Source organism: Chenopodium quinoa, unplaced genomic scaffold, assembly GCF_001683475.1.
Source record: "Chenopodium quinoa cultivar QQ74 unplaced genomic scaffold, ASM168347v1, whole genome shotgun sequence".
In the NCBI taxonomy this organism is placed as follows: domain Eukaryota; kingdom Viridiplantae; phylum Streptophyta; class Magnoliopsida; order Caryophyllales; family Amaranthaceae; genus Chenopodium; species Chenopodium quinoa.
In genome coordinates this window covers 3,109,052-3,253,230 of record NW_018743206.1, presented here as the reverse complement: position 1 = coordinate 3,253,230, position 144,179 = coordinate 3,109,052, and the positions used below count along the sequence as shown (strand labels likewise).

General features: G+C 36.9%; 4 protein-coding genes, 2 long non-coding RNA genes and 1 other non-coding gene across 11 annotated transcripts; 4 read left to right on the top strand and 3 right to left on the bottom strand.

Annotated features, from left to right (window-relative positions):
- The first annotated feature begins 13,840 nt into the window (after positions 1-13,840).
- Positions 13,841-14,994, top strand: LOC110734001. Its single transcript, XM_021914057.1, has 3 exons — positions 13,841-14,039; positions 14,126-14,227; positions 14,315-14,994. The coding sequence occupies exons 1-3, from the start codon at positions 13,841-13,843 to the stop codon at positions 14,992-14,994; spliced, it is 981 nt and encodes a 326-aa protein (XP_021769749.1).
- Positions 14,995-46,142: 31,148 nt separating this feature from the next.
- Positions 46,143-46,986, top strand: LOC110734000. The gene is made up of 3 exons (XM_021914056.1): positions 46,143-46,199; positions 46,429-46,707; positions 46,792-46,986. The coding sequence occupies exons 1-3, from the start codon at positions 46,143-46,145 to the stop codon at positions 46,984-46,986; spliced, it is 531 nt and encodes a 176-aa protein (XP_021769748.1).
- An 11,417-nt stretch (positions 46,987-58,403) lies between these two features.
- LOC110734065 lies at positions 58,404-60,959 on the bottom strand. Its single transcript, XR_002513760.1, has 3 exons — positions 60,539-60,959; positions 58,764-58,829; positions 58,404-58,631 (listed from the first exon to the last, which is right to left on the bottom strand). It is a non-coding gene; the product is annotated as an uncharacterized LOC110734065 (long non-coding RNA).
- Positions 60,960-92,315: 31,356 nt separating this feature from the next.
- LOC110734063 lies at positions 92,316-102,038 on the top strand. 5 transcript variants are annotated; one of them, XR_002513756.1, is made up of 15 exons: positions 92,316-92,789; positions 94,373-94,437; positions 95,299-95,521; positions 95,741-95,815; positions 96,103-97,250; positions 97,502-98,279; positions 98,369-98,593; positions 98,699-98,879; positions 98,970-99,128; positions 99,221-99,358; positions 99,685-100,420; positions 100,537-100,618; positions 100,715-100,855; positions 100,937-101,123; positions 101,211-102,038. It is a non-coding gene; the product is annotated as an uncharacterized LOC110734063 (long non-coding RNA). The 5 variants fall into 5 exon arrangements; XR_002513755.1 differs by lacking the exon at positions 92,316-92,789 and having other exon boundaries at positions 93,872-94,437; XR_002513758.1 differs by lacking the exons at positions 92,316-92,789; positions 95,741-95,815 and having other exon boundaries at positions 93,871-94,437.
- Positions 102,039-103,459: 1,421 nt separating this feature from the next.
- Positions 103,460-105,776, bottom strand: LOC110733999. Its single transcript, XM_021914055.1, has 4 exons — positions 105,477-105,776; positions 104,685-104,753; positions 104,062-104,580; positions 103,460-103,915 (listed from the first exon to the last, which is right to left on the bottom strand). Exons 1-4 carry the CDS (start codon positions 105,774-105,776, stop codon positions 103,460-103,462), a joined length of 1,344 nt encoding a protein of 447 aa, XP_021769747.1.
- Positions 105,777-121,079: 15,303 nt separating this feature from the next.
- On the top strand, positions 121,080-123,817 carry LOC110733998. The gene is made up of 4 exons (XM_021914054.1): positions 121,080-121,421; positions 121,557-122,515; positions 122,620-122,763; positions 123,040-123,817. The coding sequence occupies exons 1-4, from the start codon at positions 121,080-121,082 to the stop codon at positions 123,815-123,817; spliced, it is 2,223 nt and encodes a 740-aa protein (XP_021769746.1).
- Positions 123,818-137,215: 13,398 nt separating this feature from the next.
- On the bottom strand, positions 137,216-137,289 carry TRNAW-CCA. Its single transcript has one exon. It is a non-coding gene; the product is annotated as a tRNA-Trp (tRNA).
- Between the last annotated feature and the right edge of the window lie 6,890 nt (positions 137,290-144,179).

Below are 144,179 nucleotides of genomic sequence, written 5' to 3'. Positions count from 1 at the left end.
TGACAAGCGTTGATCTTCGGTAATTTTCTTCGGAATATTATCACAACCACTGGAGATGACTTCAAGCGAAGATATCTTCGACGGCATTTCCTAGCTTGCGGAGGGTTGTCAAAAAAAACTGGAGGTGATTTCAAGCGAAGTTATCTTCGATCATATTCCCTAGCTTATAGAGGATGGTCACAAGGCGGAATCCTCTAGCTTGGGGAAGATCGTTAAAGCAGCAAGATAGCGTTCTCTAGCTTGTGGAAGGTTGTCACTATGATTCTAGGAAAAGGCTCGAGATGTAGCAGCAAAGGATAAACAGCAGTTGGTCTTCGGTGATACTCTTCAGGGTATTGTCGCAACAAATGAAGATAGTTTCAGGCGAAGCAATCTTCGATCGTTTTCCCTGGCTTGCGGAAGATGATCACAAAGCGCTAGAAGATCGTTTCAAGCGAAGCAATATTCGATGGGGTTCTCTATCTTGTAGAAGTCTATCACGACGGAATTGGAGGCAGTTACAGGCGTAGCAGTCTTATGGCGGTATTCTCTAGCTTGCAAAGCATCGTCAAAACGAACAGCAGGATGGAATTCCCTAGCTTGAGGAAAGTTGTCACAACAGCAAATACACCAACAAATCGGTTACCTCCAGAGACGTGCGCTCGACAGTGCAAGATACGCTTTTCTTAACTCTTTTATCTGTTTAACTAACGCTAGTTTGCAGGTTTCGGCGTTACAAGAATGATTTGGGGTCGCAAAACGTTCTGAATCATTCTCCATCCCTATCGATACTTTGACTTTTGTTTTCGAAACTTGCGGTTCTCCAAACTCGGTAAAAGTGGGGGCTTCTATAGACACCCATTTGTGTCTCCCCAAAATCGAACCCAGTGATGAGTATCTTTCGCGTCAAATCATAATCGAATGAAGTGAAAGTGTGAAAAGTCTAGTGTTGCGGTTAGTTTTTATTTCTCTTCTTTCTCTCTTTTTTTGAAAACCTATTTTATGAAAACAGCCAATCTGGATTGGTTTAGTCCATAGAAAGGGTCCAATAATAGTGTAGTTGGGTCGGGTTCGAAAAGAGATTTCTAACGATATATTATAAGCCCAATTCCGATGAATAATGAGAAAGTTATGGCCAAATTACTAAACTAGGCCCGGTTTGATATTTATGTGCGGCCCAATGATCTAGAGGAGGGCCAAATATTGATTTATTATTCCTAATGCAATTAGAATTGATTATAGTCTTCTAAATTCTTCTAGAAGGTTCTTTTCAATCCTAATTTAATTAGCATTGATAAATTAACTTTATTGACTCTTTCGAGTTTTAAATAGAATAAAAGAAGTGTTTTTAAGGAAAATACGATTTTGCCCTCTTGTACAGCTAAATTTTATCAAATTAAGAAAACGCGTGGAAATTTGTTTCCAGCGCCTGGTGCCATGCCTGGCTTCTGGCTCTAGACCTGGCGTTTGGCGCTAGAGTCTAGCGATTGGCGCCACGCGCCTGTTTGACGCTGCGATCGTGTTTTATTCTTTTCGAAACTTTGATTTGTTTTTTTGTCACATCCGGCTGATTTTCTCTATAAATAGCCTCCTCAAACCTCCGTTTTTAATCGAATAAAAAATCACCAACTCTCATCAAGAATCTCTTTATTACTCTCTCTCTTTACTAAACTACCTTTTGCATACAAAATTCCACATTCACAAGATCTAGAAACACCTAGCCAAGTTGGAGTTGCCTTTGCCCTAGATGTGAAAGGTTTTAATTTATGAGGGTTTGGTCCCAAATCTCTCTTTCAATTATTATTTAATTTAATTGTTTGATTATTATTTTCCTTGAAGTTACTAACGCGTGTACTTTGTTATTAAAAAGAGATACGAGACATCCAAGTAAGTACTTTAAATTGATTTATTGATGTTTTGATAAAGAAATCATGTTTAGGTTATTATTTTGATTCCTAGTATCATGTTAGGATGTTTTATTGATTCCTAGTATTATGTTTAGGATGAAGAATAAGTTTCTTAAATCAATTATGATTCCTAAGATGCTTCATATTTTCTTTCTTAATATCATGTTAGTATCATGTAAGGGTTAAAGCCTTCATTTTTATTGATTAGTGACATGCTAGAGTTTGTTATTAATCTTGTTAGTATCATGCGTAGGATCTTGCTATTATTATGCTTTAACATGATTATTTTGATTTTGATTATTATTATTATGATTATGATTATTGTTATGTTGCTTGTTATTTATTGTTATTGCTTTATCACGCCTTTTACGCATGTTTAAAGGGAATTGGTACTTGTAATCACACTTAATAAGATAATTAATAATCTTGTTTAGGGTTAATTTGATTATAATTCAAGTGATCACCAATAATAGTTTTATTTGTGCATTAATATTCAACGAACATAGATAAACATGTTTAGGGTAATCCTGTTGAATGCATGTTAGTCAGAAAGCGCACATGAATACGATCAGAATAAAGTAGAGGCGTATTATTAGGGCAGGTTCAATCTCTTTTAGGTTGGATTTGTACCTTCATCCTCGAACTACCAGTCATGGTTCTAGACCTATTGGAGTTGACGATCTCCTGGACCGTTAAGGGGTGTAACCTTCACCCTGTGAACGGTTTACGAGTTCCTAAAACTTGTTGGCGACTCTTTTGCTCTATTGTCTTTCCCTTTGGACGCCACCATGCTTAAGTGTATGATCATAGTGGGGTTCAAGTTTGGGGTAATGCTTGAAATATTCCCTACAGTTCCCTATATTTGTGAGTTAGATTTTGAATAAAGAGGCAAACCATCTCTCTTTCTTTGGGAGGATCCACCAAGAGTGAAGCTGTTTCCCTACACTTGTTTAGATAAGCGGTGAAGCCTACATTCTCTTTCTGTTTGAGAATGGAGAGTTCACGTTCAGAAGTTTTAGTTTGAATGTTACACTTGTAAAAATTCATGAAACTGTCGTGACATCTTGACAAGTCGCAATACGCTTGGCAACTAGGGAATAAAACCATTATTGGCAAGCATGTTCTAAGAAGAGAGGGAACACCGTAGGGAAGAGTGTTACGTCCAATCCCTTAAGATCTATGGTGTAGGGAATAAATTTCAAGCGTTAACCCCTAGCTTGAACCCCACTATGATCATACACTAAAGTAAGGTGGCGTCCAAAAGGGAAAGAAGATAGAGCAAAAGACTCGCTAACAAGTTTTAGTAACTTGTAAACCGTTCATAGGTGAAGGTTACACCCCTTAACGATCCAAGAGATCGTCAACTCCATAAGGTCTAGAACCAAATAAGGGTTTGGGGATGAAGGTACAAATCCAACCTAAAAGAGATTGAACCTGCCCTAATAATAGGCCTCTACTTTATTCTGATCGTATTCATGTGCGCTTTATAATTAACATGCAATCAATAGGATTAACCCTAAACCTGTTTATCTATGTTGGTTGAATACAATGCACAAATAAATCTATTATTGGCGATCACTTGAATTATAAACAAATTAACCCTAACAAGATTATTAATATCTTATTAAGCGTGATTACAAGTACTAATATTCCCTTTAAACATGCATAAAAGGCGTGATCAAGCAATGAAAATAAATAATCAAGCAACATAATAATAAATCAATCATGAATAATAATTATAATAATAATAATAATCATCATAAATTATAACAATTATAATCATAATCATGTTCATGTTAATATTAAAGCATAATAATAATAGCAAGATCCTAGGCATGATACTAACAAGATTAATAACAAACCCTAGCATGTCACTATGCAATAAAAATCAAATCTTTAACCCTAACATGATACTAACAATCATAAATATTAGGAAGAACATAGGAAGCATCGTAACAATCATATTTAATATTAAATTCACCCTAGACATGATACTAGGAATATCATAATAACAATATAAACATGATTTCTACGTCATAATATCAATAAATCAATTAAAGTACTTACTTTGATGCTTCGTACCTCTTTCTAATAACAAAATACACACTTAGTAACTTCAAGGAAAATAATAATCAAACAACAATTAAATAATTGAAATAGAGATTTGGGACCAAACCTTCAGAAATTAAACCTTTCACGTCTAGGGCGAAGGCAACTTCGAATATGGCTAGGTGTTTCTAGATCTTGCGAATGCGGAATTTTGTATGTAAAAGAAAAATTTGAAAAAGATGAATGAATTAATTATAGAGGAGAATGAGAGAGGAAAATTGATTATAAGTCAAAATTGGTTAAAATTGATTGTTGATGAGAATTCGTGAGAATTGGTGAAAGAAAACGGAGTTCTTAATACGTTATTTATAGAGAAAATCAGCCAAAAAGATAAAATAAACAAAACAGATTTCGACGCACAAAAAACAGAGTTGGCGCAAACCCTGGCTCATTGGCGCCAAGCACCAGACCTGGTTCCAGGCGCCAATGCCTAGAGTTAGGCGCCAAGCCTGTTTTTAACGCGTTTTCGAAAATCAGATAATTTTGTCGTACTGGAGGATAAAATCGTATATTTTCCTCGAAAATGCTATTTGATATTAATTAAAACTCTGAAAAGTCAAGAAAAGTCAATTTATCAATGCTAATTGAATTAGGAATGAAAATAACCTTCTAGAAGAATCTAGAAGAATTAGGAATGATAAATCATATTAGGCCCTCCTCTAGATCATTGGGTCGTACATAAGGCTCAAATCGGGCCCAGTTTGGTAAATTGGCCATAACTTCCTCAATATTCATCGGAATCGGGCTTATAATATATCGTTGGAAAGCTCTTGTCAAGCCCCATCCAACTTCACTATTATTGGACCCATATCATGAACCAACCAAACTGGATTGGCTGTTTTCTTAAAATAAGTTTTCAAAAACAGAGAAAAGAGAAAAGAAATTAAAACTATCCCAACACTAGACTTTCCACACTTTCGCTTCATTCGATTATGATTCGACGTGAAAGGTACTCATCACCAGGTTTGGTTTTTGGGGAGACACAAATGGGTGTCTACAGAAGCCCCCACTTTGATTGAGTTTGGAGAAACGCGAGTTTCCAAAACAAAAGTCAAAGTAGCGATAGGGACGGAGAATGATTCAGAACGTTCGGCGATCCTAAATCACTCTTGTAACGCCGATACCTGCAAACTAGCGTTAGTTAAACAGAAAAAAGAGTTAAGAAACGTGTATCTTGCACCGTCGAGCACACGTCTCTAAAAGTAACCAATTCGTTTTGTTGACCTCCTGCAAGCTAGAGGATGTCATCCCGCTTGAAAACCTCTACGCCCGTAACTGCTTCCAAATTAGAAGATTGCTTCACCTGAAACTATCCTCCTCCGCTATGATAGTATTCCACATCCAAGGGAATACCATCGAAGATTGCTTCTCTTGAAACAATCCTCATCCACATTGATAATACTCCACGTCCAGGGGAATACTATCGAAGATTGCTTCTCTGGAAACAATCCTCAGTTGCTTTTTCACAATTTTCCATAATCTATGGAACGCCATCTTGCTGCTTGTTTTGACGATCTTCCGCAATCTAGGGAACGCTGCCGATCAATGTTGCTACATCTCAAGCCTTTTCTTAAATCATGGTGACAACCTTTCCAATCATAGCAAAAGTCGTCGAAGATCGCCACATCATGAACCTCTCTTCTCATATCTTGGTGACAACCACCACAATCTTAGCGAACGCCGTCGAAGACCGCCCATGTCGTGCTATCTTCTCAAATCTTGGGTGACAACCTCCACAATCTTAGCGAATGCCATCGAAGACCGCCCATCTCGTGCTATCTTCTCAAATCTTTGGTGATAACTTCCACAATCTTAGCGAATGTCGTCTTGCTATTTCGATGTTCACTCGTCTCTGAACAAAGAGCTTCATTTTTTTTGTTACGTCCACGCGTCTCTCAACAAAAGAGCTTTGATGGAGATTTTCATGCGTCTCTGAACAAAAGAGCTTTGATGAAGATGTTCACGCATCTCTGAACAAAAGAGCTTCGATATTTGAACGTTTGTTGCGATAATTTTCTAAAGAAGAAATTTCCGAAGACCAACGTTTGTCGATCTCTAAAGCTCGCCTGAACCTGCTTTTGCTAAAACCAATGTGTCGGTGTTTCCGTGATGAGCCAATTCTTAGGCGCTTTAAGCTAAGTGAGACGATCTTTCGTCAGGTCGATCATTTATTTGCGGTTGTAATCAAATCGACTACTCAATCATGTCAAATTGCTTATAGGGGCTAACTGGCGTACCAAGGAACCCGAAATCGTTGTTCTGTCGCTGCTGAGATATCTCTGGCGCCAGGAATTGAAGTAGGGTCTTCCCTATTCTGCTGCACCTGTATTTATTTTTTACTATAGAACTTTGTCAATCTCTTTAATTATCTTAGGGTTGACCTAAGGTTTAGCATTGCTTGACTCATCGACTTGACACGACTCAAGGTATAAACTTGACTCTCTATGATTGACTGACTCGAGGTTGACTCGACTCAAAGTAAAATGACACGTGTGACTCGTGACCCGTGTGTGCATAGTGTTGACTCAATGTGACTCAAAAATGAAAAAAGAAAAAATTTTCCGTCATTTTTGTGGAGGGTACCGACTTTCTCCCGAAAAAGAAAGACGCGAAAAAGAATCGAAAGATTTTGAAGGTGCATGTTGAACGAGCTTAGTCAAATGTTGTTTGATACTATCTCTCAAGGTGCAAGGAATAATCCCTCCTAGGCTATGTAAACTGTTGACTCCATGATGAAAGCATTTGGGTAACTTAGGCACGGAGGCTAAGCGCTTCATACTTCGTGATGCAATGACAATTATGAGTGATGTTGATATGACAAGGTATGCTTCAATGTTAAGATTTCATGACAAAGGGTTCCTAAGGGAAGTATATTTGGTCATATATCTGTGCAGTGTGTGAAATTGACACTAAAGCTAGGCCGCAAGAGCTAAGTGAGTGGAGAAAATATTATTTAAAAGAGTCAAATGGTGGTGACTCTTAGTCTATGTAAGCTAATAATGTAGGGATCAATCCTCCAAGTCTAGCTTTAAGTGAGTAGGGATGAGCATAGGGAATCCTTGATATGATCATGGTGCAAGTGTGTGAATGTGAATATGAATGCATGTTTATTACGGTCGCACCTCAATGTGAGGTTGCCTACGTATCCGTTAGGAATCAGGCCGAACGTAGCTCTAGCCGAACCTCGCACAAGTGTGTATACCTCAAAAAGGTCTGTTAATGGTTGTAACGCGGTTAGGCTAAAGGTTATAGAAGAAGGGGATAAAGGCTCAAGACCCTAGATAAGCCCCCAAGGTGTGCAACTTTGCTTTTGAATCTTTATAATTTTATGCTTGAGTTTCTACTCTTATTATCTCTTTTTTCTTTAGCATTTATTTTTATTTTTGTAAGTGTGGGGAATCCCGATCATGCGGTCTATCACTCACTTGGCATTCATGTTTCTCAGGCACGGTACCGAGCACTCGATAGGAAACGCAATATGAGACGTGTTCATATCAAAGATATTTTCATATCAAATACATTGGAACACTTGCCCTTTTGTACACTTTATTTATTTTTTGCTATTTTTGCTATTTTAATCTTTTGGATTTTCTCAAGCTTTCTTTTTTAGAATTGCATAAGTTACACACCATCCCATCCCAACATTAGGTAGATGTAGGTTGAAAAACAAAAGGTTTATCGTTAGACGAGGCTCAAAGTGGTTTATGAAGAAAAGATTGTATAATTGAAGGGTGAAAGGAGATATGATGTGGCTACAAAGGGGTGCCCCAAATCATTGGTATACCTTGTGCTTAATTCGACATGGATTTTTTTTTTTTTTTTTTTTTAATGCAATATAATGAAATGATCATATATAAGGAAATAAATGCTCATTTTATTAAAAAAGAAAATATATAATGATCCTACAAAATAAACCTAAGGAGAATAAAAAGGTGCCTATGCTAGACTTATTAGGGAAAAGGGTAAATAAAAAAAGAAATAGAAAAAAGTGGTCGCAAAATCTTGTCGTTGAAGCTCGCCTCTTGTCTTGTGTTGTTTCCTTTATCATCACTCGCTCTTCTTGTTAACTGGAGGCATGGGAAGCTTTTTATTATCAATCAAATGTTGGATAGCCTCCTTTAGCTTCCAACAGCTCTCAGTAGTATGACTCCTACCTTGATGGTACTTACAGTGTTCGTGTGGATTCCAACTAGGAAATCTCTTTTCAGTTGCGGGATCTTGAATAGGTCCAAAGGGAGTAATGAGTCCTTTGGCATGGAGTCGATCGAAGGCAGTATCGTAGCTCATCCCAATGGGGGTGAAGTCTTTCCTTAGTTTCTTCTTAGATCCTTGGTTATATATGGCTAAAAATTTAGTGAGATCAAAGGTACTAACATTGTTACTAGAGTGGGCGTTTTCGTAAGAAGAAGGATTTTCGTTCTTCTTTCCTTTCCAGCCACCGTGGTTACTATGGTTAGTAGCTTTTTGCTTTGCGAGGTCGTCTTCAATTTCAATTCCGATGTCATAAACGGCCTTGAAAGTATTCAGATTGTGTTGATATTTTAAATGTTTCGAATACTTCTCTTGTAGATTCTTGATAAACATCCTCACGGATTCTTTTTCAGTGGGGACCTCAATCATCTTGGAGGAAGTTTCCCTCCATTTATTAAAGAAGGAAGTAAAACCTTCATTCTCTTTTTGTCTTAGCATCTCAAGTTGTCTATGATCGGTTTCAACTTGAATATTGCACTTGTACTATCAATGAAAGCGTTTACTATCGATTCCCAGGTAGAGGTTTTCTCTTTGTCAAGGGAGAAGTACCATTGTTGGCAAACGGTTTCAAGAGATAGAGAGAATAGAGAGGGGAAAACCTTCTTATCGATACACTTTATGTTCATTATAATTTCGAAAGCTCTTAGATGGAAGTAAGGGTTATCTGTTGCCTTGAATTTAGGGATGTCAGTGGCGTTGAACTTATGTGGAAGAAGTTCCTTGTCCAGCGAGACCCCTTGTGAACTCATGCCCTGAAATTTATAGTCACTGGATAGCTTGCTTAGACTCTCTTGCATGAGGTTCATTTGTTGTTGCTTCACGGGATCATTAATCTTGAGTGTGAGTAGCTTCAATGTCTCAGTCATGGTAACCAATTGGTTCCTAAGCTCATTGACTTCTTCTTGACTTTCCATTATCTTTTTATCCTTCCTCTTTTGACGAATCAGTTTATCAAAAAGTGAGACTTGAATAAAGAGGTTGTCCTTGATTAATCGCCCTTCTCTCCTCGACCAAGTACTGTGGAAAAGGAAATTGGGGATATTTATTGTTAATTATTTGACTCAAGCTTTATTCAACATGAAATGGGTGGAGTAAATGAAGAAAGATTGGAATAAAATGTGAAGAAAAATGATGGAGATGGATAGAATGTACCCCCCAACTCAAGTGACGGAAAAAACCGACTCATGCATGAACCTAAGACGTGCTCATGGTGACATATACTCAAAGTGTGTGCTAAGACTAGTGAGTGTAAGTGATATGTTAAGACTCGTTTCATGACCATGTGGCTAGACTATGTGACTAGACTCAAGCAAAGACTAAGTTAAGACTTTACGTATATGCATTAAACTTGACAGACTGTGGTATTTTACTCATAACTTTTTATCTGCGACTCTGATTTGGACGAAATGAACTCCACATTAACTATAAAACTTGGGGCTACAGATCCATAGGTTGTACGACTCGTAGTTCTTTCTAGACCTCCAGCTATGACCAAAACAAGTTGACGTTTGTGCAGTATACGGGAATAAAAATCCGGGTTGACTTAAAGGAACTATGACTCGATTTTATGTTTATTTATTAGCTCAAATTAATTAATTAATTAAAAAAAGTCCTTTAGTCATTAATCTGTTTATTTAGTTTTGACACAAGTCAAACAAACGGTTAGGAAAAATCACATAGAGTATGCACAACAAATAATGCACAATTAGTCAAGTAGGCACAATATGATGCAATGAGTTTGCAACCTAACCATGGCTCTAGTTATCTAATGTTCGGGATATAGTTTAGTCAATAGAGGGTCCATGGTTAATTTTCCGGATGCATCGCGCGGAAGCCTAACCGTGAAGGGTTGGCGCGAGTGCATGGGACACCGCGAGCTTTAGAAAAAACTCGCTTCCATGGTTTGGTGAATTCAACAATCTCGGATATACCCTTTGTTGCACGGAGCGTTTAATCGGGTATATGGAGCATGAATTCCCGGATGGTTATGTCCATATGTAAAACACATATGGGTTTCAGAAAAGTGAGAAAAAATTCAATCAGGAAGTAGGATCGAGCAAACAATACGAAAAACCGGTCGAAATTAGAGCGCATATTTCTGGTTCGGTATTGGGGGAAGTTGGCGCCAGCAATCAGAGACTGGCGCCAACTTTTAAATGTAGCACCTGGCGCCAGTACTGGCGTCTAGCGCTACGGCTAAAATGCTGGCGCCAAGCTCTGGTCATTGGCGCTACTTCCCACATGCCTCAGCAACTTTCTGTGCTCGATAAAATTTTCCAGTTTCGCGCGGTGTTATTTCGGTCCTAGTTGTGAAAGATATTTCTCAAATTTCCTACGTGTAAAATCCTATGTTTTTAACTCATTACCGATGGTCTTTCCAATAAGATCTATTTTATTCATATGACAATAATGTTAATCAAAATTACGCACATGAAATACTTGGAACGTTTCGAGTCTCATCCACTCATTCTAAATCATTGCCGAAACAAATTCAGGAATTAAAATAGAAATCCTCCCCAGTGGAGTCGCCAAAAACTGTAGGGAACAAATTTCAAGCGTTAACCCCTAGCTTGAACCCCACTGTGATCATACACTAAAGTACGGTGGCGTCCAAAAGGGAAAGAAGATAGAGCAAAAGAGTCGCCAACAAGTTTTAAGAACTTCTAAACCATTCACAGGGTGAAGGTTACACCCCTTAACGATCCAAGAGATCGTCAACTCCATAAGGTCTAAAACCAAATAAGGGTTCGGGGATGAAGGTACAAATCCAACCTAAAAGAGATTGAACCTGCCCTAATAATAGGCCTCTACATTATTCTGATCGTATTCATGTGCGCTTTTTAATTAACATCCAATCAATAGGATTAACCCTAAACCTGTTTACCTATGTTGGCTGAATATAATGCACAAATAAATCTATTATTGGCGTTCACTTGAATTATAATCAAATTAACCCTAACAGGATTATTAATATCTTATTAAGCATGATTACAAGTACTAATATTCCCTTTAAACATGCATAAAAGGCATGATCAAGCAATAAAAATAAATAATCAAGCAACATAATAATATATCAATCATGAATAATAATTATTATAATAATAATAATAATCATCATAAATTATAACAATTATATTCATAATCATGTTCATGTTAATATTAAAGCATAATAATAATAGCAAGATCCTAGGCATGATACTAGCAAGATTAATAACAAACCCTAGCATGTCACTAAGCAATAAAAATCAAATCTTTAACCCTAACATGATACTACCAATCATAAATATTAGGAAGAACATAGGAAGCATCGTAACAATCATATTTAATAATAAATTCACCCTAGACATGATACTAGGAATATCATAATAACAATATAAACATGATTTCTACATCATAATATCAATAAATCAATTAAAGTACTTACTTTGATGCTTCGTACCTCTTTCTAATAACAAAATACAAACTTAGTAACTTGAAGGAAAATAATAATCAAACAACAATTAAATAATTGAAATAGAGATTTGGGACCAAACCCTCAGAAATTAAACCTTTCACGTCTAGGGCGAAGGCAACTTCGAATCACGTCTAGGGCGAAGGCAACTTCAAATATGGCTAGGTGTTTCTAGATCTTGCGAATGCGGAATTTTATATGTAAAAGCAAAGTTTGAAAAAGAAAGAGAAAGAGATGAATGAATTAATTATAGAGGAGAATGAGAAAGGAAAATTGATTGTAGTTCAAAATTGGTTAAAACTGATTGTTGATGAGAATTGGTGAATGAAAACGGAGTTCTTAATACGTTATATATAGAGAAAATCAGCCAAAAAGATAAAATAAACAAAACAGAGTCTGACGCACAAGAAACAGAGCTGGCGCAAACCCTGGCTCATTGGCGCCAGGCGCGAATGGCTGGCGCCCAGGCGCCAATGCCTGGAGTCAGGCTCCAAGCCTGTTTTAAACGCGTTTTCGAAAATCAGATAAGTTTGCCGTACTAGAGGATAAAATCGTATATTTTCCTCAAAAATGCTATATGATATTAATTAAAACAAAGCTTTTTGAATCAAATGAAAGTCCAACACGTTGGGCTTGACTTTTCTCTTTTCTCTCTCTTCTCCAATGGCGATTTTCTGAGCTGGTCGCTTTGCTTAGCTTGATCATCAATGGCAAAGAAGAAGAAGCAATTTACTCCATGCCCTAATAATGCATCAAAAACACAAAAACAATCTATGCAAGTGTCGAATGATAGAGCATTAGGTGTTGTGACTTCATTTGGTCCTATCCCAGAGTGTGGTGATGAAGATCTAGTTACACCACCGCCTCATTCGGTTCACAAATCTGTTGGGATGATATCAAAGGCTGAACTCCGATTGCTTGAGATTCATCATCAATCGGTAATGGCTAGTCAATAGAAGAAATCGAATGAATCAGTCACTAGGCTCTCCCCGGTTACTTTTCCATTGAATCCGGTTGCTGATTCAAGCCCGATTACTGTTCCGGTGGATCTTACTCATTCAGTGAGCTTGATTCCATTTAAGAATCAAGGTAATCATCCATCTGAAGTTCCGGAAGGCGTGCGTGCAGGAGTTGAAGGGAAATGGGACGGGAAGCTTACTGCTAAATTAGCTCCTCTGTCTTTTGTTGCTCCGAAGGTTCACTAGGGTAAAAGAATTGCTCAATTGCAGGAATCTGAACTGAATGCAGGTAACTTGAGATGGAAGAATGCTATTGTGTTTTATGTTATTGGGTATTACCCTACTATTGCTTCTGTTCATAGATACTTTGTTGAGAACTGGAGTAGTGTAGGAAGACCTGATATATATTGGCATGATGATGGTTACTTTGTTATTAATCTGAAGTGTAAGGATGATATGAATATGATTTTATGTTCTGGACCCCATATGTTTTCTGGTAAGCCAGCTATTGTTAAAGCTTGGAGTTCCAAGTTTGATTTTCAGGCTGAAGTTCTGAGGACTGTTCCCCTATGGGTTAAGTTCCTCAATCATCCTTTAAACTGTTGGGGAGTGGACACTCTTAGTAGAATAGGTAGCCTGTTGGGAGTACCTATTTGTGCAGATGAATGTACTACTAGAGAGATAAGGGTTTCTTTTGCTAGGGTGTTAATTGAGGTTGATATAACCAAAGAATTACCTAGTTCTGTTCTGCTTGAAAGCCCTAATGGTGAGATAATTGAATTAAAGGCTATTTTTGAGTGGAAGCCGCCTTTTTGTAAGAAGTGTAATAAGGCTGGACATGATTGTGCTGCTATTAAAAGTGGCAAGCAAACTCAAACTCAGAAACAAAAATCAGCAAGTAAGCCTCTAGCTCAGGAAAGGGTGTGGGTGCCTAAGCAGAAGCAGACTGTTCCTGCAGAAATCCCACCTGACCCTGAGCAGGTTCAATCTACTCAAGCTGTTGCTCCTGGTAATTTTAATACTGATGATGGCTGGAGAGTAGTGGGAAGGAAGAACAGAAGCAGCCACAGTGTCAGAAATTCACAGCTAATTGCACAATCTAGTGCTTTTTTGGCTCTCAATGTTGAAGATGGTGGGTTTTTCCTAAACACTGGCGGGGGTCAGTCAATACCCCCTCTTATTCTATGATCATCTGCTCCTGGAATGTCAGGGGTTTGAATGACCCTGGCAGGGTAGCTAATGTTAAAAGGCTACTTAGAAATCATTCAATTGAGGTCATTGGTTTACTTAAGACTAAGGTAAAGCAGGGAAAATTCAAGATTCTCCGGAAGAAGTTTGGGTTATCTTGGTCTTGGGTTGATAACTATTCCTGTTCTCAGAAAGGTAGGATTTGGGTTGGGTGGAATTTAGATGTTCTTAATCTTAGCTTGATGTTCTAACAGTTCATGAGCAGTTTATTCACTGTGTAGTTAGTCACAGAGATGCTACTGCTCCAATCCTTTGCACCTTTGTTTATGGTCTCCACTCTATACATGATAGGAAAGCTTTATGGACTTGGATTCAGAGTCTTGGTTTGTAGCAGAACCCTTGGATTTGTGTTGGGGGCTTCAATTCTGTTTTGTGTTCGGATGATAGAATCAATGGCAATCCTGTTTCAGATTATGAGGTGAGAGATTTTCAAAGTTTTGTTGATATTATGGAGTTTTGTGAGATTAAGAGCAAAGGCCTCTTTTATTCTTGGTCTGATAAGGCTCATGAGGGGCCTAGGACCTGTACTAGAATTGATAGGGGTTTGGTCAACCAGAGGTGGTTGGATATTTATGGGCATGTTGAGGCCTTTGATCTGAATCCTGCTCTTTCGGACCATAGCCCTGTCTTGATTGAGCTTTGTTCTGCTCCTTCTTCCCAAGGAAGGCCTTTCAGATTCTTGAACTGTATAGCAAAGCATGATCAGTTTCAAAATACTGTTAGGGATGCTTGGGGTAATGTTGTGGCTGGAAATGCTATGCTGAGAGTGTGGAATAAACTTAAAAATGTTAAAAGCAAAATTAAGGATTTGCATTTGAAGCATTTTGCTAAAACTGCTGAACGGCTTGAAGCTGCTCTTGTTGATTTAGATAGTATTCAGAATGATATTGTTGTTAATACTGATGATCCTGAGCTTCAACTTAAAGAGAATGAAGCCATTGCTCATGTCAAGTACTGGACTAGAATCCAGGAAAGTATTTATAAGCAGAAATCTAGAGTGGAATGGGTGAAACTAGGAGATGCTAATAATCATTACTTCTTTTCTATGATGAAGCAAAGGAACTCTAGGAATAGAATTGACTCAATTTAAAATGAGCAAGATGTGCTTCTTAAATATCCAAGTCAATTGGTAGCTAAAATGTGCAATTTTTATAAGAAGTTGCTTGGTGATAAAGCTGACTGGTTGCCTGCTGTTGGTTTGGTGACTATGAGAAAAGGGAAGCATTTAAGCTTTGCTTCTCAACAACTTTTGATTGCTCCTATCACTGATGCTGAGATTGACAAAGCTCTAAAAGGCATTGATGACTCAAAAGCTCCCGGGATAGATGGGTTTAATGCTTACTTTTTTAAGCAAGCCTGGAATGATGTTAAAGCAGATGTTTATGCTGGGGTGCAGGAGTTCTTTGATACTGGGATTATGCAGAGGCATTGGAACTGTACTACCATTACTTTGGTTCCTAAAGTTCCAAATCCTTCTTATGTGAAAGAGTTCAGGCCTATTGCTTGTTGTACTGTGTGGTATAAATTGATTTCTAAGGTGATAACAGCAAGATTAGCTCAGGTCATTGGAGAGGTTATTGATGATGCTCAGGCTGGGTTTATTCCTTGGAAGCATATTGGGGATAATATCTTGCTTGCTACTGAGTTAATTAAAGGCTATTCTCATAGATTCATCACCCCAAGGTGCATTCTCAAAATAAATTTGAAAAAAGCTTATGATTCCCTTGAATGGAGCTTCTTAAGGGCTGTTATGGAAGTGATGAGCTTCCCTAAGCAGTTTATTGATTGGGTTATGGGGTGTATTACTTTTGTTTCCTTCTCAATTCTCTTAAATGGGTTTCCTAGTGTTCCTTTTGATGCAAGGAAAGGGTTAAGGCAAGGAGACCCTATGTCTCCTTTTCTTTTTGCTATTAGGATGGAGTATCTCACAAGATGCTTACATGATTTGAAGTCTACTCCTGACTTTAATTATCATCCAAGATGTGAGAAAATGAGTATCACTCACCTTATGTTTGCAGATGATTTAATGATGTTTTCTAGAGCTTATTTGGTCTCTGTCCAGTTGCTTTTTCAAGCTTTTTAGAAGTTTTCTAAGGCTTCTGGCTTGTCTGCTAATTTGGATAAGAGTGAGGTGTTCTTTGGTGGTGTTAGTGAAGATGAGCAACAGATTTTAAGAGATGCTCTTGGTGTGTCCCAGGGCAATCTTCCTTTTAGGTATCTTGGGGTACCTTTGTCTTCAAAGAAGCTTACTATAAACCAATGTAGGCCCTTGGTTGAAAAAGTTACTGTTAGAATCACAAGCTGGACAGCTAGGCATCTCTCTTATGCTGGTAGGATCCAGATGGTGAAAGGGGTTCTTTTTGGGATCCAAACTTATTGGGCTCAAATTTTTATCCTTCCAAAGAAAATCCTTAAGGAACTTGAGGCTAGGTTTAGGGCTTTTCTTTGGACTGGAACAACTAATTTCTCAAGGAGAGCTCTGGTGGCTTGGGATACAGTCTGCTTGCCTAAAGTAAGTGGAGGGTGGAATGTCCTTTCTCTTCCAATTTGGAACAAAGCAGATGTGACTAAGTTACTTTGGGACTTGTCTCATAAAGCTGACAATTTGTGGGTGAAATGGGTTCATATCTACTACATTAAAGGAAAGGATTGCTGGAATTTCCCTGTTCCTAAGAAGTGCTCTTGGGTGCTTAGGAAAATCCTGCAGTGTAGAGAGGTTGTGGATAGTGTAGGAGGGTGGGGTAACTTTGTTCAAGGTTCTGTGATGAAGATTAGGAAGCTTTATGCCTTACTTAGACCCAAGAGTCAGAAAGTTTATTGGAGAAGACTGGTTTGCAATAATAGAGCAACTCCTAAAAGTGTGTTCATTGTGTAGCTTGCTCTTTGGAACAGGTTGGTGACAAAGGATAGGTTATTGACATGGAATATCCATTATGATCCTGTTTGTTTGCTGTGTTTGCAGCAAGCTGAATCAGTTCAGCAATTGTTTTTTGAATGTTCTTATGCTCAAAGAGTGTGGAAAGCTGTGTTAAAGGTTCTTCATTATAATAGGCAAATTCTGCAATTTGCTGAGGAAATCAAGTGGTTGATGAAGAATTGCAAAGCTAAGAAAGGGATGCTGATTATGGCTTTTGCTGAGACAGTTTACAGCATCTGGATTCAAAGGAACTCTGTTATTTTCAATGGAGTCTGCAAACCTGCTGAGGTTGCTGTCCGAGATATTGTTTTTAATGTAGCTTGCAGATGTAATGAGACAGACTGTGCTTTGCTCATTAGTTAATGTTTTTGTTTGTTGTGGTTATGGTGGATAGCCTGTTTGTTCAGTCCTGCTATGGTTATAGCTGAGTCTGGAAAGGGCTTTTGTTCTTTTTGCTGTCTTGTTCCCTGTTCTCTTTCACCCTTCCTAGAAGGTGGTCTTAGATTGGGGACAAGCTCAGGTTCTGTCTCTAGGGTGAACCCTTCCTAGAAGGTGGCATCTTAGGTTCAGGACCTGATTTGGGGTAGGTTGCCTGTTTCAGGCTTTGTAGTTTGGGGTTTGCAACTTAGCTCTTTGTAAGTTGTATTTCTTTTGCTTGTTTGGTAATAAAATGTTATTTACCAAAAAAAAAACTCTGAAAAGTCAACAAAAGTCAATTTATCAATGGTAATTGAATTAGGAATGAAAAGAATCTTCTAGAAGAATCTAGAAGACTAAAACCATTCCTTATTGCATTAGGAATGATAAATCATATTAGGCCCTCCTCTAGATCATTGGGCCGTACATAAGGCTCAAACCGGGCCCAGTTTGGTAAATTGGCCATAACTTCCTCCATATTCATCGGAATTGGGCTTATAATATATCGTTGGAAAGCTCTTGTCAAGCCCCATCCAACTACACTATTATTGGACCCATATCATGAACCAACCAAACTGGATTGGCTGTTTTCTTAAAATAAGTTTTCAAAAACAGAGAGAAGAGAAAAGAAATTAAAACTATCCGCAAAACTAGACTTTCCACACTTTCGCTTCATTCAATTATGATTCGACGTGAAAGGTACTCATCACCAGGTTTGGTTTTTGGGGAGACACAAATGGGTGTCTACACATGGTTGTAGAGAACGCCTTCAAATGGAATATTGGATTGTCAATAGGCTTGAACTTTGGAATATCAGCAGTGGAGAACTTTTTCGGAAGCCTGTCTTTCACATCCAAAGGAGCGGGAGGCTGTTCCACATAAGTGAAATCCTCATAAATCTTACTCATTTGTTCCTTCAATTTGTCAAGGGTGGAAACAGTGACCTTGTTTTGTTCCATGGTACTGACCATAGTGGTAAGGGTTTCCATCATGGCAGACAATGCCTCGATGGATTTGTTGATGTTCTCCATATCTTCCTTAGTATCCATTGAAAGGTGATAATTAATGTGGAGATGTCAAAGTTCTCTTTGAACGCCTCTTTGATTTAAGAGATTGTTGCGGTAATGACTAAAACCGTATTAATCTACCCCTGCTCCTTGCCCAAGTACTATGAAATAAAACAACTCACTTAATTGTTTGACTCATTTATCAAGATAGGAAAGGAAGGAAAAAAAAAGACATTTGAAAACAGGTGAGAAAAATTCCACTCATTTTTTTATTATGATAAAAAAAGAGTGCATGAACCTAGTATACGATCATAAACGACATGGTGCACGACTCGAGTCGGAACATAAAGAAAGTGTGTGGAATATACTTGACTCATGAGTGATTAAGTCATGTTGTTAGACTCGTGGTATGATCGTATGGCTAGACATGTTAACAATAACCAAAATGACTGACACGCGGACTAAATTAGCACGGAAGACCAAAATAGGGGCTGACTGGACTTAAACTTGGGCACTGTGTCACGGCACAACTGTCGTGTCACGGAAAACCTGCATTGTGGCGCAGTACAGGCCACCGTGACATGGTACTGATTTCCATGACGTAGCGTTTTTTGTTGTGTCACGATAATCAGATCCAAGTGTTTATGTGATTTTACCAGTTTTTTTTTTTTTTTTTTTTTTTTTTTTGTCTACTTTAGAGTTTGTACTAATTACCAAGTGAATATGGTCCATTGGCAGTTGTTAGTCATAAAATAATCCACCATAGACAAAAGAAAAATCGTTAAGGTTAGGAAAAAAATGACCAAATATGCACACATAGGACACGTAGGCACAATGATGCAAAGAACAGCTCACAACCTAAGGTCCAGTTCTATGTTCCATTATGGTTAGGTTTTTGTTTGGTGTCAAAAGGGTACCATGGTTTGAGGGTGTATGCCAACGTACGGCTTCGCGAGTCCGTGATTAAATCGAACTCGACTCCATCATTTGAGTGGATTTAAAAACTCGAATGAACCCTTATTGCCATGAGAGTATTTGGGTTGATAGAGCTTAAATCCCCCGAGGCTAAGACGAATGTAGAACACACACGTTTTTTCAGAAAAATCGAAGGAAGGTGACTATGAGAAGAGAAATAAAGCCACTGGAAGGATTTCACAACTGTCGCAACACGGTAGAATCCACCGTGTCACGGTTCCTGCACCGTGACACGGCAAGCTCTGCCGTGGCGCCCCAGTTAGGAAATCTGACTGGTGCCCCTATTTTCTTCGTTCACGACCAGGTTATCCAATTTTTCCTACGGGACAGACCTGAAATACGACATTAAAACGTCTATGCATGTGTAAAAAAGCCAATTTAATCACTTGAATATTTTCAAGAGTCTTTTAAGTTTCATCCACTCATCTTAATTAATTACCGCTCACTCAAATCAATAAATAACCAAGAATCCTCCCTAGTGGAGTTGCCAAATTGTAGGTGTCGTTCAAAGTGCGCCTACATTAAATCATGTGTGAATATTCTTGGCACTCATAGGAAGTGGGAATTGACGTATACGATTAGGGACAAATAAAGTAGGGAGCCTCCAACAAGTTTTTAAGGAACTTGTAAACCGTTCACGGATTATTATAAGGAAACCACGAGAAAGGGACAACGAAAGGCAACAACAATTGACCCCTGAAGGTTACACCCCATTCATAATCCTTGAGATTACTAACTCCATATGGTTTGGAACCACGAAAGAAGGATCGGGGATGATGGTACGAAGTGAGTCATGGAGTCACATTCGCCCGTATTGGCCTCTACTCAATTCTTATAGTGATAAGTGATTCCTGCAATCTCAAAGGTATGCAAACAAAATATTCAATTTGATCCAAACTATTATTATGCTAAATTGGTTGAATATTAATGCAACACATAATTCTAAAATATTTGTGATCACTTGATTAAATAACAAGATTAAAAAGGAACCTAAAACGGTTGCCAAGTTATCTTATTTGGCGTGATTTTCAATTATATATTCCCTTTTACATGCAATATGGTGATCATTATAACAATAATAGAATAAAAATTAATATTGAAAGCAATTTAACAATAATAACGTTAGTCAAATAAAATAATAATAATAACCCTAATCATGATACAAGCAATAATAAAAATGAAATAAGTAATTAAATTAATTAATTACTCACATTCTCCTCATTTCCTTAAATTGCTACATCATGAATAAATTGTTAGTAACTTCAATAAAAAAAATATAAATAAAATGAAAATTAAATTAAATAAAGGTAGAGTTGATTTAGTCCAAACCCTCAGTTATTTGTGCCTTTCACACCTTGGTTTAAGGACGAAACCTCAGGTCGAGTATGGACTCCTTAGAGTGCTTAAGGGAAGAATGGTGTAATTAGAAATATAGGTTTTAGGCTTAGAATATGAGGGGGAGAGAGAAGAGCATGATTTTTGGTGTAAAAGAGAGAAAGAGAGAAGAATTTGATGCCCTAAACTATATAAAGGAGGGGGTATTTATAGGGAAAATAATCAAAGGGAACATACGGAACCCTAAAAAGATAAAAACCCTATAAAATAATGCCACGACACGGTACACCTTAGTGTGACGCGGGGACATATGATGTCTCGCAGGAAAGAATTAACCTATAGAAGATAAACGCCCGTTAAGAAATTACATGGAGAAAACACGGAACAGCCCCGTGTCACGGCATGGGCACCGTCACACGGAAAAAATGTTGTGACACGGGAATACTTCCCGTGGCGCGGCACTTTTTCCCGTGACACGGTGGTGTTTTTGCGTCCGGATTCTTAAGCATGTGGGAAAGAAACGCGGGAAAGACACGGGAAAGCACCATGACACGGTGAAAAATCCCGTGTCATGGTACCAGGCCCCCGTGCCACGTCATCACCTCCCGCGACGCAGCAGTTTTAGCTAATCTGCGGTAATTCCAATTTTTTATGCGTTTTTAAAACTATCATAACTTTTGATCCGTAACTCAGAATAAGGCATATAATATATTATTGGAAAGCTTATGAAGTATACTTTCCAACCCAATAGGAATCAGGTCAGAATCATTTGTATATTAATGGCCGTTTTAGTAAAAGGGTGTCGGTTTTGGGCCGAGTTTAGTGTTTTGCTCATATCTTCTTCGTTTTAAATCGAAATTGGGCTTATGATGTATGGTATGAAAGATTATTTCAAGGCCTATCCGACGAAATAATAATTGGATCAAATTTATTAGGCAAAAAATCAATTTCTCTCGGTTTTGTGATGTGGACACCAAAAGAGGAAAACAAGCTATTAGGGAAATGAGCTAGGAAATGGATTGGTTTATGAAATTTATAGGATAGAACATGGATTTAAGCACTCCAAAGATTAAATACTCAACCTGACCAATAATGGCGGTGAAAGGTTGTTCATCATCGGGTTTGGTTTTTGGGAGACATTTTTAAGTGTCTATAACAGCGCATTGCAAATATCATGGTTGTACTACATTAAAATTTAGTGTTTGGTGCTTATCAATTGAATCACGTACTTACGAATTTAATGGACTTCCATTGATGGAAATTCTTGTCACCATTGGACAATAAAAATAACTGACTAAGATAAAATAGGTAAAACGATATACACGTTTGCAATGCGCTTATCATAAATAGACTCATATAACACTTTCATAGTATTAATAAGGCGCGTAATGTTGAGTTTTTTCCCTCAAAAAATTGAAAAAAAATTATATTCTAATTATAAGAAGCTACACAGGGGATAACTTTCCACACCAACACACACCTCCACTACAAATTATCTCATCAAAGCTCAACCATGTCTTAAACCTCGACAAAAAAGGGATCAAATGTTAGGGTACCATATGATGGGTTTCATAAATGGCACCCATTTGATGAGCATTTAGGTTTTTTTTACCTTCTTTTCATAGCTTTCCTTCCTAATAAATGCATAGTTTTATGCTTTTGTTCTTTGTTTACCTTTTCTCTCTTATTTTGTAGTTTTGTGCAATTTGGTGGTTTTTCTAGTGTTTTCTCCTTTATTTATTCCCTTTTTATGGTTTTAGGTATTATACGAGTTTTGGGTCTTGATATGGATGGAATAATAAGGTGGAAGATGCTTTTGGAGCAAGCTCATGGCAATAGGAAAGCTCAAGATGCAAGGAAGTGGGTTCTCTAAGTTCTAGCTCTTGCGTTCTCAAGTTGTGCTCTCATGAAGATGGGTTGTTGAACCCACTGTCTTTAGGACTGCCACTCTTGGTGTCGATCATCATCATTCGGTGTGATCATTTGAAGACATTAACAAACACACGAACCCTCGAGAATTACCGAAAAAACCTGGAAGAGCGCGGGCCCGGGTGCGCAGCCCAGCCATGCAGGCGCACAACACAGTGGCGCGGCTCACCTCCCTGACCAGGCGAGTGCACCCCTTCGGGTCCCTACTTTGCTCGATTTTCATTTCGCGCCTCCTATTAAACTTTTGTAACCCGATTTTTGTAATAGGATTTATATTGAAATTAGATCGTATTCTTAGCTTAGTAGAGAGCTTCTCTTTCTAGTTTTAGGGTTAGTTTAAGAGTAGATTTAGAGAGAGAAAGTGAGGAATTTCAATGGTGACAACTGTGATGAAGATCTTCTCTATTATCAATAAGCATTTCTAACTCTGTCTCATTTTATTGCTTTGTTTGGATTATTTTGATGTTTGATGCTTGATAGTATAGTTGTTCCTCATATATTGTTAATTCTTGATTTCCTTAATTGTTAATTAATTAGATGATAATGTTAGAGTAGTTGTTTGGCTAGGGATTGGGTAAAACTTGGATAATTGATTGATTGTGCTTAATTTGAGGATTGTGTTGATTGACTTTTGAGATTAAAGTAATTAATTGAAATTAGGCATGTGTGTAATTCGATTAGGCCTTGAGAATTATGCTAGATTTTATAGTGAGTCTACATTGATACGGACCGTTGATTTGTAGCTTACAATTGTCAATTGAGTTTGGTAAGTGATGTTCCTAGTTCGTGTCGCTCGTAGTTGGCGCTAGTTAGACCTCTGGGAGATAGCTTGTCGAGATCTTTTGATTGCTATTACCATTATTCTTCGCAACCATTGATTAGCATTTTGTTCCCGAGTTGCTACAATTGTCATGATTACTTGTTGATCCCCATTCCTAGCGTTTTATTTGTTTGGTTCCTTTGTTTGATCGTTGTTAGTGTTCTCTTTTTATCTTTGTCTTCGACCTAGCTTAGGCGCATAATTGAGATCGCTTGAACATTATCTTTCCTTTGGGTTTGACCCTTGACTTGCTTCTATACTTGTATTTAGGTTTGTTATGTGTTTATAAATTAGGTCTTTGTATATACTTTTCTTTTCTTTGATTTTTGTTTTCTTTGTAAAAAAATGGCATGTCTATCTTTTCCTCAATATGATAATGAGCCTTTTTGTGAATATTTCCATAGACATGAAGGATTTCTTGACTATCATTGTTGTAGTCTTTAGGAGGCTTGTGAGATTTGTTATTTTGGTTTGAATGAATGAACTAGGAATGAAGCTGAATGCATGCATAATGGTAGATTTAGAGCATTGTCAATTGATGATGCTTGGGATTTTTATGTTTGGTTTGCTTGGGATGTTCATAATAGGGGTAATCATGTTTCTAAGTTTAATGCGCAATGTGTTGTTTCTTCTAATGTTAACATGATTTCCCATGATGTGTCACATGGTCCCATTAATGAACCTAGAACAAGTGCTTTCAATTCTATTTCCTCTTTTGTTCATGATAATGAGGTGCATGCTTGAGTTGACAAATCTCATATGTTTGATTGTGCCCCCACTCCCCAATGTGATGTATATGCTCATGATCTTAATGTTAATTCTTCCAATCTTGGTTGTTGTTTTGGGTGTTTTTGTCCCTTGGGAGAGTTACAACACGAAGACTGATCCCGGTGTGAGATGTACCTGCAAAACAAACAGAGACACCGGTTGGTTGGTGCTCCGCCTCCGTCGCACAAGTTAGTAACTTGAAGGGAGAGAAAAAGATGCCGAAATTTAGGTGGGTCTCTGCTCGGATTCAAAGCTCGGATGTCTCTATCAAAGTGACAGTTTGTAATAAATGGTAGAATATGAAAAGCCCCCAAAATAGGGGAATCTCCCTATTTATAAGGTCTTTGGGATTTGTGACCCTGATTAGGTCACTGAACCCTAATCATTGGTGGGCTGCGCCGCATTGCGCCTTTCTCAGGATTTGGGCCTGAAGGCCGACATTCCTCCCAGGTTTTCTGGAGTGACACGTGTCAAGCAGGGATAAGTCCACATTGGGCCATCCTAGGGGCTGACACGTGTCGTCCTCTGATTGGACCACGTGGCGGGGTAAAATTACCCTAAATAGTTGTACTTCTTCTTCTATTGTTGAGCCTCATCTTTCTACACCTTTCGAATCTCCTATTGCTAGTTTGGAAGCTCAAATTAGGCATGATGAGCTTAGTGATGATCTTGGGCCTAATAAGGAGTCGATTCTTAATCTTATGAGATTTCAATTAGAGATGATGAAAAAGAGTGAGGAGTCTCTTAAAATGAGTGAAGAGCAACTTGAGGAGGGAAGAAGGATAAGTGAAGAGCTAGAAAGCTAATTGTCATTCTTGGTGCTTGTTTATGAAAAATTTATATCCAATGTGTGTGTTGAGAATGATGATGATGATATTCACGAGCAACCAAGAGAGTGTGAGGATACCTTTTATGAGCATTTGAGTGATGGTGAAGGAGTTGAGAACGAAGAGAGAGTTGAATTTGAAAATCCTAACCCTCTTTCCCATCTTGATGAGTCTCAAGTGTATGTTTGTGAGCCTTTGATCTATGAACACATAGACTCTTTTGAGGTAATGTCCGATTTGTTTTGTGAGAGTCATATGAAAATCTATAGATTTTTTGGATGAGTTCATCGACAAAGCTTATTGGGATTTAGATTACTTTACGATGACTCTACCTCCACTCATTGACAAGAGGAAAAAACTAGGTCGCTATCTAATCTTCCCTCGGTCAAACTAAATTTATAAACACTTAACAAACCTAAATACTAGTATAGAGGAAAGTCAAGGGTCGAACCCAAAGGAACGGTAATGTTCAAGCACTTTCAATTATGTGCCTAAGCTAGGTCGAAGACGAAGGTAAGAGAGAATACTAGCAACTAACAAACAAGTAACCAAGGAAATAAAACACTAGGAACGGGGATCAACAAGTAATTATGTCAATTGCAACAACTTGGAAAGATCATGCCAATCAAAGGTTGTGAAGACTAATGATAAGAGATATCAATTAGAATCAAGAGCTATCTTCTAATTGTTAAGCTAGGGTTCACTATGAATAACAAACTAAGAGAATCACAATCAAAACCAATCGATAATTGAAATTCCTAAATCAATTGTTCTTGTCATTAGCAATTACAATGCAATTTAACATAATTCTCAAGGCCTAATCGAATTACACACATTCAAACCTTCACTAATCACTTTAATCTAAACAATAATCAATCAACACAATTCCCAAATTAATCATAATTAATTAATCATACAAGTGTCACCCAATTCCTAGCCAAACAACTACTCAAATATCATCATCTATCAACAAACTACTAAAGAAATCAAGAATTCACAAATATGGAGAACAACTACACTAATCAAGCATCAAACATCAAAATCAATTCAAACAAACATGAAATTGAATAAAGCAATAAAGAGGAGAGAGAGTGAGAAATCTTCATTGATTGATAAAGGAGATCTTCAATACAATTGTCATCCTAAATCTTCAACCTCTCAAATAACCATTGAATTTCCTCAATTTCTCTCTTTAAAATCTACTCCTAAAACTAACCCTAGATCTAAAGAGAGAAGCTCTCAATTAAGCTAAAAAATATGTGGTCTAATTCTAATTCTAATTGTGTTCTCCCTAACCCAAAAATGGGTATATATATTTACAAAAATAAAAAGAAAAGAAAAGAGAAAAGAAAATAAAAGAAAGGAAAGGAAAAAGAAATGAAAATAAAATAAGAAAACAAAATAAAAGTATAAAGAAATATAGAAAATTAAAAGAAAATTAAAAGAAGAAAGGAAAACAAAAGAAGGTTAAAAGAAGTCAGTGGACTTCGAATTATTTTTAGCTGCTCTTAATTATGGGATATAATCCCATGCTCGCACACCTAATCACCCTCAAATAAAACACCATCACAACCCTTGATCATGTCAAAAGTAAAAGAAAATAAAGGAAATTTTGCCAACAACTATCTTTTAAATGATCATTTTTGAGAACAATTACCATTTAAAATTTTCTTTTAAAAAAAACTATCACAAAGTCACAAAAACTTTGAGTAGCACTACCACGTTTTATTTTCCGGGAAGAATTTTCGGTTAAGAAAGCCTATTTTATAAAATTTCAATCAATTGTGGTATAGAAAACAAGAGATTTCGATAGTAAAACACAATTATAGGTCAATTATCTTTAATTTTGCATTATAGTTTATTTAATTTCTCAATTAAATCTTAAAATTAGGGTTTATGGTCAAAAAATTGAATTAATGGCTACAAAATTGGGGGATTTGGGGCAATATAAGTGTATAACCCAATTAAGGGTCAACGTAGTGCAATATTACCATTTGATTTGGGTTTTCTGAGGGAAATTTTATAAAAGTATACCCCAAAAACGGAGAATTTTGACGGAAACAATAAATGTGGTAGTGCTACTCAACCTTTTTGTGTTTTTGTGGTAGTTTTTTCAAAAGAAAATTTTAAATGTTAGTTGTTCTCAAAAGTGGTCACTTAAATGGTAGTTATTCGCAAAATTTTCGAAAATAAAATGGGAAAAAGAAATAAAATCAAAAGGAAAATAAAAAGAATCGAATAAAAGGAATTCTGGCTTCGGATTTCGCTGCTCTAAATTGGGATTTTATCCCCTGCTTTGCGCAACAACACCCACCATCATCAATCATCATCAAGGTGAACACGGTTGGAAATAAATGGAGAAATTATCCCTTTTGTGTGCATCTATTATTGGCGGAAATTGGTGGCGGAATAAGAATGGCTGGTTACGGCTGGAAAGTGGCAATTAGTAGCTGTTCGGTGAGGTGGTGGTCAAGTGCGGCTGCAATTAAGTGTGAAGGTGGTGGATTTGGTTGTTGTTTGGTTGATTGAATTGGTGGTGGAAAGGAGGTGCGAAGTGAGTTAAATGCGGGAGCAAGGGAAGTGGCTGGAACAGGGGAGTTGCTGGCCGGAACAGGGCATGAAAGCCACGCCCGCGGTGCTGGAGCTCGCGCCCACGAGTTTGGGTCCGCGCCCGTGGTGAGCCCGCGGCCAGACCGCAGAGAGTTCCTGGTTGATTTTTCTGTTTTGGGGCAACAAAACCCGCGCCCGTGGCTTGAAGACCCGCGTCCGCGGCAATCATAGATGATGGGTTGAATTGGTGATGTGGTGGGACTAGCAGGTGGCGTAGCTTGCTGAGTAGTAGTAGTTGTTGTTGGTGATTGCAATTAAAGGAGTGGATTGGACATAAAGCTTGAATATTGGAACTCCGAATATGACAATTTAAATTGAGTCTTGTCCCGAGCAATTACATACACGATCAACCGAACATGAGGGAGAAATAAGAGACAAATAAAATAAATTAAATACAATGGAAATAAATAAAGTAAACATAAAAGAAATAAAACTAAATCAATTAATTAAGCACTAAAATCATGAAAAATTAATAAAAATTAATCAAAATCCAAAATGAGTTATTAAAATCGAAAACGAAGGAAAACTAAGAAAATTATATGAAAATATTGAAAGAAAATATATAAAAAGGACCTAAATCATATTCTTTTGAGCACCATAAATGATGCTCATCACTCAGGCACGCTTTTGAGGACTTAGGTTTTGAGATATGTGAAGGAAAGGTTGTTTATTGTGGTGCAAAGGAGGATGACGTTGATTCTCTTGGAGTTTTTGAGCTTAAGGGAGATATAGATTGTGAGAGATCTTCATTTGAGGACTCTTTGATTGATTTTCATGCTCTCATTGGAGATTTGAGACCTTGTGTTGAGGGAGTAGCTACCCCTTTGCCTATTTTTCATACCCCTCTTTCTCAAAGGTTTGACCACATCCCTTTTTGCCCTATTTTTCTCCCTTCCTATCACAAAGATCCTATCGGAGACCCCCTTGTCTATGATGATCATAATGTCCCTCATTCTTCTATTGTTGAGGAAAAAGGTGATGTTGCCACTCAAAAATATTTTAGTGAGGAGGATTTTCCTTTTTCTTTACATTTTTTTATTCCCCCTTCTTCTTATTTTCTTTTTTTTTTTTTCCTTTTGATCCTTCTTCTTCTTTCTTTTAGCACCTCTCTCCTCACGTGCGTGCAACATTCTTGTTGCACGTCCTTTTCCTGTCATTTACTTGCGTGCGTTGAATTATTATTTTCTAGAGTGGTCAAGCTTGGACCTTAAGCAAGCCTTTCTGGGGAATTAACCCGTGTTTTATTGCTTTCATTTTCTTTTCTTTTTAGAATAGATTTTCTCTTGGGAAAATGTTTGTGTGCCTTTGGCTAGGTACATGACTTGATATACTTTGGTGCATTGTTTGGACTAGGAATCAAGGAAGATTGGCATCACCATTGCTAGCATATGGAAGGCAAGATTCAATATTAGAAGTTGTTAGCTTTGAAAGGTTTATTTGGGTCATTTGCGGGTATTTACACCCACCTAATATCCGGTAATATCCTTCCTTGCTCTTTCTCAAGTGGAACATGTTGGAAATATGTTGGTTTTGTTGGATTGATCTCCTTGTTTTCCCCTCCCATGGTTTCTATGATTTATGTTTGAGTGTATTGTCTCATTCAAGCTTGGGGGAGGGTATTCTATCATGTTTGATGGGATGTTGATTCATATATGCTATGCACCTTTGTATATGCTTTTCCATGTTCTATATTTTGAAAAACTACAAAAAGATTTTTGTTTCTATCAGGGTAATTTGCAATGTGTTTTGTATTGTTCTTGCTTTAGACATAATACTTTTGGACTTGTATAGTTGAATTCTTTTCTTCTTAAATGGTAACGGTGTGCACGGTTTGAAAGTATGTTTGGTTGATTCTAGGATAGAGTATGCTAAGGTAGTCGCTTAGAACTTTTGGGACCTTGAAGCCGGATTCTATTTGTTTTTGAGAATTTGCAATTGCTCCCTTTTGGTGAATTTGAAGCTTTTAGTGAGTTCTTGCCTCAACCATGTAAGGTTTCATGATTTTCAACCCTTCTACATATCTTGCATGAGCGACATGGATCCTTGACTGTTGCTTACCTAATCTTGAATCTTGACTCATAATTCTCAAACAAGAGACCGAACCATCTAGGAAGGACAAAAGCATCTTTTCGGGGTGGTATTTTTTCTTTTCTAGGATAATCCTCTTTATTTTTAGTTCATTGGGTTTACATTTGCTTTGTTGCTAACCATTTGAGCCTTTTCAATTATTTTCAAGCCACATCTTTAGAACATTGAGCCTTTTGTTTCTTTTTGTTCCATTTTTGGTTTTTGTGAAGCAAATGGTCATGTTTTTGGAGTTTGTGATACATAAGGTTGGGTATTGGTTCTATTTGTAAGCAAGCTTGTGTTTTGTATATCTTGTGAATAATGGCAAATGAATAAGTGGAAAAAGCCGTCCAAAGTTAAAAAAAGCAAGGACATAATAAATGCAAAGTTGTAAGAGCCGTCAATAGTTAAAAGAGGCGAGGACAATTGCTTTGAAAAATGAAAATACATAAAAAGTGAAAATGATAAAATTCAAAAAAAAAATTAATGTGATTCTTTTCCCCTTTTCAAGCATTGAGTACAATGCTTTCTTTAAGCTTGGGGGAGAAGAGTTTACGCTTTTTGTATATATATTTGTGAGTATATCATTGAATAAGCTTGGGGGCGTTAGTTTGTTTTGTTTGGTGACTACTTGATTGTGATTCTAAGAAAGGGCCCATTCTTTGCTTCACTATTAGGGATACCACCAAATTTTTAAATTTTAAGCCTACCCTCACTCTTTTTGCCCTTACGTTACAACCTTTGTAAAAGCCATTTCGACTTAGAGGTTGAGTCACATATTGAGGGAGGGAAGTATAAGTTATTTTCTAAGGAGAAGGGTTGCAAAGTCAAGATGTCGAGAAACCTCAAGTCTATTTGGTTCCTTCGAGAAACTATAGAGACGTTTACTAAAAGTGGATTTGAAGCTAATTGGGAGAATGTGCTAAAATGTTTTGAGATGAAAGTGAATTGCGTTTCTTTAGTTCTCTATGCTTAGCATATCCTATGTTTCAATTAACCTTAGATATCTTAGAACGTGCACTCCCTTACTTGTTCAGTAAGACTTGCATTCATTTGTGCTTGTATATTTGGAAAAGTCCTTTCATGAACATTTGTTTGCATGCTTTTCTTGTATTTTGGTTTCTTTTTCATGCTTTGCCTTGTTTGTATTATTACGAGAGTTATAGGTTAATCTCTTAGGAAACCTTTACAAGAGAATCACTCGTCCTCTAGGGAGATCTAGGGGTTTAAATGGCTTGTCTTTAGTTGCTAAAATTGACCTTGATTCCTACGGAAGTGAGTTTGTTTATATTCTTGTCTCCTCTCTTCTTTTTGTTTGTTTGAATAAGCTCCTCATTTCTCCCTTGGTTTTGTTTTGCTCGAGGACGAGAAAAAGGTAAGCTTGGGGGTATTTGATGGGTGTCATAAATGGCACTCATTTGATGAGCATTTAGGTTGTTTTCTTCCTCTTTGCATAGATTTCATGCTCAATTAATGCCTAGGTTTATGCATTTGGTCTGGGTTCTACCTTTCTTCTCTTATTTTGTGGCTTTTGTGCATTTTGTTGGTTTTTCTTCTCTTTTCTCCTTTATTTGCTCTATTTTCGTGGTTGTAGGTATTGTACAAGGTCCGGGTCTTGATATTGGTAATTTACTAAGGTGGAATATGCTTTTGGAGCAAGATCATTGCAATTGAAAAGATCAAGATGCAAGGAAGTGGATTCTCTAAGTTCTAGCTCGTTCGCTCTCAAGTCGTGCTCTCATGAAGATGGGGTGTTGAACCCATTGTCAAGTGCTTTTTGGGACTGTCAATCTTAGTGTTCATCATCATCATATTGCTCGTTCATTCGAAGACCTTAGCGAACGCACAAAACCGCAAGAAGAACTGAAGAAACCCAGAGGAGCGCCGGCGTGCGGCAAACCCCCGCGGGCGCGCGGAATAGTGGCACAGCCGCTCCCCTCAGGGTTCCTTTTTCGCTCGTCTTTGTTTTGAGCCTTCTATAAATACCTATTTGTAACCCGATTTTTGGAAGGTAATTTAAATTGAATTTAGATCATAATTTTAGCTTAGTTGAGAGCTTCTCTCTCTAGTTTTAGGGTTAGTTTAGGAGTAGATTTACAGAGTGAAAGTGAGGAATTTCAATGTTGATTGAGAGATTGAAGATTCAATGGTGACAATTGTGTTGAAGATCTTCTCTATTATCAACAAGCATTTCTAACTCTATCTCATTTTATTGCTTTGTTTAATATTCTTGTTAGTTTGAATTGATTTTGATGTTTGATGCTTGATTAGTTAAGTTGTTCTTTGTAGGCGTCGTTCGAAGTGCGCCTACGTTAAAGCATGTGTGAATATGCTTGGCACTCATAGGAAGTGGGAATTGACGTATACGATTAGGGACAAGGAAAGTAGGGAGCCGCCAACAAGTTTTTAAGGAACTTGTAAACCGTTCACGGATCATAAAAAGGCAACCACGAATAAGGGACAATGATAGGCAACAACGATTGACCCGTGAAGGTTACACCCCATTTATAATCCATGAGATTACTAACTCCATATGGTTCGGAACCACGAAAGGAGGATCGGGGATGATGGTACGAAGTGAGTCATGGAGTCACATTCGCCCGTATTGGCCTCTGTAGACACCCATTTGTATCTCCCCAAAACCAAACCCAGTGATGAGTACCTTTCACATCGAATCATAATCGAATGAAGTGAAAGAGTGGAAAGTTTAGTGTGGCGGAAGGTTTGAATTTTCTTTTCTCTTCTCTCTGTTTTTGAAAACTTATTTTAAGAAAACAGCCAATCCAGTTTGGTTGGTCCATGATATGGGTCCAATAGTAGTGTAGTTGGATGGATCTTGACAAGAGCTTTCCAACGATATATTATAAGCCCAATTCCGATGAATATTGAGGAAGTTATGGCCAATTTACTAAACTAGGCCTGGTTTGAGCCTTATACGCGGCCCAATGATCTAGAGGAGGGCCTAATATGATTTATCATTCCTAATGCAATTAGGAATGGTTTTAGTCTTCTAGATTCTTCTAGAAGGTTCTTTTCATTCCTAATTCAGTTAGCATTGATAAATTGACTTTTGTTGACTTTTCTGAGTTTTAATTAAAATCAAAGAACATTTTTGAGGAAAAGATACGATTTTATCCTCCTGTACGGCAAAATTTATCTGATATGAGAAAACGTGTCAAAAACAGGGTTAGCGCCAAACACCAGGCATTAGCGCCTGGCGCCTGGCGCTTGCATTGGCGTCTAGCGCCAATAGCTGGCGTTGGCGCCAGCTCTGTTTCAGTTGCGCCAATGCTCTTTTTTGTTAATTTTATCTTTTTGGCTGATTTTCTCTATAAATAACGTTGTAAAAAACTCCGTTTTTATTCACCCACAACCAGTTTTCATTCACAATCATCAATTCTCGCATTCTCTAATCCATCTCTCCATCTTTCTCTCTCTCTTAAATTGCTTTTCAAATACAAAATTCCGCATTCACCAGATCTAGAAACACCTAGCCATATTCGAAGTTTGATTTCAATTGTTTGTTTATTATTTTCTTTGAAGTTACTAACGTGTGTATTTTTTTATTAGAAAGAGGTACGAGGCATCAAAGTAAGTACTTTAATTGATTTATTGATGTTATGATGTAGAAATCATGTTTAAATTGTTATTATGATATTCCTAGTATCATGTCTAGGGTAATTTTAATATTAAATATGATTGCTATGATGCTTCCTACGTTCTTCCTAATATTTATGATTGTTAGTATCATGTTAGAGTTTAAGATTTGATTTTTATTGCTTAGTGACATGCTAGGATTTGTTATTAATCTTGTTAGTATCATGCCTAGGATGTTGCTATTATTATGCTTTAATATCAACATGAACATGATTATGATTATAATTTATGATGATTATGAATATTATGAATATTATTATTATTATTATTATTATTATTATTATTATTATTAGTAGTATTATTATTATTATTATTATTATTATTATTATTATTATTATTATTATTATTTTGATGATTATTATTATTTATGACGATTATTATTATGATTATTATTTTTTATGATTATTATTATCTTGATGATGATTATAATTTTATTTTCATGATCATTATTATTTTATTATTATGTTGCTTGATGCATATTTATTTTTTATTGCTTGATCACACCTTTATTGCATGTTTAAAGGGAATTGGTAATTTTAATCACGCTTAACAAGATAATTAAAATCTTGTTTAGGGTTAATTTGATTATGATTTCAAGTGATGGCCAATAATAGTTTATTTGTGCATTAATATTCAACCAACATAGATTAAACTGGTTTAGGGTTAATCCTATTGATTGTATGTTAATTAGAAAGCGCACATGAATACGATCAGAATAAAGTAGAGGCCTATTATTAAGGCAGGTTCAATCTCTTTAAGGTTGGATTTTTACCTTCATCCCCAAACCCTTATTTGGTTCAAGACCTTATGGAGTTGACGATCTCTTGGATCGTTAAGGGGTGTATCCTTCACCCTGTGAACGGTTTACAAGTTCCTAAAGTTGTTGGCGACTCTTTTGCTCTATCTTCTTCCCTTTTGGATGCCACCGTACTTTAGTGTATGATCACAGTGGGGTTCAAGCTAGGGGTTAACGCTTGAAATTATTTCCTACAGTTTTTGGCGACTCCACTGGGGAGGATTTCTATTTTAATTCCTGAATTTGTTTCGGCAATGATTTAGAATGAGTGGATGAGACTCGAAACGTTCTAAGTATTTCATGTGCGTAATTTTGATTAACATTATTGTCATATGCATAAAAAAAGATCTCATTGGAAAGACCATCCGTAATGAGTTAAAATATAGGATTTTACACATAGGAAATTTGAGAAATATCTTTCACAACTAGGACCGAAATAACACCGCGCGAAACTGGAAAATTTTATCAAGCACAGAAAGCTGCTGAGGTATGTGGGAAGTAGCGCCAATGACCAGAGCATTGGCGCCAAGAATTTAACTGTAGCGCCAGACGCCAGCATTGGCGCCAGGCGCTACATCTAAATCCTGGTGCCAGTCTCTGATTGCTGGCGCCAACTTCCACCAATACCGAGCAAGAAATATGCGTTCTAATTTCGACCTGTTTTTCGTATTGTTTGCTCAATCCTACTTCCTGATTGAATTTTTTCTCACTTTTCTAAAACCCATATGTGTTCTACATATGGACATAACCCTATGGGAATTCATGCTCCATCTACCTGATTGAACGCTCTGTGCAACAAAGGGTACATCCGAGAATGTTAAATTCACCAAACCATCGAAGCGAGTTTTTTTCTAAAGCTCGCGGTGTCCCATCCACTCGCGCCAACCCTTCATGGTTAGGCTTCCTCGCGGTGCATCTGGAAAATTGACCAAACCATATCCTAAACTTTAGAGAACTAGAGCCATGGTTAGGTTGCAAACGCATTGCATCATATTATGCCAACTTGACTAATTGTGCATTATCTGTTGTGCATATGATCTATGATTTCTTAACCGTTTGTTTGACTTGTGTTGAGACTAAATAAATTAATGACTTAAAGAACTTTGCCTAATTAATTAATTAATTTGAGTAAATAAAGTCTAATATTTTAATCAGAATCGACCTAGTACGACTTTAGGCATACCCTAGTTGATTAATAACACCAAAAACAATCTCAGATTGAAGTTCTACCATTGGCGCCAAGATCTGAGCTGTAGCGCCACACTGTGGAGTGTGGCGCTTGGCGACAGCTTTGTCGTCTGGCGCCAAGCTGTACATTGTGACGCTAGTCCTGTCGTTTGTCCGATAGTTCGGATTATTGGTCAAGTCATCACCTAGTGTCTAATTAATCAATTAGCTAATTAATTCGGTTAAGTTTTGCTGTCAATACTACTTGTTTGAGTCGTTAATTGAGTTTAGGCATTAAGTCTTATGGTCTTACACAAGAGTCCAAGCATGTCACTTACACTCAAGCACACACCAATACACATACTTTAACCATGTCTAACAGAGTCTTGCGTGCGTTTTTTCCGTCATTTTTTTAGGGGGGTAAGTCGGATATTAAAAAACTATACTTAGTTCCCTAAAAATATGTAATTATTTTTTCCAAAAATATGCACCCATTTTTTTTATTTTTTCCTCCTTAAATAAACCGTAGGTCAAGTTGATTCGAGTCAAGTAATTAAAACGCAAAATGGTTTAAATTACAGTGCGTGGTCGAGGAAGGAAGGACGGTCAATCAAAGACAACCTGTTCGTACAAGTCCAACTTTTCGACAAACCCATAGCTCGTAAGAGGAAAGCTAAGACCATAATGGCAACACAAGAAGAATTCAATGAGCTTAGGAACCAACTGGTTACAGTGATTGAGAGACTGAAGCTACTCACACTCAAGATCGATGATCCCGTGAAGCAACAACAGATGGACCTCATGCAAGAGAGTCTAAGCAAGCTATCTAGCGACTACAAGTTTGAAGGCCTTACATCACAAGGGGTCTCGGTGGACAAAGATCTTCTTCCGCAGAAGTTCAATGCCAACGACATCCCAAAATTCAGAGCAACTGATAACCCTTATTTTCATTTAAGAGCATTCGAAACAATAATGAGTATTAAGGGTATCGATAAGAAGGTTTTCCTCTCTCTGTTCTCACTATCTCTCGAGACCGTTTGCCAACAATGGTTCTTTTCTCTCGAGAAAGAAAAGACCTCTACCTGGGAGTCCATAGCAAACGCTTTTGTTGATAGGTACAAGTGCAACATTCAGGTTGAGACTGACCATAGGGAACTTGAAATCCGTAAACAGAAAGAGAACGAAGGCGTCACCTCTTTCTTTAACAAATGGAGATAAACCTCAGCTAAGATGATTGAGGTGCCAAGTGAAAAAGAGTCTGTGAGGTTGTTCATCAAGAACCTTCAAGAAAAATATTCCAAGCATCTCAAGTGTCAAAATAATCTCCATACCTTCAAGGCCGTCTATGACATTGAGATCAATATTGAAGACGACTTGGCTAAGTTAAAAGCTGCCAACAATAACTCCAACAGTGGCTGGAAAGGAAAGAAGAACGACAATCCTTCTTCTTCCAAAACCGCCCACTCAAACAATGTTAGCACTTTTATTTAGGTGAGGTCCTTGCTATGAACAATCAAGGACAAAAGAAACCATTTAGGAGGAACTTTACTCCTATTGGCATGAGTTATGACACCGCATTTGATCGATTAAATGCAAAAGGTCATATAACTCCTATTGGACTATTTGGGGACCCACCAGTCGAAAAGAGGTCGGCTAATTGGAACCCCAATGCACACTGTAAGTATCACCAAGGTAGGGGCCATCTCACCGAAAACTGTTGGAAGATTAAGGAAGCTATCCAAGACTTAATCGACAACAACAAGTTGTCGTTGCCCCCTGCCAGTAAGACCGGTCAAAGAAATTTATGCCACAGAAAAGGAGGAGGAAACCTTCTTTGATGTCAAAGATCACCTTCCAGAACCGGCAAGTAAAGAAAATATACAATTTCTCACACTGTCTATGATGGAAGTATCGCATTTACTACGTGAAGCTCTCAAAGCTATAAAGGAACCCTAAAAGAAATGTGTCGAGGTTCCACTTCCGAAAGATGAACCTAAGAGAGAATTCATACCCGTGATAACGACTTATGAGGCAAAGCGTTTTCCTTTACAAGTCACTGAAAGACCCAAAAAGAGTAATATAATCTACACTCCAATTGGGATCCCATATGCACAAATGTTCGAAATTCTCTCCGAGAGTGGCGAGATCAAACCTCTCGAACCGAGACCATTCGAATCATTGAAAAGGACAGATAGATATTACTGTCAGTATCATCAATCAGGGGGTCACACTATCGAAAACTGTTTCAAATTCAAGGATTTGGTTCAGAAAATGATTGATGAAACGAAACTAGTCCAAGTGCAACAAGAAGACGATGCAACCATCAATGGAGTTTGGGACAGTGATGAAGAGGATGTCTACTTAAAAGACATAATAGGATCTCCACCTTCTGTGTCATACACCACAGATGACTTTTGGGCTGATGAAGACTCATCGATAGACGTCCTCACAAGATCCGAGAGAATGCAACCTCCCGTTTCAACACAACCTATGCCAACCACACAACAAGTTCCCATACCTATCATTGAAGACAATGATATTGTTAAACAGTTTAAGAAGACAAAAGTTGAGATGAACGTATGGAAACTTTTGGCAACATCTCGAGAACATAGGTTGGATGTAATGAATGCCTTGGACAAAATTGGGATAGATTCTGACACTACTCCTGAGCGATTAACCAACTTCCTCACAAGTGATCTTCCTAGTCCAATTAATTTGATCACCTTTTCTAACAAGGATTTACCCCCAGAAGGTGACAAACATTACAAGGCATTAAACCTCACAGTAGTTTGCAAGAGGATGAATGTTCTTATGACTCTGGTAGACAATGGATCGGCCATCAACATCTGTCCACTTAGAACTGCGAGGATGCTAGGCATAAGGGACAAAGATTTAACTCTATCTACACAAGGAATAAGGGCCTATGACAACACTCGTCGTCAAGCTCTCTCAAAATTACCCTGAATGTAACAGCGGGAGCAATAGAACATGCTACTACTTTCCAAGTAGTATACATTAAAGCTTCGTTTAATTTGTTGTTAAGACGCCCTTGGCTTCATGACCTAAAGGTCGTCCCCTCATCTCTCCACCAACATGTAAAAGCTATAGTTGGAGGAATTCCTATCACCATCGATGCTTCGCCTATGAGGATCAAGTCTGTAGAGAATCCAATCATTAATGTGGAGCACGACGAGGACGATGAAGATTTATGGGGCTTTAACGAAGAAGTCTCCTTAATCTAGGAGGATAAAAGGACCCCTCTTTTCCATGACCCCCATTCCAACATGATTGTGAATGCCATGCTGATGAAACAAGGACATTTTCCAGGGATGACCCTAGGAAAGAAGAAAGGAATAGAAAAACCGCTGGAGTCACCTGGCCTCCCTAAGTTAGACACTTTCGGACTCGGTTTCGAACCAACTCGGAAAGATCTCAAGCGAGCCCAGGAAAAGTCAAAGTCACGTAGAGACGCTCGCACTCAAAAGAAAGCAATCCCAATGGATCAGTACCCTCTTACACTTAATGGTCAATTTATAAGAGAAGGAGAGGACTATCCATGCCATGAATTTCCCAAGCCATTCTTTGTAAACGGCATAAGAAAATCGGGATTTGAGATTTTCTTGGATTGCTAGTTCACTGATGAAATCCCAACTCCTGTCCACAAGGAGAAAGCACCCCCATGCTTTGACTTTAACGTCATGGGATTACTGTTTGGGCGAGAAAAGAATGAGCCAACTTATAAAGAGGATAACTCCTCGCTCATTCAAAAAGTCCTACAAAGCGAAAGCTTCGATCCCTCAAAGCTAATCACTCCAGCTGAAGGATCACTACAAGGGTGGCGCAAGACTATTAAAGTGACTACTCCAAGTTGAAGGAAGATATCCATCACAACAGGGCAAGGACCGATGTTTGAAGAGTCGTCTGAGTAAAAGTCTGAGTCGGAGTCTCTCCCCCTAGAGTCTTCTAAGTCTTTAGTAGTAGCACCTTCCCCTCCTATTTCTTCTCATAGAATAGTTAGTAATCAAGTCCCTGAGGACATATCACTCTTTAATGTAATGATCTCAGAGTATAATAATATTTCTCCTTCTCTTTATTTCTCGTGTTCTTCTCTAACCCAAGATGACGAGCATTGCTTAACTAACAATGAAAAAGACAAACAAATTATTAAAGCAATGGAAACACTCGAATAGAAAACATCGGTAATTGAAGAAACTGAAACGGTTGATATCTCAAATGATTCAACCCATAAAAGAAAAGTTAAAATCGGATTAACACTGAATAAACAAGAAAGAACCGATTTAATTAACTTACTTAAAGAATTTATCGATGTATTTTCTTGGTCATACGAAGATATGCCAGGCGTTAATAGAGAAATAGCTCAACACACTATACCACTAATTCCAGGAATGAAACCCGTAAAACAAAAGTTACGTCGAATGAAACCCGACGTAGCTCTTAAAATAAAAGAAGAAGTTCAAAAACAAATAACTGCAGGTTTCATCAAGGTATCCAAATACCTCAAATGGGTCGCCAACGTCGTTCCAGTTCCGAAAAAAGACGGAAGGGTAAGAATGTGTGTCGACTATCGAGATCTAAATAAGGCAAGTCCAAAGGACGACTTCCCTTTGCCACACATCGATATTCTGGTGGATAACACGGCAAATCACGCACTTCTCTCATTCATGGATGGGTACGCAGGTTACAACAAGATTCTCATGGCAGAAGAAGACATGGAGAAAACAATTTTAATAACACCATAGGGCACTTACTGCTACACGGTAATGACATTCGGGTTGAAAAACGCGGGTGCTACTTACCAATGTGCGGCAACTGCCTTACCCCAGAACATGATGCATAAAGAAGTCGAGGTATATGTCGATGACATGATTGTAAAATCAAAATACCGTCCAGGCCATCAAGCAGCCTTAAGGAAATTTTTCGAAAAGCTAAGAAAATATAATATGAGGTTGAATCCAGCTAAGTGTGCTTTTGGAGTCACCTCAGGCAAGCTTTTGGGTTATGTCATAAGCTCTAGAGGAATAGAGGTAGACCCAACCAGGATCAAAGCATTCATGTCAATTCCACCTCCCAAGACTGAGAAACAGATTCGAGGATTTATTGGTCGGTTGCAATACATAAGTAGGTTCATATCAAAATTGACAACAATATGTGAACCAATCTTCAAAAAGCTCAAGAAGAATGTACCAGTAATATGGGATGACGAGTACCAAAAAGCCTTTAAAAAGATCAAAGCCTTTCTTGCAAATCCTCCCGTATTAGCACCAGCACTTCCCGGAATACCTCTTAGGTAATATTTGACGGTTACCAAAGAGACAATGGGAGCTATGCTAGCACAAGAAGTAGAAGGCAAAGAGAATGCAATCTACTATCTAAGCAAGAAGATGCTCGAATACAAACCACGCTATACGCCACTCGAAAAGTTGTGCCTCGCCTTGGTGTGGGCCACAACCAAGTTAAAACATTACATGTTAGTGCATACCGTCTTCGTAGTCGCCCGATTAGACCCACTCAAGTATCTATTTGAGAAATCTACACTCAATGGATGCATATCGAGATGAATAGTCAATCTAGCCCAGTTTGATGTAAGGTTCATGCCACAAAAAGCTATCAAAGGATCCGTGTTGTCGGACTTTCTAGCAGACTTCCCAATAGAAGACTCGATGCCAATACAAGACAATGAATTTCCAGACAAAGACCTAATGGTTACCGAAGATGATACTTGGACCTTATACTTCGACGGAGCCTCGAACCAAAAGGGATGTGGCGTTGGAGTATTACTAGTATCACCTGAAGAGGAGCATGTTCCAATCTCCATACAGCTTGATTTCGACGTTACCAACAATGCTGCTGAATATGAAGCATGCGTGGTAAGCCTTGAAACATCTTTGGAATTAGGAGTAAAAATGTTAAGGATATTCGGAGACTCTTCTTTGATTATCAATCAAATATCTAAAAGGTGGAAAGTAAGGAGCGAAAGCCTAGCCCCTTACTAAACCTATCTGGAAACTCTTACGGATCAGTTAGAGAAGGTAGAATACACATATCTACCTAGGGAAGAAAATCAATTTGCTGACGCCTTGGAAAGACTAGCCTCAATGGTTAGGATTCCAACGGAAATCGAGCAAATGCCTCTAACTATAGAAAAAAGGCACAAACCAGCATACATTCAGGCTATAGAAGACGACAAAGTAGTCCAAGACGAAGAAGAAGAGGAAAAACCATGGTACACAAATATATTCAATTATGTCACCAAAGGAGAATACCCTCCCCATGCTGACAAAAGAGCAAAACAAGCATTAAGGCTTTTGACTTCCCAATATGTACTCATAGACAAAGAGCTACATAAAAGGGTACCTAAGGGTCGAGCTCTCTTATGTGTAAGAAAGAAGGATGCACAAAGAGCAATGAGGATAGTCCACGAAGGAATTTGTGGCACACATATAAATGGCAAAATGTTAGTCCAAAAAATAATGCGAGAAGGATATTATTGGACCACAATGAATAGGGATTGCCATCAATATGTAAAAAGATGCCCTAAGTGCCAAATTTATGCCAATTTACAACATGTTCCTCCATCCTTACTCTACACCTACACATCGCCATGGCCATTCTCTACATGGGGAATCGACATCATCGGCAAAATCACTCCCCCGGGAACAGGAGGCCACGAATATATCTTAGTAGCGATTGATTACTTCACAAAGTGGGTCGAAGCGCAATCATACGCTAAACTCACTACAAAACATGTAGCACTCTTTATCGAGTGAAATATTATTTATCGATACGGAGTCCCACATGAAATGATAAGTGACAATGGAACTCACTTTCAAGCCGAATGTGAAGAATTGCTACAAAAATACGGCATTCAACATCATCATCATTCTTCCCCTTATAGGCATCAAGAAAATGGAACAGTCGAGGCAGCTAATAAAAACCTAAAGAATATCATCGAGAAAATGACGGAAAATTATAAGGATTGGCCTGACAAACTTCACTTCGCATTGTGGGGTTACCACACGTCAATTTGCACATCAACAGGAAATACGCCATTTTCCTTGGTATATGGAATGGATGTCGTACAACCTATCGAACTAGAAATACCATCCCTATGCATTGCGCTAGAGAGTAAACTCGATGAAGTTGAATGGACTAGGGCAAGATATGAAGAATTAATTCTACTCGATGAGAAACAACTAGAAGCTCTGCATCACACTCAGTGTTATCAAACTCGCATGGCTAGGAATTTTAATAAGAAGGTCAAGACAAGAAACATCAAAGTAGGAGACTTGGTGTTAAAAGCACTAAGGAAAAATGTTTTAGATCCAAGGGGAAAATTTAGACCTAATTGGTCTGGACCCTACATTGTTAAAACAATCTTGTCACGAGGTGCAACAAAACTAACTGATATGGATGGCAATGAGTTCTCGAACATGACAAATCTTGACCAACTTAAGAAGTACTACCCATAGTTACTTAAGTAGGATACTCAAGAGAGCTACGTTTGGCCTGATTCCTTAAGAAAGGATACGTAGGCAACCCTTTACGGGTGCGACCACTTTTTTTTCAAAAATCTTGCATCCCAGAATTAATTAAAAATTTGAGAGAAGATCGGCGAAATATCGGCATCGCAGAGAAAACTCTGGCGCCAGACAGAGACCACCAGCGCCAGCCGATGAAACTGGCGCCTGGCGCCAGACTTTCCTGGCAGGTGCCAGTTGCAAATAAACGACGCCAATTCATAGACAAATTCTGGGCAAATTTCGGTGTTTTTCGGAAAATTTTCGACTTCCGTACTCGAAGAATTTCTGGAAGATTAATTTTTTTCGGTTTTCATTGCTTTAATAAAATAAATTTAAAGTACATAATTTAATTAAAAGCTAAAATTTCATTAATAAAATAAAATTACATTATTGATGGAATTTTAATAAAGCTGAAATAAATTAACTTTAAATAAAAATATAAACTAAGTCTAATAATTTGAAATTAAGAAATGCTCCTAATCTTTCTTTTCTTTCCTAGCCCTTTTCCAATTTTTGTCTTCTTCCTTCTCCTCATCCATAACCTTAGCTAGTAGGCATCCTTTGGAGGACCTACATTCAATCTTAGAGTAGATAGTCTCCCCTTCGGCTAGGACTCCATGCTTCTTTTCTGCCTAGACTTTTTTATCTGTGGTTTCAGCTTTCCTTTTTCCCTTATCTTTGGTAGTACTTTTCTTCCTAGGCATTGCAGGTGTTTTGAATTGAACTCTTTCACCTAAGTGTTCCTTGGCAGGAATCACCTTGTCACCTAGACGACTCTTCACATCAGTTTTACCTTGATCTTTCTTCGAATCCTTTGAAGGTTTCTTCAGCAACCACTTCTTCACATCATTGGGCAAAGAAGGAGGAACCTTTTGGGTAATCACTTCCCATAAAGGTCTAGCACTCCAATAAGCATCAAATTTGTCTACTTCAAAAGCATAACAATTTGTTTATATATTAGCAAAGAGTTGCTTACCAAGAGTGTGTCTCTCTTCTCTCTCTTCTCCATGGTTCTTCATCTTTGATCGGTTTTCTTCATCAATTTTGGATTTCAATGGCTAAGAAGAAGAAGCAGAATACTTCTACACCTCAAGTAGTGCAACAGAAGAATACTCATGAAGCTTTTGACACGATTTTGCAGAATTTAAGAAACTAGGTACATCGTTTGTTCCTAGTCCGATTCAAGAGGTGGATGAATTGGTTACTCCGGCGTCGGCGTTAGTGCACCCAGCATGTGGAGCTATTCCCAAAAGCGTTGCTGAGACCATTTCTTTGTTTGCTGAAGCTACTGCTAGGCCAGATACGAGGCATTCCAATGAAACAGTACCTAGGGTTTCTAGGTTTACTGTTCCATTGTTTGCTAGAGGAGCTGAGCAACGATCTGAGCCAATAATTCCTCCTCTTCATCCTTCACCTTCTTTGGAGCATAATACGCATAAACACAATGAGGATCGGGCTGCTCCTTTCACTGGAAATTTGGCTGCCAAAGGAGCCTCTCTGTCTTTTGTTGCTATGAAAGTCCAGGAAGGGAAGCAAATTGTTGAATTACAGGAAGCTGAGCTTGAAGCAGGTAATCAAAAATGGTCTAATGATTTAGTTTTCTTTGTGGTTGGATTTTACCCTACTATTGCAGCCCTTCTTCGTTTTTTGCTCAACAATGGAGTGATATGCAAAAACCGGATGTTTATTGGCATGATGATGGGTACTGTATCATTAATCTATGTTCTAGTGATGATAAAGATACTATACTCTGTTCTGGTCCTCATATGTTCCTTGGGAAACCAGCAATAGTGAAGCCTTGGTGTCCTAAATTTTACTTTAATGCTGAAATTATGAGAACTGTTCCTCTCTTGGTTAAGTTTCCTAATCTTCCACTTAATTGCTGGGGTTCTGACACTCTTAGCCGCATTGGTAGTTTGCTTGGAGTGCCAATTTGTTCTGATGAGTGTACTACTAGACAACTTAGAGTGTCTTTTGCTAGGGTCCTAATTGAAATTAATGTTACAAAGCCTATGCCTAACTCTGTCTTGGTTGAGATTCCTTCAAAGGAGCTATTGGAGCTCAAGGTAGTGTATGAGTGGGCTCCACCTTTTTGTTCTAAGTGCAACAAGGTTGGTCATGATTTCTCTATTAAACCTGCTTTTGATAAGCCTAAGCAGGTTCATAAGCAGCCAGCTCCTATTGCTCCTAAGCAAAAGCAGGCCTGGGTTCCTAAGCCTAGCCAAGCTCCTGCTCCTATTGTTGATGTTGGTGCTTCTGTTCATGGACAATCTGTCATTACTCCACAGGTTCATACCTCTCAAAATTCAGATGAGGGGTGGAGAATAGTTGGAAGGAAGACAAAAAGCCAGCAAACTAGAGTTCATCAGCCTGCCTTTACCTCTAATGCTTTTGTTGCTTTATTTGCAAATGAAATGGATGTTGCAGGTGGTTTCACTATAAATCCAAGCGGGGGTGAGGTTAATCCCCATTTGGTGTCATGATTTACTCTATTTGGAATGTCAGGGGCCTAAATGACCCTGGCAAAGTTGCCTCTGTAAAGAGGTTGCTTCATTCCCATTCAGTTGATGTTGTTGGTCTTCTTGAAACAAAAATTAAATTGAAAAATGTTCTCACTTATCAAAGGAAGTTTGGCTCTTCTTGGCATTGGATGTGCAATTATGATCATTTTCCCAAAGGGAGGATCTGGCTTGGTTGGAATGAAGATAGAGTAACTGTTAGTGTCTTGAAGATTCAAGAACAGTTCATTCATTTTAGTGTCTCTTCTAAGGACCTCTCTACTCAAATTCATCTCACTGTTGTCTATGGGCTTCACTCCATTCATGATAGGCTTCCTTTGTGGGAAGGAATTAGAAGCATCTCTATTCATCATTCTCCTTGGCTTTGTGCTGGTGACTATAACTCTGTTCTTCATACTTCAGATAGGCTTCATAGGCATGATGTTATTGATTATGAGACTAGAGATTTCCAGAGTCTAGTTGATGATTTGGACCTCACTGAGGTCAAGAGCAGAGGAGCCTTCTACTCTTGGTCAAATAAGGCTCACACTGGTCCTAGAACTCTTTCTAGGATTGATAGAGTCTTTGGTAACCAAGCTTGGCTGGCCTCTCATGGGCATGTTGAGACTGTCTATCTCCCTTCTCTTTATCTGATCATAGTCTAGTTCTGTTGGATGTATGTTCTGCCCCTGCTGGGAGAGGCGGACCTTTCAGGTTTCTAAACTGTATTGCTGATCACCCTGACTTCCTTGATATTGTTTCTCAGGCTTGGGGTTCTGGTAGTTCTGTTTGGCAGAAACTTAAGTCTGTGAAGTATAGTATCAAGTCTCTTAATAGCAAGCAGTTTGGCAACATTGAGGAAAAGATTCATCAAGCTAATGTTGAGCTTTCTTGAATTCAGAACATAATGGCTCAGAATCCTAATGATTTGGATTTATATGCTAAAGAATTCGATGCTATTAAGGTTGTCAAGCACTGGAATGATATTTAGGAAAGCATCTTTAAACAAAAATCTAGGATTAACTGGATTAAGCTTGGAGATGGCAATTCTCATTATTTCTTCTCTGTGATGAAGAATAGACAAACAAGGAATAGAATTGACTCCATCTTTGACTCTAATCAGGTGTTGCTCAAGGATCCGGATGATATTTCTCATGAAATTATCTCCTTCTAAGTCTCTTTTAGGGACTCAGGCCCTTTGGCTTCCTATTGTTGACCTTGTTACTATGAGGAGGGGTAAACAGCTTAGCTCTGTTTCTCGGAGCTATCTCATTAGGCCTATTTCTCATGCTGAAATTGATGCTTCCCTTAAGGGAATTGATAACACTAAAGCTCCTGGTATTGATGGCTTTAACTCCTTCTTCTTTAAGAGATCTTGGCATATTGTGAAAGATGATATTTATGCTAGTGTTATTGATTTCTTCACTAAAGGGACCTTGCCTAAGCAATGGAATTGTACAACTATCACTCTTGTTCCTAAAATCTTTAATGCCTCCCATGTTAAGGATTTTAGGCCTATAGCTTGTTGCACTGTGGTTTATTAGCTCATTTCTAAGGTCATAACTGCTAGACATGCTGCTATCTTTGGTGAGGTGCTTAAGGATGCTCAAGCAGGTTTCATTCCAGGCAAGCACATTGGTGACAATATCCTTCTTGCAACTGAATTGATCAAAGGCTATGATCACAAAATTATCTCTCCTAGGTGCATGGTTATGGTGGATTTGAAGAAAGCCTATGATTCAGTTGAGTAGGGATTCTTGATCACTGTTATGCAGGAGCTTGGTTTCCCTTAGAAATTTGTTAGCTGGATCTGGACTTGTCTTACTTCTGTCTCTTATTCTATTCTTATTAATGGTTTTCCTGCCCCTCCCTTTGAATCTAAGAAAGGTTTAATACAAGGCGACCCTATGTCTCCCTTTCTTTTTGCTATTAGTATGGAATACCTCTCCAGATGCCTTGATCAGCTTAGGTTAACTCCTGATTTTGACTTCCATCTTAGATGTGAAAAGTTAAACCTAACTCACATGATGTTTACTGATGATTTATTGACGTTTTCTAGAGCTGATAGTGTTTCTGTTAAGCTCCTCTTCCAAGCCTTCTTGAAATTCTCGGGTGCTTCTGGTCTTTCTGCTAATCTTAATAAAAGTGAAGTCTACTTTGGAGGAGTTTCTGTTGATGTTCAGACAGAGCTGAGGGAGCTTCTTGGTGTTTCTCAAGGTACTATCCCTTTTCGGTATCTTGGGGTCCCTCTCTCTTCCAAGAAGCTTACAATTGCTCAGTTTAGGCCTTTGAGGAGAAGGTGACTGCTAGAATCCAAGGGTGGATGGCTAAACACTTGTCTTATGCTGGGAGGCTTTAGTTGGTGAAGAGTGTGTTGTTTGGTATTCAGACATATTGGGCTCAAATGTTTATCTTGCCAAAGAAAATTTTGAAAGAGGTTGAGGCTAGATTCAGGTGCTTTCTTTGGATTGGATCCTCTACCCCTGCCAAGAAATCTTTGGTTGTTTGGAATAATGTCTATCTCCCTAAAGTTTGTGGTGGCTAGAACTTGCTTTTTCTTCCTGAATGGAATAAAGCAGCTGTCACTAAGTTACTTTGGGATATTGCTCACAAGGCTGATAATCTTTAGGTTAAGTGGGTCCATATCTATTACTTCAAGCATAAACATTGTTGGACCACCCCTACCCCTACTAAATGCTCTTCGTTCTTGAAGAAGATTCAGAGCTGTAGAGATGTTGTGAATGATCAAGGAGGATGGGATGGTTTCATACAGGGCAACAAAGTGAAAATCAAGAAGCTTTATGCTGCTATTAGGCCTCAAGTCCCTAAGGTTCCTTGGAAGAGAGTTATTGAAAGGAATAGTGTCCTTCGAACAAGTGTATTATTCTTATAGCGGCGTCAGAATTAATAGAAAGCTAATATGTTCAGTAAGGTCAAGTGATTGGAATGCCTGGGTGGAGGCCGCTTCCGATCAGTAATATTAATATAATTAATATTACAGCTTAATCTGAACTGAACCCTTCGGGTCACACCCAAGCAAAATATACGAACCAACTCGACGAATTAATTCGGAAGAAATTAATTCGTCGCCCGAGTGTTAAACATTTAGACGTCAGAATTTCGAGCTTGGAGCGTCGAAACCGAGCGTCGGAGAATCTCAAATGTCGAGCCAAAATTTAGGATTTGGCGAGACGGGAAAATGCATCAAGTAACAAGTAAAATCCTAGCCACGCAAAAGGCTAAGAATACATGCCCCAATAGAAGCATGCCACGTGGCAGCACACATGGCAAAACGCCATGTGGCAGCACACGTGGCAGCACACGTGGCCACCACGTTGGCAGCTGCCAAGTGGCAGCAGCCACGTTGGCAGCCGCCACATTGGCAGCCGCCAAGTGGCAGCGTGCCACGTGGCAGCGCCATGGTGGCGGCGCGCCACGGTGGAAACACATGTTGCTATGGCCGTGGTCCCGGGTTGATGGGTCATGGACACGGGCCAAAATAAAATGGGCCAACCGAACCCAACTTGGGGCTCAAGGTTGGGTGACACATGGTTAGTTCACATTGCATGTGAAATGCCTTGGGGACCAAGTGAGAAAGTGGTCCACACCTAACCATGTGACACTTGTCACTTGTTCCTTTGTTTATTTAACTAAGGGTTGAATTCACCAATCTTTCCATGTGGGATCTTTTTGTGAAAAGTCCCACATTGAAAGATGAGTGAAATTCACAAGGCATACTTCCTTATAAATAGTCTTGGAATGACTTGAGAATTCTTTGCTTGAGTGGGAGTTAAAAAGAGCATTCCATAATTTTGGGAAAACTCTTAAACTCATATAACACTCGGGTTTTGGTCGGACCTCCCCAGGTAGTAGACCTTAAAGTTGTGTTCGCCTTTTTGTGGGTGGATACCGTCGGAGGCGCGGCGCTTGACGTGCTCGTAGCTTTCAAGTAAGAGCACCGGTTTTTGGGCGAAGCTCGCTTCGAGGGTAAGATTTGTTATCTTTTCTTTGTGATTATTTATGCTTTCTGATTATTTATGCTTTGTGATTTTAATTATTGTGAGTGGTTCCTCGGGTAAGGGTTTGTTTCTGCGGTGAGTCGGACTCACCAAACCCCAACAGTGGTATCAGAGCCCCGCTTGTTTATTTTTATAATCATGTTTTTCAAGGTTTATTTTGGCTTAATTTTCTGGTTTAAGTTGCTAATTAGATTAGTAGCTCGGTTTTATTTATTTTAATCCCGTTTTTAATGTCAAGTTTGGCCTAAAACCCAGATTTTCGCCCAAGACTAGTGAATTTTGTGTGGAAAACGTGTTCTGGAAAGGTGTTACTCCCAAGAGGCCTGTGATTTTAGCCAAATTCTGACCAGAAATGTCTTTTTCGAGGGGTTTTTCGTTTTTGACGAAAAATTTTAAGTCTTTTCTAACCTTGAAATTAATGGCATAAATAGTTGATTATATGTTGATTATTTGCATTATTTTCTGCATTTTTATGTCCCCTTAAAGCGCACTTAATTGGTAGTATTTGATGCTTAAAGGTTGATTTATTTTCACATAATTGCAAACCAATTGCTTTTTAGTGTGAAAGTTTTATTTTTTGAGGCTTCCTAAGTGTTAAAGATTCAATCTTTATTTGTGATAAGTGATTGAAACTTTAAAAACCACTAAATTCCATGTTATTTTGTGTTAAACTTTGATGTTTTAATCTTTTTGAGTTGATTGGAAACATAAAGTTTCGATTTTTGTGATAGAAATTTGGTTATCTTCATTGTTGAAGAAATAATTTTCAAGGATTCACAAAATTTAGATGTTGGAATTTTCATTTGAACATTAAAGTTCATATTTTTCCAACTTCCCTTTACTTTGTCAAATTCTCAAGTTTAATTTAAATTGATTAAATTGAAAGTGAGAAATTGACTCAATTTTATGTTGCACCAAGCTAAACCAATTTAATTAAGAATAGTTCTTGAAATTATTTGGTTATTTGCACTTTGAAATTTTTATTAAGTTAGACTTGTTTAAAATTTTATTTTGCTCTCTAAATTAGTTCTAAAATTAATTTAGAATTAATTATTGTTGTCTCACGAAAAGGGATCAAATCCCGAGGCCATGGCACGCAAAACGAGGCATTGCATCACCTTGGCGAGCCGGGCTGCATAGCAGCCCATATGTGGCTGCCAAGGTGGCAGCGCCGCCTTACTTGCGGCCACACGCGCGGCAGCAGCCACGCACGGCAGCAGCACACGCGCGGCAGCAACACGCGGGCTGTAGCAGCCACGTGCGGCTGTGCCGTGGCAGCAGCTCGCGGCCGTGTGCCGTGGGCCGTGCGTTCGTGGTCTTGGCGTGTGTGTATGCTTGGTGCGGTGAGGTGGCTAGCCGTAGTAGGCTTGATGTTGCTTATTTTGCCGTTTTATTTATTTTAATTAATTTTGTTTATTTTAATTAAAATTTTGGGAGGCTAGGCCTCGGTTTTGAGCGGCATTGGCAAAATTTCATTTTGACAAGTTTGGGTGCTACCAACTTAATTAATTAGACTAATTAAGGAAATGCGAAATTTAGTGGGAGCTTCAATTATTAATGACGTAAATTATATAATCGGTTAAACAACTTTGACGAGTTTTAATTAGGCGTGTTAATCGGATTAACCACCTAGATTAGTTACTAGTGCGCGTGTTCTTTAAATGCATTTTATTTTGTTTTAATTTGTAAATTGCATGGGCCATTCACAAATAGTGAACGGATGAATGGAATATATATATTCTCTCTCACAGGTTTTATGAAATGGCAACTAGTGGGACCCGACTAGGATAGAAAATACAGACTACGTGCCGTTATGTATTTTTGTAAATCTAAATACGGTCTACGCACCGTTAAGTATTTTTGTACTTTAATATTTAGATCATTCCTAGTTGTAGACGACGTATCTTGGAAGACAAAGCCTTGAATTGCAAATGAAGACCTTTTGAAGATATGAAGATCTCAAGGGGTCATGCTAGTTGCCAATATGCATCTATAATTTCGCTTTATATTTTATGCTTATATATATATATATATATATATATATATATATATATATATATATATATATATATATATATATATATATATATATATATATATATATATATATATATATATATATATGTGTGTGTGTGTGTGTGTGTGTGAATTATTCGTTAGATGCATGTATAGGTTTTCTTGATTTTGCGATGATTAGTTAAGTTCACTTAAATCAACCAACATAGAAATCCTAGGTCCCTAATAATATTGAGTCAAACTTGCCTTCCCAAAACAACACTTACTAACTGAACGAGAGTGATGGCAGGCTACGCTAAAGCGAGGTGCCATCACTTCTCCAAGGGGCATAAGGCACACTGGGTGTGCACGTTGGTTTTGGTTTAACTCATCGGTATGAGTGCGGAGTCCTCACATACCGTGGAAAAAGAGATACATCGTCAAAGATGCATTAGATGCGACGATTGTCTAACCAAGAGTGGCTTAGAGCCATTAGCAAGGAAATGCTTACCCTAGAAGATTGAGTTTCTAAGACAAGCCAAAGCATGCTTAACCACTTTTTGTTTCTTCGGATCTTGGAATCGCCTTATTTTCGCCAAATAGGGATAATTATTATGCGTAAATAAGACGTTTAATAAGATTGAAGTTTGCATGAATGCTATTAAATTTCAAACTTATTATGTTCTTGATAAATGGTTATACTTAGCACTTATATTTATAGTATTCTAAATCAAATAATATTGTTTCCATGATTGGTAAAGGAAATCCTTGAGAATAGTTCTCAAAGAAAGGAAAAGCATTTCTAAAATACAATTCTCATAAATGACTTTTATAATTAAGTCCGAAAGGACGGTTGGACATCATGTATTCAAAATACTAGGTAGTTTTGATAAAACATGAGGTATTGAGTTGCAAACTCAAGATTGTCAATGTTTGACAACCAATGTATCTTTTCGCATCACAATTGAGTAGGACTCATTGATGTAGTAATTCGAGTAAGAATTAATGGAAAAGATGAAACTTTGTTTAACGGCGCACTAGGTGCTAGATTATGCCTAACAAAGTATAAGAGTCAAGGTACTTAAAGAAATGATTCTTAAAGTAAGATTATGAGATATTGTATGATAAGAAATATAGGAAAGAAGGAACGAAGAAAAGGAATTAGATTTCATTTCAACTCATGAGTTCATGTTATTGTATTTTACTTAGCAATTCGTTATCTTCACAAGTATAGGATACTGCTTGAGTGTTCCACTATGATAGTGACCTCAAACTATTGAAGTTAAGTTAAGTTATCGACTTACAAGCTTAGAATGAAGCAAGAAGAGCTACATCAGTTGTAAGGTCGTATGTTTTGTTTAAAGACCTTTTAAGCCAAAGGCTGGAACAAGTAATGGTTATTATGTTCCATAATCAGCAACTGATCCGTTTACACACGGAAAGACTCACATTCAAAGTAATGAGCAATAGTTGCGAGATTTATTTGAATGGGATGGTTATCCAAGCGTTGAGTTAAGAATGCTTGATTATAAACAAACATTTATCTAACATGATAAACTCACTAAGTTCAAGTCATGGGCTTGATTTGCGTTCCAAACATCTTTAGCAATGTCACATCTACAAGAACGTACTCAAGGCTCTATTAAATAGGCTCTTGATAGTTGCTTGAATTGGAATCGTTCTAAGACAAGAAAGTCTTACTTGTTGAAACCGACAAAGCAGAGAGCTATTGTTCTTGGTATAGACAATTGACTCCGAAGGCTAAAGAGGATTCAATTACTTCAACGTTTCACAAAGAATTTGAAAGGATATGGCTATATTCATCAAATGTGAACAAACTTGACTTGAGTAGCTCAAGAGTTCGGTGAAGTACAGAATCGACTTGGCAAGATATCAAAATTTCTAGATTAGATCGAGCGATGTTTGCTTGAGCCAAGCGTGACTATCTCAAAGTTATGAATGGAAATTTTCATAAATAACTCCACAAAGAACATGGTGTGTCTTCATGGAGACCTCGGTGTCATTTGAAAATGACTCGAACAATGATGGTTCACAACCCTTCCTATAAAGTTCTTAAAGATTTGCACAAATGACTAATGTTACACTAAACAATGTGTCGCAGCAAAGAAAGGACGCCATATTCAGTTATGGATAGAAATAACTTCTAAAAGTCTTTTCAAGTATATGTCTAAGGCTCTTAGTCTCAGTGGGAGTTCACTAGCTCAGTGGGAGCAAAGTGGCTCAGTGGGAGCTAGGTGACTCAGTGGGAGCTGAATGGCTCAATAAAGACTAAGATAGCTCAAGTAGGAGCTAACTGTTTGTTTCACAACTAACTTTTACCCAAAGACAATATACATGTCTCTTTGTAAGCATTCAAGTGAGACTACGGGTATTACCTCCACATCCCAATTGAGAAAAAAAAAATTGTTTGTTGCTCTAAGTAGTGTCTTTCTGGAAAGTAACACGTTTCCAAAACGACAAGTGGGAGGAAAATGAACTCGATGACCATCGATCTTAGCAACAAACTAGAACTGAGAATCTCGGAAGACCTTAAAGGACTTCGTGATAATGCTTGATCAAGAATACTCAAAAGGACTTTACAAGTGCCTTAAAAGAGAATTCATTACTCACAAAACAGTAAAGATGTTGGAGTAAGATCAACATAATAAAAGGGCTTTGAAAGCGCCTTAAAACTCAGTGTTTGATACCCCGTATAGGTATAGAATTCACCAAAGGCTTGGATTGAATCCTATAAATTTTCTATTAAGTTAGAAACAAACCTAAGACTTACAAGCATACTATTTACTATTAGATAGTAAAGGAATAATGTCTTGTAAGATAGCTACGAAAAATCCAAATTCCGAATAATGGTTAAAAGCCATCCAAAATAGACTCCATGTTTGAAAATCATGTTTGAAACTTGATTAATTTGCATGAAAGGTGAAAGACCCATCGATTGCAAATAAGTTTTCAAGGAGAAAACTAACAAATGTGGAAATGTATATGCATACATAGCTAGATTGGTTGTAAAGGATATAATTAATTTCAAGGAGTTGATTTTAATAAAATCCCATTCACCAATCGGAATGCTCAAGTCTTTTCGTGATTGATCTAGCAAAATTGCGCATATGAAATATGGCAAAATAGATACCAAAACCGCCTTCCCAAAATGGAATTTTGGAAGTGACTATGGAATAGTCTAAGGGTTTTGAAAATCTAAATAATGCTAGATTTGAAAGCAAGCACATGGAATCCGTCATGGGATTAAAGGAAGCATTGCATGAAGGAATTGGAATGTGTTTTCTCATAAAGTTAATAAGAGGATTGACTTATGGAGAAACATAGAAATTCTGATGAACAAGAAGTTTAGTGGGAGCAAAAGTAATGGTCCAACAAGAAGTTTACAAACTCTATTGTGAAACAACCATCAAGTGCTAAATGTTTAGATTTTAAAGTATTTTCGACAATGGACCGAGCTAAAGACGATACTTAGTACATGTTGGGAAATAAGTTCTATGGTATAGACTTAATTAAATGTTTAAATGAGTAAAAGAAATTACCATGTTAAACATGAAAGACTTTGAAAGGCTTTCGACCCATATGTATGAAGCTAAGTAAATGTTTGACCTATGTATCAGCTAGGCTAAGTACTAAGTCAAACGAAAGGACTCTAGTAGGAGACTTTCAACCACATCATATAGCGAACAATTTGGCAAGACTCAGTGTAACTGTATGAGCTAAATGTTACATGGATGGAATAAAATTGAGAATAATTCTAGAATTAAATCCATCATGTAAAGCTATGATATGGAATCGTCAGATGACTTAAATGCTTAGAGCATGTGAAATACGTATATAATACCAATCGACATTAATCTAAGTATTAGATCATTAGATTATAGTCAAGAACATCCAAAGAACTTAGATAAGTAGTTGGATGAGTTCTTAACGCATGGAAACAAATATAATTTGAGTTTTGATGTTGCAAGCACAAACCTTAACAAGGATTAGATCCTTAGCAAGGAAGCCATTTATAAGCACGAGGCAAGAAGTGTCGTGGCTTGAGAATGGTAACATGGATGTGCATCCATGTATAATGTGCGGGAATTTAAGGAAAATTTCCATGATCACAAGTGATCCATTAACACTCTCAAAATTTTATCATCTTATTATGGAAATGGTGGATAATGAAAATATGATTCACACCTTCAAGTTGATTATCCGACCATATTAGGTGTTTGAAATATCGACAAAATTGATTTTGATGCTTCTTAGGGGCCAAAAGATAATTTTGATACCCTTCAACTGTCAGTTAGAATTTTCCGCGTAAGTTTACTGAAAAATTAATTATCCAATTTGCACAAAAAATCGTGCAACTTTGGTCAAAATGCCAGGAATATTCGCTGCCAGCTTCGAAAAATGTGCAAGACAACAGCCTGAACCCCGTGCCACATGGACCCATCTCGCGACATGGTGGTGATTTGCCGTCAAACGGGAGTAATTCCTGTGTCGCGGGAATATTTTTGGCACAAAAAATTCCACGCTCTTCGTTCCACGCGCCTGAACACCGTTTCTTAATAACGGAAAATGTGGAACGGTAACGGGGTCGTGCAACAGTTATTTTTGGCTTTAAATATCAGCCATTTCTCCCATTTTGCTCACTCACCATTTCTCTTTCTTGTCCTGTTTTCACTCCATTTTGTTTAACTGCTCGGATTCCCGTGTCTCGGCAGCGGCTCACCGGCGCTCGGTTTTTCTTTCCGTCAGCCAGATTTACTTCTCGTGTCACGGCAGTTCTGCGGTTATTTTTCTCCCTTTTTTTTAATTTTTTTTGCCACTGATTGCTGCTATTCGTTGTTGCTCACTGTTGTGCTGCTGTTGCTGTTTATCGGAGCTCCGGCGACCCCTGAAATCACCGTGACACGGTATTTAAGATCCGTGGCACGGTACTTGCTCACCGTGTCGTGGTGTAAGCTGACCGTGTCGCGGCAGCTGCTCTGGTGTTTTCGGGTATATGCGAATTTTGGAGCTCGAACTTTCATCAATTTGGCTCTAGATTTTTGCTATTTTCTTCATTTTTGGTTCTCCACAAGGATCTATGTAAGTTTCCTTTAATTTTTGTCTCAAATTTGCTTCAAATAATTTCATGTAAAAAAACCCTTAAAAATCAAATTGGGGATTTTTTGATTTTGAGGTTTATGTTGAAATTCTTGCCATGAATTTACTTGCATATGTGTGTATGCGTGTTTGTGGGAAATTTGAGACAAAAATTGCATAATTTGGTGAATAATTGAGCAAATCATTATTTTTGGTACTACTTGTGGTAAATGGTGTTCTTTGTTGTTCATGTTGTTCTTTTGCACTTGAAATGATGACATGTTGGCTGTAGATCTTGTAAAATATGCTATGGTGCGTCGATCTATTGTTTTTGTGAAATTTTGAGACATATTTTGTATTCTGTATGTACTACATTGTCATGGAGAACATAGTATCATGCAATTAGGAGAACATAGTATTAGTTCGTCATGGAGAAACTATATACTATAAATAATTCCATTATTTTGCCAATTTTTAGCCTTGAGGTAAAAATTTAGCGTATAATGCAATAAAATAACTAAATAACTTAGGAAGTGATGCTAAGCATTTAGATTTTTTATTAAAATGCAACTCGATATAAATAACTAAATGTCTTAGGAAATGATGCTAAGCATTTAGATTTTTTATTTTTATAATAGCATGCCTAGACGACGGGATCGCGATGTTTCTACCCACGCCCGGCGTCAGGCTTTTCTGGAGGACACTCCCACGATTCCCGAGGGTATGGATGACGACGCCTTAGAGTCTGAGCCTCGGGCCTCTACGGGTAGAAGTAGGTGGGTTCCACCTCCGTGGACTTCAGACCAGTTGGTTTTCTATCGTGGGAACCACGTCTCTCATCGCCCACTTGCCGGCATAGTTAACGGCACGCTTTGCCACCACGGTTCTGGAGCCGGAGATTTGATTCCTCGACTTCACCAGATTATCACGAGGGATCCTGCTACGGACGCCTTATGGGAATCAGCTGGTTTAGTGGACTTTTATTCGGCGGTCGTAGGGTTTCGCAGCCCCCGGGGTTGTGGTGCGACAGTCGTTCGCGCATTGTTGGAGTATTTTTGGGATACTACCAAAACCTTTCACTTTACTTGGGGGGAGATGACAGTGACCCCTCTGGACTTTAGCATGATTAGTGGTGTACGCTTCACTGACCGGGCCATAACACAGATGTCTGATCTTTCTTGAGGAGCGGCTGAGGCGGCCGATTTGTTAGGTCCGATCGTTCAGCATATCAGGACCCAGCCAGTGTCTCGAGGTGGTCCTAGGAGCGCGCGATCGGAGCTGGCTTCGGTTCTAGCTCGTGGTTTTGACATGGAGGAGACATCGGCTGAACAGCGAGTGCGGATCTTCATTCTGATTCTTATTTCCATGACTCTTTCTCCTGATAGGATTTCACGTGCACTCACTAGTACATAATTAACCTTAAGTAACACCTAAAAAGTGGTACATAAAGTGGTAAAAATGTTATTATAGACAATAGGTAACACTTTAGTGGGTGATACATCCGCCCATGTTACCTAAGGTCTTATGTAACATTTTGGGTAGTGTATGGTAACACTTTTAAAAGTGTTACTATAAACCCACTTATGTAACACTTTTTAATACTATTAGTATCATTTTTAAGGTGTTACTTTTTATTTCTTATATAACACTTACTCATTTTTAGTAACACTTTTCAATAATAAAGTAACACTTTATCCGACATTATGTATCACTTTTGTGAATTAATGTAACACTTTGTTGATTATTAGGTAACATTTTTTAAATCATCTTTGACGTATAGTATCACTATATTCAACATTATCTATCAATTTTTGCAAACAAATGTAATACTTTATTAATTGATAGGTAACATTTTATTATTATTTTTTTGCGCCACATATTATTATTATTATTATCAAAACCAACTTAGGGCACCCGTTTTGAACTAGTGCCTTTTTTGGGGTTGCCCATGACAGAGGTTAAGGACACCAATTCAAGGGTCTTTAAGGGCACTAGTTTTCCCCTTAATTCGGTGCCCTTTATGCCTAAAAAAATAATAATCAATAAAAAATCCATTATATATAAACTTAGGTATTTTTATTAATAAATGCTTGTGGTGTACTGTTACAATTTCATCAAACAAAAAATATTAAATTTTTTTACAATGCTTAAGGCTAGGTAGAAGTAAAGAGCAACGTAAGTAGCAGCAATGCTGAACTAGGCCATGATCATTCACAATCTCCTCAACTCCTTCCTTCGATGCTTCCCTTTTTCCAAGTACTGGCTGTTGGGATTGGAGTCACATCCTTGATCATTACAAAGTTCGTCAAATAAAATGGAAATTAAGTTAGAAGATCAGTTAAAGGGTGAAAAAGTATCACTATAATCTTAGTCAAAGTTCAGAATGACAGCAGCAATTAAGAATAAAGAAATTTCACCTTTATAACTTCAAATATTTTGTTAGTAGGTTGGACAAAGAGTAATAGATATAGGGTTGTTATGTCCTGCCAAAAAAAAGGAAATTAAGTTTGAAGACCAATTAATTAAAGGGTGAAAAAGTATCAAACATAACACCTTTACCAAGTCATTTACTCGAATTATGAACAACTTTTATTGCTGATATAATACAGATATAAGAGACAAGATGAATTCGAATATACTCTAGCAAGATTATAATTTTTGAATTGATCAATGGATATATAACCCAAAAATTAATCCAAAAGGAAGAGACTCCAGTTCAAGAACCACGTGACAAGCATTGATCGAGATCATACTTCAAGCCACTCTTTTGCTGTTGGAGTGCTTAAATGCCATTAATGAAGAGCTTAGATAATCATTCAAGAAAGAATGTCAGAGATAGAGGTGAGTGGAGTAAGAATAATCAAGAGAATATACTAGTGTATATTCCAAGAAGAATATCTCAATAGTGGGAGGCTTCTCTAAGCATTGCCACCAGTTAAAAAACAATTGAAACCAAGCCAGACTGGGAAAGCCCATAAAACTTCAGAGTTCAGAAACCCATATGTTAACTTGAAATAATAAATTCTAGACCTAGACCCTGAACCAAGCCCGGTTAGACACAACATTGATCCAGCAGCCAACATACACCTCACAACCAACATTCAACAACCATTTATCCTAAATCAGTTTCTGTATAGAATCAATACAAGCTTACACATGCAACAATTAAATTACATAAATCATGGCTTCAAAAAAAATTATAAAATCTACAAAATCTGAATAAATATTGCTATGTTCAACAGTAGCAGGCAGGACATTTTAGATTCTAATTAATTTAACAAATCTGTTGCTAGTGCTTTCTTAGAACATTTATGCACAAGCATATGCAAATTTGATGACCAATATAACACACTCTATAGAATACATAAGTTCTTCATAATCCATTAAATAATGCATAAATGAAATATAAAGTAGTACTAAACATAAGGTATCTTGCACAGATACATCATTGCCAAATTTACCATTGACAATATTAATAAAGCGTTAAATTCTATACTATAATCTCAAAATAATTACTACAATACACTTTGAACAAAAATCGAGCTCTTAAATAAGTGTAAAATGACTTTACCTTGTAAATAAAAGTAAGCAAATTTAGAAATAGGAGAAGCAATACAAAAGCATCTTAATGATTGGTTCTTCATTAGAAGAATAATTATCCATTAATAGGACACGATAAGCAGCAAGCTGCTTCTTCAGTTTGTCTCATAAAACAAGCAAATGATACAAAATAGCTCCTTCTTATTCTCATCTAGTCATCTTTCCCCAAAAACAGTAGTCATAATGTCATATATATATAATCCGCCTTTTAACATTTTCGAAACCAAATTCAATCAATATTTCACAGCATCGTCACATCATTTTGTAATAGTATTATGATAATATAAAGAATGCATCACTCAAGTTCCAAATATTTAACATTCTTAAACAATTTCATCTACAACACTCAAAATTCTAAAAAAAAAAAAAAAAAAAAAAAAAAAAAAAAAAAAAAAAAAAAAACAGTTCAAGCTCAATTGAGCTACGCAATGTAAGAATTCAGAGCACGAACAACATTTAATAATGAAAATATGCACACACATTACAAATCAGGTTAATTTCAAAAATGTGAATCACAGAAAAATAAATCAAATACTCCAAAAATTATCAAATTTCAAACGAAATATAATTAGAACAGGAGAGGAAATCTAACCGGCAACACCAGCTCAATAATGGAAATTGAAGAGTGAGAATGAAATTTAGGGATCTGTTGAGCGAAAAATTGAAAAGAGAGGGAGGGATTTCCGGCAGTAGCAACTCCATTATACGAAGACGGCGATTTCTACGGCTCGCCGTCTTTTCTTCGCCGCCGAATTGATCCCGTTAGCCGTATCATCGGTCATTTTGCGGTTTGATGGATCGATTGAGTCGGACACTAGGGTTTGGATTTGGTCGTTCAATTCTTGTTAAGAAGTTAGAGTTTGGTGAGGAGTAAGAATCTAAAGATTGGGGTAAAATTTCAGAGAGACTTTTGAGCCTCTCCATTGATTAAGGAGATGGAAAGTGTGAATAGCATAAATGGATGGAGAAAAGAGGGAAAAGTGAAAGAGAGAAGGAAGAGAGACAGAAAGATAGAGAGCTTGGAGAAAAAGTGAAAGCAGAGTTAGGCAAGTTTTTTTTTTTTTTTTTTTTTTTTTTTTTTTTTTTGTATAACTGCTTTTCATACTCAAAGTGTTACATGAAAGTGTTACTCTATGTAAAGTGTTACTTTGAAGTGTTACATATTACATATGTGTTTAGCACTGTCAAAAACCGAACCGAACCGGTGAAACCGAATCGATTCAAACCGATCCGAATGAGAACCGAACCGATTAAAAATCGATTTTTTGAAACCGAAAACCGACCCGAACCGCATTTTAGTAAACCCGAAACCGAACCGATCCGAGTAATGTTAAACCGTTTTAGAACCGAACCAAATCTAAACCGAACTGGAAAGGAAACCGAACCGAAAATAAACCGAACCGTTTCTAACCCGAAACCGTTTAAACTGGCATAAAAACCGTTATAAACCGAACCGTTATAAACCGAACCGTTTACAAACCGAACCGTTTACAAACCGAACCGTTTACAAACCGAACCGTTTATAAACCGGACCGTTTATAAACCGAACCATTTATAAACCGAACTGTTTATGAACCGAATCCTTATAAATCGAACCGTTTACAAACTACTTACTACTAGGAGTGGTTATTGGGTGGGTCAGTGTGGGTCGATGCAGATCATTTACGAAGTGAGTCGGTTGCAGGTCAAGATGAATATTTAGCGGGACATAAATAATAACCAATAACTCGAGATAAAAAAAGGAACAACATATCAATATGTAATGTGACTAAAACTATTAATACTTGTTCTATGAGATTAAAACATTTTAGCAATGAAGCAACACAATATATATTAAGCATCACTAGTTCACTACAATACAACATCCATGTCTTCTTAATTAGATGCAAAACTTTCATCTATCACTTCTTTACCAATTTCAAGGACGTCTTCTTCAATATCACAATCATAACCACGTAACCAATTTTGTGTGGTCACCAACGCCTCAACATTCTTAGACAAAAGCGCACTCCTATACTTGTTTAAAATACGACCACCCATGCTAAAAGAAGACTCTGAGGCTACCGATGTAATAGGAATGGCCAAAACATCCCTAGCCATAACAGCTAATATGGGGTACACACTACTTTGAGATTCCCAATACTTAAGAACATCGTACTTCTGCCCTTCATAAATTGGTTGTCGAGGAGTACACAAATAAGAATCAATCTCCATCGATGGCCGATTTGATGTGTCATCCTCCTCATCATCATCATTATCAACATACTAGAAAAGTTCAAACAAAATGCTTTTATTAAATAATAAAATTAAAACATAAAATTATTAATTTTGTAAACCACAATAATCAGAAATTGATTACCTTGAATATATCATCATCCAAGTGACTATTTGAATTTTCGATAACAGCTGGGATGGAGGGTGGAGCATTTGTACTTGATGTAAAACCGGAAGACAAAGAAGAATAAAAGTTATACAACTCCAAAAGTGCATCTTTAATCACCTTCGCCTTTTCAACACATGCCTCATCAACATAAAGCACTTTTAACATCTTCATCACTCGAACAAGCTTATAACGAGGATCAAGAACAATAGAAATTGATAGGATCAAACTATATTCATCCCAATAGCCCTCAAACTTTTCAAGCATAACTTTTGCCATGGGTGCAAGTTTAGGATCTATATGGGCTTTACTTATTGTGTGCTCAATTTTTAAAACACTAGCAAAATACAAATTTGCAGTAGGATATTCTGAACCAGAAAATAACACAGTGATTTCATGAAATGGCTTTAGGAAATTACATATTTTAGTAAGGGTATCCCATTCATCATTCGAAAGTTTGAATTCATAACCTATAAACCTATCAATAACCAATTTCAAGGCTTCCTTTGCTTCCAAAGCTTTTCGAATCATCGTATATGTGGAATTCCAACGAGTCACAACATCAAGACGTAACTTTCCATTAAACACACAGTTAACCTCATGAAGAGCATGCTCAAATTGAGTGAGTCTAGAATCTGAAGAATCAATATATTTACAAACCTCACGCAATTTTTGAACACTACTATCAACTTCTTTTAAACCTCTTTGAACAATAATGTTCAAGACATGAGCTGAACATCGAATATGAAAAAATTTACCATTACAAGGAAGAGGAGAAGTCAACATTAAATCTTTCTTCAAAAGGTTAACCATAACATCCATGGATCGAGCATTATCAACAGTCATTGCAAAAGCTTTACCCTGAAGGTTCCACTCCCCAATAAGTTTTAACACAAATTTTTCTACCTCAACACCAGTATGAGGAGGACCACAATATCTAAAATTCAGAATTTTAGACCTAAGACACCAATTTTTATCAACATAATGTGCCGTTAAAGTAAGATAACCTCGATTAGTACATGCTGTCCACAAGTCACAAGTGAAGCTAACTCTACCTTCAATTCCCGAAAAAGATTGCAACAACAAAGACTTAAACTTATCATGCTCATCAATACAATGTTTCAAAATAGTGTTTCTACACACATGATTCACGTTGGGGTTCAAATTCGTAAAAACTTCCCTAAGGCCATGATACTCCACAATACTTAAAGGATAGGAATGCAAAATTATAGCTCTAGCAAGCAATTGTAAATGACGTGTTTGATTAAACAGGAGCTCAACACCACTTTCATGATTTCCAGGATGGTGTGGATTTTTATTCATGCATGTCTTAGTATGAGCTTTACAAGTTGAAGTACCAGCATTACCTGGAGTTTTATATTCATTACCGCAAACATTGCATCGAGCATATTTTATCGGAGCAAGACCAACCATCTTATCAAAAAAGGTGTAATACCTCCAAACATCTGATGTTCGTCCACGCTTACTACCACTAGTGGTACGTTGAGTAGAATCTTGATTCTGAACAGTAGAATCTTGATTCTTTACAGTAGAATCCTCATCAAAACCAATAAACTCTTGCTCCATAACTGAAAAAACAAAAACACAACAGTATAAATCAAGTGAAAAAAAAAAGGCAAATTAAGGGCAAATAAAAAAAATAGGCAAATTAACACAGCAGCTCCGGACCTGCTTGCTTCAAGCAAAGCACACCAGCAACCTAGCCCAGCAACAGACAGACAACACAGCCCAACTAACACAAGACGACAGCAAAACCACAGCTGCAATACCCTAGAAAACCAGCAGCAACCAACCCCAGCACCCAGCCTGCAGCAGAGACATCAACTAGGACAGCACAAACCATGGCCAGAAAGACTCTGCTCTGAACAGGGCAGAAAACACCCAGCAGATCCTACAATCTAGCCTTGTACATCTAGCAGATCTGGCCAGACATTAGAACAACAGCAGCACAGGACAGACCCTAGCTAGTACTACATGCTCTAAGCTGAGGTAGTCCATCTACAATTCAGTCCTAAAATATACTAAACACTATTAGACAACTCCTATCTGAACGCACTTGCACTTTTCCAACAAAACAAAACCCAAACTTAAATCAAAAAATCCTGCTAGCATTCAGCATTAACCCACATAAACAGAAACACTAATGAGAGAACAATACAGCTGATAGAACAAAGGATAGCATTCAGTATATTTGAAGACTAATAGAGCATTATAGACAAAGCCATACATTTTAAATGCTCAACAAACAGCAAACAGTCACAAAGGCAGACCAGCAACAACACAGCAGCCTGAAAAAAACCAAGCACAATTAATAACACGAAAAGAAACCACGAGCATGAATTAGGTAACCAAATCAACTCAATTGTTGCTCATGGTACTACAACCACAACCCTGATCAGAACTGAGCATAGCCAAAGCTGGTAAGGCCAGAACACCTCACAAATAGATATAACAAAAAATGAACAACAAGAACAATAAAATTAAAAAATCAGAAATTAAATGAACAACAAGAACAATAAAATTAAAAATTACATGAACAACATCAAAAAATCAGAAATTATATGAACAAATCAGAAATTATATGAAATTATATGAACAAATCAGAAGTAAAAATCAAAAAATAAAGACATGCAAATCCTGCAAACAACGAATCAGCAACATAAAACCGAAATGAAAACAAAAAAATTAACATAAAATTACCTTTGAGCAGTGACGGCTTGAAGGAGAGGAAGATTTGAAGATGGAGAACTGGAGAATGAAAAAAAAAACCGAGAATGGAGAGATCGAAAAAAAAATCGAAAAAAACGAAACGAAAACAAAAACAATTAACTAAAATTTACCTTTGAGCTATTGAAGGCTAAGAGTTCAGAGCTTGAGAGTTGAGAACTTGAGAGTGAGTGAGGATTAAACGCTTCGATTTGAGGATGAAGAAGAAGAACGGTGAATGCTGTGGAATGAAGAGGATGAATGAAGAACCTAATTGCCTTTCAGTCTTTCACAGTTTCACGTTTCACTTTTTTTTTTCTCTTTTGCATAATATATGAACCACATGTTTATTTAATTATTAAAGAATCAAAATATCTAAATTCTAAATCTAAAATGTGTTTTTCCTTTTGGTTTTTGGAGGGAAATTTCCCACCATATTTTGTTGAAATTGTCAACCAAAAAAATGAAATTAATTTTCCACTTTGTAAAAATCAAAATTTTTAATTTTATTTTAATAACATTAAACAAACTTTTATACAATTAATTAATTACATGACTTAAAAAAAAACTAATTACATTTCTCGGATCCCGATAAAACGATATTCACCTTCATAATATCAGCTTTTATAATTTTTTTTAAAACACACATTAAAATATTAAGTTCTTTAAGTTATAAAATGTGAATCGGTTAGCGTGTAATTTCTAGGCGTTGCGATTAATAAAAAATCGAAAATTGTTCAATAAATAATGATGTCATATCTTAGAGAGTTAGAAGTACTACGGATTTGTTATATGGTTATATTTATATCAGTTTAGCTGTACCTATAAGCAATACACTTGTAATCGTGTAAACTTATAAATGATATAGTTGACTAGTAGATTAGTACATAAATACAAATTACTTAATTAGATATGAGTTATGTCTACATGAGTGATTGACTAATATGACTATATGAGCAATTGTCAATTTAGCATAGCTGCATAACAGATTAGCAGCGTACTAGACTATCATACTCGGTAATATACTAATACCATTTCAGTATTTGATCTACTAGACTCAAGTTAAAAGTTACTCTTTCTGATTAACTTGTTAGTCTAATTAAGTAATTACTAATTACTAATTAGTGACTTAAGCGTTAAGGGTAAACCAGTAAAGGATATACAAAAATATAATAATCTTATGTTTCTCATCCCTTTATACTAATAATATCTAACTATGAGAATATGAGATGGTTATATGTTATGTATCTGTATAATCGATTGAAGGAATCAACATTACCTTCTTCTTCATTAATGTTTTCTTTCATTATACAAATCAAACTACTCTGTAATATCTTCATGTATAACTTTATGCAAATATATAATGATAAACGAGTCTTAATTATCAGTCTTGTTGACTAATTAAGTATCGAATACCAAATTGCAAATTTCGATGTCACAACAACTCATCAAATCATGATTATGACACTATTAACTAAATGATCAAATCAGAAGCAGATAATAATCTGATAGTAAAACAATAATACATTAATGCACTAAACTTTTATAATCTACTTCATAATAAACTAGTAAGATCAGTATAGCTAAACTTAAATCATAACATGATATGTATTTATAAAATTAATGAGAATTTGCATATAATATGATGCCTCAATATGAAGTGATGAAGTCTCGGCTTGATATAAAATTTGTTAACTAGCAAAAAGTTAGAAAGTAGTACAAAATTTTTTGAAATCAAAAACAGACTCGAACCGTAATTTAGTAAATCTGAAATAAAACCGATCTAAATAATGTTAAATCGTAGAAGAACCAAACCCATGAACGAACCGAACCAGTTATAACCGAACTAAAATAAAACTAAACCAAAAAACAACCGAACCGTTTCCAACCTGAAACTGTTTGAACCGGGATAATAACCATTTACACCGAACCGTTAACAAACCGCAACCCGTCTGCACCGAACCGTTTACTACCTGGAATTTTTACAACCCGCACCGTTTACAAACCGAACCGAATTTAAACCGGGTTAAAAACGATTTACACCGAACCGTTAACAAACCGCAACCCGTCTGCACCGAACCGTTTACAACCCGAACCAAATTTAAACCGGGTTAAAAACCGTTTACACCGAACCGTTAACAAACCGCAACCCGTTTGCACCGAACCGTTTACTACCCGGACCGTTTACAACCCGGACCGTTTACAACCCGAACCGAATTTAAACCGGGTTAAAAATCGTTTACACCGAACCGTTAACAAACCGCAACCCGTTTGCACCGAATCGTTTACTAACCGAACCGTTTATAACCCGAACCGAATTTAAACCGTTCAAGAATAAACCGAAACCGAACCGAACCGATAATTATTTAAACCGAACCGAAACCGACCCGTAAGACATTTGAACCGATTTCAAACCGACCCGATTTCAAACCGAACCGATTTCAAACCGAACCGAAACCGAACTGTCAAACCGTTTTGACAGTGCTATATGTGTTACATACAAGTGCTACCTACTATCTAAGTGTTACAAAAGTGTTACTTAAATATCTATTTATATCTTGACTTATAAAGTGTTACTACAAGGTGTTACAATAGGCCAACTTTGCAGCAGTGACTCCTTCGCTACCTCCCTTCTTTAGTCAGGATCAGTGAGATAGGATCCTTTAGCTGGGCCAGCCTCATATATGCCGACCTTCTCTTGTCGTTACGTCATGGATGTAGGCAGATGAACGACGAGTCTCCCGTCACTATCTACTATCTATGGAGAGTCGTAGAGTTGACGATACTTTCCACTTCTTGTTTTATTTTAATTTGTTCGACTCATGTGCTCAAAGATTAATTTGGGTGGAGTCTGTCTCTGCGCTGCGCGGGCTGCTACGCCGAGGCACCTCTTCTGTCGGCGTCAGAATTAGTTTTGTAGCCTGTTATTTTTTCTTTGACGTTATTTCCGGTGTTTCATGCAAACTTTTTATGGTTTTTAGGTTGTCATTGATGTCCAGTATCGTCCTTGGGCTGGGATGACTAATCTTCCCGAGGCCTTGCAACTTTCAGCGCACCGCACTATTTTGGTTGGTACCGGACGCTTTGTCTGGTATTTGGGGTAGCGTGTCGTTCGTCAGCACAGTGGTGATCGCTTTGTGGTGCCCTTATCTCCACCGGAGTCGATGTTGGACTCGCGCTTGCTTAGGGAGTTGATAAACAGGGGAGAACGCTACACTCTTCCTTGGCAAGAGCTTGTGCGCATGGAGGGTGATTATGCGCATAACTTACTCCCCTTTCTGGCTCCTCCACCCCGCCTTCCAGAGGTATGATTTCTTTTAAGGAGTTTTGTCGCTAGCCTTTGTTTAAATAGTCGAATAACTTGATTATTCGATCGTATTTTCAGACGACTGTTCACCCCGTGGGGAAGATTGAGATTCCGCCTCAATCTGTCCGCTACACGGGCCGATGGGTATTACTGAGGACCATATTGCTGACGCGCCAGAGGGTTTTAGACAGGCGCATGAGTCTCTTCCTGAGGTTTTTGAGCCGGTAAGTTTTTAATGCATTATTCATCCCTTTTAACACCGCTTGTTACTGATTTTTATCTGTTTGGTTCTCAGCCTACCTGCCCGGAGATGATGGGATTCATGAAGCTGGTTGACGCTTTGAAGTACCGCATCATTAAGCTTCGGCGTGGTGTGAGTTGTCGGAGCAGTTCTGGCGATGTTCTTGAGGTATGTTAATTTTTTCCCACTTCTACCATTTGTTTTATTTTGCATTGTTGACGCCTTTTGATTTTGTATCTTTCAGGAGCAACGGAGGTCCCGCTCGCGCTCGAGGCATAGAGGCTCGGACGAGGGGGAGCCTAGTCGTGGTAGACGATCACCTAAGGTTCATCGGCATTCTCAGTCTCAGTGGGAGCCTTAGCCGTTTCAGGAGGCTCGGTGGCAGCAGCCTCAGTATACCCAACGCTTTTAGGGTCAGGGTCAGAGGCAGCGACAGTCGTTTTCACAGTCTTCATAGCCTGAGTTTAGGCCAGTTTTGACTCCCGTGGATCCTAGCTTATTTTCAGCTCCATCGTCTGGGATTCCTCCACCGGTGTCGGGCTTGTTTTCAATTCCAGTGTATGGGACGATGCCTCCACCGATGTCTTTGAGTCAGTCGACACTGTTTGCCAGTTGGACGAGTCCTGCTTTGAGTTTGACTGCTGCTGGAGTCACAGGGACTAGTAGGGACACTACTTCCCGTACTCGGATGATGGCGGGACTCTTTGGCTCACCGTTCCCGTATTCACAGGCTGAAGATGACACTGATCCTAACTCTTCTAGTTCTGCAGATTTTTGACTGAGGGTCTTTATTTGTACATACTGTGATGACACTTGACGCTGCTAATTTATTATGACTCATTTTGTACATTATTCACAGTTTATGTATTTATTAGTGTGTGTTAGTGTGTGCTTGAGAGTCATTGTGTGTGATTGTGTATTTATTAATGACGCGACAAAAAACGTAAGTAGAGTAAGTGGAGGGTACCGACCTTCCCCATAAGAAAAAGAAATAAAAAGACAAGAAAAAAAATAATAAATAGAATAAATAAAAAAATATATAAATAATAAAGAAAAAATAGAAATAAAATGAATAAAATACTAAAAAATAATAAATAAATAAATAAATAAATAAAAATTAAATAATAAAAATAAATGATAAAAATAAAAAAATAAAAAAATAGAAGAAATAAATAAAAAAAAAAGTTGAGAATTTTATTAAGAATGAAACTCTCGAAAAACTGAAAAATAAACGGTGAAGATAAAATACTAAAAAAAATCCGGATAGATAAAGGAAAAGATAAAAAAAGAAAACGCATGGGCGCCGCGACACGGCACTGTACACCGTGTCACGGCAAAAATTGCCGTGTCGCGACGCAAATTCCTGTGACACGGTGGGACTCCCCGTGTCACGGTGCGCGTATTCTACAACGGTGTGGTTTACGCGTATGGAAAGATAATTTCTAAGTAGTTTCGAGCGATTTTGCTATAAAATAGGACCAGTATATTCGTGATATGCATAATTACGAAACACAAAATAATTAGAATTTCATATTTCAATAATAATGTCTCAGAAATTTGATAATACATTGCGCGATTGGTCTTATTCTTTGACCAATGCTGACAAAAGAGAGTTAGAATTGTTTCATGTCAGGGGTTTACTAGCCCTGAGGCATGTAGCGATTGAACATGATTTTCTTAGGGCAGCATTAGACTATTGGAGTCCAGAAACACATTGTTTTAAATTTGATTACGATGAAATCAATGCTCTGCCGGAGGAATTCGGTGTCATCTTTGGATTTCCTGCTAGAAATCTTATTGCCATGCCTACCCTACGTGAATATTATTACCAAGATTTTGAACACCATCTGAATCTAACAGATCCAAATTTAAATAGAATTGTGTGTGGTAATGAGGTAGACTTAGAAAAACTTGCAAATTTATATTTTAATCGCCCTATCTCTGAGTCTTATCATGTATACCGTAGAAGGGCATATATTTTTTGCATGTTTAGCAAGCTTTTATTTGCAAACGGTAGGGTAGGACATGCTTGTCTAGCGTTTGTGCTTGAACATGTTGAATTTGGGAGGTCTCCTATGCCTACGTGCCTTGGAGAAACATTTCGTGGCCTTGACGAAGCAAAAGCTGACAAGAAAGCCATTAGGAAGGGCTCTCTAGTACTGGTGCAGGTAAAATTACGCTCCGAGTAGCCCCCGTGACACAAAACAGGCGCCGTGTCACGGTGGCTTGTTGCCGTGACACGGTGACATATGCCGTGTCACGGGGAATCTGCACTTATTTTTTTTTAACTGTTTTTTTTACTGTTTTTTTTTTTTTGCAGATTTGGTTGATGGAGCGTTTAAAACTATTTAAAGCCCCCGAAGATATTGAAAAAATGGCCCTAATGATCTAGTCCGCAGGAAGAATAATTACTCTGTAAACATGTCGTATGAAGACTGGAAAAATTTCTTTGCAAAGAGAGAATTTTCCATTCGTTGGGTGGTGCCTTGGTGGAGGCTTACTAGGATGGTTGATATGAACGATACTCCGTATTGTCGTGTTCCTAGTATCTCAAGACTGACTTTTTATTGTCCCTCTCGACTGATGCAACAGTATGGACTTGAACAAGTAGTTCCACGCTATAGCGATAGTCCTCGTGAAGTATCGTTGCATGAAAGTAACGTTCACAAATACGAGACTTATTGGATTGAAAGACCTTTGTGGACCGTTTCTGCGAGTAACCAAGCTCCTCCTCCTTTATCTAATGCATACAAGGAATGGTTGAATCCTAGAAGTAGGAGGGAACGAGTCAGATCACGCAAATCTGATGTGAAGAGTCGTCTTGGAAATAAGAAAGTGCCTCCTAAAGATCGTCTAGGTCCAAGAACGCAAGGGATTGAGTTTAAGACTCCTATAATGCCGAAAAGGAAGAATTATGTGAAAGGGAAGGGTAAAGAGAAGACGGTCTATAGAGAGAAACAACCAAAGAATATTAAGAAAGGTGAAAAGAGTGAAAGTTCGATTAGGGGTGTGATGGTTTAGGCTACAAAAGACACATTAATGGTGAAGGCCGACCTAGTTGAAAAAGAGAATGAGGTTCCTAAAGTGAAGAGGGATTAGATCAGTATTGCTTTGCTTTTATAATTTATAATTTTCTAAAATAAGGCGTATTATGCCAGTAATTGTAGTCACATTTATTTCAATAATAATAGCATATTTATTTTAGCCTTAAATAAAAAATTACAATGATTTTTTTTTAATATCCGAGTCATGGAGTTGGACGCAATGGAAGAATGAAAATAAAAACATCGAACAAATAACTGAATTCGCAAAGACTACTTCACTAAAAAAATCGGAAAATCTGAAACTCCACCGTGCCACGGTAAAAAATTCCGTGACACGTTGGAAATTCCTGCGTCACGGCACACATTTTTTTTCGCTCAAATCCACCGTGACACGGTGGACTTTATCGTGATACGGTGGAAAATCCCATGTCGCGGCTGAACCTCCTCTTTTTTTTTCTCAGGTCCACCGTGACACGGTGGACTGTGCCGTGACACGGTGGACATTCCCATGTCGCGGAAGAACCTCCTCTTTTTTTTTTCTTTTTTTTTGTCGTGACGCAATGCTGAACTGACGCGTATACTTGATCGACAAAGGGAGGATTTTATTTTTTTTAAAGTGGCCGGACCCCCTTTGATTGATCGAAAAAGGAATCAGGCCAAACGTAGCTCTATTGGGTCATGAACCCATGCGACTAGGCATAGAATTTCTTGAGTTGATCCAAGTTGGTTAAATTGTGGAAACCGTTACCGTCCATGTCTACCAATTGTGCCGCTCCGCCAGACACGATGGCTTTAACAATGTTCGGGCCTGACCAATTTGGTCTGAATTTTCCTCTTGGATCCAACACATTTTTACGAAGTGCCTTAAGCACCAGGTCACCCTCTTTGATGTTCCTAGTCTTGACTTTTTTATTGAAATGGCGCGCCATACGTTGTTGGTAGGTTTGGACATGATGCAAAGCTTCCAAGCGTTTTTCATCGAGTAAGACTAGTTCATCATATCTTGCTCTAATCCAGTCGACTTCATCTAGTTGACTTTCCAACGCGATTCGGAGAGAAGGGATTTCGAGTTCTATTGGTTGTACAGCTTCAACTCCATAGACCAAAGAGAAAGGTAGCCCCCGTTGATGTATGAACAGAGGTTCGATAACCCCAAAGGGCGAAATGTAGCTTACTTGGCCAATCCTTGTAATTTTCTATCATCTTTTCGATGATAGTTTTCACATTTTTGTTGGCTGATTCGACCGCACCATTTGTTTGTGGTCTGAAAGGTGATGATCTGTGATGTTTGATATGATATTTCTGTAATAATTCTGCGTATTCGGCTTGGAAATGCGTTCCATTATCGCTGATCATCTCATGAGGTACCCCATAGCGGCATATGATATTTTTCTCAATGAATTGAGCTACGTGTTTCGCCGTTAGCTTAGCATATGAGGCAGCTTCGACCCATTTGGTGAAATATTCGATCGCTACGAGGATGAATTCGTGCCCCCCTTGTCCTGGTGGTGTTATTTTTCCAATGATGTCGATGCCCTAAGTGGAGAAAGACCATGGAGAAGTATATGTGTAGAGCAGCGAAGGTGGAACATGCTGTAAATTTGGGTAGACTTGACACTTCATACATTTCTTGACGTATTCGTGACAATCTCTCTCCATAGTAGTCCAATAATAACCTTGTCGTTGAATCTTTTGGACTAACATCTTCGCATTCATATGCGTTCCACATATACCGGCATGAAGATTTTCCATGGTTCTGTGTGCTTCTTTCTTGCCTATGCATAAGAGATTTCTCCCCATTGCAGTTCTCTTGTGGAGTTCTCCCCTGATGAGCACATAATGTGAAGCCAGGAGCCTCAAAGCACGGCGTGCCCTTTTATCAGTGTTAGGAGGGTATTCTCCTCTTGTCACATAATTAAGGATATCTGTATACCATGGCTCTTCATCTTCTTCTTGTGATTCTTTTTCATCGTCGAGTGCGTGAACATAGGCCGGTTCATATCTTCTTTCTATGGTCAATGGCATTCTGATTGTATCCGTTGGAATTCGCACCATTGATGCTAATTTAGCTAGTGCGTCGGCGAATTGGTTTTCTTCTCTCGGCAAATACATATATTCCACTTCATCTAGTTGCTCCGTGAGAGTTTCTAAATGAGCTTGATACGTAGCGAGACTTTCACTTCTCACCTTCCATCTCTTAGAGATTTGGTTAATGATTAGTGAAGAATCACCGTAGATTCTGAGCTTCTTAATTCCCAAGGCAACAACTGTTTCTAACCCCAAAATACATGCTTCAATTCTGCTGCATTGTTGGTGACATTGAAATCGAGTTTCATGGAAATTGGGATATGTTCTTCATTGGGTGATACGAGCAAGAATCCTACACCACAACCTTTTTTATTTGAAGCATCATCGAAATAGAGCGTCCAGCTATCATCTTCGGTCATGAGTAAATCTTCGTCAAGGAAATCGTACTCATCTTCTTCTTTCTCAACTTCTTCTAGCGGAAAGTCTGCTAAGAAGTCAGAAACCGCAGAACCTTTGATGGCTTTTTGTGGTACAAATTTCAAGTCAAACTGAGCAAGATAGACTATCCACCTTGATAATCTGCCATTGAGTGTTGCTTTTTCGAACAAGTATTTGAGAGGATCCATCTTGGACACGACATGCACTGTATGAGTGAGCATGTAATGTCTTAGTTTTTGTGCGGCCCACACAAGTGCGAGACACAACTTTTTAAGTGGTGTGTATTGTGTCTCATATCCTTGAAGCTTCTTACTCAAGTAGTATATTGCATTCTCCTTGCTTTCAATCTCTTGTGCTAGCATTGCCCCCATCGTTTCTCTTGTGACCGTAAGGTAGAGCCGAAGAGGAAAGTCAGGTATTGCTGGCGCTAGCACGGGTGGGTTTGCCAGGTACTCTTTGATTTTGTCGAAAGCTTTTTGGCAATCGTCATCCCATGTGACTGGGACATTTTTCTTAAGCTTCTTGAATATAGGTTCACATATCGCTGTGAGTTTTGATATGAACCTACTTATATATTGCAACCTTCCAATAAAACCTCGAATCTCCTTCTCATTCATGGGCGGTGGCATGGCCATGATCGCTTTTAATTTTGTGGGATATATTTTAATCCCTTGAGAACTTATCACATATCCAAGTAATTTTCCTGACGTGACTCCGAATGCACACTTTGCTGGATTTAATCTCATGTTGTACTTGCGGAGTCTTTCAAAGGACTTGCAAAGTGCAATGATATGGCCTGGGCGATCTTTAGACTTAACGATCATATCATCGACATAGACCTCCACCTCTTTGTGCATCATATCATGTAACAATGCTGTAGCTGCTCTTTGGTAGGTTGCACCCGCGTTTTTCAACCCGAATGGCATTACCGTATAGTAATATGTACCCCATTGTGTGATGAATGTGGCTTTGTCCATATCTTCTTCAGCCATCAATACTTGATTATATCCGGCGTAACCGTCCATGAATGATAGGAATGCATGGTTTGCTGTGTTATCGACCATAATGTCAATGTGAGGTAGAGGGAACCCATCTTTCGGGCTTGCTTTATTGAGGTCCCTGTAATCAACACACATTCTGACCCTTCCATCCTTCTTTGGAACTGGAACCACATTTGCTATCTATTCTGGATACTTCGATACTTTGATGAAACATGCGGCCAACTTCTTTCTGATTTCTTCTTTGATTTTGAGAGCCACATCCGGTTTCATACGGCGCAGCTTTTGTTTGACAGGCTTCATAACTGGAATGAGTGGTATCGTATGCTGGGCTATATCCCTGTCAATTCCTGGCATATCTTTGTTTGACCAAGCAAATACATCAACAAATTCACTAAGCAAGTTAATTAGCTCTTTGCGTTCATCTTGACTTAGTGTTAATCCAATTTTTACTTCTTTAACAGTTGTATCATTAGAAATATTAATTCTCTCTGTACCTTCGATAACTGCTGTTTTATTTTCGTGTTCTTCCATTGATTTTATTATTTCTTTGTCATTTTTATCAATAACAAAGCAATATTGATCAGGGCTAGGGGAATGACATGCATCGTAAGCAAAGGTACTCATTTTATTGAATTAATCGGTTAATACATCAAGAGGGGCAAGGTCAGCTGCAACCTCACCGGAAAGAGAAGACTCAACAAGAGACTCAGGATTAGACTCAATAGCAGAAAGGGGGTTGGCCTAAGACTCTAGGGACTCGTCTACAGGCTTAGACTCAGACTCGGACTCGGACCCAGACGACTCAGACTCATCAAACATAGGACCTTTGCCAGCGGTTATTTCCAACTTCTCTCCGCTTGGTGTAGTGATCCTCAATGTCTTGCGCCACCCCTTTGAAATATTATCAGCTTGGACGATTAACTCAGAGGGGTTAAAATCCTTGTTTGCTATAACAGCATGAACGAGCTCGGAATTATCATTGCAGACGGGCTTACACTTATTCTTCTCCATTCCAAAAAGCAGGTTGATGCCTAGACCCTCAGAGTTTGGGCTAGCTGGTTTCTCAGTTGTGAAGAGCTCTTCGTCTTCATCAACAAAGTCACAATCGAGGAACATCTCGAATCCTGGTTCACGCTTCCCATCGTGGACGAATGGCTCAGGGAATTAATAGCATGGGAAATCTTCCCCTTCTTTGATGTACTGGCTATTGAGGGTTAATGGATATGGATCCATGGCCATTTCCTTCTTCATGATTCGAGCGTTATTGCGAGCCTTCATTTTCAAGAGGGCTTGTTTCATATCTTCTTTTATTGGTTTGAATCCCAAGCCAAAAGTATCCTTCTTGAGTGCACCAGGATGGCCCCAAAGTTCAGCCATTTTCTTTTTGAGCCCAAGGGTCATTCCAGGGAAATGCCCTTGCTTCTTCATAATCGCATTAATGTTGGTGTTTGAATAAGGATCAAAGTCGAGATGACACTTCTCCTCTTCTTCGATCAGGAGAACATCATCGAGTGAAAACCCCCAAAGATCTTTGTCTTCTTCGTCATGTTCGACATGGACGATAGGAGTGTCGATAACTTGAATGCGCATAGGAGAGGCATCAATGGTAATTGGAACCCCTCCAACTATGGCTTTCACTTTCTGGTGCAGCGATGATGGAATCGCCTTTAGCTCATGAAGCCAAGGGCGTCCTAACAGCAGATTGAAAGAGGCCATAATATCTACCACCTGAAACTTGGTGCGACGTTCAATGGCCCCAGTACCCAGTGATAGTACCCACGGCTTGACGACGAGTATTATCATAAGCACGAATCCCTTGAGTCAAGGGAGTCAGTTCTTAATTCTTTATGCCCAACTTCTTTGCAGTGCGGAGTGGGCATACATTGATTGCGGAGCCGTTATCAACCAGGCTCATAGGAACATTCATCTGCCTACACACCACAGTGAGGTGTAAGGCCTTATTATGCTGGTCCCCTTCCGGGGGAAGATCCTTGTTAGAAAACGAAATCAGATTGCTAGTACTTGGCAATTCAGTAGTGAGAAAGTTGACCAGTCCTTGAGGAGTCATGTCATCATCAACTCCTATTTTCACCAAAGCATTCATCACAACCTTTCGATGCTCGTGGGAGGTGGCCAAAATCTTCCATACATTCATCTCCACCTTGGTCTTTTGCAATTGTTTGGACCACATCGTTGTTCACAGGGTCGATGGGATCAACTATCGGATGTGATTGCAGTGGAGATGGAGGTGGACTAGGTTGTTGCAACCGTCCACTTCTGGTGAGAACCTTGACCTCAAGGTCTCCCCAAACATCTTCACTTGTGCCAAGAGATGAACAGGCTATATCCTTGAGATAGACGTCTTCATCGTCACTATCCCAAATTTCATTCACTTCTTGAGAACTCGAGACAAATACAACTTTCGGCAGAGGTTCATTCACCAGTTGAATGAGTATTGACGGATCAAAGGAGACTTCATCTCCCATGATAGCCAAAGCATTGGAAAGAGGAATTGTTTGAATGTTAGGATTCTCGCCCCCTGGAGGGACAGGAAGTTGATTAGCATCAATTAGGTCTTGGATTGCATCCTTCAATTGGCATAATCAGTCCTTGACCATGCAAACGGTCAAAAGCAGCATCATAAGTCATTCCCAAAGGGGTGTAAACCCTCCTTTTCCTTTGGAATCTTTGAGGAGGAGTGTTAAGGGCCAGCACATCATTGATATTGATATTGTTGGTAGCATTATTGGGCTTGGAAGACGAAGAAGAAGGAGTGTCGTTCTTCTTATTTTTCCAGGTGCTGTTATTGTTGTTGCTACCAGCAGTCTTCATCAGTTAATCCTCGATATTGATCCCAATATCGTATACATCTTCAAAGGTACTCAGAGACAGAAACTTCAAGTGTTGCTTGTACTTATGAGTCAGATTGGCAATGAACAAGCGAACCATCTCTTTTTCCTTGGGGGGATCCACCAAGAGCACGGCTGCTTCCCTCCACCTGCTTAAGTAAGTGGTGAAGCCTTCATTCTCTTTCTGTTTGAGAATGGAGAGTTCACGTTCAGAAGTCTTAGCCAGAATGTTACACTTGTAGCGATTCATAAAGCTTTCAGCAACATCCTCCCAGGTCGCAACATGTTTGGATTCCAAAGAGTAGAACCACTGTTGACAGGCATGCTACAAGGAAAGAGGGAACACTGTAGGGAAGAGTGTCACATCTACTCCCTTAAGAGCCATGGTTGCAGAAAAAGCCTTCAAATGGAAAGCGGATTATCAGTAGGCTTAAATTTGGGAATGTCAGCAGTGGAAAACTTTTCAGGAAGCTTGTCCCTTATGGACGAAGAGGTGACAGGTTGTTCCACATAAGTGAATTCTTCATAAATCTTACTCATATGTTCCTTAATCTTGTCCATTGCAGCAGTAGTGACATTGTTTTGATTGTCTTTCTCTACTGTGTTGACTCTAGTGGTGAGTGTTTGCATCATGTTAGACAACATTTCAATTGTCTTGTTGATGTTCTCGATATCTTCCTTAGTAGCCATTGGTTGAAAGTAGACTGGAGATGGATCTTGTGGAGATGATTGTGGTGGTTTCCTTGTACGCCTCTTTGGTATAAGAGGTTGTTGAGGTATTGACTCGAACCGTAACAATCTACCCCTGCTTCTTGACCAAGTGTTGCGACACCGAAACAAACACACCTTTAATGACCGAACTTAACCTTTACCGATCCGGAAAAATAAATAAATAAAATAAAATTGAATTTTTAAAAATCTATAACTTTGGAATTCTATTTATTTATTTATTTTACATAAAAATATGAGAGGATACTATCCGACTTACTCCGAAAAAAAACGACACAAAAAAGGCTACCCTAAAATACAGTCAAAAAGTGGTGCACGACTAAAGAAAAAAGTGTGTGAACACGATATGTGAGTGATTAAGTGAGGTTATGGACGCGTGTTTTGACCGTACAGCTAGACATGACACCAAACTGGACATATAAACTACATATGTACGCACAAAAACCGAAAAAGGACTAACAGGACACATTTCCTGGGCACCGTCTCACGGTGCTGACTGTTGTGACACGGTGAAGTCTACCGTCAGACGGTAGAAAGCCCCGTGTCACGGAATTGTTCACCGTGGCGCGGCAGAACATGCCGTGATACGGTTCGCAGTTCCAGGTCTGTTTTGTGATTTTTCCAGATTTTAATCAATTTTAGGTCCGTACTAATTACTATGTGGAAATAAAAACCCTCGGTCATGGGTTAAAAAAAGAGTAAACACATGAAGGTTCGCAACCTAGAGTCAAGATCTATGTTCAACTATTGGTCAAGATTTAGATGTCAAAAGGGTACCATGGTTAAGAGTTTGGACGCGTTAGCAAGGCAGCCTCCCTTAAGGGTATATGCCAACAGGCGGCTCCGCGAGTTCGTGATGAAATCGAACTCGACTCCATGGTTTGGGTGGATTTAATAACTCGGATGAACACTTATTGCCATGAGCGTTTTTAGGTTGATAGAGCTTAAATCCCCCGGGGCTAAGACGCATGTAGAACACACACGTTTTTTCGGAAAAATCGAAGGAAATTGACTGTGAGAAGAGAAAATAAGCCACCGGACTAATTTTAGGACTTCCGTGACACGGCAAAAATTCCCGTGCCACGGTACTGCACACCATCAGACGGTGCACTCTACCGTGAAACGACAGATTCTGTCGTGGCACGGCAGTCAGAAAATCTGACTGGTGCCCAATTTTCCTTCGTACGCAATCAAGTTATTCAATTTCTCCTACGGGACAGACCTAAATGCGACGTTAAAACGTCTATGCATATGCAAAAAATGCCAAATTAATCACAGGAATATTTTTCAAGAATCTTTCAAGTTTCATCCACTCATCTTCATTAAATATCGATCACACAAATCGATAAATAACCAAGAATCCTCCCCAGTGGAGTCGCCAAATTGTAGGCGTCGTTCGAAGTGCGCCTATGTTAAAGCATGTGTGAATAGGCTTGACACTCATAGGAAGTGGGAATTGACGTATACGATTAGGGACAAGAAAAGTAGGGAGCCGCCAATAAGTTTTTAAGGAACTTGTAAGCCGTTCACGGATCATAAAAAGGCAACCACGAATAAGGGACAACGATAGGCAACAACGATTGACCCGTGAAGGTTACACCCCATTCATAATCCATGAGATTACTAACTCTATATGGTTCGGAACCAAGAAAGGAGGATCGAGGATGATGGTACGAAGTGAGTCATGGAGTCACATTCGCCCGTATTGGCCTCTACTCGATTCTTATAGTGAAAAGTGATTCTTGCGATTTCAAAGGCATACAAATAAAATTCAATTTTCTCCAAACTATTATTATGCTAAATTGGTTGAATATTAATGCAACACATCATTCTAAAATATTGTGACCACTTGAATTAAACCGGTTGTCCAAATTATCTTATTAGGCGTGATTTTCAATTACATATTCCCTTTAAACATGCAATATGGTGATCATAACAATAATAATAGAATTAACATTAAAATTGGAAGCAATTTAGCAATAATTCCAACAATATAAAATCGTTAGAAAAATAATAGAAATAAGAGGAACATAATTCTTACTTGGATTCTGTTTGTTTGCAACTACAAAATAATAAACGAGTTAGTAACTTCAAGGAAATAATAGTAGAACAATAACTAAATTAAATTAAATAGAGTTGATTTGGGGCCAAACCCTCAAACAGTTCTACCTTTCACGCCTTGGTTTAAGGACAGAACCACGAGTAAAGTACGGACTCCTTAGAGTACTTGAAGAAGGAATTTTGAAATAAGAAGGGTAGGCTAGTGTTTAGGCTAAAGCATAGAAGAGAGAAAAAACTAGAGAAATAATTGATGCCCTCTACATCAGAAATGAGGGGGTATTTATAGAGAAAATGTGCTGAGGGAACACACGGAACTCTAAAATGATAAAAACCCTAAAAAAGTATCCCACGACACGGCAAACTGTACCGTGACATGGGAAGTCCCACCGTCAGACAGGAAACATTCCCGTGACACGGTACAATTTTTTAGTGACGCGGGAAATTTTTAGTAAACGGGGAAGAAAACGCGTTAAGGGTTTGCGCGGAAAGGACACGGAAATTCTCGTGTCACAGCAAGTTTCCCGTGTCATGGGAAATTCCACCTTTAGACGGGAATGATTCCCGTGACACGGTGGATTCCTACCGTGGTGCAGGAATTTTCAGCCCGCTTTTCCATCTAAATACATTTTTAACCCTAATTTCGTTCAGCATTTTAAGTGCCGATTGATAATTTCGAGCCTTTTTTCTGATTTATTATTATATGGGCTAAAATAAGAAAATAAGCAAATAAAATAAATATAAGGTTTGGGCCAAAAATAAATAATAAAACAATAAAATAAAAAAGGTTTGGGCTAAAATTAAATACTAAGTTTGGGCTGAAATTAAAACTATGCTTTTACCAAACATCAAGACTAATCCATGGGCTGTTCAAAAATACGAATTTAATCAAATACGATTTTTTTAAGCACTCTTGGGATTAAATACTGAACCCGACCAATAGTGGCGGTGAAAGGTTGTTCATCATCGGGTTTGGTTTTGGGGAGACATTTTTAGGTGTCTACATTCTTCATATACTGTTGATTCTTGATTTATTTAGTTTTTAGTTAATTAGATGATAATGTTAGAGTAGTTGTTTGCTAGGGATTTGGTGAAACTTGTAAAATTGATTGGTTGTGCTTAATTTGGGGATTATATTGATTACTTGTTGAGATTTAAGTAATTAATGGAAATTTGTATGTGTGTAATTCGATTAGGCCTTGAGAATTATGCTAGATTGCATTGTGAGTCTACATTGATACGAACCATTGATTTGTAGCTTACAATTGTCGATTAAGTTTTATTTGTGACGTTCTTAGTTAGTGTCTCTCGTAGTTGGCGCTAGTTAGACCTCTAGGAGATAGCTTGTCGAGATCTTTTGATTGAGTTTTCCATTAGTCTTCGCAAATATTGATTTGCATATTGTTCCCGAGTTGGTACAATTTTCATGATTACTTGTTGATCCCCGTTCCTAATGCTTTATTTGTTTGGTAGTTGGTTAGTGTTCTCTCTTTATCTTTGTCTTCGACCTAGCTTAGGCGCATAATTGAGAACACTTTAACATTACCGTTCCTTTGTGTTCGACCCTTGACTTGCCTCTATACTAGTTTTTAGGTTGGTTAAGTGTTTACAAATTTAGTTTGACCGAGAGAGGATTAGTTTAAACCTAGTTCACCCCTCGTCACCTTTCTCTTTCTCTAATGGTTGACGCTTTGTTGGACATATGTTGGTATTGTTGGATTGATCTCTTTGTTTTCCCCTCCCGTGGATTATATGATTTGTGTTTGAGCATATTGTCTCATTTAAGCTTGGGGAAGGGTATTCTATCATGTGTTGGTGGGATGTTGTTTATATATGCCATGCACAATTGTATATGCATTTTCATGTGCTTTTATCTTGAAAAACTCCAACAAGATTTTTGTTTCTATCAAGACAAATTTAAATTGTGTTATGTTTTGTTTTTTCTTTGGACATAATATGCTTAAACTTGTATAGTTGAATGCTTTTATTCTTAAATGGTAAAGGTGTGCACGATTTGAGAATATATTTGGTTGATTCTAGGATAGAGTATGTTAAGGTAGTCGTTTAGAACTTTTGGGACCTTGAAGCTGGATTCTATTGTTTTTGAAAATTTGCAATTGCTCCCTTTTGGTAAATTTGAAACTAATAGTGAGTTATTACTACAGCCATGTGAGGTTTTATTTCTTCTTACTTTCAACATTTCTTGATCAGCGGCGCATGGATCCTTGGCTATTGTATACTTTATCTAGAATTTGACTTTCATCTCTCGAGATCGCGACCGAGCCATTTAGGAAAGACAAAGGCATCTTTTCGGGGTGATAATTTTTCTTTTCTAGTATAGTTTTTATTTCTTTATTTTGGGTTTTCATTTGCCTACTTGCTAACCATTTGAGCCATATACCCTTCTTTTCAAGCCACATCTTTATATTTTGAGCCTTTTGTTTCATTTTTGTTCCCATCATTGGTTTTTGGGAAGCACTTGGTCTCTTATGTTGGAGTTTTGGTGGATGAGAATGATTGTTTGGTTCTTTTGATGTAAGCAAGTTTGTGTTGTAAATATTTTGTGAATAAAAAGCAAATACAAAAGTTGAAAAATCCGTCCATAGTTAAAAGAGGCAAGGACAATGAATAAAGTGAAAATTTGAAAAAATTGTAAAAATGAGAAAAAGCAAAGCACATTCAAAAGCTTTGGCAAAAGAAAAAAAAAGTGAAAAATGAGAAAATTCAAAAAACATTTTGATGTAAGTGTCTTTTTCCCTATTTTAAGCATTGAGGACAATGTTTTATTCAAGCTTGGGGGGAAGCGTTCTTACGCTTTTTGTACATATGTTTGTGATTCCTAGCTTTGAATAAGCTTGGGGGTGTCGTGTTATTTTTTGGTGATTATTTGGTTTTGGTGTTGAGATTTGGCCAATCTTTGCTTCACAATTAAGACATGCCCCCAAATTTTAAATTTTAGCCTACCCTCAACCTTTTCGCCTTTACATTATAGCCTTTTCCAAGACCTTTTGTTTGTGGTTGAGTCAATAGTCGGTGGAGGGAGATGTAGGTCAAGCTTATAGAGCGACATGCAATAGTTGAGATGTCGAGAAACCTCAAATCCATTTTTTTTTCCGGTTCCTTCGAGGAACTATAGAGACGCTCACTAAAAGTAGATTTGAAGCTAATTGGGGGAATGTGCTAAAATGTTTTGAGATCAAAGTGAATCGCGTTTCATTAGTTCTCTATGCTTAGCATATCCTATGTTTCAATCAACCTTAGATATCTTAGAACGTGCACTCCCTTACTTGTTTAGAGAAACTTGCATTCATTTATGCTTGTACATTTCCATAAAGTCCACTCATGAACATTTATTTTCTTTCCTTTTCTTTTTGTTTCTTTTTCATGTTTTGCCTTGTTTGTTTGGTTTGTGAGAGTTATGGGTCAATCTCTTAGGAAACCCTTACAAGAGCATTACTCGTCCTCTAGGGTGATCTAGGGGTTTAAATGGCTTGTCAATTATTGCTTAAATTGACCGTGAATCCTACAAAAGTGAGTTAGTGTATATTATTGTCTCATCTCTTTTTCTTTTGTTTGTTTGAATAAGCTTATCATTTATCCCTTGGTTTTGTTTTACTCGAGGACGAGAAAAAGATAAGCTTGGGGGTATTTGATGGGTGTCATAAATGGCACCCATTTGATGAGCATTTTGGTTGTTTTTACATTCTTTTCATAGCTTTCATTCTTGATAAATGCATAGTTTTATGCTTTGTTCTTTGTTTTACCTTTTCTCTCTTATTTTGTGGTTTTGTGCATTTTAATGGGTTTTCTAGTGTTTTCTAATTTATTTATTCTCTTTCGTGGTTGTAGGTATTGTACAAGGTTCGGGTGTTGATATGGACAGATTACTAAGGTGGAAGATTCTTTTGGAGCAAGCTCATGGCAATAGGAAAGCTCAAGATGCAAGAAGTTGGTTCTCCAAGTTCTAGCTCTTGCGCTCTCATGAAGATGGGGTGTTGAACCCACTGTCAATTACTTTTTGGCACTGCCATTCTTGGTGCCCATCATAATCAATCGGTGCGCTCATTTAAAGCCATTAGCGAACGCACGAACCCTTAAGAAGAACCGAAGAAACACAAAGGAGCTTGGGCGCACAGCCACCTCGCGCGGCGTGTAGCACAGTGGCGTGGGTGCGCCCCTCCGGGTCCCTGCTTTGCTTGGTTTTCGTTTTGAGCCTCTTATTTAAACCTTTGTAACCCGATTTTTGTAAGAGGATTTAGATTAAAATTAAATCATGTTTTTAGCTTAGTTGAGAGCTTTTTCTCTCTAGATTTAGGGTTAGTTTAGGAATAGATTTAGAGAGACAAAGTGAGGAATTCCAATGGTGATTGAGAGATTGAAGATTCAATGTTTACAATTGTGTTAAAGATCTTCTCTATTATCAATAAGCATTTCCTACTCTATCTCAGTTTATTTCTTTGTTTAATATTCTTGTTTGTTTGGATTGATTTTGATGTTTGATGCTTGATTAGTGTAGTTTTTCTTCATATATTGTTGATTCTTGATTTCCTTAGTTGTTAATTGATTAGATAATGCTGTAAAGTAGTTGTTTGGCTAGGGATTGTGTAAAACTTGGATGATTGATTGATTGTGCTTAATTTGGGGATTGTGTTGAGTAATTGTTGAGATTAAAGTGATTACTGGAAATTGTGCATGTGTGTTATTCGATTAGGCCTTGAGAATTATGCTAGATTGCATTTTGAGTCTACATTAATATGGACCATTGATTTGTAGCTTACAATTGTCAATTGAGTTTGGTCAATGACGTTCCTAGTTAGTGTAGGTCATAGTTGGCGCTAGTTAGACTTCTAGGAGATAGCTTGTCGAGCTTCTTTGATTGCTGTTACCATTAGTCTTTGCAACCATTGATTTTCATGTTGTTCCCAAGTTGGCTACAATTGTCAAGATTACTTGTTGATCCCCATTCCTAGTGTTTTATTTGTTTAGTTCCTTTGTTTGTTCTTTGTTAGTGTTCTCTCTTTATCTTTGTCTTCGACCTAGCTTAGGCGCATAATTCAGAGTGCTTGAACATTACCGTTCCTTTGGGTTCGACCCTTGACTTGTCTCTATACTTGTATTTTTTTTAAGTGTTTATATATTTAGTTTGACCGAGGGAGGATTATTCAACGGCCTAGTCTCACCCCTCGTCACCATTCAACCACTATATTTCAAAACATCAAACAATATTATTATTTCAAATACAAACAAGATAATAAAACAATTTCAGCTCAACAAACACTATTGGAGAATAGAAGATAATTATAACGCGAACGGCTTGTATTTCTACGGGGCACCTGAATTTGGAAACCTTTCCTCATTCTCTATGTATAAACGCAAACATAAAATAAATTGACTACAACATTATAGACCTTCATAATCTCACCAGCAAAATTGTCATTATCCATAACAAATGTATCCCATCCTTCATGAAGAATCACAAGTCGACTAGATGGCACATCATTTCCATGAATAGTAACATGTCACTCACGACTACGATTTCTAAAATATTGCTTAAGTAACGAACTCAATTCTATACAATAACAACCATAACATAAGCAAATGCAAGTACTATTTTTGTTTGACTCTCAAACGGCATGTTAGTATAGGATTGATTAATATTATAACTTACCAGACGGTTATTCATGTGTATCTAGAATGTTATGGTAGTGCATAAAAGACCATCATACTCAATTTTTTTGTAAACACAAGTTATGGTGAATTAAAAAATGAAAAAGAACATTGTGATGAAATAAGGAAAAGAAAATGTGTGTTATGATGCAAAAACAAACTAAAACGGTGGTATTTATAGCAAGCCATGAGTTGTTCTTGTTAAGAAAAAATGGTGAAAATAGTATTTTCATGTGTGTGAACAGGGCATTCCACAAAATCATGATTGGACATTGAATTTTATTGTGTGAAGAGGTCATTCCATTGATATTTATCAGTTGAATTTAATTAGTTTGCTAACCTCGCATTAGAAAAATCATGGTTATACAACATTCAATTTTTGTATTTAATGCTTATAATTTAATAATGTACCCATTTAATGGAATTCCACTAATGAAAATTCTTATCACTATCAGACTGTAAAAATCTCTAACAACGAAAAAACAGGTAAAACAATATATATGTGTCAATGGATTTAATCCTAACCAACCCATACAGAATTTTCTTAATATTACTAAGGAGCGTAATATAGGGTTTTATCCATCCAAAAAATAGAAACAATTTCATTTTATTTATAAGAAGGTACATAGGAGCTAATTTTCCACACCAACACACACCTCCAAAATCATCTCATCAAAACTCAATCATGTCTTCAACTTCGACAGCAAAGAGATCAAATGTTAGGTTAACATACAACCACTATATTTAAAAACATCATACGACATTATTATTTCAAATACAAACATGACAATAAAACAATTTTCCCTCAACAAACACTATTTGAGAATAAAAGATAAATATAATGCTTCGTATATCTACGAGGCACCTGCATTTGGAAGCCTTTCCTCATTCTCAACTATATACACGTGAACGTAAAATATCTCGCTTGCAATATAATAGACCTTTAAAATATAACCGGCAATAATGACATTCTCCGTAACAAATGTATCATATCCTTCATGAAGAATCACTGGTCGACTAGATTTAACTTCATTCTCAGGAATAGTTACATCCCACGCATGACCGTGATTACATTCATAACTCTAACGGAATCGGGAGTTCGCTTGAGTAACAGTCTCCATTCGGCAGGAAGTGCCTACACAATGACAACCATAACATAAACACATGCAAGTAATCTTTTTATTTGACTTTTAAATGACATGTTAGTAAAGAAATGATTGATTTATAATTTACCAGATGTTTATTCATGCGGTTGTACAATGTTAAATTATAGTATTGTATAGAAGACCTTCATGCTCCATTTTTTGTGCACATAAGTTTTGGTGAAATAAAGAAAAGAAAAAAACTGTTGTGATGAAATAAGGAAAATAAAATGTGTGTTTAGATGCAAAAACAAACTTAAATGTGGGTATTTATAGCAAGCGATGAGCTGTTATTGTGGGGAAAAAATGGCGCAAATAGTATTTGCATGTGTGAACAGAGCATTCCACAAAATCATGGATTGACATTGAAATTTAGTGTGCGTACAGGTCATTGCTTATCAGTTGAATTTAATGTGTGAACAGTGCATTCCAAATATCATGGTTGTAAAAAAAATCAATTTCAGTTTTTGGTGCTTATCAATTGAATAATGTACCAATTTAATGGACTTCTACTGATGACAATTCATATCACCATTGGACTGTAAAATAATCTAAATACAATTAAAATAGGTAAAACGATAAACACGTTTTCGATGCGTCCAACTTAAATTGAGTCAACACTTTCATAGTATTAATAAGGCGCATACTGTTGGGTTTTTTTTCACTTAAAAAAATAAAAACAATTCCATTCTATTTATAAGAAGGTACACCACTTTTGATGAGCTCCAAATTGATGCATATTAGGGGTGGTAGTTTCTAAATGCTGCCACAGTGGGTTAAACACCATTTTTTAAGCCTACGCAGCATGAGAGTGCGGCCTTGAAAACTTGGAGCTTGCACACCTTAACTCTTGAGCTTCAAAGGGGTAGATTGACTTGCATCTTGAACTTTATAAGTCCCGAGAAAGAGCCATGGGGAACCTTGGACATCACCGTTCTCCTATAAACAAAGAAAATCAAACAAATAAAAGAGAAAAGGCAAAATAAACTAAAAAATGCAAGAAAATGAGAAAACAACTTTGGAAAGCACAAACTAGAGAAATAACATGTAAAACTAAAGAAAAAGAGATAAAAGACCTATAAAAATAACTAAAAATCATCCTAAAAGAGGCTAAATGAGTTCCATAAATGACACTCATCAGTAATAAAAATAAAAACTTCAATACTAGACTCAGACTGATTGTCAATACCACCTGAGTGACACCCATAACACAATACATTCATTTCATTCTAATATCCATGATTACTCAAATAATTCCATTAGCAAATCAAACAAATTGATGGTAGTAGTTGTAATACCCCTCATGATTTCTTAAAAATGATTTGATATACTACTCATATCATCAAGGTGCATCTTTCTTAAGATACTCCATAGTTAAGCGTGCTCGGCTATGAGTAGTCTTGGGATGGGTGACCTCCTGGATAATTTTCTTAGTGTGAGCATATGTGAGGACAAAATACGCCAGAAGGACTTGTGTTTGTCTGTGAGGACAGTTGTTGGCCCTTGATGCGCATTTCGTGACAATAGGCCCCTCCTTAATTAGTTTGGGGTCAGGGTGTTGCAGTAGTATTCTAATCATCCCTTAATAGCATATACAATACAAGGAGTATATAAAAATTAAAGGAGTATGGTTAGGTGTATTTCCACCTACTGAATAAATATGTGGCCAACCCTAACAACTAGAATTAGTCTACATCCTAGGCTCACAACACAGCAAGATTATAAGTGAGATGAGTCATGTAAATAATTAAGAGAAGATTACATACTAATCATAATTCCACAAGGTTACTTACATATTATCGTAAAAGAGATACTGCCACTTTGTATAGATATTCCACACAAAACATACTATACAAAACAACCAATAACTAGTACTTATTAGAGCATCATCACTTGTGGTATAATTTTATACCACGGTGTAAAAACTCATCAAAAACATGCAATTTTTTACTACATTGGTGGTATAATACTATACCATTTGATGGTATATACCATCCCATGGTAAACAATTGCTTTGGTCCCCGTGAAACATGAACCAACCAGGCCACAACGCCATGTGCCCTGGTTATCTTGTACTTTTTTTTTCAATTGCATTTTAAGAAAAAATTATAAAGTAAAAAATTATGAAAAAATTACCATTGTTCATAATTTTTCAAGAGCTACACATAGACACCCATTATTGATATAGTTTTATATTTTTTTGAGTTCACTTTTTAATACATAAATTGCTTATTTTATTTAATTAACTTTACAAATATTAATTAGTTATAACATTAATTATAACTAAATTAAGTGTATTATTAATATAAATAGGAGAAGAAAGTGTGGTGGTAAACTTTTTTTATACCATGGGTGAGATGATTTTTGGAGAAAGTATATTATATTGTGGTATAGATGATGTGGAGGAGTGAGAAAGTGGTAGAAAGAGAGGGATGGTATAAACTTTTATACAATGAGTGATGATAGTCTTAGCTAGCATACATCAAACATGATAGGACCAGGTATATATATATATATATACATACATATATATACATATATTTATATACATATACATATATATATATATATATATATATATATATAATCATAACTAAAAATTTAACTATTGTAGAGTAGAAGTAATACAAGAAAGACCAAAGAACAGTGCTCCCCCCCCCTGAGTGTAATAGGTTAACTTTGAGTGGAAGTTTGTGTGGAAAAATAAGAGGATTTGGCTGCCAAGACTCACAACATACTACTTTTAATATAGATGAATTGAGAAGTTGAATGGAGGAGAACTTGGACAACTTACAAGAATAGTTAGTGAATGAAAATTAATATTGTAATTAGTGAAATAAAGGGGGTTTAAGACATCCAAAGGTTAGACACAAACAAATAATTATCTCCTAAACTCTTCACATTATCAAATGATCATCCATCAAGTTCACGTACAACTTTGTTTTAAGAAATGAGAGTTGGTCCAAAAATGAAAATGATAAGACAACAATGTACGTCAGATAACATACTAGTCATGCACCAATTAATCACATACAAACTATACAAATTATTCTAAACTAATACTAATATAATATAAATATATATATATATATATATACATACATACATATATATATATATACATACATATATATATATATACATACATATATATATATACATACATACATATATATATATATTATGTAGTTAAACATAATAATCTATCAAAAATTAAGTCATTTGGGGAAATTACTCGTGAAAGATATTAGCTCAAAAATGTGGGGTATTACAACAATATCATTATTTGTAACAAATGTATCCCATCATTTATGAAGAATTACTTGTCTATTAGATGGAACATCAGTTCCATGAATAATTACATCCCATTCACGACCACAATTACCATGCATAACTGTTACGGAATTGGAATTTCGCTTGAGTCACGGTCTCCATTCTAAGTGCATATACAATAACACACATATCATAAGCACATGCAAGTAATCTTTTTATTTTACTCTTAAACGGTATGTTAGTATAGGAATGATTGACATAATAACTTACAAGATAGTTGTTCTTGTGGTTCTTGAATGTTATGGTAGTGCATAGAAGACCTTCATCTTTATTTTTTTTTAACACAATTTATGGTGTTAAAAAAAAAGAAATAGAATGTTGTGATGAATTAAGGAAAATAAAATGTGTGTTGTGATGCAAAAACAAACTGAAATGTCACTAGTAGAAATTTTTTTATTTGTAACGCCCTATTAGTAACTGCCGTATGTTATGCTAGTTACTTACTAAAACACCAATAGTAACTGACTAAGATAATGCCGGTTATTAATATTATGACATTAGTAACCAGCGTAGTGAATGCAAGTTACAAATATGTGGTTTGCCATTATTTAATGTTGTATTAGTAACTGATCAAATAAATGCAAGTTATAAATATTAAATCAAAGAAATTTTGACAAAAAAACTTGTAACTAGCTTACAAATGCCAGTTACAAACATCAAATCAAAGAAAATTAGACCAAATATTTTGTAACTTACTTACAAACATTAGTTACAAATATAAGTCAAATAAAATTTGACCAAATATTTAGAAATTTCCTTTCAAATGCAAGTTACTAATTCCTACCAGTTTTATTTTAATATAATTCGTAATTTTAATTATTCAAGTTAATAACTTCTCACTAAAGATGGGCACGGTCCGTGCCGACACGCGGGCGGCACGGGCATGAAACGATTCCGACACGGCCTGGCATGGCACGGCGGCCCACTTGTGGGCCGTGCCGTGAACACAAATCTGGGAATCGACACGGGCACGACACGAGGCACGGTGGGCGGCACGGTGGCCGGCCCGTGGGTCGGCACACCGGCATGGCACGTGGCACGAGGTGCACCATAATTATACACATTTATTATCGAACCTCGTATTCCATATAATAAATGAAGTTATTCACTAATTATTGTAGGATTTTTAAATCATTAATTATTTTGTATTATTGATTTATCGTACTGGCTACCGGCATATATAAAATAAGTTATTCTTCAATTTTTTGTGTTTTCGGCTTATCGCACTCGTAAATTTTTGTTTTTTATTATATGCATTGCTGTTTTTTGCTAAATTAATAAAATTATTTATATAAAATAAATCATAATTAGATAAATAATTTATATAACCTTAATTTAAAAAATTTGTTCAAAACAAAATATATTAACATTAACATAAACATAAATTAATAACATTATTTATATAAATTAATAACCACCACCGCGGCACAGTAAGACCCGTTGCCCATCTTTACTTCTCACTGCTTATGTAGCCTTTCTCTCTCTGCAAAACCCTCACCGCCTCATCCACCACCTTCCTCCTTTTCTCTATATGCTCGTCGGGGACCGGCGCTTCTTATTTTAGTCGTCGTCGGCGAGGTTGGTAACATGTCCTCTATAGTTTCTCTGATTCGTTGTTTCTCTTCGCCTCTTCAAACTGCGACTGACAAGGAAGATCGAATTAGGGTTCAGTAAAAGTGTTTCTACGAATTAAATGTTGCTTTCAATTGCTTGATAAATTTTAAATCAATTTGGATGATTAAAACCCAAGGAAAATAGGTTTCATGTATAATTTCAATTCATCGACTTCCCCTTTAATTATAGAGTTGAAGATTCAATTCTGATGGATTTTTCAATCTTCCAAGATCAGAGTATTTTTCATGTGTATTATTTGGTCGTGGGTCAACACTTGAAATGAAGGTAATTTCCTCATTTTCTTCTTTAAATTATTGCATTGTGATAAAAATTATGAAACAAAATTATGTGATTTGAATGAATTGGTGAATTGATTGATTGTCTGATTTTACATCTTTTATTTGTTGTAATTTTTTTTTTGGTTGGTAGTTTCTAAAATTTCTATAATAGAATGCAAAATATTTTTAGTGTCATATGAATTTGTGTGATATAGTAGTATTTTTGCTAGTGTATCAACAATTATTAGTTGTCAGGTCACTATCTTAATGGAGGTGGGCTGAAGGTTTTCTAATGTGATATATATTGTGATTTTGGATAAGTTGGTGCTAATAAGCAGAATAACAATATTTATATTTATAGTTTAATTTATTGATGTGTTTTAGTCTTATGTAACAAATATCGACATTGCTAAGATAATGAAATTGCCTAATGTCTACAATCTGTATGTTTTACCTCACTAAAGCTTAGCCTTTTTTAACTCTAGAGCAATTGGATCAAAGTTTCAGACCAAGTTTTGTTATGAAATCTAAGATATACTTAATTTAGTTTCAACCCATTTTAGCTTAGTGTTATATTTCTATGAGTTGCACAATGCCATCATTGTATGCCCATGGTAGCATATGGCTGACATCTAGGTACCTAATTCATAAATCTAAGGCTTAGGATGTTAGAACTTAGACTTGACAAATGTTCCTTTGATTGGAACCAAATAATTGCATGTAGAGAAATTCTTATTTATGTTCCTATAATTAAGTATTTTAAGGATTTGGGCACTTGAGCACGTTTAATATTTACACACTTTATGCATTTTTGAAGATAAATATAAGTTGCTCCCTTGGAGGTTCTTATTCTTATTCATATATTTTTTCATTATTCTCTTCAGAGGTATGGCCAATTTATCTTGTTTTTACATTTTAATTTTGTTCTGGTTTATAACGCAGGTTTGTTTTACTTAGTTTTGTTAGTTTTGGCTATTATGGTCTCTATCTTGGTTTCAAACTATCAGGTCTGCCAGTCTCTAAATTCTTGCTCTACATTTCTGTTGTCATCTCAAACTACGTAAATGTGTGTATGTGTGTGTATATATATATATATATATATACATATATAAATATATATAGGACCAGGTTATAATGAGAACCAATTGCAAAATACGAACTAAGAACCAATCAAGACTGTTAGATTAGAAACAAGAGGCGCGTGATCTAACGGCCGAAATTGATTCAGACAAATTAAATGTAGCACAAAAACTAAGGCGTGATTTCTCTCTCCTCTCTCTCTCTAGTCCGTCATTTTCGCTCTCCTCTCTCTCTACTCTTCTTCGCCATTTTCAACTACTACTAGCTTTGAAAACCGCCATAACCGTCCATACAACTGCTCAATTTCGCTATATAATCACAATAATAACTTCTACTGTCTACATATTTCATTTTCGGAACAAAAAATTTCGAAAATAGGCAAAAATTGACGAATATTAGGTATTATATTAAACCTTCGAAGTTCATACTCTTTTTTGCTATTTTTGTTGCAATTTTTACTTGTTTTTTTCTTTTTTTTTTTGCTTGATTATGTTAAATTTGAAGTGCCAGAAGTTAAATCGGAGTACTTCGAAGTTCAATTTGGGCATTTTTAAGTTCGATTTCTTCTAAATCAGGTATTTTCACAATTTAGTTTGTTTTTGTTCAAATTATGTTTAATTTAATTATTATTTTGGTTTAAATTAGTTGTAATTTAGGTTTCATTTGGTACTAATTTAAAATATTTTTGATTAATTTAGGAGTAATTGTTGATAATAGTTAAATTATGAGTAATTATTTAGTGCGTTATTGTTGCTTTGGTACTTCTGCTTTGCTATTTGCTATTGAAAATGTTGCTACGTAGTAATCAAATGACTTTGGTGGATTTATGAGTGAGTTTTTAGTGCATTATTGTTGCTTTGGTACTTCTGCTCTATTACTTGCTATTGAAAATGTTGCTACGGAGTAATCGAGTGACTTTGGTTAATTATGAGAAATTTTTAAGTGCATTATTGTTACTATTTGCTAAAAGTAAATAGAAATTTGTTAAAAGTAGATATAAATTAATTAAAAGTAACTTTATTTTTTTTGGTAAATAGAGAATTTTATTACCAAAAGGAAACCAGTTACAACTAATTAAAAGTAACTTAAAAGTCGTAGTTGTTTTGAGTTTTATATTTTTGAGTGCATAACTTTTTAAAAGTAGACTGAAATTTGCTAAAAGTAGTCAGAAATTGCCTAAAAGTAAATCTATGTGCCTAAAAGTAGATAAAACTTTTACAAGTAACTAGAAATATACTATAAGTAACTTTAAATTGATTAAATTTTACCGAATTACTATAAGATCTATAACTATTGTGATTTGTGTAAAAATCAATAAATTGATGTGACTTTTGTATTATAATTTGTGTATAACATATCAAAAAAGAGAAAATCCTTACTAATTACATTACCCTATACATTATCCTTGGTCATCTAATTTTAGTTTTGAATTGCAGACAGATTAAAATGGCCAAAACTACAAAGAAAAAACCTCCAACATAACCAGATCCAGCAAAGGAAGTTTCTGCAGCAAAGGAAATCCTGCAGCAAAGAAGGTTGCTGCAAGTAAATAACTTACCGTTGGCAAGAAATCTCCTGCAGCCAAAAAATCTCCTGCAACCAAAATAACTCCCGCAACCAAGAAATTTCCTGCAAATTCAAAGCAATCTCCAATTAAAGGTATATAATATTGAAATACAATAATTATTTGATTAAGTAAATAGAAACACTTATAAAGTAAATAATTTATCTGAATAAGTCTATGTTACAAATTTAAAGATCCATACTATTACATATTGAATATAAAAGTAAATGGTTAGTTTAGTAAAGTAAATAAAAAAGCATATAAAGTAAATACATATGTTTTACAAGTTCTTTAACATGTCTATTTTGTATTAGGTGCTAAGCTTCAAAGGATTTCAAAAAAGCAAATATTGATAAAGAGAAGGATTAAGGAACTACAAGCATCAAAAGGTTCAGAAAAGTTTATTAAATTAAATTCATATGTTATATTAAATTTATAAAGTAAAGAATCTATTACTCTTAGGTACTAATCTGTTATAAAGTAAATGGAGACTATTACAAAGTAAATAGAAATTTTTATAAAGTAAATAAAAACTGTTATAAAGTAAACAGAAAAATATATATGTCTATTATATATCTATGATGTCTATTGATAAGTTTAATAAAGTTAATCTTAATGCTTATAAAGTAAATTTAAATGTTTTCAAAGTTAGTTAACATGTTTTAACAAATTATAGGAACAAAAAAGAGGATAAAATCTAAAGTGAAAGATAGCAATTATCAACCAGAAGAAGATCAGAATGAGGATTCTGATGGATCATCAGAAGAAGACAAAAAAAAGGAAAAATCTCATTTGAAGAAAAAAATGAAGCTTGGCAATTTTGACCTTTATTTACATGAAGTTATTGATGTTAATGATGATGGTAATATGGAAATCAAGAAAACACACTGCAGGCCCAATGCAGTTGTTGATTTGATCAAGTATTTCAGTTAGCAGCAAAAAAAAAAAGATGTCATAAGTATTGGTTTTGGAGGGCTTCTTGAACTAAAGTTAAGAAGAATTTCAACGAGGATGCTTCCATGGCTTTGTCACCATTTCAATGAAAGCAGCTGCATGTTCAAGATTGACATGCTGAAGGAATTTTAAGTTAGTTCCTATGACGTTGAAGATACATTCTTGCTTCCACATGTAACTGAGAACAAGGTCAGTTTTCAGTTAAGGAAGCAACCTCTATCAAACTTGTTGATTCAAAAAGAATGGAAGAAGAAGATAGGAATTCCAGAAGATGATGAGATAATTGTGAATAATTTAGAGAACAAATTAAAGATTCTGAAGGAAGGAGGGGAGGATTTTAAAAGATTCCTTGTGATGTATGTTTGCAGTACATTCTTGACCCCTATTGCAAATAGAGTGATTGATTACAAGATAATCAACTATGCAGACAATGTGAAATAGATACATAACCTAGATTGGTATGGCTATGTGATGAATAACCTGTGCAAAGCTGTGGGGAGCTTCAAGAACAATAAAAACAAGGAATCAAGATCAGGATTCAGTGGATGTGTCTTGATTCTTCAACTTGTCTACTTTCATCATCTGGCATTTAGAGGGCAACTTGAACCTACAACACTGCCATTGATCAAACATTGGTCAGATGAGAAACTGGAAGAAACAATTGCAAATGAGGCATAGGCATCTTATGGTCAAGGAGAACTCCAAAAATATGACTATCTAGTTTGTAGAAGAAAAAGAAAGTAAGCATTCTTGCGATATGTAATTGAGAATGCTTATAGAAACTTTGCTGATAGAGAGAGAACATTGGTGTCATTAAATCTACCAGAAGGTGTCATGACAGATTGTGAAATACATGATGCTGCAAAAGATGTGAGTAATGTTTTTATAAGTTACAATGATTACTTGTATTTACTTTAAAATGAAAAGTGTTTACTTTTATCTCATATTTGTTTACTATTATTATATTGAATCGCTCTGCTTCTAGTACTAATAATGTATAGTAAATGATAAACATATAGTAAATAAGGTAGACTTAAAAGGAAATAAATTAATTTAAAAAAGTAAATAGTATTTGTGTTCAAAAATAATGTATTAATAAATTGTTATTATTTATTTTGAAGGAAATTGAAGAAGAATTGCATTTGTTGACCAGAGATTTAAAACTCTTTGCAATGATACATGCTGAGCGTATAGGTATCTTAGGAGAGAAGATGAAACAACAACAAATGAATGTGTCTACATTAAATTCTTAATAGGTTTCTGAAACACAAAGGCTGATGGAAGATCCTAGAGTACAAAGGGCTATAGATGAAATAGTCACACTTTATGATGATTTAAGAGATGTATCTAGTGTGATTCTGTCAACATGGGAGGAGCAACACAAAAATTCTGAAACAGATCCTAAAACTAATCAAGAAGATGCATTTGATCCTAAATCTGTCAATTTGGATGATGATGATGAAGATATGAATATAGAGGATATGGATTATGGAAAAAAAAAAGGAGGAGGAAGAAAAGAAGGAGGAAGAAGAGGAGGAGAAGGAAGAAGAGGATAAAAAGAAGGAGGAAGAAAATGAGAAAAAGAAGGATGTGGAAGAAAAGGAAGAAAAGCAGGAGAATGGCAACAAAGAAATGGACGAGGAGAACAAGGAAGAAGACAAATAGGAGAACAAGGAAGGAGACAAAAAGGAGGATGAGAAACAACTGAATGAACCAGAGAAGGAACAAGAGAAAAAGGAGGATGAGAAGCAGAAAGTGAACATTGAAAAGGAAGAAGAGATGAATGAAGAGAGAGAAGAAAAGGATGCTGATAACCAGACAGTTGATGCTTATATTAGTAGTGTAGTACACTCATCACTGAGAGTATACCAAATCAGCCAACACAAAAAACAATTGAAAGTAAGTTTTTAACTTTAGTAAATATTTAATCAATCCATAGTTAACAGTGTATCATTGTTTTGACACTATATCTACTGTTTTATTTCAAGTGATGCTGAAAAACAAGTTCAGGAAGAAACAAACATTGAACTAAAGGACATTCACCAGGAGATAGTTTCAAAGGTTAAAATCAATTTAGATTGTGGAGAAAAAGATGTTGAAATTGATTTTGTTTCAAAGACAATGTAAGGAAATAAATCAAGAATGCATGAAATGCCAGAGCTTTATCAAATAGTGGTTGATTACTGCTTTGTGAAGTACAACCCATTCAAACAGTAAGTAATGTATTATTTAATTTCAAATATATTATATCTACTTTAGATAATATTTAGTTTACTTTAAATAATATTTTATTTACTATAAATATTTAATTTTCGTAGTGAAGAGATTTGGAAATTTGAAAGTCTTCTCATGATAACAAGAGATGACACAACATCCCTAGCTCCAATAGCCCCTGCTTAAATGATAAAATCTAATATAGTTCAATGTTGGTCATTTCTTATGAATGATTCTTGATTGAAAGAAGATCCTTCATGCTTCTTTTTTGGCATTGACCACAATGTAAGAGTTAAATAAAATGTTAAGCTAAATCATAATTAAACATGTATGACCTCATTAAGTAATATGTTTTATGTGCTCATTAATACACAGAGACCTCTAGAGCTGTCTCTTAGGTCACAAGATGCTTCCCAACAAACAGATAAAGCACAGGTGAAGTCTCCTACAGTACACTCACAAGAATTGAATCAGGCATGCTATGATTGGATGTGCCTATGTGATGCAAAAGAGAAAATATTAACAGCTCAGTTGGTATGTCTTATTATTCATGTCTATTAAACTACATTGAAGGGCATTATAATTATTTTGAATTTGTAGACTAATAACTATAATTTTAATGACAGATTTTTGTTCCAATCTGTCTAAGTAACCACTATAGTTTGATAGTGGTTAACTTTATGAATCAGACAATTCAATACTTCGATAACAGGGAATATGATGACAGACATAAGCCTTTCTGCAGAATTCTTGGATCTATTGTGGTAAGATTTTTTTTGTTTTATAAAAAGTAAATTATTAAAGTAAATAAGACTGCTATTAAAGTAAATGAATATGTATTAAAGTATACATTATAATGTCTGTAAAAAAATTAGATAAAATATAAAATAAAACATGTTCTGATTAAAGTAAATAATATTCTTATTAAAGTAAAATAATATCTATTAAAAGTATACATTATATTACCTGTAAAAAAATAATATAAAATATAAAGTAAAAGATGTTATGATTAAAGTAAATAATATGTTCATTAAAGTAATTTATACTATAAATTTGTATTTACTTATATATTGCTTTACAAATGTTATAGGTGGAGGAAATGTCAAACTTTCTGAAGAGAATTAATCATGAAAAAGCAATGAAATACTAGAATATGAGTTTGATGAAGTAAACTTCAAGTGGAAGACACCAAGATATACTCTTGATTGTGGTGTTTTTCCAATGATACATATGATGTGTTTTTCTAGAGACACTTTTGATTCTGACCTTGATTTAGCAAATAGGAGAAAGGTGTATCGTGTAGAAATATGTCCTGCTCTTGCTTTGGCAGACATAAACACCAAAAGAAAACAACTTATGGGAAAATTTTCAAGATTCAGGGTAGTTAGGAAACTAGAGAAGGAGAAAGGGGTGGAAGATATGATATGTGTTTCTGATTTCTTGAAGAAACACAAGGAAGTAATTGATAACATGAGTTTGACATGTCACCAAGTGATTGACTACTTAGCAATAAATGATGATGAAAACTTTCCAAACAACAGGTATGTTTTATACTTGCTAAAAAACAAATACTCATATTGCATTATATATAATTTTTGTTTGCCATAAGTAAAACTTTAATTTTAATTCAAAATTACAACGAAGTAGTAGGATGGTTTATAGATTCAATTGAAATAGTAAGGCAAGATTGTAACGCTTTGATCAATGAATGGAAAGTTTCAAGTAATATGATCGCTGCTTGCTCAAACCATCTCAATAACATTGAAATGCAAAAGGACAGGTTTGAAAATGACTTGGTCAGATTCTTCTTTGGATTTGAGTTAATGGTAAGTTTTTCAAATTTAATTTTATAATTTAAAATTATGCATTAAATAAATATTAGAAATAATCTTTGGATTTTATTTTTGAAGGATGCTTTAACAATGTGTTTGAATGCTCATAGGAAAAAAGGAGTAACAAGTCTGCAAAAACTATGGATTGATTGGAACAGTTCACAATCATTGGACTTGGATGCAGCTCAATGTGTAAGACAAAATTAATTTTTAAAGTAGAACATTATATGTTTAAAGTAATAAAAAACAGGTTTAAAGTAAATATGTGTAAAACAAACCTTTGTGCAGGTATATATACCTTTGAAGATGGAAGATAATTATTTTCTTGCTGTGATAAACTTCAAAGATGAAACAATTGATCATCTAGACAGCACTTTGTACGAGTCCAATGAAGAATATGAGTCTGTACATAGTTTTATCTTAGAAACGGTAAAATATCAATATATTAAAGAAATGTCTTTAAATTAATTTTCAATGTCTCATATTATATTAATATTCATTGCATTGCAGGTGATACAAGTACATAAATTGTTTAAAAAAAGAAAGCATCCACAAGTAAATGATATGCTATCTTACAAGCTGAGTATTCATTGCATTCCAAAAAGAAAAAGAAGATAATTTCTCAGCAAGCTATCTACTGGTGCATATGAAGGTTTATGATGGTGCAAATGGGATAGGATTAGGAACAATAAAAGAGGTAAGTTAGCATACTTAATTTTGAAGTCCTTGAACTCTATACTTATCTGTTATTTAAACTAAAGTTAATCTTTTAATTTTTTTACAGGAATTTCCAAGACTGAATCACCATCACATAAGAACAGTGCTTGACCTACTTCTCAATGATAAGAATCAAATGAAACAAACACTGCTTACAAATGTTGAGAATTGGGAAGAGAAGAAAGCATCTGAACAATTGTAAATGATATCAGTAGATTTGAATACATTATAGATATTAGAATTTATCATAGATATTAGAATATATCAGTATTTTTAAGTAGTTTGTTTGTATGAAGAATACATATTATACCCATAAGTATTACTAGTATTGTTCTGTGACAAAAATGTTGGTAGATGTAAAAGTAGAAGAAATCAATCACAAAGTAAATGAAAATAGTGTTAAAGTAAATAACACTATGTTTAAAGTAAAGATTTTTTTTAAAAACCTTTCTAAATTATGGTGTTCGATTTTAAAGTAAACAAAAATATTGTTAAACTAATAAAAAATGGATCTAAAGTAGAGGTGGAGATAGGAAAAAGTATTAAAGTCAATACAAGAAAAAAAATTCAAGTAAAAAACATGTTATTCGATTATAAGTGAATAAAAATAGTGTTAAAGTAAATAAAACTATATTTAAAGTAAAAGAAAAAGATTTTTTCTTTTTAAAAAAAGCTTTCTAAAATATGGTTTTCAATTTTAAAGGAAAGAAAAATATTGTTAAAGTAATAGAAAATGGATCTAAAGTAGAGGTGGAAACGGGAAAAAGTATTCAAGTCAAAAAAAAAAAAATCAACTTAAAAACATGTTATTCGATTATAAGTAAAGGGAATTAATTCGATTATAAGGCCGGAGCAGAGCGGATGTTTGCCTTTCAATCTCCATCCCCTTCCCCACAACGCCACAATGGGTACAATATTTTAATTCACATAATTCTTTTATTAAATAGTATAAAAGTATACAACTTTTCTTTTAAAGATATATATGTGGGTATGAGTTAGGGATAGGGCGAGTACTAAGTAGAACGGGTAATGTAAGTCAGGGATGGGGCAGGTACAACTTAAAGTACATCAATCCCTACCCCACCACTCGCCAAACCGAGACCCATCCCCACCAAACTAAGAATCAGTCAAGCCTCCTACTTGACATGCCCCACATCCATAGGTGGAGGTAATTGTGAAGGTGGTAGTTAAATGCTTTGTCACACTAAAGAAAATACAAATTTTTAAAATATTGTTGTTTGGAAGGTCATGCACCACACTATTTCAGCAAAACCGAGTTTGGTTTGGGTTAAGTAAGAATAGGTCGTATCTATCCCAGTTAGGTGAACGGGAATTAATACTGTGACCTATGTTGATCAAACACTGATTAGGTCATGCTTGAGTTGAATTACAACTGGCCTTACATCTTATTAGGTTTGGTACAGGTTTAGGTGAGTTTAATAACTGGTCAAGTTACATTCAAATCAAGTAAATGATTAGCGAGTTAGAGAATTAAGTGAATCTTGAATTTTAGACAAATTTGGTTCAAGTCAATAATTTTACGACTTATAATCAAGTTAAAGTCACCAAGTCAATAATCTATGTTTACATTTAGGTCAGGTCATCTACATGTCAATTCATGTTCGAGATCGGGTCTCAAATACGCTTATAAATTCAGGTTCCATGAAAAATGTGACAAGTATTTTAGAACAAAAAATGGAAATGGTAAAAACTATTCTAGGATAAAAGGAGTAGTACAAGATATTATCTTTAATTTTTTTAAAAAAGACATTATATATATCAAAAAATTCATATGAGATAAAAGTAAACAGAAACTGTCATAAAGTTAATGTATAATAGCTAAAAGTAAATAAACATAAATTAAGTTTTGTAGTAAAAATATTACAATACTAAAAATAATAATAAAAAAATTGTTCATTAAATCTTGATCTTGATCTTCCAAAATATCTTCTAATTTCCTAGTATTATAATAACTGCACAAAATTAAACTTCATTTATTTGTGAGAAATTAAAGTAAATAAATTACAACTTAAAGTAAATAGGAAAAGTAAAAAATACCAAATAAAAAAAGTATCAAGTATAATAATACCTGCACAAAATAAAAAGTAAGTGAAGATAAGGTTAAAGTAAATAAATATAAGTTTAAAGTAAATTGAACACATTTAAAAGTAAAATACCTGAAAAATTACTTGTTTGGACAATTATCAAGTATAATAATACCTGCACAAAATAAAAAGTAAATGAAGTTAAGGTTACAATAAATAAATAGAATTTTAAAGTAAATTGAACACATTTAAAAGTAAAATACCTGAAAATTTACTCGGTTGGACAGTTTCTACTGTCATGGGAAACACTAGATTGCCCACAAGCTCTACAGGTTCTACCCTTTTTGGATTTTTGTTCAATAGCTATTTCTTTTACACTCTTCAACTTCTTTGAACTTCTAGCAGAACCTTTATTAAGACACTGATTTGGAGGCAAGATATTTACATTTACTTCATTTAACCCAACCAAAACCTGAATATCAGCATCTTTCACCTCTTTTGAACTAGGTCCATTTTCAGGATTATTCTTTGATATCATCTGCTCCTCAAATGAAGATAATGTCCTAATAAGCTCATATAAATCATCCTTATATTGGTCAGTTAAACTCACACAACTGAAAATCTTGGAACATACATCACTGACCAATTGCTTCTTCTTATCATACTTAGAAGCATCATCCAGAGCAACATTTATGATAGAATCTAAGCTTTTTTCAGAACATCTTTTCTCCAACGATTCAAGATATAAGGATCGAGAATTTCACGTATACACTTGCATTGCATAACAAACAGAATGTGTCTACATAAAACGCCTTGACTCTAAAACATTCTACAAGTACAACATGACTCATATGTGGCCAAGTCAAAAGTTACATCAAAATTTTTCCTTTTCTCATGATCAATAATAATAGAAAACTCCACACCATCTCTAAACAAAGAACTATAACTTTCAGCACTACATGAAAAACAGGCTCCCTCACATTCTTCTTGAAAATCATAAAATATGGCACGAGTAAAAACAACAGCAGCGTGCTTTTCTAAGTGTAAATGAGTAACCAATTGAGAGTCAAGTTTATTAAGCCTGATCAACTCATCCTGTTCATGCCTTTGAGCATCAAGCACAGTTTCATAACGGACAAAGAACTCAACACAAGTCACATGAGGTTTTGTAAAATTACAAAAGAAACCATTTGCACCTTCAGACCTAGAAGTAGAACGCAGTAAACCACCAATAAATAAGTCCCTAAAATATGCAGGAATCCAAAGATGTTTAATCTTGAACATGTATGCAAACCACTCATGATCGACAAGGTCAAACTCCTCCATTACACTATTTCGGCCATCAACAAATACATGAGGATCAATTTCTCTATCCAAAACTATTGCACTTAGCTTTTTCAGGAAATCAGTTTCATTACATAAAGCAGTTCCAACCTTTCAGGTACCTTCCTCATTATGTGCCACATACATAGCCTATGTTTAGTCTTAGTAAAAACCTTTTCTATGGCAATACCCATTGTAGGATCTTGATCAGTGATAATACAAGAGGGTTCTCTTCCCATGCACTTCAAAAAAGTTTAAAATAGCAACACAAAAGAATCTATGTCTTCTTTAGATAATAGAGCAACACAAAATGTAACACATCCCTTGTGATTATTAACACCAGTAAAAGGACAGAAAACAAATGAATATTTATATGTATCATAGGTAGAATCAAAAGATAAAGAATCCCCAAATAATTGATAATCTCTTCTACCAATAGCATCAACCCAAAATACACGGGTCAAATGTATGCTTTCATCAACACATTAATCAATATAATAACCCCCTTTACTGGTTTTCACTTTTTGTTCAAGGTTCTGAACAAGCATCGCACCATCAGCATTAGAGATATAAACTTTCAAGTCCCTTGAAAATTTTTTGAAATCATTTTTATTGCCCCTGACATTTTCAAAGCCACCACAAAGTTCTTTCATGATCCTATAAGACATAACAACCCCTATATTTAACTTTGAGTTGTCAAAAATAAACTTCTTATGAGCAAAATTTAAACTACCTTCATGTTTAGTAACCTGCCTAGTAATAGGTGTAGAAAAAGGATGAGAATGATATTCATAAAAATAATAAACCATACACTTCTCACTAGTACAAAACCTAAATTTTATCTTAGTAGAACAACCAACTCTCTTCACAGTCTTTCTCTTTATACAATAACCTTCAACTTGTTTACCTGATTTCTTGTTATTTGTCACATACCCTTCTTTGCTACATAATAAATATTTAATTACATTAACTCCTTTACCAGTGGGATCATCCTTATTCTTTTGTGATTTATTAGTACTAGAACGGACTTTAAATCCACACTCATTAGCATATTTGTAATAAAAGGCAATACCATCTTGAAGAGTATCAAATATCATTCCAACAAAAGGTTTGTTTTCCAAAGAACAACTTGGCATATACTCTTTATCACCTCCAGAATTATAATATATTTTAGGAAGCAAAGGCTGAGGGGGTGTTTTGAAAATTCTTACATTGTTATCTTCAATAGTGACAGAAGAAGAACAATGCTCTACACTTTCAGACATGTTCCTGAAAAGTAAATGAATCGAAGGAAAAAGTAAACAAACAATAAATAAAAGTAAATAAACTATAACTAAAAGTAATTAATTTTTTTTAAAAAAAAGCTAATAAAAACTATTAGAGATATACTAAAAAGTAAATGACTCAGAGCATAAAGTAAAAAAAAATAAAAAACTTGAAGAAACTAAAAAACATGAAGTTATAAGAATATGCATAAAACATCTACAATAAATTTCGTAAGTGTAAAACAACAACAAAATTATACAACTTTATTAATAACAGCAACAAATAAACCAACTATATGTACAAAACATCTACAATGAATTTCGTAAGTGTAAAACCATAAAATAGAAATTAAAAACCAAAATCGTAAAAATAAAACAATAAATCAAACACTAAATTGTATAGAATAATTCAAAAAAACAATTAATAAGTAAAAATTAAGATAAAAAACACTAAATAGGAAAACACGTAGTAGACACCCATTTGTGTCTCCCCAAAACAAAACCTAGTGATGAGTACTTTTCACATTGAATCATAATCGAATGAAGTGAAAGTGTGGAAGGTCTAGTGTTGCGGATAGTTTTTATTTCTTTTCTTTTTCTCTGTTTTTGAAAACCTATTTTAAGAAAACAGCATATCCAGTTTGTTTTGGTCCATGGCAAGGGTCCAATAATAGTGTAGTTGGGTCGGGTTCGAAAAGAGCTTTCCAACGATATATTATAAGCCCAATTCCGATGAATAATGAGGAATTTATGGCCAAATTACTAAACTGGGCCCGGTTTGATATTTATATGTGGCCCAATGATCTAGAGGAGGGCCTAATATTGATTTATCATTCCTAATGCAATTAAAATTGATTATAGTCTTCTAGATTCTTGTAGAAGGTTCTTTCATTCCTAATTTAATTAGCATTGATAAATTGACTTTAGTTAACTTATTAGAGTTTTAATCAGAATAAAAGAAGTGTTTTTAAGGAAAATATGATTTTTCCCTTCTATACGGCTAAATTTTATCAAAGTTAAGAAAACGCGTGAAAACTATTTCTAGCACCTGACGACAAGATTAGCACCTAACGACAGGATTAGCGCCTAGCGCTAAGGCTTGGCGTCTGGCGCTAGCCTTAGCGTCTGGCGCTAATGTCTGGCGTCTGGCGCTAAGTCGTTATATTCTCTTCGAAACTCTGATTCGTTTTTCTATCCATCCGGCTGATTTTCTCTATAAATAGCCTCCTAAAATTCCGTTTTCAATCATTAACAACAATAATTCTCTAGTGCTCTCTCTCTAAAATATTTGCTCTCTCTTTCTCTTTTCTAAACTTATTTTTTGCATACAAAATTCCGCATTCACAAGATCTATAAACACCTAGCCAAGTTCGAAGTTGCTTTCGCCCTAGACGTGAAAGGTTTTAATTTTTGAGGGTTTGGTCCCAAATATATCTTTCAATTATTTAATTTAATTGTTTTGATTTTATATTTTCCTTGAAGTTACTAACGTGTGTATTTTGTTATTGGAAAGAGATACGAGGTATCCAAGTAAGTGCTTTAATTGATTTTATTGATATTATGATATAGAAATCATGTCTAGGTTGTTACTATGATTCCTAGTGTCATGTTAGGGCGTTTTGATTTTCCTAGTATCATGTTTAGGGTAACAACTATAATTTCTAATATCAAATATGACAATCACTACTACAAAATTGCTTAAAGAGACCGTAAATAAGAGACCGTTTAAGTAGATAACTGGTCTCTTTGTTTCAAGAGACCCAATATTACAAATAAGCGGCCTCTCTTGGATTTTTTAATTTTTATTTTAAAAAGGAGAGACCTATTTTAATACATGACAGGTCTCTCTTGAATTTTTTTATTTTAAATTTTAAAAGGAGAGACCTGTGTTAGTGTATAGGCGGTCTCCCTAATTTACAAATATAAAAAGGAAATAAAACCCTAGTAACTCACGAATCTTTTCATCCCGCCGCTTCATATCCTTCCATGAGTTCTCTAGCTCCATCCTCTCACTCTCCAACATTTATTTAAACAAACCCATTAAATGAATTAACCACCACCACCACCACCATTACCGGCCACTACCATCACTACCACCACCACGATCTACCTCCTCTTAATCTTTCTCATCACCCGATTTATGTTCGACCAATATGTCAAATGAAAATAATGACCTGCATCCACCTTTATCAGAATATGATGTTGAAACTTAGGCGCCTCCACCGTTAGTGGAATCCCTCTCTCATGGTGAATACTAGGTGTCGTTGGGGTTTTCAGAGTGGTTGCATGCAAAGTTTCCTCTCTAAACAATTGGTCGCCAAATTGGAATGCTCTGCCACTGCCGCCATTGACGGTTGAAGAATCACTAAAGAATCGGGAGGATCTGAACTTGGGAGAGTGAGGTGAAATCATCACTCTTCATCCTCTTTCTAATTTTGCTGCTTTTAAGCAATAAATTGTTTGATTGAAATTTTGCTAGGAATAAATTAAATAGTATTGATTATACAAAGTGCTGTAAATTTAGCCTAAGAATCTTCGATTTATTTGATTGTTTAGATTTTTTAGAAAAATCACTTATATTGGGTTTAGTTAGGTATTATTCAACAAGGTTGTATAGAGGAATTACTTGCGTCTGGAATGATTTTGATCTAACTATGAACATGTTTTCTGACTTTGTTAAACATTGTGAATCTCGATCTTCTATGTCTTTTATTTTTATCTTTGTTATAGATTAAAAGAATTTTCAAGAATACTTAGCTTGTGCTTTAGTGAATTAATCTTTGTTATATACGGAGTAACAATTATCTTTTCTGAATTTGTTAAACAATTGATTCTTTAGTGAGTTAATCTTTTACTCACTAGTCAAGTTTTCTAAATAATCTCAATTACTACATTTTGATTTATTAGTAGTATAATTGATTTATTAAATTTGTGGTTTTTGATTTTACAGATATGTTGTTTTCACAAGGAAGAAGTTGGAGTACTTCAGCTACATTTTGTGTTGATGCAATTATTTTTGTACTGTAGATTAGAATAATTTATATACGATCTACATTTTTTATTGTAGAATTTCAAGTTATTTTGTACTGTGATACGTGTAATTTTATACCAATTCTTTAAAAATATAGCATATAATATATTGTAATTTTAATTAACAAAATCAAATTAAATACATTTATTTTTTTTATTTAAAATGAGACCAAAGAGACCCAATAAGCCTAAAAAGCGGTCTCAGTTTTCTAAAAAAAAGACTGCCTATTTAAGATAGGCGGTCTTAGTTTTCTGTAAAGAGAGATCGCTTTTCTTATAAAGGCAGTCTCAACTTTCTTAATATTGAGACATCTTATCTTTAAGAGGCGGTCTCAGCATTCCCATTCTAGAGACCGCCTCTAACAAAGCAGTCTCTTTGCCAAAGAGACCGCTGCGCTAGAGACCGCCTCTAAGGCAGTCTCTTTGGCTAATTTGAATGGGTCTCTTTGGCCAATTTTGTAGTAGTGAATTGTGATTCCTGCGATGCTTCCTATTTTTCTTTCTAATATTCATGTTAGTATCATGTTAGGATTAAAGCTTTGATTTTTATTGCTTAGTGACATTATAGGGTTTGTTATTAATCTTGTTAGTGTCATGCCTAGGATCTTGCTATTATTATGCTTTAACATGATGATTTTAATTATTATTATTGTTATTATTTATGATGATTATTATGTTGCTTGATGCTTATTATTGTTATTGCTTGATCACGCCTTTTCATGTTTATAGGAAATTGATATTTGTAATCACGTTTAATAAGATAATTAATAATCTTGTTTAGGGTTAATATGATTATAATTCAAGTGATCGCCAATAATAGATTTATTTGTGCATTAATATTCAACCAACATAGATTAAACAAGTTTAAGGTTAATCCCATTGATTGCATATTAGTTAGAAAGCGCACATGAATACGATCAGAATAAAGTAGAGGCCTATTATAAGGGCAGGTTCAATCTCTTTTAGGTTGGATTTTTACCTTCATCCCCGAACTACCAGTCATGGTTCCAAACCTATTGGAGTTGACGATCTCCTGGATCGTTAAGGGGTGTAACCTTCACCTCGTGAACGGTTTACAAGTTCCTAAAACTTGTTGGCGACTCTTTTACTCTATCTTCTTTCGCTTTGGACGCCACCGTACTTAAGTGTATGATCACAGTGGGGTTAAAGTTTGGGGTAATGCTTGAAATATTCCCTATAGTTTTTGGCGACTCCACTGGGGAGGATTTCTATTTTAATTCCTAAAATTTATTTTGGCAATGATTTAGAATGAGTAGATGAGACTCGAAAAGTTCTACGTATTTCATGTGCGTAATTTTGATTAACATTATTGTCATATGCATAAAAAAGATATCATTAGAAAGACCATATGTAATGAGTTAAAAACATAGGATTTTTACACGTAGGAAATTTGAGGAATACCTTTCACAACTAGGATTGAAATAATGCTGCGCGAAATTGGAAAATTTTATCGAGCACAAAAAGCTGCTGAGGCATGTAGAAACTAGCATCAGAAAATAGAGTCTAGCGCTGATGATTTGACTCTGGCGCCAGGCTACATCTCCTATCGCCAGGCACCAAAACCAAATCGCGGTGTCGGCCTCTGTTCGCTGGCGCCAAGTTCTTATAATACCGAGCCAGAAATATGCGTTCTAATTTTAACCAGTTTTTAGCAATGTTTGCTTGTTCCTACTTCCTGATTGAGTTTTCTCACTTTTCTAAAACCTATATGTGTTCTACATATGGACATAACCCTCTGGGAATTCATGCTCCATTTACCTGATTGAACGCTCTATGCAAAAAAGGGTACATCCGAGAATGTTGAATTCACTAAACCATGGAAGCGAGTTTTTAACTTGCGATGTCCCATCCACTCGCGCCAACCCTTCAAAGGTAAGGATTTCGCACGATGCGTCCGGACAATTAACCATGGACCCTCTTTGACTAACCCATATCCCGAACTTTAGAGAACTAGAGCCATGGTTAGGTTACAAACTCATTGCATCATATTGTGCCTACTTGACTAATTGTGCATTATTTGTTGTGCATACTCTATCTGTTTTTCCTAAGCATTTGTTTGACTTGTGTTAAGACTAAATAAACTGATTAATGACCAAAGAACTTTGCCTAAATTAATTAATTAACTAATTTGAATAATTAAAGTCTAATAATTTAATCAGAATTGACCTAGTACGACTTTAGGCATACCCTGTAGAGTAATAATACCGAAAGCAATTCCAGATCAACGTTCCAGCAATGGCGCCACAACTTGGACTGCAGCGCCTGGCGACAGCTCTGTCGTCTGGCGCTACACTGCAGATTGCGGCGCCAATCCTGTCGTTTTGGCGACGGTTCAGTATATTGCTCGAGTCATCACTTTGTGTCTAATTGAACAGTTTGCTAATCAATTCGATTATTTTGTTAACAATAATACCTCGTTAAGTCCTTAATTAAGTCTAGGCACTAAGTCCCATGGTTTTACGCAAAAGTATTAACATGTCACTTGCACTCACAATAAAGCACCCACTAATATGTATATACACCATGACCATGTCTAAGGTTCATGCTTGAGTCGGTTTTTTCCATCATTTGAGTTGGGGGTACATTCTACTCCTAATTTTTCATATCTCTCCATATACATCATCTTTCTCCACATCACAACCTTCATTCTTCCTACCTTCTTCCATCCTTTCATGTTGAATAGAGTTTGAGTCAAATAATTAACAATCGATATCCCTAATTTCCACGGTAGTTGGTCAAAGAGAGAAGGGCGATTAATCAAGGACAACCTCTTTGTTCAATTCTTACTTTTTGATAAACCGATTCTTCAAAAGAGGAAATCTAAGAGGATAATGGCAAGTCAAGAAGAAGTCAACGGACTTAGGAATCAATTGACTGACGTGACTGAGGCGTTGAAGGATTTAGCCCTCAAAATCAATGACCCAGTGAAGCAACAACAAATGGGCCTTATGCAAGAAAGCTTTAGCAAGCTATCTAGTGAGTACAAGTTTCAAGGCATTAGTTCACAAGGGGTCTTGGTGGACAAGGACCTTCTTCCGCAAAAGTTCAATGCCACTGACATCCCTAAATTCAAGGCAACAGATAATCCTTATCTTCTTCCGCAAGAGTCCGTAAGGATGTTTATCAAGAATTTACAAGAAAAGTATTCAAAGCACTTAAAATATCAACACAACTTGAATACTTTCAAGGCCGTTTATGACATCAGAATCGAGATTGAAGACGACCTCGCAAAGCAAAAAGCTACTAATAATAGTAACCACGGTGGCTGGAAAGGAAAGAAGAACGACAATCCTTCTTCTTCCGAAAACGCCCATTCTAGTAAAAAATGTTAGTACCTTTGATCTCAGTGAAGTTTTAGCCATGGATAACCAAGGATCTAAGAAACAGCTAAGGAAAGATTTCACCCCCATTGGGATGAGTTACGATAGTGCCTTCGATCGACTCCATGCTAAGGGACTCATTACTCCCATTGGACCTATTCAAGATCCTGCACCTGAAAAGAGATTTCCTAGTTGGAATCCAGATGAACACTGCAGTACCATCAAGGTAGGGGTCATGTTACTAAGAGCTGTTGGAAGCTAAAGGAGGCTATCCAACATTTGATTGATAATAACAAGCTTCCCATGCCTCCAGCTAACAAGAAGAGCGAGTGATGATAAAGCAAACGACATAAGACAAGAGGCGAGCTTCAACGACAAGATTTTGTAACCTCCTCTTTTTTCTGTTTCTTTTATTTACCCTTTCCCCAATAAGTCTAGCAGAAGCATCTTTCTTTTCCCTAAGATTAATTTTGTAGATTCTTTCTTTTCCCTTATAATAAAATGAGCATTTATTTCCTTACATATGATCATTCTAGAAAAAAGAAAAAAAAAACAGAAATAAATCCATGTCAAACTAAGCACAAGGTACACCAATGATTTGAGGCACCCCTTGTAGCCACATCATATTGCCTTTCACCTTTCTAATATACAATCCTCTTTTCATAAACCACTTTGAGCCTCGTCTAACGATAGACCCTTCATTTTTCAACCCATATCTACCTAACTTTGGGACGGGATGGTGTGTAACTCATGCAATTTTCAATGAACAAAATCTTGAGTGTATCAAATAAGCAAAATAAAAAATACATATAAATAAATAAATAAAAGTGTACAAAAGGGCAAGTGTTCCAATGTCACTGACATGAACATGTATTTGAGATGAAAATGTCTCAGATTGCGTCTCTTATCGAGTGCTCGGTACCGTTCCTAAGAAACATGAATGCCAAGTGAGTGATAGACCGCATGATCGGGATTGCCCACACTTATCAAAAATGTTCAAAATAAAAAAATTGCAAAAGCAAAAAAAGAGAGCAAAAATAAAAAAGAAAAGAGAGCTAAAAAAGAGTTAAAACCCTCAAGCATAAAAATATAAAGATTCAAAAGCAAGGTTGCACACCTTGGGGACTTATCGAGGGTCTTGAGCCTTTATCCCCTTATTCTTCAAACCTTTAGCCTAACCACGTTACAACCCTAAAAAGACCTTTTTGAGGTATACACACACTTGTGCGAGTTTCGGCTAGAGCTACGTTCGGCCTAATTCCTAACGGATACGTAGGCAACCTCACATTGGGGTGCGAACGTAATAAACAAGCATTCATATTCACATTCACACACTCATATCATGATCATATCAAGGGATCTCCAATGCTCATCCCTATCTATTTATAGTTACACTTGGGGGCTTGATCCCTACATCATTAGCCTACCCAGCCTAAGAGTCAACGCCATTTGACTCTTTTCAATATATTTTCCCACACACTTAGCTCTTGCGGCCAAACCTTAGTGTCACTTTCACACACCGCACAGATACATGATCAAATATAGTCTTTCCCTTAGGAACCTTTTGTCATGAAATCTTAACACAATGCTAAGCATGCCTTGTCATGTCAAAATTGCTCATCACTCATCATTTCATCACAAAGTAAGAAGTGCTTAGCCTCCGCGCCTAAGTTACCTAAATACTTTCATTATCGAGTCCACTGGGATAGCCTAAGATGAATTATTCCTTGCATCTTAAGAAATAGCATCAAACACATGTACTTGATTAAGCTCATTCAACATGCACCTTCAAAAACTTCGATTATTTTTTTCGCGTCTTTCTTTTTCGGGATAAAGTCGGTACCCTCCACAAAAATGACATAATATTTTTTTGCTTTTTTACATTTTTGAGTCGCACGATCACATTACGATGCACACACGAGTCATGTACACGTTGAGTCATGTCGGGTCATATCACCTTGATTTAAGTCTAACACATGTGTCAAACACTTCGAGTCAAGTCAACCTCGTGTCAATCACAGTGAGTCAAGTTTATACCTTGAGTCGTGTCAAGTCATTGAGTCAACACTAAGTCTTAGGTCAAGATAATTAAAGAAAGATGAGCAAAGTCCTATAATCAAAGATATAAATGCAGGTACATCCCAGCAAGCAAGAACATTCCCGGATCTTTTTTTCAAAAAGCGTGAATATGACCACAAGAGATTCTTCCAAGATGAGAAGAATTTGAGCAAAATTACATGGATCAGTAAATTAGAGATGAAGAGCTTTAACTTACAAAAGATTTGAGCGGATTTGGTTGAAAGGAAACGACCAAGTTCACAGTTCGAAGCGAAACCGAGCAATGAACAGCGGTAGAAAGAGCAGAATAGGGAAGACCCGACTCCAGCGCCAGACGACAATATCTGCCGTCTAGCAACAGAGTTCAGCGCCTGGCGCTAGATCCTAGCATCAGGCGACAGCGCAAAATCGCGGCGCTAGAGATATTTTAGCAGCTACAGAGCTCGAAGCCTCTCAGAACGGTTATTTCGACCTCATACAACAATTTTTTGGTTCCTTGGTACGCCAGTTAGCCCCTATAAGCAGTTAGACATGATTTAGTAGTCGGTTTGATTATGATCGCAAATAAGTGATCGACCTGACGAAACATCGTCTCACTTAGCTTAAAGCGCCTAAACATTGGCTCATCACAAAGACACCGACATACTGGTTCAAAAGCACCGACATACAAGTTCACAATCCAAGCACCGACATACTGGTCTACAAGCACTAGAAGCGCCGACGCACCGGCTAAAACAAAATTCAAGCGAGCTTTAAAGATTGACAAGCGTTGGTCTTTGGTGATTTTCTTCGGAATATTATCGCAACAACTGAGGATGGCTTCAAGTAAAGTTATCTTCGACAGCATTCGCTGAGATTGTGGAGGTTGTCACCCAAGATTTGAGAAGATAGCACGAGATGGGGGGTCTTCGACGACATTCGCTAAGATTGTGGAGGTTGTCACCAAGATTTGAGAAGAGCGGTTCGTGATGAGGCGGTCTTCGACGACTTTTGCTATGATTGGGAAGGTTGTCACTATGATTCAAGAAAAAGGCTCGAGATGTAACAACATTGATCGACAACATTCCCTAGCTTGCAGAGGGTTGTCACAAACAACTAGAGGTGATTTCAAGCGAAGTTATCTTTGATCGTGTTCCCTAGCTTGCAAAAGATGGTCACAAAGTGCTAGAAGGTCATTTCAGGCGAAGCAATCTTCGATGGGGTTCTCTAGCTTGCAGAAGTCTATCACGGCGGAATGGAGGCAGTTACACGCGTAGCAGTCTTCAGGCGGTATTCTCTAGCTTGCAGAAGATCGTCAAGGTAAACAGTAGTATGGCATTCCCTAGCTTGCGTAAGGTTGTCACAACAACAAATACGACAATGCAACAAATCGATTACATCAAGAGACGTGTGCTCGACGGTGCAAGATACGCGTTTCTTAACTCTTTTATTTGTTTTAACTAATGCTAGTTTTACCGGTATCGGCGTTACAAGAGTGATTTGGGATCGCAGAACGTTCTGAATCATTCTCCGTCCCTATCGATACTTTGACTTTAGTTTTCGAAACTTGCGTTTCTCCAAACTTAGTCAAAGTTGGGTCTTTTGTAGACACCCATTTGTGTCTCCCCAAAACCAAACCCAGTGATGAGTACCTTAAAAGTTGAATCATAATCGAATGAAGTGAAAGTGTGGAAGGTCTAATGTTGCGGATAGTTTTTATTTCATTTCTTTTCCTCTGTTTTTGAAAACCTATTCAAAAAAACAGCCAATTCAGTTTGGTTTGGTCCATGACAAGGGTCCAATAATAGTGTAGTTGGGTCGGGTTTGAAAGGAGCTTTCCAACGACATATTATAAGCCCAATTCCGATGAATAATGAGGAAATTATGGCTAAATTACTAAACTGGGCCCGGTTTGATATTTATATGCGGCCCAATGATCTAAAGGAGGGCCTAATATTGATTTATCATTCCTAATGCAATTAGAATTGATTATAGTCTTCTAGATTCTTGTAGAAGGTTCTTTTCATTCCTAATTTAATTAGCATTGATAAATTGACTTTAGTTGACTTTTTAGAGTTTTGATCAGAATAAAAGAAGTGTTTTTAAGGAAAATACGATTTTGCCCTTCTGTACGAATAAATTTTATCAAAATTAAGAAAACCCGTGAAAACTATTTCTAGCGCCTGTCGACAGGATTAGCGCTTGGCACTAAGGCTTGGCGTCTGGCGCTAGCCTTAGCGTCTGGCGCTAATGTCTGGCGTCTAGCGCTAAGTCGTTTTATTCTCTTAACTCTGATTCGTTTTACTATCCATCCGGCAAATTTTCTCTATAATAGCCTCCTAAAAATCCGTTTTCAATCATCAACAACAATTAATTCTCCAGTGCTCTCTCTCTAAGCTTATGCTCTCTCTCTCTCTCTTTTCTAAACTAGCCTTTTTCATACATAATTCCGCATTCACAAGATCTAGAAACACCTAGCCAAGTTCTAAGTTGCCTTCGCCCTAGACGTTAAAGATTTTAATTTCTTAGGGTTTGGTCCCAAATCTCTCTTTCAATTATTTAATTTAATTGTTTTGATTTTATATTTTCCTTGAAGTTACTAACGTGTGTATTTTGTTATTAGAAAGAGATACGAGGCATCCAAGTAAGTGATTTAATTGATTTTATTGATATTAGGATATAGAAATCATGTTTAGGTTGTTATTATGATTCCTAGTGTCATGTTAGGGCGTTTTGATTTTTCTAGTATCATGTTTAGGGTAACAACTATAATTTCTAATATCAAATATGACAATTGTGATTCCTGCGATGCTTCCTATTTGTCTTCCTAATATTCATGTTAGTATCATGTTAGGGTTAAAGCTTTGATTTTTATTGCTTAGTGACATGCTAGGGTTTGTTATTAATCTTGTTAGTATCATGCCTAGGATCTTGCTATTATTATGCTTTAATATGATTATTTTAATTATTATTATTATGATTATTTATGATGATTATTATGTTGCTTGATACTTATTATTGTTATTGCTTGATCACGCCTTTTATGCATGTTTAAAGGGAACTGATACTTGTAATCACGCTTAATAAGATAAATAATAATCTTGTTTAGGGTTAATATGATTATAATTCAAGTGATCGCCAATAGTAGATTTATCTGTGCATTAATATTCAACCAACATAGATTAAACAGGTTTAGGGTTAATCCTATTGGTTGCATGTTAGATAGAAAGCGCACATGAATACGATCAGAATAAAGTAGAGGCCTATTATTAGGGCAGGTTCAATCTCTTTTAGGTTAGATTTGTTCCTTCATCCCCAAACTACCTGTCATGGTTCCAGACCTATTGGAGTTGACGATCTCCTGGATCGTTAAGGGGTGTAACCTTCACCTCGTGAACGGTTTACAAGTTCCTAAAACTTGTTGGCGACTCTTTTGCTCTATCTTCTTTCCCTTTGGATGCCACCGTACTTAAGTGTATAATCATAGTGGGGTTCAAGTTTGGGGTAATGCTTGATATATTCCCTACACACGCTATAAGAAAATTACCTCAATTACCAAAATTGATAAAAACTAAGATAAAAAAAAAAGCATAAAATAGGAAAACACGTAATAATTAGCCATGATATGAAATCAAAATAAACAACGAAAATACAAATATAATTCTAAAATTACCTCAATGAATGAAAAAAATCGAAGAATGCGATGTAATTGAGGATGAAAATCGAAAAATCTGGGCAAAAAATTTGCTATTCAAAGAGCTGAAGTCGCGAGCGGAGAACTCAAGGTTAGAGAGAGAAAATAGGGATGTGAAGTGAGAGAGAAAGAAAGGAGGTCATTCAAAGTGACAAAATTACCAAAATACCATTACTGACATAAAAAAGGCGGGTGGGATGTCAGCCATTGGATTAAGGACGATCAACGCACCACATTAGTTCCTAGTTCCTATTCTAAGCTTAGGTTCTCACATGATCCCATTTCTATATATATATATATATATATTGGACATATTATTCTTTTGTGATGATCTAGCTTGTCGCTCAATTGTTGGCTTTATTGCACATCAATATTTTAACTCTCATAGTAGTACATTGTTTTGTTTTTTTAAAAAAGAACTTAGCTGTCCATTTATCAATTTTCTGATTAGAGTGATTTTATTCATTTATTTATTATTTTTAGTGGAGAGCAACTAATTGCAGGGATTTCTTTGTCCTGCCCCATTCTATTGATTCTATTGTCTTTCTTTAATTTGTCCCTCCCAGTTTATTCATTCTACATTGAGGATATGGACGTGGACATTAGAGGTTCTAAAACCATTTTTTTCAAGGAAGCATTAATTAGTTTGTCAAGCCAGATACTGGGCTTCATCCCTTAGTCCTGTACTTTACATGTTTCATAGTCGAGGAGGTACTACCTAAAGTTCTCCAAGTTTTGGAAAAAAGGTTGTGTTGGAATATTTCATCATAAAATGTCAGCTAACATTGACTGCTTTTATGCTAGGTTGGTCGTGATCTAGGGGATTTTAATCAGCTGTTTGCTTTGATGCGTCTTATGCGTAGTTTGCTAAAAAATCCTCACATACAACATACAAGAAGAGCCTTATGTTTGTTTCTTGTTGAACAACATAATTTTATAATCTAATATCTGTTGATCGTGTTAGAAATTTAGCTCTTGGTAAGTTGTGTATCAATTTGACAAATATGCTAAAATGATAATTTGATTTAATGGTTGCAATTGTAACATATTTTTTTTTAGTCTTGTAGCATGCATATATCTATTCTTTAATCTTATTTTGCAATTTTCACTATTTCAAAATCAACTACAAGTATATGTTGGCTTGGGAAGATCAATGAAAAACTTACACTATATTTGGATAACAATAGTGAAGGGAAAGAGATGTGAGGGAAGGGAAAGAGATGTGAGGGAAGGGAGAAGGGAGCTTCCATTTTCCCTCCAAATCCTCCAACAATGAAGAGATTTGGTTTATTAAAAGGGGAAGGAAAATGGATCCTTCCAATTCCCTCTCCTTCTCTCCATGTATTAGCTATCCAAATAAAGGATGATTCATCCTTCGTTTTCCTTTCTCTTCTCTTCCTTCCATTTCTCTATATCCAAACATAGTGTTAGTTGAAGAAGGCCAAAGATAATCTAAGTATATCTTGTAGATTTGCATATTTCTTTATCACATTTTGTCATATTTCACATTTTATCATCATAGTCATATGCCAGTGACAAACTTTTTTTTATTTCTTAATATTTTATTTTAATTATGTGAATAATACAAACAAACTTATTGTAATGTAGGAACCATTGTGTAATCTATGTGATTGACTAGCGTAAGTTTGATTCTATTGTTCAATCACCTTTGAACGGTCGAAATTCAGAGTTGTCCCAAATAATGAAGCTGTTATTACACAACATCCAATTAAATAGACAAGTCATATGTAATTGATAGTTATTTTGCATTCATCAAAAAAATTAATCTGGTGCGTTTTATGTATTATTTGCAGGAGTACTGTCACGACCTATGGCCTACAACGATGTAGAATTGGCGGGGCTAAGTTTTTTAGATTTAATTTTTTTTTTTTTGAAAAAAAAAACTAGTTATCTTGTTGATCGATGTTATGATTAATCACATTTAGCTTACTAAAACAGTAAAACACGTTTATATATATCTACTTTTATTTAGCCTTTTGGTTATTGTTATTACATTTCTAAATTGTAAATTAATAATTTTTTATTCAAGTGCTTTTTTTTTTTTTTTTTTTTTTTTTTTGTGAATGAATTCGAGTTGTATGGAATTATATGGAGTGTATGATTGTATTGTAGGTTGTGGGTGAATCAAGTTATGTGGAATTATTTAGAGTACGTGTTTTTTTGGTTGAATTGTAACAGGTTATAATAGGTTGTAACCCATTTGACGATGGGTCGTTTGGTAGGATATAGTACCATTCTTGTATTCGAATTAAATATTTATTTTAAAAAAATTGTTTATTTATTAGTAACTGGCGTAATCTAATGCTAGTTACTAATAGTATTTTTAGAAAAAATAAAAAATATATATTTATAACCGGGGTTAAGATCTTCCAGTTACTAATAATACCCTAATTGTAACCAACGTAACTTAATGATAGTTATGAATAGTATGATTTTTAACTTGAAAAATAGACTTTTTGTAACTGGCGTTAGGTTAAGCCAGTCACGAATAGTACATTATTTGTAACTAACATTAGCCAGTTACGAATAATTTTCACTAGTTGTAACGGTGGCGTTCGCAGCCAACAATGCCAGTTACAAAAATTCAATTTTGCCAGTTACAAATAGCATTTTTTCTATTAGTGTGGGTATTTATAGCAAGACACGAGTTGTTCATGTGAGGAAAAAAAGCGCAAATAGTATTTGCATGTGTGTGAACAGGGCATTTCAAAAAATCATGGTTGGATTGAATTTTAGTGTGTCAACATGTCATTCCATTGATGCTTATATGATGAACAACGCATTCCAAAAATCATGGTTGCACTACATACATTCAATTTTAGTGTTTAATACTTAACAATTTAATAATGTACCCCATTTGTAGGACTTCCACTAATGACAATTCTTATCACCATTTATCAAACGTCAGTAAACTAGGTATAACAATAAATACGTTTTCAAGTGGCGTAACCATAAACGACCCATATAGAACTTTCATAGTATTAATAAGGTGCATAATGTTGGGTCTTTTTCCCTCCAAAAATAGAAACAATTCCATTATATTTATAAGAAGGTACACAGGGGCTAGTGCCATAAGGAATTGAGGTTTGACTTTCGTTGACTTTCTCTCTTCTCTCTCTTCTCTCTCTTCTTCATGGTTCTTCATTTTTGATTGGTTTTCTTCATCAAATCTGGATTTAAATGGCGAAGAAGAAGAAGCAAGCTATTTCTACACCTCAAATTGTGCAACAAAAGGCTGCTCATGAAGTTGTTGGCTCGGTTTTGAAGAATTTGGGGATTTCAAATACCCCTTTTGTTCCTAGCCCGATTCAAGAGGGGGATGAACTGCTTACTCCGGCGCCGACGGTAGTTCAGTCAGCTGGTGGTGCTATTTCCGACGTTCCTGTGGATGTTGAAGCTACTTCAGTTGCTAAAGCTTCGGCCAAATCGAAGCAATCCAATGGAACAGTACCTAGGGTTTCGGGGGTTACTGTTCCATTGGATGCTGGTGGATCTGGGCTTGGTGGTGCAACAGAACATGCTGTATTTCCTTCCTCAACCTCTCTGGAGCATATTGCGCATGACATTAATGAAGATCGAGTTGCTCCTTTTTCTGCCTTGGAGCTGAGCTCGCGCAATTCTTCTTAAAACCGTGCTGCTTCCCCTGTTCTGGAGTAGAAGGGGACTCGTGCTTCATCTTTTTTTGGGAAATTGGCTGCTAAAGGAGCTACACTATCCTTTGTTGCTCCGAAAGTGCAAGATGGGAAGCTAATTGCTGAGCTACAAGCAGCCGAGCTTGAGGAAGGTAATCGAAAATGGGCTAATGCTCTTGTTTTTTATGCGGTTAGCTTTTATCCTACTATTGCTGCTGTTTTTCGTTTCTTTTCTCAACAATGGAATGATATGCAAAAACCAGATGTGTATTGGCATGATGATGGGTACTTTATTATCAATATGTGTTCTAGTGATGATAGAGATACTATTCTTTGTTCTGGTCCTCATATGTTCTTTGGAAAGCCTGCAATAGTGAAGCCTTGGTGCCCTGATTTTGATTTTCATGCTGAAATACTTAGAACTATTCCTCTTTGGGTTATATTCCCTAATCTACCACTTAATTGTTGGGGATCTCACACTCTTAGCCGCCTTGGTAGTTTGCTTGGAGTGCCAATTTGTGCTGATGAGTGTACTACTAGACAGCTTAGAGTGTCTTTTGCTAGGGTTCTGATTGAGATTGATGTTACAAAGCCTTTGCCATCCTCTGTGTGGGTTGACAGTCCTTTGAAGGAATTATTGGAGATCAGGGTGGTGTATGAGTGGGCTCCTTCTTTTTTCTCTAAGTGTAACAAGATTGGTCATGATTGCTCTGTTAAGCCTCCTTTGCCTAAGCAGGCTTCTAAGCAACCGGCTCCTATTCCTCCTAAGCAAAAGCAAGTTTGGGCTCCTAAGCCTACCAATGATCCTGCTCCTTCTACTGCTGTTGATGTTGGGGTTTCTGTTCATGGTCAATCTATTATTACTCCACAGGTTCATACATCTAAGAATTCAGATGAGGGTTGGAGAATAGTAGGGAGGAAAACAAAAAGCCAGCAAAATAGAGTTCATCAGCCTGCTTCTACCTCTAATGCCTTTGTTGCTTTGTTTGCAAATGAAATGGATGGTGCATGTGGGTTCACTATTAATCCAAGCGGGGGTGAGGTTAATCCCCCTTTGGTGTCATGATTTACTCTGTTTGGAATGTCAGGGGCCTGAATGACCCTGGAAAAGTTGCCTCTGTAAGGAGGTTGCTTCACTCTCATTCAGTTGATGTTGTTGGTTTGCTTGAAACAAAAATCAAGTTGAAAAATGTTCTCACTTATCAGAAGAAGTTTGGCTCTTCTTGGCTCTGGTTGTGCAATTATGATCATTCTCCCAAAGGGAGGATTTGACTTGTTTGGAATGTGGATAGAGTAACAGTTAATGTTTTGAAGATTCATGAACAATTCATTCATTGTACTGTTTCTTCTAAGGATCTCTCTACTCAGATTTTTCTCACTGTTGTCTATGGTCTTCACTCCATTCATGATAGGCTTTCTTTGTGGGAGGGGCTCAGAAGCATCTCTATCTAGCATTCTCCTTGGCTTTGTGCTGGTGATTATAACTCTATTCTTCATGCTTCTGATAGGCTTCATGATGCTGATGTTACTGATTATGAGACTAGAGACTTTCAGAATTTGGTTGATGATTTGGACCTCACTGAGCTCAAAAGCAAAGGGTCCTTCTACTCTTGGTCTAATAAGGCTCATACTGGCCCTAGAACGCTCTCTAAACTTGATAGAGCCTTTGGTAATCAAGCTTGGTTAGCTTCTCATGGGCATGTGGAGACTGTTTATCTCCCTCCTTCTTTATCTGATCATAGTCCTGTTTTGCTGGATATTTGCTCTGGCCCTATGGGGAAAGGTAGACCTTTTCGGTTTCTAAACTGTATTGCGGATCACCCTGATTTTCTTGATACTGTTTCGCATGCTTGGGGCTCTGGTAATTGTGTTTGGCAGAAGCTCAATTCTGTAAAGTCTAGTATCAAATCTCTTACTAGCAAGCAGTTTGGCAACATTGAGGAAAAGATTGACCAGGCTAATGATGAGCTTTCTAGAATTCAAACCTTAATGGCTCAGAACCCTGATGATTTGGATTTATACGCTAAAGAATCTGATGCTATTACTGCTGTCAAGCATTGGAATGATATTCAGGAAAGCATCTTCAAGCAAAAATCTAGGATTAATTGGGTTAAGCTTGGAGATGGCAATTCCCACTACTTCTTTTCTGTGATGAAGACTAGGCAAGCAAGGAATAGAATTGATTCTATTTTTGATTCTAATCAGGTGTTGCTTAAGGATCCAGATGCTATCTCTCATGAAATTATCTCTTTCTATAAGTCTCTTTTATGGACTCAGGCTCCTTAGCTTCCTGTTGTTGACCTTATTACTATGCGGAGGGGTAAGAAGCTTAGCTCTGCTGCTCAGAGCTACCTCATTGGGCCTATCTCTCATGTTGAAATTGATGCTGGCCTTAAGGGAATTGATAACACTAAAGCTCCTAGTATTGATGGATTTAACTCCTATTTCTTTAAGAGAGCTTGGCATATTGTGAAAGATGATATTTATGCTAGTGTTATTGATTTCTTTAATAATGGGATTTTGCCTAGGCAATGGAATTGTACAACTATTACTTTGGTCCCTAAAGTCCTTTCTGCTTCTCATGTTAAGGATTTTAGACCTATAGCCTGTTGTACTGTGGTCTATAAGCTCATTTCTAAAGTCATAACTGCTAGGCTTGCTGCTGTCATTGGTGAGGTGATTGATGATGCTCAGGCAGGGTTCATTCCTGACAAGCACATTGGTGACAATATTCTTCTTGCAACTGAATTGATCAAAGGCTATGATCACAAATTTATCTCTCCTAGGTGTATGGTTAAGGTGGATTTGAAGAAAGCCTATGATTCGGTTGAGTGGGGTTTCTTGATCACTGTCATGCAAGAGCTTGGTTTCCCTCAGAGATTTGTTGATTGGATATGGAATTGTCTTATTTTTGTCTCTTATTCTATTCTTATTAATGGTTTTCCTGCCCACCCCTTTGAAGCTAAGAAAGGGCTAAGGCAAGGTGATCCTATGTCTCCCTTTCTCTTTGCTATTGGTATGAAATACCTCTCCAGATGCCTTGATGAGCTTCGGTTGTCTCCTGACTTTAACTTTCACCCTAGGTGTGAAAAGTTAAACCTAAATCACATGATGTTTGCTGATGACTTATTGATGTTTTCTCGAGCTGATAGTGTTTCTGTTAAGCTTCTCTTCCAAGCCTTCTCAAAATTCTCGGGTGCCTTTGGGCTTTGTGCTAATCTTGATAAAAGTGAAGTCTACTTTGGAGGTGTCTCTGTTGAGGTTCAGAATGAGTTGAGGGAGCTTCTTGGTGTTTCTCAAGGCTCCATTCCGTTTAGGTATCTTGGGGTCCCTCTCTCTTCAAAGAAGCTTACTATTGCTCAATGTAGGCCTTTGGTGGAGAGAGTCACCGCTAGGATTCAAGGGTGGATGGCTAAACACCTGTCCTATGCTGGGAGGCTTCAATTGGTGAAGAGTGTGTTGTTTGGTATACAGACTTATTAGGCTCAAATTTTTATTCTTCCGAAGAAAATTCTGAAAGAGATTGAGGCTAGGTTCAGATGCTTTCTTTGGACTGGATCCTCTGCTCCTGCTAAGAAGTCTTTGGTTGCTTGGAATAATGTTTGTCTTCCTAAAGTTTGTGGTGGATGGAATCTGCTTTCTCTTCCTGAGTGGAATAAAGTGGCTGTCACTAAGTTATTGGGATATTGCTCACAAGGCTGATAATCTTTGGGTTAAGTGGGTTCATATCTACTATTTCAAGCACAAAGATTGTTGGACCACTCCTACCCCTGCTAGATGCTCCTGGTTCTTGAAGAAGATTTTGAGTTGTAGAGATATTGTGAATGATCAAGGGGGATGGGATGGTTTCGTTCAGGGAAACAAGTTGAAAATCAAGAAGCTTTATGCTGCTATTAGGCCTCAAGTGCCTAAAGTTCCTTGGAAGAGAGTTACTTGCCATAACTTAGCAACTCCCAAGAGTGTTTTCATATTGTGGCTAGCTTTATGGAATAGGCTTGTCACTAAGGATAGGTTGCTTCAATGGCACATCTCTTGTGATCCAAAGTGTTTCCTTTGTCTGAATGGATGTTTAGTGATGAGATTGATTGGATGAAGAAAATTTGCAGAAGTTCCAGATTGAAGAATAAAGTAATCCAGGTGGCCTTCACTGAAACGGTTTATGTTATTTGGATTCAAAGGAATGCAGTTCTCTTTACTGGTTTTTGCAAATTAGTTGATGCTCTTGTTCTAGATATTGTCTTTCACTCAGTTTGTAGAATCCCGGCGGGATGCAAATATTTGATCGTTTAGGGCTTGTCTCGGGCTCTTTGTGTTTTTGTTCTGGTTTCCTTGGTTAGGGTTCTAATACTGGGTTTCCCGTTGTTTCTTTTTGTATTGGTTTCCTTTTCTGCAGGCTTTTTCTATGCTTTGCTGTGCTTCTGTGTTGCTGTTGCCTGCGGTTTGTGTTGCTGTGCTGTTGGTGTGTTTCTACTGTTGTTGATGCAGTCTACTGCTGCTGTTTCTTTGCTGTTGTTTGGTTGCTGCTGTTGCTAATCTGCTGCTGCCTACTGTGTTCTGCTGCCTGCAGTGGTTTGCTGTCTGCTGCAGTCTGGTGCATGCTGTGATGTCTGTCTGCTGCAGGTGCTGCTGATCTGTTGTTGCTGGTCTTCTTCTGCTGCTGCCTGCTGTGCTGTCCTGCTGTGCTGTTTGCTGGCTGCTGCAATCTGCTGCTGGTTGCTGTGCTTGCTGCTTGCTGTTGTTGCTGGTCTGCAGTGCTTGTTGCTGTTCTGTGCCTCTGCTGCTCTGCTGTGTGTTGATGTGCACTGCTGTCTGCCTTGCTGTTTTATGCTGCTGTTTTGTGCTTTATTTTCTGCAGTTGAGGCTAGCTTTGGTTCTTTTTTTTTTTGCTGTCTTTTTGTTGTATTAGTTTTCTTGTCAGTTTGTCGGCTTGTCTGCTACTGACTGTTGGTTTTGGTGTCTTTTGGGTGTTTGGTTTGGTTGTTTTCTGGTTGTTTGTTGTCTGGTCCTGGTTTCCGGAACCCTTCCTAGAAGGTGGCCGGAAATCTGAGTCCAGTTGTTCTAGGTCCTTCCTAGAACCCTTCCTAGAAGGTGGCTAGGTTTGGATCTAGAACTGGTTGTGGGGGTGGCCTGTTGTTTTCAGGTCTTTTGGTGTTCTGGTGGTAGTTATAACTTAGCTTTTGTAAGTTGTAACTTTCTCTCTTTGGTAATAAAATCTTATTTTCCAAAAAAAAAAAAAAAAAAAAATAGGTACACAGGGGTTACCTTTCAAAACAAACACACAACTCCATTTCCAAATCATCTCATCAAAGCTTAACCATATCTTCAACCTCGACAGCAAGGAAATCAAATGCTAAGGTACCATAAAACCACTATATTTCAAATATCAAACAATATTATTATTTCAAATACAAACAAGATAATAAAACAAATTTCCCTAAATAAACACTATTCGAGAGTTGAAGATAAATATAACGCAAACGGTTTATATTTCTACGGCAACATACATTTGGAAGTCTTTCCTTATTCTCTGCTGTATAAACGCGAATGTAAAATAACCCGCATGCTGCATAATAAACCTTCAAAATCTCTTCAATAACAATGGAATTATTCGTAACAAATGTATCCCATCCTACATGAAGAATCACTGGTAGATTAGATAGAACATCTGTCCCAAGAATAGTTACATCCCACGCACGACCACGATTACCACACATAACTCCTACAGAATCGGAAGTTTTATTGAGTAACGATCTCCATTCTTTAGGAAGTGCCTATACAATGACAACCATAACATAAGCACATGTAAGTACTCTTTTTTATTTGACATTTAAACGACATGTTAGTATAGGAATGATTGATGTTATAACTTACCATATAGTTATTCATGTGGTTCTTGAATGTTATGGTAGTGCAAAAAATCCTTCATAATCCAATTTTTGTGAACACAAGTTATGGTGAAATAAAGAAAAGAAAAAAATGTTAATAAAATACGGAAAAGAAAATGTGTGTTGTGATGCAAAAACAAACTAAAAATTGGGTATTTATAGCGAACCATGAGTTGTTCGTGTGGGAAAAAAATGGTACAAATAGTATTTGCATGTGTGTGAACATGTCATTCCACAAAATCATGGTTAGACATTGAATTTTAGTGTGGGAACAAGTCATTAGACCATCAGTTGAATTTAGTGTATGAAAAGCGCATTAAAAAAATTATGGTTATGCAACATTCAATTTTAATGTCCCATGCTAATCAATTGAATAAAATACCCATTTGATGGACTTCCACTTGTGACAATTCTTATCACCATTGGACTGTAAAAATATCTAACTTCGGTAAAACAGGTAAATTGATATATACGTTTGTAGGGAATATTTCAAGCATTACCCCAAACTTGAACTCCACTGTGATCATACATTTAAGTACGGTGGCGTCTAAAGGGAAGGAAGATAGAGCAAAAGAGTCGCCAACAGTTTTTAGGAACTTGTAAACCGTTCACAGGGTGAAGTTTACACCCCTTAACGATCCAAGAGATCTTTAACTCCAATAGGTCTGGAACCATGACTGGAAGTTCGGGGATGAAGGTACAAATCCAACCTAAAACATATTGAACCTGCCCTAATAATAGACCTCTACTTTATACAGATCGTATCCATGTGCGCTTTCTGACTAACATGCAATCAATAAGTTAACCGTAAACCTGTTTAATACATGTTGGTTGAATATTAATTCACAAACAAATCTATTATTGGCGATCACTTGAATTATAATCAAATTAACCCTAAACAAGATTAATAATTATCTTGTTAAGCATGATTACAAGTACCAATTTCCTTTAAACATGCATAAAAGGCATGATGAAGCAATAAATAATATATCAAGCAACAATAAATAATCATAACAATTATAATAATAATGATCATAATCATGTTCATGTTAAAAATAAAGCATAATAATAGCAAGATCCTAGGCATTATACTAGCAAGATTAATAACAAACCCTAGCATGTCACTAAGAAATAAAAATCAAAGCTTTAGCCCTAACATGATACTAACATGAATATTAGGAAGAAAATAGGAAGCATCGCAGAAATCATAATTGTCATATTTGAAATTATAACTTTCACCCTAAACATGATACTAGGAATCATTGTTGTCATTTAAAACATCAAATTAAGGAAAGCATCCAAACATGATACTAGCAATCATAATAACAACTTAGACATGATTTCTATATCATAATATCAATAAAATTAATTATAGCACTTACTTGGATGTCTCGTACCTCTTTCTAATAACAAAATACATGCGTTAGTAACTTCAAAGAAAATAATAAACAACAATAAAATTAAATAATTGAAAGAGAGATTTGGGACCAAACCCTCAGAAATTAAAACCTTTCACGTCTAGGGCGAAGGCAATTTCGAATTTGGCTAGGTGTTTCTTTTTTTTTTGGTAAATGGAAATTATTATTACCAAAAGAAGATAATTACAACTTCCAAAAGCAAAGTTGCAACCCCAAACTACACAAGCCTGAACACAGGAAAACAAACCCCAATTTGCCCCTAGATCCCAAAGTGCCACCTTCTAGGAAGGGTTCACCAAGGAGAAGGAGGTAGATCCTGTCTACAAAATCTAGCCACCTTCTATGAAAGGTGCAAGAAAAAGCAAACAGGCAACAAAAACCCACCCTCTCCCAGACTCAACTGCAGGACAAACCAAACAGCAGGACTAGACAAAAAGGCAGAACAGACCAAGAAACAAACCAAATTAAAACATAAGTAACTGTCTGTCAGAGACAGAACATCTACAAGCTACAGAAAAAATAATTTCTCTAAAAACAACAGCAGTAGTCTTGCAGCTTCCTGTAAAAACCACAACATTCCTTTGCAGCCAAATTTGATATACAGCTTCAGCAAAGCACATTCCCAACAACCTATTCTTAGGTCTAGACTTCCTGCAGATCCTTGAAATCCACTCCAATTCAGCATCAAAATGCTTTACAGCTCTAACATAGCCAAAAACTTCAAGAACCTATTTCCAGATACTGTTACTAAAAGAGCATTCAAAGAAAAGATGTTGCACTGATTCCAAACTCCGATTACACATAAAGCAGACAGGATCACATTGAATGTTCCAGCTATGCAATCTATCTTTGGTAACTAGCCTATTCCGGACAGCAAGCCAGGTAATAAACACACTTCTTGAAGAAGCCATGTTATTACAAATAATCCTTCTCCAAGTCACCTTAGGGACCTGATTAGTAATGCACTGGTAAATCTTCTTAATCTTAACCTTGCCACCTTGCATAACAGGATCCCAACTGCCAATATTATCAATAATATTCCTGCATTTCAGAATTCTTTTGAGAACCCAAGAACATTTCCTGGGAGCAGGCACACCCCACCAGGCCTTCTCTTTGAAGTAATAGATGTGAACCCATTTGACCCATAAGCTATCAGCTTTATGAGCCAAATCTCAGAGAAGCTTAGTAATAGCCAAAAGGTTCCACTCAGGGAGAGAAATGACATTCCACCCCCCACTAACCTTAGAGAGACAGACTTGAGACCAAGAGACTAAGGATTTCTTTGAGGGATTGGCTTTCCCAGTCCATAGAAAGACCCTAAATCTTGACTCAATTTCGTTTATAATCTTCTTGGGAAGGACAAAAATTTCAGCCCAATAGGTTTGAACACCAAAAAGGTAACTTTTGATCAGTTGCAACCTACCAGCATAAGAAAGAAACCTTGCAGCCCACCCATGCATTCTAATAGTCACTTTATCAATCAAAGGTTTACACTGAGCAATTGTGAGTTTCTTTGAAGAGAGAGGAACTCTCAGGTACCTAAAAGGGGTAACTCCAGGGGCAACACCCACCAGAGACCTTAGATTAGCTTGATCATCCTAAGCTAACCCACCAAAATATATCTCACTTTTATCCAGATTTGCAGAAAGCCCTAAAGCTTCAGAAAACTTGGTGAAAGCCTGGAAGAGAAGAGAGACAGAACCAGTATCTGCTCTGCAGAACATAAGCAGATCATCAGCAAACATGAGATGAGTCAGATTCATTCTTTCACACCTAGGGTGATAATTAAAGTCAGGGTCTTGATTCAGCTCAAAAAGACATCTTGACAAATACTTCATCCCAATTACAAAAAGGAAGGGGGACATAGGGTCACCTTGTCTAAGCCCCTTCTTAGCTGGAAAAGGTTTGGCAGGGACACCATTGATCAAGATTGAAAAGGTAACAGTAGAAAGACAACTCTTAACCCAACTGGTAAACTGAGCTAATCCATAACAGTCTCAAGAAAGCTCCATTCAACTAAATCATAAGCTTTTTTAAGGTCAACCGTTAGCATACACCTTGGGGTGATGTATTTATGACTGTAACCCTTAATTAACCCAGTTGCAAGCAATAAGTTGTCTCCTATATGCGTACCAGGGATAAACCCATCTTGAGCATTATCAATAATTTCATGAAAAACAGCAGCCAATCTAGCAGTCAAAATCTTAGAAATCAGCTTATACAATACAGTACAACAAGCAATTGGCCTATAGTCCTTAGCATAAGAAGGACTCTGCACCTTAGGAACTAAGGTAACAGTAGTGCAGTTCCAATGCCTCATCATGTTACCAGTGTTAAAGAAATGCATAACACTAGCATAAACATCAGCTTTCACAATATTCCAAGCCTTTTTAAAGAAAAAGGAATTAAAACCATCTATCCTGGGAGCCTTAGTATTGTTAATACCCTTAAGAGCTAAATCAATCTCAGCAGTAGTAACAGGGGCAATAAGGGAATCTTGAGCAGACTTAGATAGCTGTCTACCTTTCCTCATTATATTCAAATCAACCCCAGGAAGAACATGAGCTCTAGAACCAAGCAGTTTCTTGTAGAAACCTATAACCTCATCTTTAATAGCATCAGGAGTTTTCAGCAGAACACCTTGCTTAGTATAGATAGTATCAATCCTACTTCTTCTTTGTCTTTGCTTCATGACTGAGAAAAAATAATGATTATTCCCATCACCAAGTTGCATCCAGTCAATCCTAGATTTCTGTCTATAAACACTTTCCTGAATACCAAACCACTGCTTCACATTTGCAATAGCTGCCATCTCTAGAGCATACAGATCAGTATTAGTAACATCATTAGAGATTTGTTGCTGAATATCGGTAAGATGGTTTTGGGCAGAATCAAGCTTTGCACTGATATCACCAAACTTCTGAGTATTTAAATTTTTCAAAGAAGCCTTAACATGCTTAAGCTTACACCAAATGTCATCCATAGGATTACTAGAATTAGTGCTTTGCCAAGCAGTTTCCACAACAGAAAAGAAACTATCATGCTCAGCAAGACAATTGAGAAACCTAAAAGGTCTCCTTTTTCCCGGGCAAAGCATGAAAGATGTCATAAACAATAGGGTTATGATCAGATAGGGAAGGAGGCAAGTAAACAGCTTCAACATGACCATAACAATTAATCCACTCTTGATTAACAACACCTCTATCAATCCTAGAAAAATTTATGGGGCCTTCATGAGCTTTGTTACACCAAGAGAAAAAGGAGCCCTTGCTCTTGATTTCAACAAGAGCAAGATCATCAATACACTGCTGAAAGTCTCTAGTTTCATACTCAGAGACAGCAGCTCCATTTAACCTATCATCAGCAGATAAGATAGAGTTGAAGTCTCTAGTGCATAACCAAGGAAAAATAGTACTAGGCAGACCCTTGAGCCCACTCCATAACTGCAATCTGTCAGGAATAGTATGCAGACCATAGACAAAGGTAACCATAATCTGAGTCTGCAAATCTTTAGTGCTGAGTAAACAATGAACCAACTGTTCAGAAGAAAAAAGAACATCCAAAGTAAGACACTCAGCTTTCCACCCAACCCAAATTCTACCTTTAGGAGAGTGAGAGTAGTTACAGTGCCAAGACTAAGAGAAGCCAAATTTCTTCTGAATATTCGTACTAGTTTGCTGCTTTAGTTTAGTTTCTAGAAGACAAACAATATCAATATTTTGCACTGAAAGAAGCTTCTTAACAGAAGCTATCTTCCCAGGGTCATTAAGACCCCTTATATTCCAAGATAGCACTAACATACTCCCAGAGAGGGATTACCATCACCCCCGTTAGGATCAGCAGCTTCATCATCAATATTAACCACAGCATCATTATCATTAGCCAAAGGAAGGTAAGAGTTTGAGTTTGTAACAGTAGCAGGGAAAGAGATTTTCATGTTAGCTTTTTTCTTGGATTTTTTGCCAGGAACCTGCCATTCTTCAGGGTTCTGAACTTAAGGAACTAAGACTTCTTTAACAGGTTCAACAACTTTACTAGCACCAGTAGGATTGGCTTTCTTAGGTACCCAAACTTTCTTACTTTGAGCTGGAGTAGTTTTCTGAACATCATCTTGCTTCTGCTTAGGCTTTCTAGGTACAGCACAGTCATGCCCCACTTTGCTGCATTTTTTGCAGAATGGTGGGGTCCATTCAAACAAGACTTAATCTTAATTAATTCTCCAGCAAGACTCTCAACCCAGACAGAACTAGGCAGAGGTTTAGTAACATCAATTTCCACCAGTAGCCTAGCAAATGAGACCCTAAGCTATCTAGATGTACACTCATCAGCATATACAGGGACACCCAGCAGGCTACCAATTCTACTTAGAGTTTCATCACCCCAGCAACTCAAAGGCAAATTAGGTAGAGGTATAGTTCTTAAGATTTCAGCATGAAAATCAAACTCATCAAACCAAGCTTTCACAATAGCAGGCTTACCAAAGAACATACGGGGACCAAAACATAGTATAGCATTCTTATCATCTACAGATTTCAAATTAACAATGAAATATCCCTCATCATGCCAAAAAATGTCTAGTTTAGCTATAAAATTCCAATTATCAGCAATGAACTTATGAACTGCAGAAATAGTAGGTGAATAACCAACTACATAGAAAATAAGAGCATTACCCCATTTCCTATTGCCTTCAAAAATATCAGTAGAGCTAAGCTTTGCAATTTATTTACCATCCATAACCTCAGGAGCAATAAAAGACAATGAGGTTCCTTTTGCATTCAGCTTCCCCTTGAACAGGTCCTTCCATTCTTCAGCAGGAGCTTCAGAAATATGAATTTCAGGATTAACATCAAGAGTATCCATCGAGGTCCGATTTTCCCCTGTAACCAATGGAACAGGAACCACAGAAACCCTAGTTACTGTTCTATTGGATTGAGCTTGAATATGGGCAATCGAACTCTTGTGAACACTTTCTAGCATCCTCAAATCACTTTTGGAAACCTTTCCAGCAGTTGGATGCACCAGATATGCAGGAGGAGTTACCATTTCATCAGCTTCAGGAATCGAGTCATTTGAAGAAATCCCAGATTTCCTCGGATTATCTAAGATCTTATCAAAAGGAGCATGATTAGTGTTTTGCGGGAGTGGAGTTGATGTTTTATTCTTTCGTGCCATGATGATGAAGAAGCCAGATGAAGATCCCGACCTAGCTGCTCAAATTGCCATGGAAACCGCCTAGAGAGAAAAGTCAACGCAAGCAAAACTCTTACCTTTATTGGCTAGGTGTTTCTTGGTCTTGTGAATGCGGAATTTCGTATGTAAAAGGGTTGGTTTAGAAAAAGAGAGAGAGAGAGTAAGCTTTAGCTTAGAGATAGAAGAGAATTAGAAAACTAGAGAGTTGATGATTCTTGATTATATTTGATGATTGAAAACGGAGATTTTAGGAGGCTATTTATAGATAAAATCAGCCGGACGAATAGAAAAACAAATCAGAGTTTCGACGAGAATAAAACAGGTTAGCGCCAGACGCTAGACATTAGCGTCATGCGCTAAGGCTAGCGCCAGGCGCTAATCCCTGTCGTAAGGCGCTCATCATTAATTTCACGTTTTTCTTAATTTTGATAAAATTTAGCCGTACACAAGGGCAAAATCATATTTTCCCTTAAAACACTCTTTTATTCTGATTAAAACTCCAAAAAGTCAACTAAAGTTGATTTATCAATGCTAATTGAATTAGGAATGAAAAGAACCTTCTAGAAGAATCTAGAACACTAAAATAAATACTAATTACATTAAGAATGATAAATCCATATTAGGCCCTCCTCTAGATCATTGGGCCGCACATAAAGATCAAACCGGGCCAAGTTTAGTTATTTGGCCATAACTTCCTCATTATTCATCGGAATTGGGCTTATAATATATCGTTGGAAAGCTCTTTTCAAGCCCCATCCAACTATACCATTATTGAACCCTTTCCATGGACCAAAACAAACTATATTGGCTGTTTTCTTAAAATAGGTTTTCAAAAACAGAGAGAAAGAAAATAATTATAAACTATCCGTAACACTAGACTTTCCACACTTTCAATTCATTCGATTATGATTCGACGCAAGAGGTACTCATCACCGGGTTTGGTTTTGGGGAGACACAAATGGGTGTCTACAGAAGCCCCCACTTTGACTGAGTTTGGAGAAACGCGAGTTTCGAAAACAAAAGTCAAAGTATCGATAGGGACGGAAAATGATTCAGAATGTTCTGCGATTCTAAATCATTCTTGTAACGGCGATACCTACAAAACTAGCATTAGGTAAACAGATAAAAGAGTTAAGAAACGCGTATCTTGCACCGTCGAGCACACGTCTCCAAGGGTAACTGATTTGTTGCTGCATTTGTATTTTTGATAACCTTGTACAAGCCAGGGAACGTCATCCCGTTGTTTGTTTTAACGATATTCTGCAAGCTAGAGAATACCGCCTGAAGACTGCTACGCCTATAACTGCCTCCAATTCCGCCATGATAGACTTCTGCAAGCTAGAGAACCCCATCAAAGATTGCTTCGCTTCAAACCACCTTCTAGCGCTTTGTTACCATCTTCCGCAAGCCAGGGAACACAATCGAAGATAACTTCGCTTGAAATCACCTCTAGTTGTTTGTGACAACTCTCTGCAAGCTTGGGAATGCTGTCGAAGATATCCTCAACTGAAGCTATCTTCATTTGTTGCGATAATATTCCGAGGAAAATTACCGAAGACCCACGCTTGTCGATCTTTAAAGCTTGCTTGAACTTTGCTTCCGCTATGCTAGTACGTCGGCGCTTTTGCTGCTTTTGAACCTGTATGTCGGTGCCTTCTGAATTGTGAACCAGTATGTCGGTGCCTTTGCTACATAAACCATTATGTCGGTGCCTTTGCTATATGAACCATTATGTCGGTGCTTTGCGATGAGCCAATGCTTAGGCGCTTTAAGCTAAGTAAGATCATTCATCAGGTCGATCACTTTATGGAATTGTAATCAAGCCGATTACTAAATCATGTCAAATTGCTTAAAGGGGCTAACTGGCGTACCAAGGAACCCAAAATTTTTGTAAAAGGTCGAAATAACCGCTTTGAGTGGCTGAGCATTATGTCGCCGCTGAAATTCTGCTGGCGCCACATCTTTAGCTCTAGCGCCAGCTGCTGGAACTAGCGCCAAGCGCCAAACCTTATCGTCTAGCGCCAAATCCTGTCGCTTGGCGCAAGAGTCGGGATTTTCGTATGTACCCCTCCTCTTCGTCATTTCCGCTGTTGCTACTTGCTTTTGTTCGAGAATCGCCGCTGAGCTTCAATTCACTCATTCTTCAACCGAATTCGCTCAAGTTTGTTGCAAATCGAAGCTTTTTTCATCTACTTTCCCGATCTATGTAAGTTTCCTTCACACTCACTCCGATTTTGATGAACTTTGCATATATTTGTTCACGAAATTCTTGAAAATTCAAAATTTATAATGCTTAAATCACTTTGTTTGTCAAATTTTATGCCATGAAATTTCTTGATTATGTTTATATATTGCCTTAGGAGTAATTCGAGACTTGTTTGACTCAATTTGGTGAAGAAATGAACAAATCACCATTGTTGGGCCTCTTAAGGTCGGGAATACAATGTGGCTTGTTCTTGATGTTTTCGCTAGCAATTCTTGTCCAATTTGTCACAATAATTACTAAAGTATTGTAAGAAATTTTTTGATTGCTTGAAAAATGTCGTGTATGCTCAATCTGAAATTGTGCTCTTTTTTAGTACTACATACTCTTTTTTTTGCGAACATAGTATCATGCGGCTAGGAAAACCATAGATACTATAGAACCTTAATTTATGATTATTTTACACAATGTAGCATGGCTAGACAGCGAGATTTGGGTTCACAGTCCCGAGACACACGACGGGAGCATGAGCCCGTAGAGGAGGACGTCGACCCGTCTACTTCTCTTGGTCCCCTCCCTGAGTGGGATGAGCGGACTCTGTACTTCTCCCCCGTCCACCACATCTCTGAGAGAGTGCGACGTGGGATCACGGATGGTAGGACGCAATTCCGCGGCTCAGGCTGCGATACCTTGGGCGACATGTATAAGATGCACATCGGTATCGATGGAGAGGTGAGACTTCTTTGGGAGTCTTGCAGGTTGACTGCACTCTTTGAGACCTCAAAGGCCATGATTTCCTCTAGCAAGGGTCACCACGTGGCTCGTGCCCTGGTGGAGTTCTTTTGGGGCACCACCAACACTTTCCACTTCCCTTGGGGTGAGATGATGGTCACCCTTACCGACTTCAGTCTCATTACGGGACTGGAGTTTAGTTCTACCGCGCTGCCGTTTGACAGCGAGATCAGTGTCTTCTCTACAACAATGGAATCACGCTCTGTAGGATTTGAACCTACGACATCGGGTTTTGGAGACCCACGTTCTACCGAACTGAACTAAGAGCGTGTGTTGGCTTTGCCAACTTCTTGGGTTGCGGGCGGAAAAAGCGGACGTGGGGACTCGGGTCGGGAGGTTGAGGAGATGTTGGGTCCGATTGTTGTTCGGGCTCGTGCTAAGGTAGAGTCGACTCAGTTTAGTGCTAAGGGCATTCGCCGATCGACTATGGCGGCAGGTTTCGAGGATGATGCGACCACCCGAGAGCAGCGGGTGCGTATCTTTGTGATTATCTTGCTGTCAGGGAAGTTTTCCCCTGACAAGGGTAGTAGAGTGCTGCTTTACTACCTACTTGCGGTCCGTGATCTTCACTTGATCGGGACTTATGACTGGGCCAGCTTGGCCTATGCTGACTATGTTCGAGCGTTACGAGACTTGTGTCGACACCGGTCCTTCACGGGGAACGTCGCTATGTTCGGCTTTTGGAGAGTTGTAGAGGTATACTTTATATCCCATAAATTTTAGCTCTAAGCTTTGGTTAGCACTTGTTGATACTTTTTGCTTTTTGTAGATCTTGTTCTACAAGTACTTTCGTTCAATTGGGCCAGCGAGATCGTCGCCGTGCAAGTTTCCAGTGAGCGCTTGTTGGGGAGGCCGCCGCGCTGGGATGTCTACTTCTTATGTCCGAGATCAGATCATTTCAGTACGGTTCTTTGTATAGTTGAACACTTTCATATTACCTTTGGTAGATCCTTATCTCATAGGCGTTCTTCGCAAGAGCCTGACGCCAAGGATCGGCTTGGTTGTCCCTGGGTTAGCTGCGCAGTACGCCGATGAGCGTCGCTATTTCTTAGGGACATATGGAGCGGTTGTATATCTTGGAGAGAGGGTTGCTATTCAGCATTCCTCAAACACTTTCGTCGTTCCTGCTCCTCCGCCGCGTCATATGTTCAATGGCGCGAGTCTGGTGAACATGTAAGAGAGGGCTGGTACCCCTTGGCGATCTTATGCGATCCCTGGGCGGTGCTATGAGGAGGAGCTGTTGCCGCTGTTAGCTCCAGCCCCTGTTCTGGCTGAGGAGGTGGCAGTGTGATTTTCATCTTTTACCTTTTGTTAAGTAGCCCCCAAGTGATGTTTTACTGACTTTGATTTGCTTCCGTCAGGCTGGACCTACAAAGTTTGTGCCACCTCATATGTCCATCCATTATCAAGGGACATACGGGCCGATCGAGGAGATGATTCCTCTTGCTCCTAAAATTGAGCGCTTCATGGAGCTGTCGATTCCTCTTCACCAGACTCGGGTAAGCTTTATTTATTTGTAATTTTGTTCATGTATGTTATGCATTGTTACTGACTTTATTTCTTTGACAATTCTCACGCAAGGTGGTCACGGCGATGGCACGGTATATAGATGCCTTTCGGAGCCAGCTTGTTCAGATGAGGAATGTGGCTACGTATCGTCGCGACGACGCCGTTCAGAAGGTAGCCTTTCTTCTTATTTTTGCATTATTGCTTCTATTTTGATTGTTTCTTACTTAGTTTCTTCTTGCAGGGTCAGCCCATTCCTTCTCGTACCCAGACGAGACCTGAGGTCCGGAGAAACCCGGCGAGGTCTAGCTCGAGACGTCTCCGTACTGGCTCTGGCAGTCGGTGTGGTCGTTCTGAGGCTGCTAGGACCGAGGCGGTGGAGGGCTTGGGCTCTTCATCTGAGGGTGCACGTGCTGGGCCGGTAGGCCAGGGAGAGGCTACCTCGGCCCTAAGAGGTGGTGGGATGTTCGAGGTTGGCTCGTCATCGCAGCAGCCTCCGCAGCCTCAACCTCAGAGTGATCTTGGGTGGACGGGTCCTGAGCTGAGTTTTTCACCTCCCGAGGAGACTGGAGCTGGAGCTGGAGCTGGAGCTGGAGGAGAGGTTACTCCTTGTACTGCGCAGTTTTATGATATGACGGGTGTCTCTCATCATCTGCGTCCTCCAGCGCTGTAGTTTATGCCTGTGTTTATTTTATTTTTGACTTGTATAGAACTTTGCCCTTATTAGACTGATTTATTAGACACATTTGTATATACATACTATTATGAGTTTATTTGTTTAACATATTTATTATTTTTCATTTTTATGTGTATATTTCTGTGTGCAAAGAATTGTGATAATTAATAATTTTGCGCAAAAAATTCCGTCATTTTTATTATTGATGGAGGGTATCCAACTTTCTCCCCTAAAAATATTGGACTTACGAAAAACTTACAAATTAAGTTTAAATAAAATCCAAAAAATATTATTAATATAATTAATATATTTAGTTAAAGGGATATAAAAAGGATGAAAAATCGTAAAGTCATTGTTCAGGCACAAATCAGCCAGAAAAAACGCAGTTTTTGAAAAGCTCGTATGATAAGACACATCAGCCCCACCTGGCGCCACGCGTTTTGCGTTAGCGCCACACGCTAATTAGCGCTTGGCGCCAGGCTCTGGCGTTAGGCGCCAAAGTCTAGCGTCTGGCGTTAGGCGCTAAAGTCTAGCGTCTGGCGCTAATGAGCGCTGACTCTGAATCCTTTCCGAATTGAAACTGTGTGGATGTTGTGTATAAATAGCCCCCTGGTTTGCCGATTTTCATCATAATTTCAGGAGATTATATATAGTCTTAGCTTTTGAAAAAATAAATAATCATGTCTCTAATAACTAAGAGTTTTACCAACTTCACTCATGAATGGTGTCGGTCTTTAACTGCCAAGGAGAGAAAAGAATTAGACTTTTTTCATATGGGAGGTATTTATGGTGTCAACTATCAAGGGGGTAGATCTTGATATAAACTTCATTTATACCGCCTTAGAATATTGGGATGTGGATACTCATTGTTTTAGACTAGGGTGTGATGAAATTAGCCCTTTGCCGGAAGAATTCGGTGCTATCTTAGGCTTCCCTGCATTAGATCTTGCAGTATTCCCTAGAATAAATGAATATTATTATAAGGATTTTGAGCGCTTCTTTAATTTAAAAGACAAAAGATCTAACAAATATAGTAGATGGTAGCATAGTTAATTTGAAAGAATTTGCACGCCATTATTTTGATAGACCTTATTCTGAGTCTTTTCATGTTTATAGAAGAAGTGCTTTTTTCTTTTGTATGCTTGACCAATATCTTCTCACTAGTGGTAGAAATAATGAGGGTCAAGTAATTATATCAGCTGTTTTGGAGCAAATTGAATCTGGGAGAAATCCAATGCCATTAATTGTTGGAGAGACTATGCTTAGTCTTGATGAATTGAAGAGAAATCCAAAAGCACCTTTTCGGGGCTCTCCAATTTTATTACAGGTAGAAAAATAATATTTTTAACTACAGAAATCAAAAACATATTTTTGTACATAAATATTAATTTATTTGCATTGAATTTTTTTACAGATGTGGCTAATGGAGAGACTAGAATTAACTTTGAAAAATACACTCCAAATTGCTTTGTGAGAAGGAAGAAACGCTTCTCTAAGATGGGGCTCCATGAGTGGAAGAAGGTCTTTGCCTCTTGCAACTTTGCCATCAAGTGGATCATCCCTTGGTGGAAAATAGAGAAGATGGTTGGTGCGAACAAACAACCCTTCTGTCGTCTTCCAAGCTTATCCAAGATGACTTTTTATTATCCCTATAGGGTAAAAAGACAGTACGACCTACTTCAAACAATTCCTTCTGGGGATCTTCGTCGTCCTTATGAATTCTCTGTTTCTCAAGAAGTAGAAAAATTTGATGCTTATTGGAGCGCTAGACCTTTATGGAAAGTGATTACCCAAAAGGTTCCTCCTTCCTTGCCCAATGATGTGAAGAGGTAGCTTCTCAAGAAACCTTCAAAGGACATGAAGAAAAATCAGAGTAAAACTGATGTGAAGAGTCGTCTATGTGACATAGTGATTCCGGTTAAGGAACTCTTGAGTGAAAAGGTTGAATTCAAAACACCTACGATGCCTAAGAAGAAGAGCTCTACAAAGGATAAAGGGAAAAGAAAAGCTGACACTTCAGAGAAGAAGGCTTGGGAAGAGAAGAAACATGGAGTCCTAGCAAAGCGAGAAACTATTTACTCTAAAATTGAATATAGGTCCTCTAAAGGATGTCTACTAGCTAAAGTCATGGATGATGAAGAGGATGCAGACAAAAATTGGAAGAGAGCAAAGAAAGAGAATAAAGATTGAAGCAGTGCTTAACTTTCAATTATTAGACTTAGTTTTAAATTTAAAGTTAATTTATTTTATTTAAATTCCATCAATAATTTAATTTGTTAGTTTATTTTATTAATGAAATTTCAGCTTTTTAATTAAATAATCTCCTTTAAATTGAATTTATTAAAGCAATGAAAACTGAAAATTTAATTTTCCAGAAATTTTTTTTCGAGTACGGAAGTCAAAAAATTTCCAAAAATCACCGAAATATTCTCAGGTGCTCCCAGAAAAATGGCGCCGCTTCTTCATGACTTGCGTTAGCTGCAGCATTCTGGCGCTAAGGTTAATCGGCTGGCGACAGAACTTTTTCTATGACGCCGATGCTTCAATGAATTTCAGTCGAATTTATTTTTAAGTCTGGGATGCGAGGTTTGCAAAAAGTGAAGTGGCCGCACCCGTAAAGGGTTGCCTACGTATTCTTTCTTAAGGAATCAGGCCAAACGTAGCTCTCTTGAGTATCCTACTCAAGTAATTATGGGTAGTACTTTTTAAGTTGGTCAAGGTTTGTCATGTTCGAGAACTCATTGCCATCCATATCAGTTAATTTTGCTGCACCTCCTGATAGGATTTTTTTTACAATATAGGATCCAGACCAATAAGGCCTAAATTTACCCCTTGGATCTAAAACATTATTCCTTAATGCTTTTAACACCAAGTCTCCTACTTTGATGTTTCTTGTCTTGACCTTCTTATTAAAATGCCTAGCCATACGAGTTTGATAGCATTGAGTATGATGTAGAGCTTCTAGTCGTTTTTCATCAAGTAGAATTAGCTTCTCATATCTCGCCTTAGTCCATTCAACTTCATCGAGTTTGCTTTCTAATGAAAAGCGTAGTGATGCTATCTCTAGCTTTACAAGTTGTACGACATCTCCATAAACCAAGGAGAATGGTGTATTTCTTGTTGATTTACGAATTGACGTGCGATAACCCACAGTGCGAAATGGAGTTTGTCAGGCCAATCCTTGTAATTTTCTATCATTTTCTCGATGATAGTCTTTAGATTTTTATTAGCCGCTTCAACTGATCTGTTTGCTTGAGGTCTATAAGGAGAAGAATGATGGTGTTGAATGCCATATTTTTGTAACAATTCTTCACACTCGGCTTGAAAGTGAGTTCCATTGTCACTTATCATTTCATGTGGGACTCCATATCGAAAAATAATATTCCTTTCGATAAAGAGTGCTACATATTTTGCGGTGAGTTTAGCATATGATTGTGCTTCGACCCACTTTATGAAGTAATCAATTGCTACTAGGACGTATTCATGACCTCCTGTTCCTGGGGGAGTAATTTTTCCAATAATGTCAATTCCCCACGTAGAGAATGGTTATGGTGAAGTGTAAGTGTAGAGTAGAGATGGAGGAACATGTTGTAAATTGGCATAAATTTGGCACTTAGGGCATCTTTTTACATATTGATGACAATCCCTATTCATGGTAGTCTAATAGTATCCTTCTCGCATTATCTTTTGGACTAGCATTTTTCCATTTACATGAGTTCCACAAATGCCTTCATGGACTATCCTCATTGCTCTTTGAGCGTCCTTTTTTCCTACACATAAAAGAGCTCGACCCTTAGGTACCCTTTTATGTAACTCGTTGTCTATGAGTACGTATTGGGAAGCCAAAATTCTTAATGCCCGATTTTCTCTTTTGTCAGCATGAGGAGGGTATTCTCCTTTGGTGACATAATTAAGTATATTCGTGTACCACTGTTCTTCTTCTTCTTCTTCATCTTGAATCACTTCATCATCTTCTATAGCTTGAATATAAGCCGATGCCTTTTTTCTATAGTTAGAGGCATTTGCTCGATTTTCGTAGGAATCCTAACCATTGAGGCTAGCCTTGCCAAGGCATCAACAAATTGATTTTCCTCTCTAGGTAGATACGTGTATTCTACCTTTTCTAACTGATTAGTGAGAGTTTCCAGATAAGTTTGATAAGGGGCTACACTTTCGCTCCTTACTTTCCATCTCTTAAAAATCTAGTTGATGATCAATGAAGAGTCCCCGAATATTCGTAATTTCTTCACTCCCAATGCCAAAGTTGTTTCAAGGCCTACCACGCATGCTTCGTATTCAGCAGCGTTGTTGGTAACGTCGAAATCTAACTTTATGGAGATTGGAACATGCTATCCTTTAGGTGATACTAGTAGTACTCCAACGCCACATCCTTTTTGATTCAAGGCTCCATCGAAGTATAAGGTCCAAGTATCATCTTCTGTGACCATCAAGTCTTCGTCTGCAAATTCAATGTTGTGTATTGCCTTTGAATCTTATATTGGAAAGTCCGCTAGAAAATCTGAGACCACAGATCCTTTGATAGCTTTTTGAGGCATGAATCTTACATCGATTTGGGCTAAGTTGACTATCCATCTTGATATGCGCCCATTGAGTGTAGACTTCTCGAATAAATACTTGAGTGGATCCATTCGGGAAACTACAAAGACTGTATGCACGAGCATGTAATGTCTGAACTTAGTTGTGGCCCACACCAATGCGAGGCACAATTTCTCAAGTGGTGTATAGCGTACTTCATACTCGAGCATCTTTTTACTTCGATAGTATATTGCATTTTCTTTACCTTCTACTTCTTGTGCAAGCATGGCTCCCATTGTTTCTTTGGTGACTGTTAAGTACAACCTAAGAGGTATTCCTTAAAGTGCTGGTGCTAATACGGGAGGATTTGCGAGATAGTCTTTGATCTTTTCAAAGGCTTTTTGACACTCATCATCCCATATTACCGGTACATTCTTTGTAA

What these genes read in the sequence shown, in the direction of transcription:
- LOC110733999 (XM_021914055.1), bottom strand. Translation starts at nt 105,776, where the DNA reads ATGTCTGAAAGTGTAGAGCATTGTTCTTCTTCTGTCACTATTGAAGAT. An exon ending in CCACTGGTAAAGGAGTTAAT is followed by an intron (nt 104,754 to 105,476) that starts GTAATTAAATAT and finishes ACTTTTTTGAAG; the next exon opens with TGCATGGGAAGAGAACCCTC. An exon ending in AGAAAAGGAAAAATTTTGAT is followed by an intron (nt 103,916 to 104,061) that starts GTAACTTTTGAC and finishes GAATCGTTGGAG; the next exon opens with AAAAGATGTTCTGAAAAAAG.
- LOC110734000 (XM_021914056.1), top strand. Translation starts at nt 46,143, where the DNA reads ATGGCTCAGAATCCTAATGATTTGGATTTATATGCTAAAGAATTCGAT. An exon ending in AAGAATTCGATGCTATTAAG is followed by an intron (nt 46,200 to 46,428) that starts GTTGTCAAGCAC and finishes TTAGGGACTCAG; the next exon opens with GCCCTTTGGCTTCCTATTGT. An exon ending in ATTGTACAACTATCACTCTT is followed by an intron (nt 46,708 to 46,791) that starts GTTCCTAAAATC and finishes CTCATTTCTAAG; the next exon opens with GTCATAACTGCTAGACATGC.
- LOC110733998 (XM_021914054.1), top strand. Translation starts at nt 121,080, where the DNA reads ATGGCGAAGAAGAAGAAGCAAGCTATTTCTACACCTCAAATTGTGCAA. An exon ending in GTGGTGCAACAGAACATGCT is followed by an intron (nt 121,422 to 121,556) that starts GTATTTCCTTCC and finishes GTTCTGGAGTAG; the next exon opens with AAGGGGACTCGTGCTTCATC. An exon ending in TTTGGCTCTTCTTGGCTCTG is followed by an intron (nt 122,764 to 123,039) that starts GTTGTGCAATTA and finishes TGCTTCTGATAG; the next exon opens with GCTTCATGATGCTGATGTTA.
- LOC110734001 (XM_021914057.1), top strand. Translation starts at nt 13,841, where the DNA reads ATGATCATCTGCTCCTGGAATGTCAGGGGTTTGAATGACCCTGGCAGG. An exon ending in CTATTCCTGTTCTCAGAAAG is followed by an intron (nt 14,040 to 14,125) that starts GTAGGATTTGGG and finishes TTCACTGTGTAG; the next exon opens with TTAGTCACAGAGATGCTACT. An exon ending in GACTTGGATTCAGAGTCTTG is followed by an intron (nt 14,228 to 14,314) that starts GTTTGTAGCAGA and finishes ATCCTGTTTCAG; the next exon opens with ATTATGAGGTGAGAGATTTT.